The 144,179-nt window shown below is 44.2% G+C and overlaps 2 protein-coding genes across 2 annotated transcripts; one reads left to right on the top strand and one right to left on the bottom strand.

Annotated features, from left to right (window-relative positions):
• Positions 1–46,654: 46,654 nt before the first annotated feature.
• On the bottom strand, positions 46,655–106,632 carry tmem168a (transmembrane protein 168a). Its single transcript, XM_084330816.1, has 6 exons — positions 106,565–106,632; positions 103,445–104,455; positions 102,309–102,584; positions 96,585–96,727; positions 57,811–58,088; positions 46,655–48,751 (listed from the first exon to the last, which is right to left on the bottom strand). Exons 2-6 carry the CDS (start codon positions 104,294–104,296, stop codon positions 48,201–48,203), a joined length of 2,100 nt encoding a protein of 699 aa, XP_084186942.1. The 5' UTR covers positions 104,297–104,455; positions 106,565–106,632; the 3' UTR covers positions 46,655–48,200.
• LOC311241876 (nudC domain-containing protein 3-like) lies at positions 83,085–84,164 on the top strand (the record flags this gene model as incomplete). Its single annotated transcript, XM_084330817.1, has 1 exon — positions 83,085–84,164. One exon carries the CDS (start codon positions 83,085–83,087, stop codon positions 84,162–84,164), a length of 1,080 nt encoding a protein of 359 aa, XP_084186943.1.
• Positions 106,633–144,179: the final 37,547 nt, after the last annotated feature.

The following is a 144,179-nucleotide window of genomic DNA, read 5'->3' as shown; positions in this document are numbered from 1 at the left end:
GGTGCGCTCAGCACCAGGACGCCACTGCGGCCCTTGATCTCGCCTTATGGTGAAAGTTTGGGAAGGAGGCGAGTAGGTGACCACACTCCTGCTTATGAAGGTAAGCGGATGGGTGTGTGGCCAGACGAATGTTGGGATGTAAAGGTACATGGTGGAATTTTTTATTCAGTGCTCGTGCACGAAGTGAAGTACAGTGCAACTGGTGCTGAGCGCACCATAACTCACAGAACTTGGTTATATACATAACCTTACGATAACCTGTCTTCTAATGTTAAAGGGGTTGTACAATGATTTCAGGTTCTCAACAAGTAAAAAGTATGGTACCGTTTTGGGGAAAACTATATTAACCACTACTTCCACCGGGTGTGAGGGGGTGTGTAGCGTACTAGATGGGGTGCAGGTGTTGAGGGAATTAATGAGTATTTGTCCTTAACACATTGAGTGCCAACGACGAGATTAGTCGTGTTAACTCGCCATGCGTTGAGTGCCAATGACGAGTTCTCGTCTTTTTCTTGTTTTTGCTTTTATTAGCAATATCCATTCATTTTTCATCCATCCAGCCTGACGTTATCATTGGGAATGGGTCTGAGCTCGAGAACGGCAAATACTGCCGCCTATCGTCTCCCGGATGGTATGGCACATCATTGGATTGGATTGGGTGGGCATGTGCATCAGAAAAAAAGTCCGGTCCACATTCACTGGGGAGGCTGGGAGCAGCTTTCGATTATGTGTTTTGGACTATAACGTTGGATCAATAAACGCGATCAATATTTGGAATGGCGATCAGGAATTAGATTAATCTTTTTGCAGAACATCTGATGTGAGGTAAGGACTCTATTTGACCAGTATTGGGTTAATCAGATGTTTTTTTCTCAGCCATCGCAGTGTGTCTGGTTGTGTGTGTGTATGACGTTATCGCTGACCAGGTCATGGATAATAGATTTTTCAGCCCGCTTCTCTAGCGTGCATAAGTACACATATACTATCGATAATCTAGCGTTTATTTGAAAACTATTCATAAATCAGCCGAAAATTTACAACGTGTTTTGTGTATTCCACTAAAGAGCTATTATCGTGGAATTCCTCTGGAATTACTAGAACTCTCCAAAACTATACTCGTATTCAAACCGGTATAAAACGGAAATGTACAATGAAAAAACAATCCGTTTCATACATGTTGACTGCAAGCAAGTCATTGATAAGCGAGGGGTGTTTTAGACCCATAGCCATAATTTAAGATATAGTTTAAGCCTTCGCAAATTTCCCCGACCTCCCATTGACTTCCTTATTGGCACTCTAGCCCATATACAGTATGGTCAAAGGGGCGCGGCACTCAATGTGTTAAGAACAGGGGAGGACTATTATATGAGTTCCTAGGTTGGTAAACCCTAAGGCCCTACCCATCGCATTTGTATACCCTATGCCTATTAGCGCAGCACTGGACTTATCTCTTCCGGGTTCCTACTATCCGTTGTTAGTATAATCTCACCCTCACTAAATAGGGATAATCCACCCTGCTACATTAATTCAATGGGGTTGGTCTTAACGGCCCACCAGCCTGGTGACCTGAGGATTCCACTAAGATGTGGCTGCCAGAAGTTCAAGACCAATCAAATCACATTAAAACAATGGAAGGTGACGGAGATCTCGTCGAGTATCGCTTAGTAAATGATTTCACAAAATACATTTTTTAACAACAATTACAGATTAAAATAAATGGAAGGCCGACACCACAACTGTGCATTGTTCAGGCAAGAGCCGGGAATAAGGGTGGACAACGTTCTTTTAATGTCGACAATTACAAGAGGACAGAATGGCTAACTGGTTCGGATAAGCGAGGACAATTATTTTGCTGGAGATGTCTGTTGTTTGACAAAGTGGGAGGTGTCCTAAACAATCCCTGGACCACCACTGGGTATTCAGCAACAGCCAAAAAGGTAAAACAGCCAACATGGCTAGATTTGGTGAATGAATGAATGAAAACTTTATTTAACAGATTGCAGAATGGGTACAATACACTACGGCTCAATACACACAATTGTTAAGGGGATGCAGACCAGAGAAAGACTTTTGTCTTGTTTACATCAGGGTCCCCCATTTTCAATTCATAGTGACATTTATGACATACACAACATACATGACATTTATGGCATAGGGACATACAGGTATTTAGTACTGATACATTTGTGACATAAACGGTATTCAAATATACAGTACTGTTACCCATAGATCCTGACAGAGTATATACATATGATGGGGAGGGGACTGTACATTAGGAGGGGGTGGGTGGGTGGGAGAGAAATATACAAACGGTGGGGAGGAGACTGTACATTAGGAGGGGGTGGGTGGGTGGGAGAGAAATATACAAACGGTGGGGAGGAGACTGTACATTTGGAGGGGGTGGGTGGGTGGGAGAGAAATATACATACGGCTGGGAGAGAATATATACATGCGGTGGGGAGGAGATTGTCTATTAGGAGGTGGTGGGGGTTTGGACATTTACGGTGGCCAGTTTCGAATTTCAGCCTCCCGTAGGTGCTCTTTAAGAGCGTTTTTTAATGTGGGTAGGGATTCACATTCCTTTACAGCTTTGGGTAGGGCGTTCCACATTGATGTGGCATAATTGCAAAACGTGTTTAGTCCCTTGTTTGAGCCAAATCTGGGTTTAACATGATTTGTTGAGCTTCCTCTGGTGTTGTGATCGTGGTATTCACTGACCTTTGGGAAGTATTTTGACATGTACATGGGTACCTTAGTCGTATAGTGTATCTTGTAGACCAGGCCCATTGCAAGTTGCTGTACTCTGTCGTCTACTCTAAGCCATCCTAGGTTGTCAAAGTGGGCAGGGGTGAGGTGGGTTCTAGGGGTAAGGTCAAGTAGTAGTCTGACCAGTTTGTTTTGTGATGTTTGTAATCTTGTTTATAGCGCCTTTGAGGTGCTTTGGTACCATGAGGTGCACGCATAGTCATAGTACCCTTGAATGAGTGCTCCTGCCAGAGTCTTCAGGGTATTCTTGTTTACCAGAGAGGAGATCCGGTACAAGAATCTAGTTTGTTGGTTGACTTTTTTTTATTACATTGGATGCCATTTTGTCACAGGAAAGATTTGCCTCTAGGATGGAACCCAGGTAGGTAATTTCATCTTTTCTTGTGACAATATTGTCACCCACTGTAACTGAGAAGCCGTTGGTCTTGCTGAGTTTGTTATTTGACAGAATGGCTAACTGGTTCGGATAAGCGAGGACAATTATTTTGCTGGAGATGTCTGTTGTTTGACAAAGTCGGATGTGTCCTAAACAATCCCTGGACCACCACTGGGTATTCAGCAACAGCCAAAAAGGTAAAACAGCCAACATGGCTAGATTTGGTGAATGAATGAATGAAAACTTTATTTAACAGATTGCAGAATGGGTACAATACAGTACGGCTCAATACACACAATTGTTAACACTTGGCGACCAGAGTCCCGCAGCGATTTATAGTCCAGAGGACCGAGCTTTGTCAACAAACCGATGTACTTTCTAACAGCTATATATATACTTTATAGTATTGCTATCTGTCCATTCTCATTGCCACATGAGTGCATAAACCGTGCCTTCATAATGGCTTAAAGAAAATAAAAATCCATCGGTTGGTTGTCATTTTATAGCGCCGTGAATATAAGGTTTATCGCAGTTTTCGCCTCGTCTTTTTTCTGGGGAGCTAGATATGAGGCTAAAGGCTAGTCACGTTATATCAAACGCCATTTCTGTTGTATATATACGAATGAAATAAAACAAACTGCGTAGCATCCGGACTATTACAGAGCATCTATGGATGAAATGGGGGCGACGGGGGACGCCGAACAGTATTATTGATTAGCAATAAAGTGTGCGCTCAAGTAGCCATTTTCACTGATCGATCACTTGCGTGTTACAACAATGTCCAATCCAGCTGTAATTTGGGGGAATAGTATCCTACCATCAGCCCATGTGATCGCTGGCAGCATTTCGTCATTAGTCATCGGAATCTGGTAGATCGATATGTCCATTGGCTGATCATAAATCCCATTATTCCAGGCTGAAATCTGCGTTCGGTAACGTGATCAAAGATGGAGTATGTTCGGCTGCGATCGAGGCTCATATGAAACGCCCCAGACAGTAAAAAAAATTATTTCCCCATTCGGCCTCAATGATACTGCAGTGGAGCGATGGCGCCCCTAAGAGGATCTGGCCGGTATTGCATGTCGCCGATTTAAATCTGGCGGGTAAATCTGCAGAGCCGATCGGGGACCTTGATCCGTTTATTAATATGGAATAAAACAATAACAACTTGCCACGAGTTAACTCGTGGCTCTGGTCCTCAACGGGTGGAATCGAAAACACGAGTAACTCATGCTTGGGCAGCAAAGTGTAAGGGGATGCAGACCAGAGAAAGACGTTTGTCTTGTTTACATCAGGGTAAACCCACCTATATCGCCTGGCCTTCCCTGACTCACTTTGACTCTTGCCGTACTTGTTGACGTGTTGTTCTGTTTTTCCTTTGTCTATCCGTTGATTTTATTTTGTTTCTCTGTTTATTTTATACTTTTCTTTGTACTTAGCTTAGCCATGTGAAGCACTTTGGTTGACAAGCGTCATGTTTAAACGTGCTATACAAATACATTTGATTGATTGATTGATTGAGGGTCCCCCATTTTCAATTCTTATTGACATTTATGACATACACAACATACATGACATTTATGGCATAGGGACATACAGGTATTTAGTACTGATACATTTGTGACATAAACGGTATTCAAATATACAGTACTGTTACCCATAGATCCTGACAGAGTATATACATATGATGGGGAGGGGACTGTACATTAGGAGGGGGTGGTTGGGTGGCAGAGAAATATACAAACGGTGGGGAGGAGACTGTACATTTGGAGGGGGTGGGGGGTTTGGACATTTACGGTGGCCAGTTTCGAATTTCAGCCTCCCGTAGGTGCTCTTTAAGAGCGTTTTTTAATGTGGGTAGGGATTCACATTCCTTTACAGCTTTGGGTAGGGCGTTCCACATTGATATAATTGCGATACGTGTATAGTCCCTTGTTTGAGCAGAATCTGGGTTTAACATGATTTGTTGAGCTTCCTCTGGTGTTGTGATTGTGGTATTCACTGACCTTTGGGAAGTATTTTGACATGTACATGGGTACCTTAGTCGTATAGTGTATCTTGTAGACCAGGCCCATTGCAAGTTGCTGTACTCTGTCGTCTACTCTAAGCCATCCTAGGTTGTCAAAGTGGGCAGGGGTGAGGTGGGTTCTAGGGGTAAGGTCAAGTAGTAGTCTGACCAGTTTGTTTTGTGATGTTTGTAATCTTGTTTATAGCGCCTTTGAGGTGCTTTGGTACCATGAGGTGCAAGCATAGTCATAGTACCCTTGAATGAGTGCTCCTGCCAGAGTCTTCAGGGTATTCTTGTTTACCAGAGAGGAGATCCGGTACAAGACTCTAGTTCGTTGGTTGACTTTTTTTATTACATTGGATGCCATTTTGTCACAGGAAAGATTTGCCTCTAGGATGGAACCCAGGTAGGTAATTTCATCTTTCCTTGTGACAATATTGTCACCCACTGTAACTGAGAAGCCGTCGGTCTTGCTGAGTTTGTTATTTGAACCGAAGAGAATGGACTCTGTTTTGCCAATGTGTAATGTAGTTTGTTATCAGCGAGCCATATGCAGATTTTGCCTAGTTCCGAGCTGAGGGTTTTTTCATCCTGCAACTTGTTCTTGTCAGAGACCAGCAGGGCTGAGTCGTCCGCAAACAGGAACAAGTTGCAGTCACAGGCTGACGACATGTCATTTGCATAAATTAGGAACAGTAGCAGTCCTAGTATGCTTCCTTGTGGAACACCACAGCTCACTGTGAGGGGGGGGGGGGTAGAGTACCGTTTACCTCAACCATCTGTTCTCTCCCCTCCAGGTAGGATTGCATCCAGCTCACTGATACACTATCAAAACCAATTGCTTTTAGCTTGTCAATCAGAATGGTAATGGATGAATGTCAGCAGAGCTAACGTTAGTCGACCAAAATCACTGGTGCTAGCTGGCTAACTAGCTAACGTTAGTTAGCTCCTGTCAAAACGAATGTTTTGGTATGAACGTCAAGTTATTTATATTTGACATTAGCTATTTATGGGTAGAATATTCTGATTCTATCTCACTAGATCAGTCACATTAAACTGTTTCCTTTTGATAGCTTGCTAGCTAACGTTATGTAGCTAACGTTAGCTAACGTTACTTTCCATGCAAACCAAAGTTGGTGAAGGGCTAACGTTAGCTAATTACCCCCCTGTGCATTGAGTATTATTTTCAGATAACAGCCCACCACGTCATGTATTATCCCTTACAGCTAACTAAGGGTGCATTCCAGTTGACATTTCTGACATGCATTTTCCGAAGTTCATGATTCGAAACGTATACCGTCTGAACGTAATATTAGTGGTTTTGACACAGAAATGTTTAACGTATTATCGAAGCATAGGTTGTGAAAAAAAATATCTGATTTGGCATCCTCCTTGTCATTTTACCCACGCTACGCCACTGATTCCATCCATCCACCCATCCATAATTTTATCCATTTATCCATCCATCCAGTTATACATCCATCCATCCATTCATCCATCCATCCATCAATCCATCTGCCCATCCATCTATCCATCCATCCGTTCATCTATTTATCCATCAATCCATCCGTCCATCCATTTATCAATCCATCCTTCCATCAATTTATCCATCCATCAATTCATCCATCCATCTATCTATTTTCCTTCAGTTTCTTTTTTTTTAATCCACTTTTTCTCCTTATTTTTTCTATTTTTCTCCCATCCCAATTTCATATTGCCAATTCTCCCCTGCCCTGTCTCGAACGTTGCTAGACTATGCCTCCCACTGGTCTGCCTCCCACTGGTCGGCTGTAGTGAGGATAGAAGCCTTGCATCACGTGTCCCCTCCGGTACACGAGGAGGCAGCCTGTCGCATCTTTTCACCAGACAGCGCGGACTCTCAGTGGCGAGGAGTAACGCGTGGGAGGCTCACGCTGCCCCCGATACTTCCTGTCTCTGCTGTGCAGGCGTCACCCAACCGACCTGTAGGAGTCGCTGTCCACAACGTCCAATCCCCACCCATCGACTTTCCACCCGCTACCTCTGTCAATTGAGATAGTATGACGACTGGCCCAAGCCGCAGGCAATGCTGACACCGGGATTCGAGACCGGAGTCTCTTGCATTGGTGACAAGCGCAATCTCCGCTACGCCACCCAGCTGCTTTTCCTTCAGTTTCTATCTCCTCTCCTTCCAACCAGCTCTTCATATGGACACCACCTCTGTGTCTTTGTACAGGAGGCCAAAGTAGTGCTGCAGTCTCTCTCTCTCTCTCTCTCTCCTCTCTCTCTCTCTCTCTCTCTCTCTCTCTCTCTCTCTCTCTCTCTCTCTCTCTCTCTCTCTCTCTCTCTCTCTCTCTCTCCTCTCTCTCTCTCTCTCTCTCTCTTCTCTCTCTCTCTCTCTCTCTCTCTCTCTCTCTCTCTCTCTCCTCTCTCTCTCTCTCTCTCTCTCTCGCTCTCTTCTCTCTCTCTCTCTCTCTCTCTCTCTCTCTCTCTCTCTCTCTCTCTCTCTCTCTCTCTCTCTCTCTCTCAGCTAACACTGCACACCAGCTGTGAGGCTCCAATCAAACGAACTCCTGCTCGGCCTCCAGGGGTACTGCTGACATCCAGCACACCACACACACACACACACCACACACACACACCACACACACACACACACACACACACACACACACACACACACACACACACACACACACACACACACACACACACACACACACACACACACACACACACACACACACACACACACACACACACACACACACACACACACACACACACACAGGCACACAACCAGCAGCCCAGGAATGAGCTAATGTACACCAATAATGAGGTCTGGGCCAAAATCTCAGGAATATACTCAGCTCCCTGCATAATTGTGGGTGGCATAATTTGGCATGGCATCTGTGGCCACAGCCCTCCTCTCCCGACGAGTCCAAAGCAACGGTGGAAAGGAACTAATTATATTTACTCCCGTTACTCTAATTGAGGAGCCTTTTATGTAATCCTACTTGTTCAAGTAGTTTTTAAAATCTGTAATTTTACTTATTTTATGTTTTATTTGAAGTATTATACTTTGTTACATTTGATATAGCATCTGTTCATATTAAGTAGAAATATTGCATATAAATGCGTTGCCAGTCTGAGAGTCTACACTGGCGCATGCCAACGGGGTCAATTAGTCAATGAGGAGAACTAATTGGCCCTAAATCAGTGGATCAGGTGGAAACAGACGAGCCAGAGAGCAAATCAGCGGAGCTAAATCCAACTGAAAACCCCATCAACTCGGACGAAGCTGAACACGGATTCCAATAAATTAGGCGATTCCCGTCTCCACATCATAGGGACCACTTCGGCTTCAAGTAGGTACTCAAATGTATGATGAGCTATGGTTTGCGTTAGCCTGGTCGCCTCGCTAGCTCACTGAACTATAATAATGGGCTCCATCGCTAGTTTAGTGAGCTTGTTAATGAATGAGGAGGCGAAGCGTTTTATCATGCCCAATATAGTCTATAAAGGCACTTGTGTGTAATACCAACAGCGCTTCATGGAGCACAGGCAGTAAGAGTAGCTCACAACGCAGCTGCTCTCCACGGCACGGTGCATACCTGCCCATTCTTCACCTCCTTTTCACGTGGGCTCTCTACAGTGATGCCAGTAACTAGTTACTAAGTGACTAGTTACTCTGATCTGATGACTTTTTTCAGTAAATAGTCATCTAACTTGTTACTTTTTACAAGCCAGTAATCTGATTACAGTTACTTTTCCAAGTGGCTGTGCGTTACTATTTAGTTACTATCTCATAATGCTGATGATAAGAGAGCCAGGGGTACGGTCAGCTAGCCCGTAGATGGGACGTGCGCTAGCGCATGTTTTATATTACACAACGGTTTTACAATTTTATTTTTAATACAAATTATATTATATACATTTTCTATTTTATTTTCGTTTGGGAACCACTGTCCTAGAGTGCCTGAGCAGTGGACAGCTGTGATGACCTTATATGGCCTGATGGCTGATGACGTCTCATGATGACCTGTCTGAGCAGCCAATCATGATTTATGACATTATGCACTTTCAATAAAGCATTATTAAAAAATTGTCATTCTTATGTTATGGCAGCAGCAGGGGGGGGGGGGGGGACGACGACGACGACTTCGTAACCTAGTTACTTTTTTGATAATCACGTAATCAGTAAAGTAACTAGATTACTTTTTAAAGGAGTAATCAGTAATCAGATTATTTTTTACAAGTAATCTGTGGCATCACTGGCTCACTACTACTCTAGCTCCTTATTCTGTTTTCAACAAGCATTTTCTTACTTGGGCTATAGGCCAACACACTCGCAAATAACCTTCCTCCTCACTCTCAGGTACTACTTGGAGTAAACTTTTCCTACAGCAATCAAGAGCACTACAGGCGTCCCTCAAACGTATTCGCCCCACGCTGCCACAACCTTGCAAGAGCTAACAGTAGTAGCCTGTAATCGACCACTCGATACCGCCTGTGTTCCTCAGCATGTACATGCCTACGGGGGCCAATCATAATCATACACTTAGACAAATGTTGACATTTTCCAAACGATTTAAGAAAATGATTCATGGATTGTCGGCACAGAGGTCATCCATTATGGTCTATTAGGTTGAATTTGGCTTACTTTGTTCATGCACTTTTGCACATTTTGTAAAGGTGTATTTAATTCAAGTTAGCGAATAATAATGAATATGATGTTGTCAAGAGCTACTCCTCGCATGCATACACGTTAGTGGATATAGGCTTTGCTCATCCGTGGCATTTGCTCATGCGCACACATTATGTGTACAGATTAATGTATACACACGCACACACGCAAGCACAAACACACGGGCAGCTCATGTATGAATATACATGTACACTACAGACCAAGGTAGTAAAAAGCTCTCTCGCAAATATATCCCCCCCCGATCATCTCCATAAACCTATACCTCCACACCCTGGGCCCACTTAAAGCCAGGTGGCCATCTGTGACAGTGCACAGGTATCTCCAGTCAGTGTCTGAGTGCTTGTTATGTCATGGATGAGGAGAGTCGGGAGACCCTCCGAGCCCATCCCCCCTCCCTGTGTTCCACCCCCCCCCCCCCCCCCCCCCATGTGTCTCCATGACCCAATTTGTCCCAGGCAATGGGGAGAGAGAGAGAGAGAGAGAGAGAGAGAGAGAGAGAGAGAGAGAGAGAGAGAGAGAGAGAGAGAGAGAGAGAGAGAGAGAGAGAGAGAGAGAAGAGAGAGAGAGAGAGAGAGAGAGAAAGAGCGAGAGAGAGGTGAGTCATGCATCACCCCTGGATTATCCGGAGAGTGATTTGGAGGCAGGTAGTGGGGCCTGAATGCAGGACAAACAGTAGGATGCAGATGACGATAAGAGTTAATAAACACTCACCCGGGTGTATTTATTGGAGGCAGGCAGACGCAGACAGGCAGGAAGACAACAGGCCGGCAGTCGAGCCGACTAGCCTAACAGAAACTAAGAACTGAGATGCTAAACTGGGGAAAAACTCTTAACAGGTGATTACACATAGAAAACATTTACGTTACTCAGTGATCCGGAAAACTGAACAGGGGAGAGAGCACGTGGGGGGAAATTACAAAGTGAGAACACCTGGGTTGATTACAAATGAGGGCCAGCTGGTGAGAAACAAACGAACGTACAGTAGAACTACAAAGCCTAGTAATACATAGAAGTGATTGATTGATTGATTGATTGAAAAGTTTATTAACAGATTGCAGAATGGGTACAGTACAGTACAGCTCAATACATACAATTGTTAAGAGGATGCAGACCTGAGAAAGACTTTCGTCTTGTTTCCATCAGGTCCCCATTTTCAATTCATCATATGACACACATGACATACAGATAGACAGTACTGCTACATCTATACATTTATGACATACCAGATTTTCAAATACAGTACTGTTTGTGATACTAAAAAATCCAGAAGAAGAGTATATACATTTGACATAGAAACTGTGCATTGGGGGAGGTTGGGTAGGTGGGGTGGGGCTGTACATTGGAGGTGGGGGGGGGGGGGGGGGGGGGGGGTTGGGTAGGGGGGGGGGGGGACACTGTACATTGGAGTACTGACATACATTTGACATGGAAACTGTACATTGGAGGAGGTTGGGTAGGTGGGGTGGGGTTGGGTGGGGCTGTACATTGGAATAGCCATGCTTGGTCTTTATTGTACAACTGGGTTAGGACATTTGTAGGGGCCAGTTTTGAATTGCAGTCTCCCGTAGGTGCTCTTTAAGAGCGTTTTTTTAATGTGGGTAGGGATTCACATTCCTTTACAGCTTTGGGTAGGGCGTTCCACATTGATATAATTGCGATACGTGTATAGTCCCTTGTTTGAGCCGAATCTGGGTTTTACATGATTTGTGGAGCTCCCTCTGGTGTTGTGATCGTGGTATTCACTGACCTTTGGGAAGTATTTTGACATGTACATGGGTACCTTAGTCGTATAGTGTATCTTGTAGACCAGGCCCATTGCAAGTTGCTGTACTCTGTCGTCTACTCTAAGCCATCCTAGGTTGTCAAAGTGGGCAGGGGTGAGGTGGGTTCTAGGGGTAAGGTCAAGTAGTAGTCTGACCAGTTTGTTTTGTGATGTTTGTAATCTTGTTTATAGCGCCTTTGAGGTGCTTTGGTACCATGAGGTGCAAGCATAGTCATAGTACCCTTGAATGAGTGCTCCTGCCAGAGTCTTCAGGGTATTCTTGTTTACCAGGGAGGAGATCCGGTACAAGAATCGAGTTCGTTGATTGACTTTTTTTATTACATTGGATGCCATTTTGTCACAGGAAAGATTTGCCTCTAGGATGGAACCCAGGTAGGTAATTTCATCTTTCCTTGTGACAATATTGTCACCCACTGTAACTGAGAAGCCGTCTGTTTTGCTGAGTTTGTTATTTGAACCGAAGAGAATGGACTCTGTTTTGCCCATGTGTAATGATAGTTTGTTGTCGGTGAGCCATATGCAGATTTTGCCTAGTTCCGAGCTGAGGGTTTTTTCAACCTGTAACTTGTTCTTGTCAGAGACCAGCAGGGCTGAGTCGTCCGCAAACAGGAACAAGTTGCAGTCACAAGCTGACGACATGTCATTTGCATAAATTAGGAACAGTAGTGGTCCTAGTATGCTTCCTGAACCTAGGTAAGGCTGAGACGATATGCCATTTGGAAGAATCGATAAATCGGGACAAAATTATTGATACATATCGATTTTGTTATTATTATTTTGCTTGTATAAAAAAATTTATATATATATTTAACTCATTCAACGCCAATCACGAGTATAGTCGGGTTTTAATCGTTATTTCTTTTATTAGCGATATCCATTCATTTTCATCCATCCAGCCTGATGTTATCATTGGGAATGGGTCTGAGCTCGCAAAAGGGCAAATACCGCCGCCTACGCCATCCAGCTGGTATTGCACTCCATTAGGAATGGTGTAGTTTCTTTTCTCGGACGATCTGAGCCATGCGGGCAGGGTTTAGGTGCTCGGGCGAGGTACGATGGCATGGAACAGTAACCCCGCCCGCCCGTCAGTGTGTAACGCTCGTAATGTGCGACGGACCTCCACGAGCAGTATTTGGAATGGCGATCAGATAATTGGATTATTTCTTTTGCATTACATCAGATATCAGGTAAGAACACTATATATAAAAGCTTGCGTTGATCTGATATGTCTTTCTACCCTGATCGAAGCTGTCTCTGTTTGTGTGTGTGTGGCTGTGTGTCGTTGAGTGCAGGAGGGGACTGGGGGAGCCTTGCACTACGAGGCTCTTTTCATTCTTGCATGAGGAAGGATAATAATGATGATCTAGTGTTGATTTCAGGAAGATTCGATAATCAGGCGAAAAATTACAACGTGTTTAGTGTATTCCACTAAAGGGCTATTATCGCGTCTTTTCCTGGAATTACTAAGAATCACCAAAACTATACTCATATTCAAAACGGTATAAAACGGAAATGTACCGATGAAAAAACAATATGTTTTGTACATGTTGACTGGAAACAACTCACTGATAATCGACCGGTGTATTAGACCCATAGCTATAATTTAAGATATATTTTAAGCACTCGCAAATCTCGCAGTCCCCCCATTGATTAAAGCGGTGGCATTCTAGCGCCCTCTCGCGCACTTAAGCGATGGCGCAGAATGAGTTAAAATACTTTTTTCTTAAAAAAGAAAAAAATATTATTTAACGTTAGTTTGTTTGTGTGTGTGTGTCACGTGCACTCACTGTAGTTTTTGCAATGCTGTAGTTGGCCCACGACACACACATGCACACACACACACACGCAAACTAACGTTAAATATATATATTTTTTATTATTTAAGAAAAAAGTATTTTAACCTTTTTATTTAATACATTTTCTACACATGCAAAAAAAATTATAAGTGGCGCCACTTATCGATTTCACACAGTTATCAATAATTATCGATAAATCGATAAGTTGTCTCAGCCTTAAACCTAGGTAGAAACGCAAGAGGGAGAGACACTACTAGGGGGCAAAAAAGCCCATGGCCGGGGAGAAATGGGAAGCACTAGGGAGTGGGAGTCAAATTCATGGCCATAGAGAAATAGGGAGGTGTAGTCTGACGTCACTGGTTGTTCCACCCATATAGGGATTTATCATTGGGAAAAGTGGATTATCGGCTATTGTAACAATTCTGCCGCATGAACATTGGCAAGCTTTCCATTTTTGCACAAAATGAGTTCCCTTCTACCACTAACATTATTGTTTAAGCATTTTTGGTTGAAATAAAGGTTGTTATAAGGTTTTTAATTTGTGAAGGTGAAGAAGAGAGTGCAGGCCGGGTAGTGCGGGTGGAGAAGGATGACAGGGGTGATCTGCGATAGAAGGGTACCAGCAAGAGTAAAGGGAAAGGTCTACAGCACAGTAGTGAGACCAGCTATGCTGTATGGTCTAGAAACAGTGGCACTGACCAACAAGCAGGTGGCGGAGCTGGAGGTGGCAGAGATGAAGATGTTAAGGTTCTCTCTGGGAGTAACAAGGTTGGACAAAATCGAAAATGTCTACATCAGAGGAACGGCCCATGTTGAGCAGTTCGGGCAGAAAGTGAGAGAAGCAAGACTGAGATGGTTTGGACATGTGAGAGAGAGAGAGAGAGAGAGAGAGAGAGATAGAGAGGAGAGAGAGAGGAAAGTGCTTAGGTGAGTCATGCATCAACCCCTGGATTATCCGGAGAGTGGATTTGGAGGCAGGTAGTGGGGCCTGAATGCAGGACAAACAGTAGGATGCAGATGACGATAAGAGTTAATAAACACTCACCCGGGTGTATTTATTGGAGGCAGGCAGACGCAGACAGGCAGGAAGACAACAGGCCGGCAGCCGAGCCGACTAGCCTAACAGAAACTAAGAACTGAGATGCTAAACTGGGGAAAAACTCTTAACAGGTAATTACACATAGAAAACATTTACGTTACTCAGTGATCCGGAAAACTGAACAAGGGAGAGAGCACGTGGGGGGAAATTACAAAGTGAGAACACCTGGGTTGATTACAAATGAGGGCCAGCTGGTGAGAAACAAACGAACGTACAGTAGAACTACAAAGCCTAGTAATACATAGAAGTGAACCTAGGTAAGGCTGAGACGATATGCCATTTGGAAGAATCGATAAATCGGGACAAAATTATTGATACATATCGATTTTGTTATTATTATTTTGCTTGTATACATTTTTTTATATATATATTTAACTCATTCAACGCCAATCACGAGTATAGTCGGGTTTTAATCGTTATTTCTTTTATTAGCGATATCCATTCATGTTCATCCATCCAGCCTGATGTTATCATTGGGAATGGGTCTGAGCTCGCAAAAGGGCAAATACCGCCGCCTACGCCATTCAGCTGGTATTGCACTCCATTAGGAATGGTGTAGTTTCTTTTCTCGGACGATCTGAGCCATGCGGGCAGGGTTTAGGTGATCAGGCGAGGTACGATGGCATGGAACAGTAACCCCGCCCTCCCGTCAGTGTGTAACGCTCGTAATGTGCGACGGACCTCCACGAGCAGTATTTGGAATGGCGATCAGATAATTGGATTATTTCTTTTGCATTACATCAGATATCAGGTAAGAACACTATATATAAAAGCTTGCGTTGATCTGATATGTCTTTCTACCCTGATCGAAGCTGTCTCTGTTTGTGTGTGTGTGGCTGTGTGTCGTTGAGTGCAGGAGGGGACTGGGGGAGCCTTGCACTACGAGGCTATTTTCATTCTTGCATGAGGAAGGATAATAATGATGATCTAGTGTTGATTTCAGGAAGATTCGATAATCAGGCGAAAAATTACAACGTGTTTAGTGTATTCCACTAAAGGGCTATTATCGCGTCTTTTCCTGGAATTACTAAGAATCACCAAAACTATACTCATATTCAAAACGGTATAAAACGGAAATGTACCGATGAAAAAACAATATGTTTTGTACATGTTGACTGGAAACAACTCACTGATAATCAACCGGTGTATTAGACCCATAGCTATAATTTAAGATATATTTTAAGCACTCGCAAATCTCGCAGTCCCCCCATTGATTAAAGCGGTGGCATTCTAGCGCCCTCTCGCGCACTTAAGCGATGGCGCAGAATGAGTTAAAATACTTTTTTCTTAAAAAAGAAAAAAATATTATTTAACGTTAGTTTGTTTGTGTGTGTGTGTCACATGCACTCACTGTAGTTTTTGCAATGCTGTAGTTGGCCCACGACACACACATGCACACACACACACACGCAAACTAACGTTAAATATATATATTTTTTATTATTTAAGAAAAAAGTATTTTAACCTTTTTATTTAATACATTTTTTACACATGCAAAACAATTTATAAGTGGCGCCACTTATCGATTTCACACAGTTATCAATAATTATCGATAAATCGATAAGTTGTCTCAGCCTTAAACCTAGGTAGAAACGCAAGAGGGAGAGACACTACTAGGGGGCAAAAAAGCCCATGGCCGGGGAGAAATGGGAAGCACTAGGGAGTGGGAGTCAAATTCATGGCCATAGAGAAATAGGGAGGTGTAGTCTGACGTCACTGGTTGTTCCACCCATATAGGGATTTATCATTGGGAAAATGGATTATTGGCTATTGTAACAATTCTGCCGCATGAACATTGGCAAGCTTTCCATTTTTGCACAAAATGAGTTCCCTTCTACCACTAACATTATTGTTTAAGCATTTTTGGTTGAAATAAATTTGGTTGTTATAAGGTTTTTAATTTGTGAAGGTGAAGAAGAGAGTGCTGGTGCGGGAGGAGGGGAAGGCCCAAGAGGAGGTTTATGGACACAGTGAACGAGGACATGCGGGCATCGGGCGTGACGGAGGACGACGCAGATGACAGAAACAGATGGAAACGGATGATCTGCTGTGGCGACCCCTGACGGGAAAAGCCGAAAGAAAAAGAAGAAGATATGTTTTTTAATTTGTCGTAAAAAAAGAACTACATTTACCAGTAGGCAGCCTGTTGTTAAGTAGGCAGCTGTCGCCTACCTCACGTCACGGCAAGCTGATACATATTAGCTAGCTAGCTAACGTTAACGTTACCCCGCTAAACGTATTAGACGTTAGCATTATGTCTACTGTCATGAACCATTTTAAATCGGGGCATGTAGAGGAGTTTCGGGAACGAGTAAAATGTGCAGGTCCTCTTCTCAGACATGTGGGGCAAGCACTGCACACGCATCATTGATTGATTGATTGAAAAGTTTATTAACAGATTGCAGAATGGGTACAGTACAGTACATCTCAATACATACAATTGTTAAGGGGATGCAGACCAGAGAAAGACTTTCGTCTTGTTTCCACCAGGGTCCCCCATTTTCAATTCATCATAACATATATGACATACATGACATACAGATAGACAGTACTGCTACATCTATACATTTATGACATATCAGATTTGCAAATACAGTACTGTTTGTGATACAAAAGTGTCCAGAAAAGGAGTGTATATACATTTGGCGTAGAAACTGTACATTGGAGGAGGTTGGTGGGGTGGGGTTGGGTGAGGGCTGTACATTGGAGGTGGGGGGGGGGGGGGGGGGGGGTTGGGTAGGGGACACACACACATTTTACACTGTACATTGGAATGTTGACAAAGCCTTACTTGGTCATTTACTGTACAACTAGGTTAGGACATTTGTAGGGGCCAGTTTCGAATTGCAGTCTCACGTAGGTGTTTTTTGAGAGTGTTTTTGAAGGTGGGTAGTGATTCACATTCCTTTACAGCTTTAGGCAGGGCGTTCCACATTGATGTGGCATAATTGCGAAACGTGTTTAGTCCCTTGTTTGAGCCGAATCTGGGTTTTACATGATTTGTGGAGCTCCCTCTGGTGTTGTGATCGTGGTATTCACTGACCTTTGGGAAGTATTTTGACATGTACATGGGTACCTTGGTCGCGTAGTGTATCTTGTAGACCAGGCCCATTGCAAGTTGCTGTACTCTGTCGTCTACTCTAAGCCATCCTAGGTTGTCAAAGTGGGCAGGGGTGAGGTGGGTTCTAGGAGTCAGGTCAAGTAGTAGTCTGACTAGCTTGTTTTGAGATGTTTGTAATTTGTTTTTTAGTGCCTTTGAGGTGCTTTGGTACCATGAGGTGCAAGCATAGTCGTAGTACCCTTGAATGAGTGCTCCTGCTAGAGTCTTCAGGGTATTCTTGTTTACCAGAGAGGAGATCCGGTACAAGAATCGCGTTCGTTGGTTGACTTTTTTTATTACATTGGATGCCATTTTGTCACAGGAAAGATTAGCCTCTAGGATGGAACCCAGGTAGGTAATTTCATCTTTCCTTGTGACAATATTGTCACCCACTGTAACCGAGAAGTCGTCAGTCTTGCTGAGTTTGTTATTTGAACCGAAGAGAATGGACTCTGTTTTGCCCATGTGTAATGATAGTTTGTTGTCGGCGAGCCATATGCAGATTTTGCCTAGTTCCGAGCTGAGGGCTTTTTCAACCTGTAACTTGTTCTTGTCAGAGACCAGCAGGGCTGAGTCGTCCGCAAACAGGAACAAGTTGCAGTCACAAGCTGACGACATGTCATTTGCATAAATTAGGAATAGTAGCGGTCCTAGTATGCTTCCTTGTGGAACACCACAGCTCACTGTGAGGGGGGGGGATAGGGTACCGTTTACTTCCACCATCTGTTCCCTCCCCTCCAGGTAGGATTGTATCCAGCTCACTGATAAACTATCAAAACCAATTGCTTTTAGCTTGTCAATCAGAATGGTGTGATTGACAGTGTCGAAGGCCTTTTGTAGGTCCAGCATGACCATGCCGCAGTATTTGCCCGCGTCCACCTCTTGTTTGATGTGGTCGTTCAAGTAGAGAAGGCATGTGTCAGTGGAGTGGGATGTTCTGAAGCCAGATTGGAATTCGTAGATTAGATTTTTTTCCGCGAGGTATTTTTCGATCTGTTCGTATACTATTTTTTCCATGACTTTCGAGATGGATGTAAGGATAGAAACAGGGCGGTAGTTACCCGGGTCTAATTTGCTGCCCTTTTTGTGCAGGGGTGTTACTCTCGCAATTTTGAAGTCCTTGGGGACGTGTCCCTGTTTTATGGAGAGGTTTATTATGTGTGTGATGACTGGGGTGATGGCTGCTGCTGAGTCTCTGAGGAATTTGGAGGGGATGTTGTCATGGCCAGTGGCCTTGTTTGGTTGGAGGGCGCTCAGTTTTTTGAGTACCTCATCTGTAGTTACTATTTCCAGTTTGAAGTCGTCTTTGTGGATGCCTAGGTTCATGTAGTATGCTACTATGTGTTCTACCCCATACTGCCCTGAGTGGGAGGGTAGTTTGTTTACCAGTGTTGTGGCTATGTTTGTGAAGAAAGTGTTTAAGTAATTGGCTACATCCAGCTTGTCTGTGATGAGCGTGTTGTCCGTCTTTATGTTTATGTTTGAGAACCTGGTTTTGAGTTTTTTACTGCAGCCTAGTTGATTGTTGAGTAATTTCCAAAGTTCACGTGGTTTATTTTTGTTTTCCTCGGTTTTGTCATTGATGAAATTTTTTTTTGCAGTTTTGATCATGGAGTTTACGTCATTTCTTAGTCTGTTTCTTTCTAGTTTGATCATGCCGGCTAGCAAGCTAGCTAGCTACACGGCCAGTTGATACGATAGCTAACGTTAACGTTACAAGCTCAAAAACCTTATAACTACTACTACTGTCGTGTCCATAAGTTCCCTGGCAGAATACTTTGTTTGTGAGGACAAAGGTATACAAAGAGGAGAGAACCATTTTAAATCGGGGCATGTTAGGAGTTTCGGGAATGCCGGCTAGCAAGCTAGCTAGCTACTAACGTCATGTAGAAAACAATAACGTTATAAACTATACACAATATGTACAGCGAAACAATGATTTACATTAATATTTACAGTGATTTAATATGCAGCGAAATAATGTTATACGATTTAAAATATAAATACAAATATGGTTGATTGATTGATTGATTGAAACGTTTATTAACAGATTGCAGAATGGGTACAGTACAGTACAGCTCAATACATACAATTGTTAAGAGGATGCAGACCTGAGAAAGACTTTCGTCTTGTTTCCATCAGGGTCCCCCATTTTCAATTCATCATATGACACACATGACATACAGATAGACAGTACTGCTACATCTATACTGCCCTGTCAAGGCAGACCGCAGTAACTCAAAAAAAGTCAAAATTGAGTTATGAGTGAAATTGAACTCGTCAATAAATGTTTTATCTTGTGACCAAGTTTCAGATGTTAAGGTCGCTCAGTTTTGGAGATATGGGGTTTTAAAAACTGCAGTAACTACAAAATCACACTCAAAAACCAGGCAGACCGCAGTAACTTCCAAACAGTGAAAAATGGCTTTAAAGTGTTTTGACTTGCCATCCAAAATGTGTTATAGGTAGATAGATGATAGTACCCAGATTTAACATGTATTAATGAAGTAATCTTTAGGCATACAAAAATATGACATAATTATTTTAATTAACCCCCAAAAAGCAGATACTGCACTCTGCTGCACAGTTCCCTTAAATAATTATACAGGTAATGTACAGGCAAAGTGCAGTAACTTCAAATACAATGTTGTTTTCCCTCCAGCTTTCATAACTTAACCTAGCCATTTTGAAAATGAAATTTAACACCTGAATATATTGGAATGATGATCCAAATAAAATGGCTAGGTTAAGTTATGAAAGCTGGAGGGAAAACAACATTGTATTTGAAGTTACTGCACTTTGCCTGTACATTACCTGTATAATTATTTAAGGGAACTGTGCAGCAGAGTGCAGTATCTGCTTTTTGGGGGTTAATTAAAATAATTATGTCATATTTTTGTATGCCTAAAGATAACTTCATTAATACATGTTAAATCTGGGTACTATCATCTATCTACCTATAACACATTTTGGATGGCAAGTCAAAAAACTTTAAAGCCATTTTTCTCAGTTTCACTTTTTTGAAGTTACTGCGGTCTGCCTTGACAGGGCAGTATACATTTATGACATACCAGATTTTCAAATACAGTACTGTTTGTGATACTAAAAAAATCCAGAAGAAGAGTATATACATTTGACATAGAAACTGTGCATTGGGGGAGGTTGGGTAGGTGGGGTGGGGCTGTACATTGGAGGTGGGGGGGGGGGGGGGGGGGGGGGTTGGGTAGGGGGGGGGACACACACTGTACATTGGAATACTGACATACATTTGACATGGAAACTGTACATTGGAGGAGGTTGGGTAGGTGGGGTGGGGTTGGGTGGGGCTGTACATTGGAATACTGACAAAGCCATGCTTGGTCTTTATTGTACAACTGGGTTAGGACATTTGTAGGGGCCAGTTTTGAATTGCAGTCTCCCGTAGGTGTTCTTTGAGAGTGTTTTTGAAGGTGGGTAGTGATTTACATTCCTTTACAGCTTTGGGTAGGGCGTTCCACATTGTTGTGGCATAATTGCGAAACGTGTTTAGTCCCTTGTTTGAGCCGAATCTGGGTTTTACATGATTTGTGGAGCTCCCTCTGGTGTTGTGATTGTGGTATTCACTGACCTTTGGGAAGTATTTTGACATGTACATGGGTAACTTGGTCGTGTAGTGTATCTTGTAGACCAGGCCCATTGCAAGTTGCTGTACTCTGTTGTCTACTCTAAGCCATCCTAGGTTGGCAAAGTGTGCAGGGGTGAGGTGGGTTCTAGGAGTCAGGTCAAGCAGTAGTCTGACTAGTTTGTTTTGAGATGTTTGTAATTTGGTTTTTAGTGCCTTTGAGGTGCTTTGGTACCATGAGGTGCAAGCATAGTCGTAGTACCCTTGAATGAGTGCTCCTGCCAGAGTCTTCAGGGTATTCTTGTTTACCAGGGAGGAGATCCGGTACAAGAATCGAGTTCGTTGATTGACTTTTTTTATTACATTGGATGCCATTTTGTCACAGGAAAGAAAAAAGCCTCTAGGATGGAACCCAGGTAGGTAATTTCATCTTTCCTTGTGACAATATTGTCACCCACTGTAACTGAGAAGCCGTCTGTTTTGCTGAGTTTGTTATTTGAACCGAAGATAATGGACTCTGTTTTGCCCATGTGTAATGATAGTTTGTTGTCGGCGAGCCATATGCAGATTTTGCCTAGTTCCGAGCTGAGGGTTTTTTCAACCTGTAACTTGTTCTTGTCAGAGACCAGCAGGGCTGAGTCGTCCGCAAACAGGAACAAGTTGCAGTCACAAGCTGACGACATGTCATTTGCATAAATTAGGAACAGTAGTGGTCCTAGTATGCTTCCTTGTGGAACACCACAGTTCACTGTGAGGGGGGGGATAGGGTACCGTTTACCTCCACCATCTGTTCTCTCCCCTCCAGGTAGGATTGTATCCAGCTCACTGATAAACTATCAAAACCAATTGCTTTTAGCTTGTCAATCAGAATGGTGTGATTGACAGTGTCGAAGGCCTTTTGTAGGTCTAGCATGACCATGCCGCAGTATTTGCCCGCGTCCACCTCTTGCTTGATGTGGTCGTTCAAATAGAGAAGGCATGTGTCAGTGGAGTGGGATGTTCTGAAGCCAGATTGGAATTCGTAGATTAGATTTTTATCCGTAAGGTACTTTTCGACCTGTTCGTATACTATTTTTTCCATGACTTTCGAGATCACCAGAGAGATACTAGCCACAGATTCAGGGTCAGTTATTTTCCCATTGTACGAATTGTTAAGCTTATGGAATGTAAGGGAAATCTGATCCTAGGTCAGCGACTAAAGCCAGGCGTCTACTCTGTGGTGAAGTCAGTCAGCAGCACCAAATAGCAGTGAAGTTTCCCAGCGAACGAAAACATAAACGTTGTTATTTTGCTACCTTTACGATTAATTGCGAATATTTTCATGTTGAGCTATAGATTGTGGATAAATACGCACAGAAAGGTACACCATGCCAACGTTAATGCTTTATTTACGAGCCAATGGGGAAATACATTAAGTGGAACAGAGAGTGGAACAGGAAAAAACTAAAATTACGTAACCACTACACCTCCCTATTGTAAACAGTAAACACTAGGGAGCGGGAGTAAAGTTCATGGCCAAGGAGAAATGGTAAACATTAGGGAGCGGGAGTAAAGTTCATGGCCAAGGAGAAATGGTAAACACTAGGGAGCGGGAGTAAAGTTCATGGCCAAGGAGAAATGGTAAACACTAGGGAGCGGGAGTAAAGTTCATGGCCAAGGAGAAGTGTCAGGTGGGGCAGATCGTGACAGGCTGCCCCATATGTGTCTGTAACGAGGGGGGGGGAGTGTTTCGTTTATCTGATAGTATTCAATAATGAAAGGTAGAAAACATCTTTCAGAGGTTTATTCAAAAGGGAATCAAGCAATAGTACAAACAGGAAAATAATATGTTGTAAGGAAAAATATGTTGCAAATGGCAGAATATAGTGACGTGGAGCCATTCTAACATTCTGCCCACAACAGAAGAAAACAAGCATCCTATATATTGTCAGTTTTGTCACTAAAACACAATGAAATGGCTTCTTCAGAAAATAGAATCAGAGGAACAAGTCTAAATAAGGTTATGGATTTAGAATAGCAGATTTAAGACTAGGATTACAGCTGAGTTCAACGTACAACAGGTGCTGTTGTGAGGAATTTGATGACATCCCCTGTATGAGGCGGCTTTAACACAGTAAATACCAGTACATTGTAGACACTGTTTAAGTCATTTTACAATAGATACAATTATAGATAGATAGATAGATAGATATGGTAGTTTTATATATAGAGATGTACAGATATTCTTACATTAGCAAAAAACTGCCAACGTCTGACAGGAGCTAAATCAAATCAAATCAAATCAAATTTATTTGTAAGGCCCGACAACACACGTTAATGTCCCCATGGGCCGTGTAGGTGTATATATCCGACGGTCTTTGAGTTTCGCACACCATTGAAGCAGAGTAGGTCATTAACGGGAGTCTGAACACGCACGACAGGACCACAGTGTACCGTTTAGTATTTAATATATAAAAGAAAAATATTATAACATATTAAATCGCTGTTTGCACGGTCAAAAACAGAGTCCTGTTGCAGAGTCCTCCGTAGTTTTAGAATCCATGCCACAGCTCTTTTTAGTTTCTGCCATTCCGAGTAGTACTTGACCAGCTTGCACACTGGTTCCATGTCATCTTTGACTTTGATTGTGTTGACCGTCGCTGTGTTCTTGACCTCTGGGTCGTCTTGAAGGCTTTCCTTCCTTTGCACGGGTTGTTCCGGCCAGTCACACTCTTTGTTCAGCAGGAAACTTGGCCCGTTGATCCACGTCCTTGATTGTGCCAAGTTCTTGGCCTTCAGGCCTCTGCTGGACTGATCCGCTGGGTTTTCTGTTGTTTTTACATACTTCCATTGGGAAGGCTTGGTGGCTTCTCGGATCAGGTTGATTCTGTTAGCCACGAAGGTTTTGAAGCGAGCAGTGTCATTGTCTATGTATCTGAGCACTGTGGTGCTATCAGTCCAGAAGGTAGATGGTTGTAGCGGAACTTGAAGTTCTTGACGCAGCATCTTGTCTACCTTCACAGCAACGACTGCCGCTGTCAGTTCTAGTCTGGGGATTGTGACTTGTTTGAGTGAGGCTACTCTTGATTTGCCCATCATGAGGGAGCAATGTTTCTTGCCTTGCTTGTTCTCCAGTAACAGGTAAGTTGCAGTGCCGTAGGCATACTCTGAGGCATCTGAAAAGTGGTGCAACTGCGCTGTAGCAGTGAGTCCAACGTCAGCAGGTTTCAAGCACCTGTTCACTTGGAAGTTGGAGAGGTGAGTTACGTCTTTTATCCATCCTTTCCAATCCTCTGCATGCTTTTCACAGATGTCTTCATCCCATCCACGTAGCTCCTTACACGTATCTTTCAGCAGGAGTTTAGCAGGCAGGATGACCGGCGCCAGTAAGCCGAGGGGGTCGTAGATGGAGTTGACGACGGACAAGATTACCCTTCTCGTCATCGGCTTGTCTGGGGTGAAAGTGTCGGTGTCTGTATCCCACTGTATGCCGAGCGCTCTCGACAGGTAGAACTTCAGAACTAAGATCCAAGTTCTTCATTTCTTTATCTCTGTGTTCTTCTGGGGTGGACATGAGCACTTTCCTGTTATGGCTCATCCATTTTGTCAAGGTGAATCCTCCGCTGGCACACGAGGTGCAAAGATCTTTAGCCAAGGTCACTGCGTCTTTTTCCGATGCCACGATCTTCAAGCAGTCGTTGTTTAGGACTGGCTTCTGGGGGCGCAGTGGCTTTGTGATCTTCTGCGGTTCTCTTCAACGCATGATCCTGTTCACCGAGCAGTGAGGTTGGTTGCTCTCACCACTCTGCTCCTTCCTCATGGGTCCGTTCAAGACCCAGCCTATGACAGTCTTGACCGCGTAAGGTCCTCCATTTCGACTGTTTATGACGTGCCATGGCTCAGTTCGCTCCTATAAGTAGGCCGACGTCTGCTTCTATCTCTGGCAGGCGTACTTCATTAAGGTAAGGCCACTTCCAGATTTCGGATTGCTTGGGTATGTTCTCGGTGTGCACCGGTATGTTACTGTGGGTGTACGCCTTGGGTAGCTCGATGTACTTGCTGTCTTCCAGCCCACATACCTCCAAGTCTGATATCACGTAACTGTTCATGAGTTTCTGTCCTCCAGGTTTGTCTTGTCCCATGGTGCTGAGGAGTACTTGTGTTGGTTTCCCTTTAACATTCAGTTTCTTCCGCAGGCCTTCTGTGATGAACGTTGCTGTGCTCCCTGGATCCAAAAAAGCATATGTCACTACGTGCTTGTCACTCTTTCTTTACTTGATTTTCACCGGTATTATTGACAGCACACATTCATTTTCTCCGGCCCCAGTGAGGCAGGTGGCCTCTTGCGTGAAGGGTCTTGATACTTCTCGAGCGCCATTGATCCTATCCTGGGAGTTGGAATTTTCTTCTTTGCCTTTGTGTAGGATGTCCGGATGTTTTAGTGCACATTCCTTACACTCCGTTCTTTTCTTGCAGAACTTGCTGAGATGGCCCATGGCCAAGCACCCGAAGCACAAGCCTTTTGACTTTAAAAACTCCACCCGTTCCTTGTGTGGTTGACTCTTGATTTTACTACAAGTGTCTAGGGCGTGAGCTTTCTGACAGTACATGCATGGCTTCTCAAAGGCACTTCCTTTTTTGTTTTGTTTTTCCGTGGTGACGGTTGTTGCGAAGCTCCCACGTTTCTCTTTCCTAGCTGGGGGCCTTTCGCTCTCACTCCTTCCAACTGTGGTTGGACGGCTGTCTGGTAGGTCACCGAAGAGGGGATCCATTGCCATTTTGGCTTGACGCTCTATGTAGGTCACCAGGTCATTAAATTTAGCTCTTTTGTCTCTTCTCTCTTTGATGTTGTAGGCTTCAGTGCCCAACGCTCTTTCAATTTGTAGGGTAACTTGGATACTACCGTCCGTAGGTTGGTAGGGTTATCCATTTCCTCCATTGCATCGATGTCCTCCATTGTGTTGCGGCATCCGACCAGAAACATTGCATAGGCATTTAGCGCCTTTCCATCTTCAGACTTGATCTGCGGCCATTGGAGTGCCTTGTCTATGTAAGCGCTGGCGATCCGTAGCTCGTCTCCATAGTGCCTGTGAAGCAGTCGCTTTGCTTCCTTGTAGCCCCTGCTAGGTTGCATGTGAACGCAGCTGCAAACTAGCTCCTGGGGTTCACCATTTGTAAATTGTTCCAAGAAGTACAATTTATCTTGATCGTTGTCTGTCTTCTGTTCTATTGAGTGTTCGAATGCTCGAATGAAGGACTTGTATTGAAGTGCGTCACCCCTGAACACTGGGATATCCCTTGTCGGTAGCTGTGATTGCCTCTGCTGCTTTACAAGGAGCTCTGTGATTATGTTCTGTTTTTGCATGACCTTCAGCATGTAATCATCTTCACTGATGTTGGAATGAGAGATGAGAGAGTCTTGCTGAGCCATTTGTGGTGGTGGGATGCGTAGCATCCGTGGCTGTGCATGATGGTTTGCGTTGTCTGGTTGAGGAGGCGAGGCGCAGGTTAATTCGTGTTTCACGCTCCCTCTGCGGCTCCTACTCCCACCACCCTCTGATCCTCTGCAGCGCCTACTCCCAAGGAGTAAGGAGCTGGTTAAGGTTAGAGTTTGTCTTAGAGAATGGCAATATTCTTTCTATGGTTAAGGTTAAGGTTAGGCATGGTTAAGGTTAAGGTTAAGGTTAGGCATTGTTTCGGAGTTGGTTAAGGTTAGAAGGGTTAAGTTTAGGCGCTGTTAAGGAGCTGGTTAAGGTTAGCGTTTGTCTTAGAGAATGGCAATAGACAGCCTATTTCCGCACTGCCGCTCTCTCGCGCTGCCGCGGTCACATGGTCACATTGTCACATTCTTGCACTCCTCCGCTGTTAAAAAGCAACACGCGTGTGGGCGGGCGTGTCCAGCGTGGCTGGTGTGTGAAATGCTGTCTTCGGGTTGGACGCCATCTTGCAAATCTTTTTCTGTTTCAGTCTCTTTTTGTGGCTGAACGTCCTCTTTATGCTGATCCTCCACCTGATGTGATGTGTACACAGCTGCAATCCATTGTTTTGTAGTTTTCATAAAGTGTCTGATGGGCGCCATTTTAGGCTCGAACCAACTATCTTGGTCACGTGCTTGTTCCTCCTCGGATAATAGGCATGTCACTTCTTTATTAAGACAGTTGAATTCCTCTAATACATTAGCAAAGTCATTTTCCATCCCTTTTTGGACGTGTTGTACATTTAGTACGTCCTCCATTAATGACTCCCATCATATTCATTTTATTAGACAGGTCTCGCAGCCTTTGTCTTCTTAGTCCAATGTATTTTTGCAACTTATACTCCAATCCTTTTTCAGTTAATTTACGTGACCTTCCCTGTTCTTTGGGATTTCCCACGTCATGCTCCTTTCCCTCATCCAGAAACATTGCATAGGCTCATACAGAAACAAGCATTTCATCATAAAGTATTCTGTATTTTATTATGACAAATAAAAAACAAACTTGTCAGTGTGTAAAAAAGAAAATTAGACATTTTAGTTTTCTAAGCAGATAATCTTTTTTATTTCTCCATGTGGTAAATACACAGGTCACAACATGTTTACAGGAGAGTTTTGGAGTTGTATTTGGAGTATATTTCATGACTGTTGGTAACTAGGCTACACTGGCACACCTACTTCCAGTGAATGACACTAAGCTAGGCTAACGGTGCGGCTGTTCCCTAAGCCTAATGCATGCACAGAGAAGAAAAGGGTATCTGCAAATAAGCTAATTTCCCAAAAAGTTGGCGTGTTCCTTTATGTATATTCGGCCCAGGCTCCGACGGCCAATATCCAGGAAGCAGCAAGCGCCTATTGATGATGGAAAACTGTGGAAAGAGACCATGAGGTAATTCGTTCCCCGAGCAACGAGGCGTGCGGAGCATTTGATTCCTCTTATCCTGCTAAAATCCTACAAGAGGGCGCGTTTGTAAAATCAGACGCAACATTACCTCTATCCCTTCATCATCATTGTTACGAATCATTATCCAGGAGAGCAACTATCCTGTTTGGATACCATTAATTATATCTGCTAGGTGTTGGGAAGGTGGTGGAAATCAGATGTGAGCAGATGTGTAGTTAACCCCAAACAAGAGAAACACAGCATGAGCATTATGTCCTGCCGGGACTGTGTATGTAGCACATACATTATTACTTCACTTGTAAGTGTAACGGACTGTGTTGGGGTATTTGACTTGTGGGTTTTTACACCAAGGGGCTACCATTTCAAGGTTTCAACCTGGCCACACTCGCCCCTCTAAACTCCACAGCGACCCCATTTGTTGTGTTTAGGGATGCACCGATCTGACTTTTTCCGTCCCGATACCGATACCTGGGCTTTGGGTATCGGCCAATACCGAGTACCGATCCGATACCCATTGTTCAATTAATGACTGTGTGGAAGAGACTGGGATCATTCTTTTGTGCAAGGCAACATCAGGCTTGACTTAAAACATTACTTTCCTAACTTAGTGAAACAAAATAACAAATGGTGGTGTAGTGGTTAACACTGTCGCCTCACAGCTAAAAGGTCCTGGGTTCGATTCCCGCTTGGGGACCAGGTTGCCGTGTTGCCAGTTGCCCAGGTGTGGTATCTCCTGGGCCTTTCTGTGTGGAGTTTGCATGTTCTCACCGTGCTCGCAAGGGTTTCCCCTCCCGATAAGATAAACCCAATGGAAAAACATGCACAACAGATCGCTAACGCTGTCACGTCCCTGACGAAGACGGACAGGAGCACTTGGATTGGTCCCCGGGCACGGCCCCACGCTGCAGCCCTTGTCTGCTCCCGGCTGCCCTTGGGGGGAAGGACGACGGGATGGGAAGTGCAGAGTGCAAAGTTTCATTCAGCGACTCAGTGCATGTGTGTGTGTGTGTTCCTGTGGGTTGCCCATCCCATGTGTGTGTGTTAAAATCTGCATGACAAATAAAGACTTATTCTTCTATATATATATATTAGGGATGTCCGATATTATCGGCCGATATCGGCATTAAAATGTGATATCGGAAAATGTCGGTATCGGTTTTCATTTTTTTTTCTTCATTTCTATAGAAATGATGTCCGATATTATTGGCCTACCGATATTATCAGCCGATATCGGCATTAAAATGTGATATCGGTATCGGAAATTAAGAGTTGGACAATATCGGTATAGGTAAAAAAGCCAATATCGAGCATCCCTAATATATATATATATATATATATTGTGACAGCTCTCCTCCCCCCTCCTTGGGATACGTGAAGGAAGCGAGATATATCCGTCACTTGGGTAGCTGATTAGTACTGATGTAACACACCTGCAGAGCATTTAGGCACATCCACCTCACATGCACACACACTAGCTGATTAGTACTGATATAGTACACCTGCACATAATTAGTAGAGACACACCCCACGTGCACTCACAAGCATCCCACACATTACATTAACCCTGAGAGGAAGAGAGTTGAGTTGAGGAAGGGTCAGTGGATTTTGGGTGCTCGAGTTGAGACGTGCATTCGCCGATAGGCGGAGATGGCCGCACGTCCTGGTGGGAGGGGGAGAGGAGGAGCAGCGAACAAGGAAGCGCCAGCAGGACAGAAACGTTTCACGTGGACCGAAAGTGATGTGAAACAAATGCGGAGATGGGGTGGGAGTGCAGAGTCCCTTCGGGATGCGACGTGTGGAGAGGGAAGTGAGGTGACGGGGAATTCGGCCAAGGAAAAGGAGAAGGATAGTGACAGTATGGAGTGTAGTGAGGGAGAGGAGAGCGGGGGAGAAGGGTGGACGACGGTGGAGAAGAAGAGTGGGGTAAGTGAGGGGAAGGGGAGTAAGAGGAAGAAGGAGAGGGGTGATAGCTTGAGTGGGTCAGAGGATGAGGGCAGAGGGAAGGATTTTGTAGAAGGGTTGAATGTAGTGGTGCGATTTGAGGGGGAAGGTGGGGTTGGGGACATAGGGCCGAGTGTGTTGTCTGACATCATTGAACTGGAGTTAGGAAGGGTAAGGTACGCAAGGGTGTTGGATGATGGGAACTTGTTTTTAGGATGTGTAAGTGTAGTGCAGGTAGAGAAGGCAAGGGAGCTAGAGAGCATTGGACAGGTGAATATCAGTAGAGTAGTGATAGTAGGGGAGAAAAGGGATGGTGGGTGCAAGGGGGTGATTAGTGGTATTCCAATTAGGGTTAGTGAAGAACAGCTGTTGGGAGGGTTGAGGAGGGATGATCGTAATGGGAAGGTTAAGAGTGTAGAAAGGATGAAGAGAGGGGCAGAGAAGGAGGTGACAGGGACGGTAGTCATTCAGTTTGAGGGTAAGGTTAGTCCGAGAGTGGTATTTATAGGGTTTATGGCATATAGGGTTAGGGAGTTTGTGTTGAATCCGTTGAGGTGTTACAGGTGCCAGGAGTTTGGACATATAGCTAAGTTGTGTAGGAAGGGGCAGAGGTGTGGTAGATGTAGTGGGGAGCATAAGTATGGGGAGTGTGAACAGGGAGTGGAGCCGAGGTGTTGTAGTTGTGGTGGGAAGCATAGTGTAGGGTATTGGGGTTGTGAGGTGGTGAAGCGAGAGGTAGTGGTCCAGCAGGTGAGAAGGGAAGGTAGGATTTCATATGCGGAGGCAGCTAGGAAGGTAGGACAGGGACAGCAGGAAAAGGGAGAGGGGTTTAGAGAGGGGCAGTTGGCAGTGAGGATAGTGCAGGAGGATCAGGGACAGCAAGGGAGGGCACAGGGTTTTAGGAAAGGGCAGCTGACAGTAGAGGAGGTACAGGAGGAGGAGAGGAGGGTGTGGAGGGGGAAGTTGGATTTAGTGGCCTTTGTGGCAGGGGTAGTGAATACGACAGCGACGGTTAGCAGTAGGACAGAGAGGACTAGGTTGATAGTTTTAGCAGCAGTGGGACACTTGGGTATGGAGGGGTTGACAGTGGAGGATGTTATAAGGGAGTTGAAGAGGGTGCCTGATCTAGTGGAGTTAGAGAAGGGGGGTGTGAGTGAGCGGGTGGTTCAGAGCCAGGCCACGGGAGGTGAAGCATGTATCGTGGAGGGGGACTCAGTCAGGGGGAAGCAGCGTTAGCTGCAATTCAGGGTGGTGGACGCAGGAGGGGCAGTATGGGAGGTGAAGGGGGCCAGAAGATGGCGGTATTGTACAGTTGCGATCGTGTCAAACTAAAGGAAGTGGCGGTAATGCACCCTGTAGGTGCCAACTGCCAATAAGTCAGACAAAGAAGAAGAAAGAAGAAGAAGAGTTGAGTTGAGCGGAGTATGGTGTTAGAGTGTTGGTGTAGAGAGAGAGTTATTATTGTTCAGAGTTGCGACGGCGAGAGGAAGTAGAGGAGAGGAGAAAGCGAGATAGGTGTTCTTTGTGTACCGAACCCTGGACCGGCTGAGATACCCCCTGTGTACTGACCTTTTTAGACCGGACGACGACCCTGAACTGTGAACAATCCCTCTTTCTGTCGGCGAGCCTGTTTTGTGTTATTGACCCCCGGAACGGATCACAACCATTCTATTGCTTTTCCCCCCTGGATTCACTGTCTAATAAATAAATACTTGTATTGATTGATATTGCTCTTGTGTGGACATTCGCATTTGTTTGTATTTGAACCGTATCCTATCAGGTTCGTCACAATATATATATATATATTCTTGTACTGAACTTTTTTACTTTTCTAGCTTCACAGAGCTAAATTCCTGTGTCCATTGTGCATTTGGCAAATAAAACTATTCTCAGATTTGTCCCACTGGAAAGACACGGTGTACTGTAGACACTTCCATCTGGGCACGTTGCTTGTGTTTGTTAAGAGACAAATTTAAGTGAATTTTTTATCAAACGGTAAGCGAGCCATTCTTTCTCATCAGCCACCATCAGCCATCGGCATGAGAATAAATCGCCATCTTCAAACAGCTGAACAAATATCCCACAAGGAGGTGGAGGACTGTAAACATCCCACACACCCGCCAACCTGAGCCCTTGAAAAACTTGTGCGTGGCAATTCTGAAATTTGAAATGCAAACCTATTCAGTTTGAAGCCATTGTGTGATATAGGGGGCCCATTTTTCCTGGGGTCCTGCCCCCATAATACAGACCCACCTTCAAGCCAATTGGGCTAAGGTCATGGATTCATTTTTTTTTATCAGGTGGCTCCAGTGAGCGGTGTTTTGAGTCATGGCTCCTTTTGAGTTGAAGACCAACGCATTAAAACAAACGCACCCATGATCGGGCACACAGCACATCTGTGCTCTTGCATTTACATTTACATTAAGTATTTTGGCTGATGCTTTTATCCAAAGTGACTTACAAGTTCTGGTCAGCAGGAAGGGTACAACTCTGGCAGCTAAGTAACATCGTTCGTCAAACAGTGTTGAACTTGAGCGCTACAGTCTTGAGTGCATAGTATAGACATAATTAGCATAGTAGGTAGTAATATAGGCAAGGAAGATTACTTAGCAGCAGAGTGCAGGATAGTAAAAAACAGTATATTTAAATAGTTTTTGTTTTTTAAAGGTTCAACAACATTATATACATACGTACAAACATACATACAATACATGACTACATATAACCGCACAATACCTAAAATAAATGAAAAATAAAGTCGACAAATAAAAATAAAAATAGTAATAATAATAAAAGAAAATTGCATTGTTCCTATACAGGTTGTCACTTGCCATATAGAAATTGCCTATCTAATAAATCACTGTCTTATGCCTAAGCAGCCGGGAATTTTTTATTAAAATAATCCATAAATGGCTGCCAAACTTGGAAGAATTTCTGGGTAGAGCCCCTGGTGGAGTATTTAAGTCTCTCAAGTTTTAGGTGTGCCATCACATCTTCGACCCAGCGTCGATGTGATGGAGGAATGGCTGACTTCCAATTAAACAAGATAAGGTGTCTAGCCAACAAAGAGGAGAAGGCCACAGCATCTGATTGAGCGACAGATACCCTAATTTCGCCAGGGAGCACTCCAAAAACTGCAACCAAGTGGTTGGGGCTGATCTCCCTGTCACACATGAAGGAAAAGGTTTCAAAAACAGAAAGCCAGAATCGGGATAGTGATGGGCATGACCAGAACATATGGCAGAGAGTGGCTGGAGCCTGATGGCACCTGGGGCAGGTCGGATCCACATCCGGGTAGATCTCGGCAAGTCTGCTCTCAGAGAGGTGTAGTCTATGAAATACCTTGAATTGGAGTAATCCATGTCTGATGCGGACAGATGCATCAGTGTATTCTTTTAATTGCCAATTGCCAAGAATCGTCAGGGATTTCAAGTCCCATATCATTCATTACCCCATGACTCCCTGATACGGTCCAGTGATGGGGATGCCATCTCTTGGATATCACTGTATAGTGAACTCACTATCCTCTTTTGTTTTGGGTCTCCCTCCAGCCACTTACCCAGCCACCTGTCTGGTTGAAGTACAGGAAAAGAGGCAAAATATTTCTTTACAAAACCCCGCACCTGTAAATATCTGAAAAAAAATTTGAGCGGGGAATGTCATACTCGCCTACCAACTGTTCAAAGGACATAAACAGCCCTTCTTTAAACAGGTCCTTCACCTTCTTTAGCCCCTTTCCGGCCCATGTCTTGAATGCTGCATCCATGAGTGAGGGCGTAAAAAGTGCATTAGATGCAATTGGGAGACAGGGTGAGGCTTGTTTATATTTAAAGTGAGTCCTAAACTGTGCCCATATACGGAGTGAGCCAATCACCATGGGGTTATTTGTGAGACGCTTTTTACTGAGTGGCAGTGGAGCACACACTAGTGAGGATAGCGATACCGGGTGGGCGGAGTGTTGTTCCATGTCAACCCACACCATTCCGCCTCCCCCATGTGATGCAGCCATCCAATATGTCAGTTTATGGATGTTTGCCGCCCAATAGAATTGCAAAAAATTTGGGAGTGCTAATCCTCCATCCTCTTTCGGTTTTTCCAGGAATGCCCTTCTAATACGCGGGTGGTCTTATTCCAGATAAAGGTTGTAATAAATGTGTCTAATTCTTTGAAAAAGGATTTGGGGATAAAGACGGGCACTGTTTGAAACGAAAATAGGAACCTGGGCATAATTGTCATCTTGATTGAGTTAATCCTGCCGGCTAGTGATAGGGGAAGTGTTGACCAGCGAGCAAGATCTTGTTTAGCCTTATCCAGGGCTGGTTTAAGGTTTAGCTTAAATAAGTCCATATACTTGCGTGTCACAGTCACTCCCAGGTATGTGAAAGACTCAGATATTATCTTCAGTGGGTATGCCCCGAATGACATCTTTCGAGCTAAATCGGAAACAACAAGCTCTTAGAGAGGTTAATTTTGTATCCTGAGAACTTGCCAAAGTTTGAGATAATATCCAGTGCCTTCGGGATGGAAACATGGGGATCGGACAGGTACAGGATCAGGTCATCTGCATAAAGTGATAATATATGTGTTTGGCCGCCCCTAGAGATACCTGCGAGGCCCGCATCACTCCTCAGAGCGACCGCCAGTGGTTCAATGGTGAGATCGAACAATAAGGGACTCAATCCGCAACCCTGTCTAGTGCCCCTCCCTATCTGAAAGTATTTGGAAATAGTCTTATTGGTTCGGACCGAGGCCTGTGGTGAAACATACAAGACCCTAATCCAAGCGCGGAAAATGGGCCCGAACCCAAACCTCTCTAGAGTTGTGAAAAGATATTCATATTCAATGCGATCAAATGCTTTCTGAGCATCGAGAGATAACAGAACCTCTGCTGTGGGCGGGGCTTCAGGAGAGTATATGATATTGAACAGCCTACGTATGTTACCAAAGAGCTGACGCTCCAGAATAAAGCCTGTTTGATCCGGGTGTACCACTGTATGGATAACTGACTCCAGTCTACTAGCTAAAACTTTGGTTAAAATCTTATAATCGCAGCAAAGCAAACTGATTGGCCGATATGATTCACACTTCAGAGGGTCTTTTCCATTTTTAAGAAGGACTGAAATTGTGTCCTGAGTCATTGTGGGTGGGAGTGACTCCCGTTCCAATGCATCTGCATATACATCTTTTAAAATAGGAATTAGTTTGAGAGAGAATGTTTAAAAAAATTCTATTGGGAAGCCGTCCGGCCCTGGGGCTTTGCCACCCTTCATCTTCCTGATAGCTCGATCAATTTCAGCCACAGAGATATTACGGTCAAGATCAGACCTATCCTGGTCACTTAAGGTCTGCAAATCAAGATCATCGAGAAACTGCGCCATCTGTATATCCTCCCTCTTCTCAGAGGTGTAAAGGTTCTCATAGAACTCCTTAAATTGGTTATTAATGATTTTTTGATCTGTAGCTATTCCATCTGAAGTGTCAATCTCGGCAATAAGTCCGGCCTCTGCAGACTGTCTTAGCTGGTGACATAGCAATTTGCTGGCTCGTTCCCCATGTTCATAAAACTCCTGGCGAGATCTAAGATGAAGCTCCTCCACTGCCACCGTGGACAGGATGTCAAATTCTGTCTGCAGAGTAATTCTCTCCTTGTAGAGGTCAGTGGATGGTGAGGCTGAGGGTTTATGGTCAATATCTTTTAATAGGGAAGTCAGTTCATTGAGGCGTGTTGAGCGTCTCTTATTCAGACCGGCATTAAAAGATATTATCTGGCCCCGCAAGTATGCTTTCATCGCTTCCCAGAAGTTACAGTGGCTTGTGTCCGGATGTTTGTTAGTTTCTATGAAAAAATCTATTTGGAAGTTAATAAAATCAACAAACTTTTCATTCGACAATAAGCATGAGTTCAGCCGCCATATATTCGTTGTGGGGGTTCATTATTTGGAAATCCCAGTGCCATTGTAACTGGGCCGTGATCTGAGATAACAATACTCTCACAATCGCTTGACTTAAGAAATGGGAGGAGCCTTTTGTCGAGTAGAAGATAATCAATCCTGCTATAGGACTGATGTGCTGCTGAGAAGAAGCTATATTGTCTGGACCCTGGGTGTTTGTACCTCCATGCGTCAATCGTATTAATAGTCTCTGCTGATTTACTCAATGTTCCAGGTGTTGTTCTGGATCTGTCCAGCAGGGGATATAGGACTGTATTTAGATCTCCCCCCAAAATCAAATGATGACTATTCAAGTCTGGAAGCTGAGAAAACAAATCACGAAAAAATTTAGCATTGTCCCAGTTGGGAGCGTAGACACATGCCAGTACCACCGGTATATTAAACAGGTGTCCCTGAATGAGAATATAGCGACCATCGCTGCCCGATATAACCTTTGATTGTGTAAACTGCACATCTCTATGAATAAGAATGGCTATACCACGGAATTTGGCATCAAATTTGGAATGAAAAATCTGCGAGAAGCCCCCCCTCTTCAGCATATTATGATTCTTATTAAGCAAATGTGTTTCAGTTAAAATGGCTACATCTGTTTGCAATTTTGATAAGTGTGCAAATATTTTACTGCGTTTCACTGGGTGATTAATCCCTTTGGTGTTCCATGTTGTAAATTTTGTAGTTGCCCCCCGCAGTTTATTAGGATTAGGTACAGCCATACCGTGGTATAAAACAAGACATAATTACCTCCTGGTCACAGACAGCCCAAGCACAGAGCCCTTTAATTGACAGTAACCATCTATAAAAACAATGCATCATTAAAGACATGAACAAGAAACACAAAAGAAAACAAGGATACGAACACAAAACACAGAACATCCCAAAACCCCCCTGCCGGCCCCTCCCCAAATGAGAGACTGCAGAAACCTCTACTTGTCTTTCCTCCTCTGACAAAACCATGTCAAAGCTTACCCTGTGGGGCTGAGCCTTACCAGAACCGTGTAATACTAAAACTGAAATAATACTAACTAGTCTAACCACAATCAATCTTTTACCGTCTGTAGTAGACAAAAGAAACAAAACAAAACACCTTCTTGTTAAAATTAAAACACTGGATTTACGGCAGCATGGCGTGCATATCATTGAAAATAATGGTAGATATTAAAACAGTGTCTGTATTATTAACGAAAACATCGCCAGCTCCTAGCTGACCCAGAAAAGCAGATAACAGTACAACAGGTGTGCACCTAAATGCTGTTTGCTGGCGTTCAATTCGAAAAAGAAAATATTAAATAAGCAAGCATACGGATACACACCGGCTTTAGTTGTCGGAAGCGCCCTTATTGGCGTCGTTCACTGCGTGATTCCCGAGGAATCTACACAGTATTATTAACCCGGCCCATAAGAAAAAAAAGTTAAAGACAGTATGATGGTTAGCAGTGATGCCACAGATTACTTGTAAAAGTAATCCGATTACTGATTACTGATTACTCCTTTAAAAAGTAATCCAAGTTACTTTACTGATTACTTGATTATCAGAGTAACTTAGTTACTTTGAAAGTAACTAGGTTACGAAGTCGTCGTCGTTCCCCCAACAGTTTTTTTAAAACGCTTTATTGAAAGTGCATAAATTGTTTTTAACTTGTTTCTCTGCACATAACGTAAATTGTTAAACTAGTGCTTCAGCTTCTGTACCATCAAGTATGGTAAAGCAACAGTCTATGATGCTCACAGCATTAGAGCAGCCAGCCAGTGGTTTTACAAAACCAGTGTATCCATTCACATCTAACAAATGCAGGCTGAACTATTCAATTATATCAACTGTAACTATTAATTGTTTTTATAAATGTCTCTCTATAAACATACAATCAGTCTCTCTTTAACATGTAAATTAACTGTAAATCTGGCAAATAAGAGCTTTTGCTCTGCCACCATCAAATATACATTAATCAATAGGGAAAGAAACAATCTCTCTCTTTTGCTGTTTGGCTGGCCTCCAAGTCCTCCTGTACCTAGTCGAAGCGTCGTAGTGTTGTGATTCCAGATGCTTTCAATGCAATTGGATGTGCTGTTTTTAGCGGTAGACAGTATTTACGTTTAGGTCGCTTTCACATATAGTTTTGGTGGACTCGGTGCGGTTCTGGGGGTGAAGTTGCAACATTGTTGCATTCTTCATTTGGTTCGCCTGCTTTCACACAGAGGCGGACCGAGACCTTCTGAACAATGTCACGCGGTCGAAAAGGGCGCTTGTCTATTGGACAGTGGAAATGTGTGTGTGGCTGCTGTGATCCCGTGTGTGCGCGCGCGCGTGTGTGTGTGTCTGTGTGTGTACTGCGGAGCCCTTCAGATCAGCGGAGCCGAGTTTTGACATGGCATTGATCCATTGTTCTATTGAAGCACATTACCACCATCCTCTCGCTAAACAACTTGTAGACCACAGTGTTTTTATGAGTGCCCACAAGTAGCTGTTTTAATAATATAATAAGCCGCGCGCCTCGGTAATAATAATAAGCCGGGTTTTTTCTTCCTGTAAGCGTTTTGGGGTGGAATTCTCAGACGAATGCAACGGAGCCCTGCTGTCACACGATTGGCGCATATGTCACATGACGTGCTGTGAAGACCCGCCCTACTCTGCCTCTGATTCGCAGACTGTGGATGGGGAATGTGATTGGGCCAAAGCAGAGTCACTCACAGACAGAGAGTCCAGTCACGCCGCGGGACACATTCTTGTGTAACCCTTTCACTGCCACACCACGTCACTCCCAAATAAGAAAAACAGCTCAAAAATGTATTTTTGACTGTCGAAAACGAAATAAAATACTGCATTCCGCCTGCATTATGAATTTATGATGAGATAGTAACGAAATAGTAACGCACAGCCACTTGGACAAGTAACTGCAATCAGATTACTGGCTTTTAAAGATTAACGCGTTAGATTACTATTTTCGGGGAAAAGTAATCAGATTACAATAACGCGTTACTTAGTAACGCGTTACCGGCATCACTGATGGTTAGTAGTATGTTTCTTTTTGGCCATACCTTCTTATCAAATCTCCCAGCTCCGGAAATGAGTCATCTTGCATGATCACAGAGGTATTTATGGAGAGTCTAACGTCATGTAGCCGACACCCGCAGTGGCATCTATTATAGCGGCACCTGAGTTCTCAGTAACTGCAAAGTCCAATTCCCCTGCCGTTAAGTGGGGTGCGGGGGAACTTTTGGCAGCTCCTTTCAAATGAGTGTCTGAAGAGGCAGAAACGCTATGCGGTTAAGTGGCCACTAAACGCATCCTTGGCCCTTGTAATTTGAGATAATGCCTTTGACATTTCAATGTCAGCCCTACGCCACAGGAAGAGAAAAGTTTGGAGCTGCGATGCTTCACCGGTGGCTTGGCCTGCACAGATAAAAAAATTATTATATATATTTTTTTGCCCCCAGTCAGGCCACTGAACTTAGAAGCAGGCCAGGCCAGTGTTTCTAGTTGCGGCGGCGCGATAGTTAGATAACCTAGGTGGGGAACAACCAGGAGATCACTGCAACAGAGGGTAACGCAGTCTAAACTCACACAAGTTGGAGAACTATGTCTCTCTCTCGCTCATACACACACAAAGGGAGCCGCATGTGATTGGTGGAGGCGGGACCATTACAAAACAAAAAAAATCCATCGAAATCAGTGTTGTTGCTAATCATTGACATATGCTAGCCTGTAATAATCCCCCCCAGAAAAATCCACTTTGCCTGCGCAGTAGAATCAGGAAGTGTCGGGGGCAGCGTGAGCCTCCCACGCGTTACTCCTCGCCACTGAGAGATCGAGCTGCGCAGGTGAAAAGATGCGACTGCTGTTACCTCAAGTACCGGAGGGGACTTGTGCTATGTATGACTTAGTCCACATTGCAGCCGGCTTGTGGGAGGCAAGAAACAGCGTTTGTGACAGGGGAGGGTTGAATTGGATGATACGAAATTGGGATGGGAGAAAAATGTAGAAAATGGGAGAAAAAGTGGATAAAAAAAAATATGTCATGCTAAGATGTGTACTGTATGTACTGTACATACTAATATAGGGCAGCGCATACAGTATCGGCGCTACCTGTTGAATACGGGGATCAGCTCATGCAATGCAGACACTTGTTTTGCACACGGCCCTCGCATTATAATGAGCTGGAGGGGCGTGTCTGTATGAAAATTAAGTAAACGGGAACGTGCACTCGGGGTTCACAGCTTTGATCATTTGGCGAGTTAAGACGGCCTCTCCATGCGTCGGTGAATCCGGGGGCAATGGTCGTCGGCTTGTTGGTGAATGAGGTCCATTGTTCGTCAAACAGTGTCGAACCTGAACGCTACAGTCTTGAGTGCATATAGTAGTATAGACATATTAGCATAGTAGGTAGTGTAGGCAAGGTAGATTACATAGTAGCAAAGTGCATTATAGTAAAAGACAGTACGAAGGTTAATTTCAGATATAATTTTGATATTATTAGGCAGGTTTCAGGACGACTGTGGTGGGAAGTTCGTTCCACCGTTGTGGAGCGAGGACCGAGAATAGCCTGCTTCGCTTAGGCCTAAAAGAAAAAATGGGTTGTTTCCGGTTGCCGACCGACCCTGCCGATTTAGGTGCGACCCAATTTATTTTATGAGTTTTTAAAAATGTTTTTATTTTTTTTAAATATATATATATATTTTTTTTTTTACTAAAGTTTCATACAAATCTTAGTCAAACCTTTAGTATTATGGATATTAAACATGCTGGCAGAGTACATGCATCCATGTTGTTGTGAAATTTTTTATTAAATAAAGAAATTCCCTATCCATAAGGGATAAATAAAATAAAAAATAAAATAAAATAAATTCCCTACCTACCCATGGCCTTAACTGACAACCAACAGGAAACAAACAATATTTTCTTTTATGCCTTACCGAGAATAGCCTGCTTTGATGACCCTCCCAGGAGGTCGGAGAGGAGTGGGTCTGATGCTGCCAGAAGATGAGGTTTGTTTTATTCGGAACACAGGTTTCTGGAAAGACACTAACTAGCGCACATTTACATTTACATTTAGTCATTTAGCTGACGCTTTTATCCAAAGCAACTTACAAGTTCTGTGCGACAAGACAGCAAGAAGGGTATAACTCTATCAGCTGAGTAACAATGTTCATCAAAGTGTTGCGTGTTACAGTGTAGGTTAGTTTATTAGGACAAGTGCATGACAGTAAGGTTAGTCGGGGTTAGATTTTTTTTTTTTTTTTTTTTTTTTTTTATCATTTCAGATAATGGTTGAAGAAGTGAGTCTTTAGTCGACGGCGAAAGATTGGACGGGATTCGGCTGTACTAACTGGGATGGGTAGTTCATTCCACCATTGTGGGGCAAGGACTGAGAATAGGCGGCTTCTCTTTGATGACCCTCCGGGAGCTTGGATAGGAGTAGATCTGAGGCGGCCAGAAGATGCAGAGCGTAGGGGTCTTGAGGGTGTGTAGTTAGAGACCATTGACCGGAGGTAGGCGGGAGCGGTTCCCTTTGCCGCACGGTATGCTAGGTCGAGGGCCTTGAAGCGGATACGTGCAGCAATGGGGAGCCAGTGCAGGTCCCTAAGAAAGTCAAGTCAAGTCAAGAGTTTTAATTGTCACGGCATACAGGTATACAATGAAATGCGGGTGGTCTTGCCCGCAACGATGTGCAATACAGTGGTACATATAATAGAATCAAAAGAAGAAACAACATTGTGCAGTAACAGATAGCAGGTAACATGGAGTAACATGGAGTGACATCTCGAAGAAGTGGGGTGACATGGGCCGACTTCGGTAGGTTTGAGATCAGGCGGGCCGCTGCATTTTGAATGAGTTGAAGAGGCTTGGTGGCAGTGGCCGGGAGGCCAGCTAGCAGTGCGTTGCAGTAGTCGAGGCGGGAGATGACTGTTGATTGCACAGAGGATTTGCCCAAGAACACACAGTTCTAGGAGGTAAAATCGTTCTGAGAACTATAGAACCATCACCTCCCAACGTGTCTCAGAGGAGATTTGAATAAACATTAGACCAGTGGGGCGGCGATAGGCTCCCTAGTCCCCACGGCTGCGAAAGCATGATTTGCTCAGATCAATTGTGGGCAGCACTCAGCCACATCACTTTGCCCATATTAGGGTGTAACGCCCCATGACAGGCTGTAATTACCCACTCAGTAAAGAAGAGACACAGCTGCTGGGCAGAGGAGAGAGGGAGGAGAAAGAGAGAGGTTAAAGAAAGAGAGGGGAGGAGAAAGAGAGAGGTTAAAGAAAGAGAGGGGAGGAGAAAGAGAGATTAAAGAAAGAGAGGGGAGGAGAAAGAGAGATTAAAGAAAGAGAGGGAGGAGAAAGAGAGAGGTTAAAGAAAGAGAGGGGAGGAAAAAGAGAGATTAAAGAAAGAGAGGGAGGAGAAAGAGAGAGGTTAAAGAAAGAGAGGACTATTAGACTATTTTAATCTAAAATTGCCGTCTGAGGATGCTTAGGCATAAGACGGTGATCTATTAGATAGGCAATTTCTGTATGGCAAGTGACAAACTGTATAAGAACGATGCAATTTTCTTTTATTATTACATTTTTTCTCTTTTTGTCTACTTTATTTTTCATTTATTTTAGCTATTGTATGTATGTTTGTATGTATGTATGTTTGTATGTATGTATGTATGTATGTATGTATGTATGTATGTATGTATGTATGTATGTATGTATGTATGTATGTATGTATATAATGTTGTTGAACCTTAAAAAACCAATAAAAACAATTTAAATAATAAAAGAAAGAGAGGGAGGAGAAAGAGAGGTTAAAGAAAGAAAGAGGGAGGATAAAGATAGGTTAAAGAAAGAAAGAAGGAGGATAAAGATAGGTTAAAGAAAGAGAGGGAGGTGAAAGAGAGAGGTTAAAGAAAGAAAGAGGGAGGATAAAGAGAGGTTAAAGAAAGAGAGGGAGGTGAAAGAGAGGTTAAACTAAAGAAAGAGAGAGGTTAAAGAAAGAGAGGGAGGAGAAAGAGAGGGAGGAGAAAGAGAGAGGGAGGATAAAGAGAGGTTAAAGAAAGAGAGGGAGGAGAAAGAGAGAGGTTAATGAGAGCGAGATTAAGAAAGAGAGAGGTTAAAGAAAGAGAGGGAGGAGAAAGAGAGAGGTTAAAGAGTGAGAGAGAGAGGGGAATGAAAAGAGTATGTGCATGCATGTGCTACTTTGCATGTGCGCATGCACACGCGTGTGCAAGCGCACTCATTCGTAAGCGGCTGTCTCTGACTCAGCACATTGACGTGGGCCCCCAGCGCTTTTATTACCTAATCCAGTTTAGGAGATGAATCCGGTCCGTAATCTAATATTCCAATAAATGATTCTTGCTGTGTACATGAATCCCTGACCTTAGCGATAACAGCAGTCTATATTCCACCCAGGGCCCGGGAGAAAGAACAGCTATATAGGGCCATGAACAGGAACACCCGGTCCTGAGACATACCCATCCTGGTGTGGGGCACTCACGTGAATCATTTTTCAATTTGCTATATAATCCTCCCTTTTCTTTCTAATCAGCGGGATGGAGTGCTCACTGTATCGCCGATTCGGTGATTCGAGATTCATGAGTTCAGGCACACATACCGATACTTGATACAATTGCACTGTTGCAGACAAATCTCCGTTTTGTCAGAGGAAAGTCGTCAGGGTTTTTCAGGGGTGTAAAGTACTTGAGTAATTGTACTTCGTTACAATACTTAAGTACTGTTTTTGGGGATACTTTTTACTCCTTACATTTAAAATGCAGACCTACAAAGTACAAATCTACCAGGTCCAACTATTTTAATTAGTATATTTGTTTCTCTGGCCGAACTAACGTTAACGTTATTAACTTATTAATCCTGCGGCCGCGCTTTATTTAAAAACAGCCAATCAGATCCCATCAATGGAAAATGAACCCGCCCATACCCATGCTGATTGGTCCTTGTGCAAGACTAGAAAGCAGGGATCTTTGATTAAACACCTGCTATCAGAAGAATAGACAGTCAGTGACAAGCTACAGAAGATGGCCACAAACGATAGTACGAGTGATGAAGAGGACGAAACGGAACATTTCATTGCCCCGGATTAAAAAAAAAAGTTTTACTTTTACTTTTTAGTACTTACGAGTGAGATTTTGAGACGGTACCCATACTTTCACTTAAGTATAATTTCTGGGTACTTTTTACACCCCTGGCATTTTAGTTTCTGGTTAAGCTGACCCCTAATATTTCTCTGTCCATTGCAAACTAGCCCTATATGAGTGCTGCATGCTTTCTTGTTTTCTCCTCACCGCTGTACTAAAAAGGAGGCAAAAAACAAGATTTTATTTTTATTTTGCAAACTATCTCACACATCCAAAAACTCTAAAACAGTTTTGTACACATTAATTTTGTTTGACATTTACTGAGAGTGAATGACTTTGAATAATGGCGACCAGTGATGTCATCGGGGACATTGAATCCTTGTGTTGTGTTAATTACAGCTCAATGCAATTATAAAGTAGCAGTCCCTCCCTATAAGACAAGGTATTGCTCACAATGATTAATTGGTCTCCGACACTGTTGGATATCATTTATATGGAAATCTCTACTGCACAGGTGATTGGGGTTGGACAGGCCGGCATTGGACTTGGGTCTCAGCGGCCGAGTGAGTAAAGGCCACAATCTAGTGGCGGAGCGGGGTCGGGGTGTTGGTCCTGGGGGGTCCTGGGGTGGGAGGAATGATCTATTGTGGTGTCTGTGATAGTACAAGTAGATTTCTTAATTTTTCATGTTCTGTGTTTATTATTTTTGTTATTGCTAATGTCATTGTTGTTGTTATTATTGTGGTATTGTTATTGTTACTGTATTGTGTTTTGTCCTGTTTTGTGTATACAAATAAATAAAAATATTTCATCAAGACAAGGTATTGCTATTTTTCATCTACATCATTTCATGGAGTTGTAATTGACACAACACAAGGATTCAATGTCCCAGATGGCATCACTGGTGGCCATATTCAAACAAATGTACTCCCAGTAACTGTCAAGCTAAATGAATGTGTACAAAATAAATCAGTTTTTTGGTGAATTGCCCCTTTAATGATATGACAATAGGTGAGATTGCCAAAGTGAAGACTCTAGCATTTGAGATCAACCTCTTCAATTGCTATAGTCAGGAATCAGGATACTCACGGACTCTGCCTTCAACACTTGTGTAATGTGCTGCAGGCAAGGAAGTGGTGCTGAAAGGTTGTTTTGAGTTCCAAGTCCTCTGCTTTATACCGCTGAGTGAGCAGAAAGCATTATGGGATGAAAGCAGACATGAGATGTCTCCCAAAGTCCCCCCTAAAAGCTTGCTCCATGTCTAATAGTGTCCTCCGGGCTCGAGACGGGGCCACAGACATGCAGTTTGAGACCTAGGAAACGTAGCCAAACTGAGTGGTAAACGTCCCTACTGTACCTCAGAGCAGGGCTTCCGTTATCTGGTCATTCCCGTTGTTTAGCTGAAAAACCTGTTGAAGTCCGACATATTTTAAATCTCTCTGGTCATAATGTCGCAGTAAAAATAATTCCCTCTTATTTTTATTTGTTTACCAAGTAATGCATATCGAGTAAGTGTTTGTTTTTCCCACTGAAACAGAAATCTCTGAGGAGTGTGTATGTGTGTGCCCAGCAGAAAAACTAAAGCGTGAAAGCTGGAGCATGCAAGCACAAGGAGGATTCTATGGATAGTACACTAATGTTACCTCAAAAGAGTTTGTTGCATTGGAATACAGCTATCTTAGCGTTATCTAAAAGATAAAAAAAACAATGGTTTGTGTTTGTGCATTTCCAAAGTGCATAGACTATTGATATGGCCGTTGTGGCTAACCGAGTTGTGCTACATGGACCCGGACACTCCTGACTGTAACAAAACACCTCAATACATGTTCCCTTCCATAAGTGGAGAGAGCTGCTGCAATGCAGACAGAGGGGAGGTAGTGTAACATAAATTATTACTATTGAGACGACCGTATACGCTGAAGTTGGGGCTAGCTAACTTGTTGTGCTACATGGACTAAAACACCGGAGACAATCTGGTTGCACCAGATTTACTTTTTTCTCTCAATAAATCTGCCATTCCATGAGCAGAGAGAGCTGCTGCTGCAGTGTACAGTAAACAGAGTGGAGGTAACGTGACATTAATTACTCCAAGAGAGGAGAGAGAGAGAAAGGAGAAAGAGAGAGAAAGGAGAAAGAGAGAGAAAGAGAAAAAAAAGAGAGAGAGAGAGACTCAGGTGACTGCAGCTTGGCCTCCACCACAGAGGTGGAGTCAATATGAAGAGCTGGTTGGAAGGAGAGGAGATAGAAACTGAAGGAAAATAGATAGATGGATGGATGGATAGTTGAGTAGATGGATGGATGGATGAATGAATGAATGGATGAGCAGAAATGTTGGGGTCAGTATAAGCCATTATGGTCGTTGCACCAGTACAGGCACTGGGACTTGTTGACTATGCAAAGGCTTTGCACGACAACTCAGTATTTGACAGTCAATTTCACAGCAAGATCCAGTGTGCGCGTCTGTGTGTCCCCCGGGAGCGATGGCTAGTGTAAACATTACTCAAGCCCTCCTGAATACATACATAAGAACTAGCACTCCCAACACACTGTCTTGACTTATTCAATCAATTTATGTAAACAAAAATGGCTTTCAGGGTGCAAGATACAGTAAGACAAAGAGTGTATTGCGATACGGTGTCACATCCAATTGCTAACATCCGTTCTTTGTTTAATCAACGTAGTATTTTCTTATATATATTTTCATATAGTATTGAAATAATAATTATACAAAGATCCCACAACAAATAAAAGGCAAGGCAAAGGCACTTACAAGAAGAATCCATCTTACGGTCCCACACCCACATCCTATCACATACAAAAATAGACATACAGTATAACATAAAAAATCCTTCCCAAAAGAAATACTGCAACAGCAAATTGTACTGTATACATTATATATTAAAAAAGTGATTCACACACCGTTCCAATAAAGTACTGTATCTGAAGTTTTATATTAGGCAAACGTTTTTTTTGTTTTCTTTTAAACTTCCAGCTTATATTAACTACCGGGATCATGAATGAAGAATGCCTGAATTGTACCCATTATGGCTTAACAACAAGGTTATGCCCACTCACTGTAATCATGGCATGTCATCTTCTATGGGTTATTATAATATGCCAATTTACGGTACAAAGTGGGATTTCTGATTGGCTTTTCATCGCCAAATCCGGTTATGAAAAACAAATAATATTCCAGCCAAAAGCTACTTATGAGCCAAATATGGCAAAAATCAATCCATTATGGCAAACTTTCCATAATGTGTTCAGTAACGGGGGGGCAGCTGGGAGGAACTTTACTGTAACAACCGTTCTGAAAATATCCAATCATCCCTTAGTTACTGTTGTGCAACAAGGTTTCAAGATAAGCTCTGCAACCATCTGTTCCAGCCAGCTACCGGCAGAAACAAGAGCCAGCGCTCCAGATGCTCAGGGTCGTAATGTCAGTATTACCACCGTCTAACCTCTCTCTCCATTCAGTCACTTCAGTCTTCAACTACCGTCATGTAGGGCTGACCTCGATTAGTCGACTCATCGATTGAAAAGGAGCCGTAGTCGACTGCCAACCTCTTAGTTGAATGAAAAAAAAAAAAAGAAGAAAAAAAAGATTATAATTTCCGGCCAATCGAAGTAAGACTATACAAATCCTTAGTCGGGGACAGGCCTACTGTGATGTCATACAGTACCAAAGGCTGCTCGCTCTCCATTCAGTCTTCAACTACTGTGATGTCATCATACCAAACGCTTTCTCTCCATTCCTTTTCCCGTCGAGTAGATTTCAACGTGGCGTCAACAGCGCTGCTGCTGGTAGAAGAAGAAGAAGTGCCTGGATTGGTGGATCGCTATGTGAGTCATTATTTTGCACGTCAGTCAGCATGTTGCGATGCCACTCAATTGCAGGGGTAGACTCTGTGTGTGTATTTACGTATGTATATGTGTGTATGTGTGTACTGCATGTGTATATGTGTGTGTGTGTGTGTGTGTGTGTGTGTATGTGTATGTGTATGTGTATGTGTATGTGTGTGTGTGTGTGTGTGTGTGTGTAAGGGCATTATATTTTCTTTGGTATATAAACTCCTCCCACCCCAACTGGTTAACGCTTGCTTAAAAATTAAGCGCAGCCTGAGTCAAAAAGACACATAATTAATTTCCTTCCCCCCCAGATAGTCTCATGAGTGCACCAGTTTGATCCCCTGGCCGGTGTCCAGTATGGACGGAGGGAACCAGGCCAGCTTGCACCTCCGGAAGCAGCGGAGACACACGCCGCACAGCCAGAAGAGGTTGAGCCCGCAGCACCAGTTGGACAGGTGCACCATGGGATAGGTGGCCGTGGGGAAGTGGGTCTTCCAGTGCTTGGCCACGTCGCTCCCGGTGGGCAGGTGGAGGCTGTAGTCGCTCCAGCGCTTGGACACGCCGTACGTGGCCGCCACCGCCCGGCCCCGGTCCGACCACTGGGTGTCGCTGTTGGGGTTGCAGTTGAACTCCACCCACTGGGACGTGAAGTCTCCGAGGCGGGGGCCCTCGCCGGCCTCCGCCTCCACCCCCGACGGGCACAGCTCGGCGCCCTGCACGGCCACGTAGACGCCCTCCGCCCGCCGCACCTCCTTGACCCAGGGCAGGGCGTTCTCCGTGTCCAGCACCAGGATGAGACGGGAGCAGTGGCCCGCGTTCTTCTCCCTCCACCACTCCAGCAGCTGGGCCAGCCGGAGACACTCACCCCCTGTGGAGCGAGAAGAGGGGGGGGGGGGTGAGAGGGAGAGAAGGAACGAGGGATGATGGGAGAGAGAGAGAAAGGAAGAGAGCATAATGAGAGGATGAGTCAGATTATATATCAGATACCATCAATATATATGGTGTGGTAAATCACAAGCCCTTTGAACCTAAACGTGACCCGAGAGTGTGTCTCCTGGGTTGTTTGCTTTGTGCCCCGAGAGGGTGTCTCCTGGGTTGTTTGCTTGTGCCCTGAGAGTGTGTCTCCTGGGTTGTTTGCTTGTGCCCCGAGAGTGTGTCTCCTGGGTTGTTTGCTTGTGCCCTGAGAGTGTGTCTCCTGGGTTGTTTGCTTGTGCCCAGAGAGTGTGTCTCCTGGGTTGTTTGCTTGTGCCCAGAGAGTGTGTCTCCTGGGTTGTTTGCTTGTGCCCAGAGAGTGTGTCCCCTGGGTTGTTTGCTTGTGCCCTGAGAGGGTGTCTCCTGGGTTGTTTGCTTGTGCCCTGAGAGTGTGTCTCCTGGGTTGTTTGCTTGTGCCCCGAGAGTGTGTCTCCTGGGTTGTTTGCTTGTGCCCTGAGAGGGTGTCTCCTGGGTTGTTTGCTTGTGCCCTGAGAGTGTGTCTCCTGGGTTGTTTGCTTGTGCCCTGAGAGTGTGTCTCCTGGGTTGTTTGCTTGTGCCCTGAGAGTGTGTCTCCTGGGTTGTTTGCTTGTGCCCCGAGAGTGTGTCTCCTGGGTTGTTTGCTTGTGCCCTGAGAGGGTGTCTCCTGGGTTGTTTGCTTGTGCCCTGAGAGTGTGTCTCCTGGGTTGTTTGCTTGTGCCCTGAGAGTGTGTCTCCTGGGTTGTTTGCTTGTGCCTCTTACTTTAACTATGCACATATTACGCGGATGAACTCGAGAAGCCTGGCAGGGTCGAACGGAAAGGCGAGCAGCGTTGTTTTTCTAGGTGGCCTTGGTGGATCTAAGCCAATGACACATGCTGTGACGTCCAGTATGTCTCTGCAGGGACAAGCCTCGCAGTATTAAGACAGACGCTACCTCGGCCAGAATGTCAAATCCCCTTACGCTGCCCATTAATCCTCATCTTGTCGTCTTTCATACCTAAGAGTAATTCCGTGGAGCTATAATGTACATGTTCCTGGCATGCTGACAATGGTTTCTGCTCGAGAAAAGTGTTAAATTAATGAAATGACTGGGGGGACCATCGTATTATGCAATAAATTATGCGTTTTATGACGCTGAAAAATCATTGACATTTCTTATATCTAGAGTACTTCATAGAGCCATAATGTACATGTTCTTGGCATGTCGACAATGGTTTTTGCATCATATTATGCAATAAAATATGTGTTTTACGAAGCTGAAATTAAGCGATAATTTCCCTGACATTTGTAAAATTCCCTGACATTCTGTGACCTAGCCAGGGAACTTTCCCCTGACCGGAATAGGACCATGAGTTTTTATTTCTTATTTTTGTCAGACCATTGTTGCAGTGTGGAGTTCGCTCTCCTGATTGGATAAAGTTGGAAGGGATACCAGCAAATGTATTTTCTGTTTACTGCAGAGCGGAAGGACTGGGAGACCCATGTTACTGACCAGACACACACTTACAGCACCTTTAAGAACTGTATGTTGTGTATCAGAATATATTTCAAAAGTGAGTTAGGGCACTATATCTACTATTATATCTAATATATCGATATCTAATCTATATCTAATTACTGTATCTGTGACTATGTTTTATTGAGGTTCTACAGCGTTATCATTTCAGTAGCATATACTCCTGAAAACAAAGTTATACAATCTAGAAAACAAAGCATTATGTACAAGGGGAGGGTTAGCTTGGATTTATATAGCGCCTTTCATGAAACCTCAACAATTCAACAAAAAGAAGCGAAAAAACATGAGCAGAATAAATAATAATAATAACAATAAAGGACAGGGAGATGACTGGAGGCCGTAGGCCTTCGTGAACAAGTGGGTTTTCAGGGCTGTTTTGAAGGAGTCCGTGGCGGAGTGGATCTCAGCCGGGAGAGAGTTCCAGAGGGTGGGGCGGGGGCCACCGCTCTAAAGGTTCTGTCCCCAAAAGTTGGTAGGCGGGTGTGGGGGATAGAGAGCAGCTTCCAGGAGGGGGTGTAGAGGAGGTCAGATAAGTCACACAGCTACTGGGCCCTAATTTATCAATGGTGCGTACGCACAGATATGTGCGTAACCCGTGCGTACGATCATTTCTAAGCAAAGTGTGTGACTTATCAATTTGAACGTGTGCTTGACTTTGTGCGTATATTTACGCACAGCTCTGACCATGCGTACCTCGCGCCCGGCAGGTAGAATATTATTATTGCAACGCGGAAATAAACTTCCGTGCATTAGTTTCAACACTGGCGTGTTCTGTATGACCCGTAATTCATTATAGTTCATTGTAAAATAGCGACAGTAGTGTAATTATAACGTGCTCACGCGCGAACAAGAGGTTGGCCTGCTTGTTTGGCACGGGGGGCAGACGCAGAACACCCACCTCCAAACGCGATTAACATTTTGATCGCCATGGTTAAAATTCATAATTTACCATCCCTCGCCATCTCTATTTGTCTATGGAGAAGTTCCCCTTCTTTGCAGGGCTATAACTTTTTAAATTGTATTGCTAAATTGACATTATCATGGCCCATTCAAGGTCCTATATGTATTGTTCAGAGTGTATCAATGTTATACTTTTTCATTCACATATTCATACTAAAATACGGTCTAAAGTATAAGTATGTTTTTATCGTTTTCTGCAGCTTTCTTCAGAACGTGATTTATAGCCCCAAATGCATTATATTGATGATCAAATACAGTTTGGTAGGAATCAGTGCGAGATAAAAAATTTCAACTGGATGTACTTCTAGGAGTTACTACGTGTCATCTGATGATGACCGAATGGGCGGGGGGTCGTTTATAATTCCGTGGGCAGCGTTAGATTATTCATCCAGTGTGGGTCATATGTTCATCATAGCAGTTTATATGGAACACGTTAGAATATAACGCTACAACTCACCGTGGCTTCCTCGCGCCGCTGGCAGATGAGCGTGGAACAGAATTTTTTCTATTATGGGATGGAGAAATGCCCGATCCATTTCCAGGTTGTATAATAGTATATACGTCCAAATCATGTTGTTTTTTCGAGTTATTTGCACCGATCGATGTTCACTGTGTCAAGACGGAGTCTCTCTAACGATAGCGAGTGCCCGGACAACATATGGATGAGCACTTCCGGTTCAAAGAGTCATTTCCTGTTGGCGATCTGCCGATCGGCCACCAGATGGCGCTCTTGAACCGCTAGAGAGTTGAGTGGAGCTTTGCAGTGTATCTCAGGGCTCCGGAGGGGAAATATGATTTCGATCACAGATTTTTGAAATATTGATATCAAAGACGAGTTACGGCGTCTTCGGCAGAATGAGCATGGCTAGGAATGACGTCTAAACTCGTCATCGGCGATTAAAGTGTTAAATATTGTTTCAAATAAAAAGCGAAATACTATTATTATGTGCGTCATGTTTCCAAATAAGATTGGTCACAACAAAATGCTTTCTACTTCAAATTTGTCTGTTAGAATAGATGACCTCCATTGAAACTTCACTGAGACTAACAGTCTATTTGTGAGCTCCCGCACAGACGTGATAATAATAATAATAATAATAATAATAATAATAATAATAATAATAATAATAATAATAATAATAATAATAATAATAATAGCTTAATTTTATATAGTGCCTTTCAAGAGACCCAAGGTCGCTTTACATAGATAGGGGGGGGGGAATAACAAAGTAACAAACATAGTGGACAGACACAACATATAAATATGATGATGGAATTCAAGTTCAAGTTTGTATTGATCACATATACAGTAGGCAGGCTACACATGGCGTAGGCTACATCATGGCAGTGAGATTCATTGTTCTTGTATATGCTCTCGTATTATTGTTTATATAGGCTACCTAATACCGACATCAAAATAGATTGTATGCCTCTACAAATCATATGCAGGTAAAACATTTACGGAGAACTTTAATCCCTGGGTATTAATCGAACGAAACGAAGAAAAGGCATATTACAGCATGGTTATTAATGACACCAATGGCAAACAGTGGTTAACGGTCTTTATTAGTGTTTTGCTGCCCAGGCAGCAATGGTCTTTAGGAAGTTAATATATATCATATCCAACATCACCGTGTACATGTCTGTCAGCCTGTCGCATATTTCTCCCATAACACGCTTCGCTCGGCTTAGTCCACTTTTCCACATTTAATGGGGGTGTTCATTACCATATAAATATGGTTAATTACGGGCAGTGCTATATGCAAATACTTAAAATCGCGCACGAGCGCGGAGCGTAGAACAAATGGTATTTATCAACACGGAGTGTGCGTACGACCCGTGTACCGTGTAATTGTTGATAAATGAGGGCCCTGGAATCTAAAGTTTTCAAGTGATTTCATAAATCAGTCTGTACACAGGACTGTTGTATTATGAAAGCCCTTTGGTGGCTTGTAATACTAGGTCTCTGTTTGTACTGCGACACAGTACACTATGATTAATAATATAAAAGAAAATTTCTTTCACATACCTATAAGATAATTTACCAGTGGACCATAACACTGGGCAAAGTCATTCTAACCACAGGATCGGGAGAAATTATTGGACTCTGCCAAAACAATTTTAAATCCTCTCAGACGACATCTGCACAATTACCCTCAGAAACACAGGACAGGAAAGTTGCAATTGCCACTTTGACTAGCGGTGTGTGGTGTGATGTCATTACATTCTCCATGATAGCTTTTGTCTGTAGCACAGTGCAGCGATAAAGCATAGAGGGCAAAAAGAAAATAATAAAAGCGAAAGAGCCAGCGGCTGACACCCAGTGAACCTTTGCTTCTCCTTTTCTATTAAGGGAACAAGGGAACTCTGGAGCACTTAGGAAACCTTTTGTACCACAAAACAAACTTATGTTCCATTTCTACCACTAGAATTGCTTTTTATTTATTTAAAAATGTCCCATATACTGTAGTCCTTTTCAACAAGTTAATATAGGTTTTTGAGGTCTTTGAAGTTATTTGCTGTTCTCAACAGGATGTTTCTGTCCCCGTTAACAAGCGAGCCGCTTGTTGTACAAATACGATAATTATTGTACATCTGGCAGTGGTGCACGAGCCTGTACCATTGAACGAAATTCAGATGAACCGGTCAAAGTAGGCGTTGCAGATCAAATACGACTCCAGATCCAGCAATATCATATCAAACCTACCGTTAAAAATGTCTGTCAGAAACATATTTTAGGTTTAACTTTAGGTAGAAACTAGAGTTGTTCCGATACCGATACCAGTATCGGAAAAGCCGCCGATACTGGCTAAAATGCTGGTATCGGTATCGGCGAGTACCCTCTAATGCTGCGCTCCGATACCATATGACGTAATTTATCAACAACACTGTGGTCTGTTGAGTAAGCATTATAAAACAAACGGGTGCTTAATCGATTAAAGTGTCAATGCCATTTGTCATTTTAACAGCAGATACTTTCTTAAATGTCATCGTCCCGACATAGCGGTGTTGACGGGAAGCTCATGGGTTCGCTTGGTGGCTGGTGTTATTAGCATTGAACAGCTAACCGAAAGCTAGCTTTAACATTACCTTGGCTAAAGTTGGGGCTATTCATATAATCCAGCAATAATGGCTGCAGACCTGCAAGCAAAGTACAGCAAGTTGGCAAAGGAGTATTCGTTAAATCACAATGTCACCAGTAACGTTACAGTCTTTTCATATACAGTACCGGCAGCTCATGCTATGCTAACTCAGCTCACGTTGACGTAGTCATTGAGACCACCTCGCGTACACAATTAATGACATGTTGCGGACAGCCATATCGGTGACAATGTTTAGCTTTTAGTGCCAAATGATAAGAGTCTGAGGCGGAGTCTCAAAAGAGAATGTTGAATATTTATTGTGCAAAAATCACAACAGATCCGACTGCTACTGAAACGGAGCCTTGTAGACAGACTGAGTAGGGTATATCTGCAGAGCCAGTGGGTAGCGTGTGCAGCAACGTATAATGTCCGTGTGGATCATTGGAGTAGGGTATATCTGCAGTGCTGAAGCCCCATACTCATTGATTAATGATACTAATACAAATCTATACAATCACCTGTTGTTGAATAAATACCATTACTTTCTAGTTATTACTAAAAAACAGTATATATAAAACAGTATTTGTAAAAAAAAAAAAAAAAAAAATTATATTTATAAAAAATTTATATATCGTTTTTTTTTTTTTTTTTTGTATGCACTGGTATCGGATAAGTATCGGTATCGGCCGATACCCAAAGCTTAGGTATCGGAATCGGATCGGAAAGGAAAAAATGGTATCGGAACATCTCTAGTAGAAACGAGAAGATTTATTAGCAAGCCGCCATTTTGTACAGACATTTCTCCAAGATCTCTTCACACACGTTATCAACTATGTTGATTGTGGCTGCAATTCTGAATGGTAGATAGATTTTACCATCATATCATAAATTTACCATCATAAATAAAAGGTTTGATGATGATGATGATGATGATGATTAATAGGGAGGGTTCTTGTCACAGCTGAAATGCAGAAACTGCACTATAGATATTTCACAATTACTCAGTGTTCTATATAATATAATACATATACTGTATATATTTTCCTTTTTTTAACGTGTAAAATGTACATTCAACCATACTCATACTCATCATAATTACAGACATGCATTTCTTGTGTGTATGTGCCTGTCCCCCAATATGCACAGACAATGAAAATAACCTCCGACATGGTACTGTGTGAGAGGGGGAGAGAGTCAACTTCAGTGTAATTGTACAAAAGTATATTAAAAGGTTGGCAAGAGATTAACGTTGGACTCCATTCAGTTGGATTTGTGACACTGTTTTGATTCCACATAGTAGAAGGGTATGTTTTTGTGAGCCTCTATTTTTCCCCATGTGAGGTTGGACACAATTAGATTGTGTTATTTGCTTTAGAAGTGCCAGGGATCGGGCGGCTGGGTGGCGTAGCGGAGATTGTGCTCGTCACCAATGCAAGAGGCTGCGGTCTCGACTCCCGGAGTCAGCATTGCCTGCGGCTTGGGCCAGTTGTCATACTATCTCAATTGGCGGGTGGAAAGTCGATGGGTGGGGATTGGACGTTGTGGACAGCGACTCCTACAGGTCGGTTGGGTGACGCCTATACAGCAGTCAGGAAGTATCGGGGGCAGCGTGAGCCTCCCACGTGTTACTCCTCGCCACTGAGAGACCGCGCTGTTCAGGTGAAAAGATGCGACAGGCTGCCTCCTCGTGTACCGGCTTCTATCCTCACTACAGCCGACCAGTGGGAGGCATAGTCTAGAAACGTTCAAGACAGGGGAGGGGACAATTGAAGGGGAGAATTGGCGATACGAAATTGGGATGGGAGAAAAATAGAAAATAAGGAGAAAAAGTGGATAAAAAAAAGAAGTGCCAGGGATCCAGGAAATGATCTTTGAGTAATGGAAAATGTTGCTTTTGTCTGTTGTTGTGAGGCATTGAGGTCCATCGTTTGGTTTGAACACTTAAAAAAACAGAAGATGTTTTTAGTGAACCTTAACTCATTGACCGCCGGGGATTAGACGGGTCCCGTTGTAGCTATGCCACGCTTTAAGGATAGGAGTGCGTCACCTTGTTTGTAGAGCTATATCTATATTCTATATTACAGCATATGGGGACAAAACTATGGTCATTTGACAGTGACTTTCTTCCGTCAAATATGCAAAAAAGAGATAATTTTTCCCATGCATACGTTTATGCGTTATCCCGTGGTGAATATAAGTATCATTGGCTCTTGACAAGTGCGCAGTCGTTCAGTATTGACACTACTAAATGAGATGTCATGCTAATATGTCAAAAGAAGCAATATCATAGCTTCAAATGTAAACAAAATCATGGCACCGGGGGGGGGGGGGGGGGGGGGGGATTAATATTGGCAGGTAAAACAAACAGGTGATCAATTAATTGTCAAGTCGTTGGCTGTATAATAGAAGGTTTTTGACTCAAATGAGGTAGTAGAGAAAATAATGTGTCAGTCAACTAGCCAGCTGCTATAAATTATAGATGTTGCAATGTTACACTCTGATGTCAGTTTTTTAGGCTAATTGACTCCCATTGATTGTGTTTTTAAAGATTAACCTTCTGTTTTTAAAGATTCAAGCTTTGAAATTAACTGACCTTGTTAAGTTCAAAACCGCACAAATTATATTCAAAGTAATCAATAACACAGTGCCTAGTAACATTCAGAAAATGTTCACAGACAGAGATGGTAACTCTGTGTTATTAAGAGGGGAAAAAAACTGCTACTGGATCTTTAAGACCCCTGCCTCTGACACCACATGTTACCACCGCTGGCCTAGGTTCAAATCCCAGCAGCACTTTATATCCTCCCCTACTCTCAGCCTTCCTACTCTCTCCAGAAAGAGGGAACGCACTTTATATCCTGTGCCTCTCCTACTACCTCAGCCTTCCTACCGTCTCCCCTACTACCCTCAGCATTCCTACCGTCTCCCCTACTACCCTCAGCCTTCCTACCGTCTCCCCTACTACCCTCAGCCTTCCTACCATCTCCCCTACTACCCTCAGCCTTCCTACCGTCTCCCCTACTACTCTCAGCCTTCCTACCGTCTCCCCTACTACCCTCAGCCTTCCTACCGTCTCCCCTACTACTCTCAGCCTTCCTACCGTCTCCCCTACTACTCTCAGCCTTCCTACCGTCTCCCCTACTACCCTCAGCCTTCCTACCGTCTCCCCTACTACCCTCAGCCTTCCTACCGTCTCCCCTACTACCCTCAGCCTTCCTACCGTCTCCCCTACTACCCTCAGCCTTCCTACCGTCTCCCCTACTACCCTCAGCCTTCCTACCGTCTCCACTACTACTCTCAGCCTTCCTACCGTCTCCCCTACTACCCTCAGCCTTCCTACCGTCTCCCCTACTACCCTCAGCCTTCCTACCGTCTCCACAAAGAAGAAACATGCAAAGGGGGACCAGCCTCACTCACCAGCCACGGCCCAGGCCCCGGTGCCGCGTTGCGTGTGGCCACTGTAGAACACCAGGTAGGTGTCGTGGCGAGGCCCGTCGGCCGTGCGCAGGTCCAGGAAGGTCTTGAGCTTGTTCTGGACGGTCTCCAGGGTCACGCCGCCGGTGGAGTAGTCGCACCCAAAAGTCTGGATCATGTGGTGGGAGAAGAGGCGCTGCACGCTGTTCAGCATCCCCGTGGAGCGCAGGTTCGAGTCCTGCACCTGGTCCGGGGGGAGGAGGGTGGGCTGGCCGTCGGCACTGGAAGGGAGAAAAAGGGAGGAGCGAGATGGTGAGAGAGTCGATTACCCCCCTGAATAAAAAAGAATATCTATATATATATTATAATTTTTTCATTCCATTCCATTCCATTTGGGCTGTGGGGGGTGCTTAATGTCTGAAGGAGTCGACTGAAGGCTTACATGCTGCGAAAGCATGTAATTTGTCCACTGATGGTGGATACATCTTGATATTTGTCTAGTCTAGTGTGTTCATTAGACCGGTGAAATCATCTTTCAGTGCCTCTGTGCCCGTTTTCTTAGAGTTAGCCTCGCTGGTATGCACGCCATTAGCGTTAGCCACGCTTCTACGCCTCTTTGCTTTTGGAAAGAATGATAAAACAATATATATAATAATGTTATACTTTATTTAATTTTTTTAATTTGCATTCGACTAAGAGGTTGGCAGTCGACTCCTTTCGATCGATTAGTCGACTATTGGAGGTCAGCCCTAGTAGAGACAAAGTCACCACAAGGCATCCCTGGTTAAGACGGTTTAGCCACTGCACTGTGAAAGAGGGAGACAGGGGTGGACGAGGGGGACGAGTGAAATAAATGGATAGGTTTGACTCCTCAAAACTGCTCTATGGGTGATGGAACAATCTGCACGGTCCAGGATACAACACCCAAGACAAGTGGGAAGATGAGAGACGAGGAAGAGGAGATGACTTGAGTGTGAGCGGTACCCTAGTAGTACCTGCAGAGAAGAGACGAGAAGAGAGTTTAAAGTTAAAAGAAAAGAGAGAGAGAGAGAGATAAAGTAGAATGGAGCAGAGAATGAGCTAGAACAAGAAAGGATGAATGGAAATTGAGGTGAAAAGGAGGTGAGGGCAGAGATGTGATAATGAGGTGTGTGTGTGTGCGCGCGCATGTGCGTAGAAAGCACGCCACTGCCATTTGCAGTCCTTGCAAACTGAATGCAAAAGAGGCTCAGACTGTCAATGAGAGGTGGAGGTTAAAGCAGAGATCCATCTGCTGCATTGGACAGACACACACACACACACACATACAGACACACACACACATACATACACACACACAGACACGTATACAAACAGCCAAGACTACCGACCATCCTTTTCTTTTTTTAATCCACAGCCTGTGGTATTATTCATGTCGGGGCTGATTGTCAAAGTCATACTTCACTCCTATAGACATGCACTTAACTCAGCTGTCATATCAGCTCCACACAACCACTATCACCTTCAAGCAGACCTTGAACAGGTGTGGACCGTGAGCGTTTATTTATCGTGTCTGAGCGACGCATTGATTTTCATATATGTATGCTGCTGGTTGTTGAGACCTCTGGCTGGTTGAAAGCCACTGAGGGCATATCTCATGGTAGTTTTCTATGCCAATAATGAATGGCTGAGCATTTTAGTACACCATGTAATGTACTAATACCACTAACTACAATGTGTTAGTATTAGCGTAACACGTTCAGTGATGTATTTCTCTACGTCATTATGAATGAGAGCTTGCTCTCAATGATCCTTTGAGATTAAATAAAGTGTGAGCGAGTGAGTGAGTGAGTGAGTGAGTGAGTGAGTGAGTGAGTGAGTGAGTGAGTGAGTGAGTGAGTGAACTGCTGCCAGCAGCTGGAGAACAAATGGCGGCAGAACTTGAGAACTATTAGAAATGTCTGACTCTTAACCACTACACCCTGCACGGACTGTAACGTATAATATGACCATGAACAGGGCATACAGACCCTCATCGGCACCTTTGTTCATACTTTGTTTAATTTTCTCATCATTTATATTCAGATACAATTTTATTGGCTATATTTATTGTCATTTTATTCTATTACCCTGCTGATACCAGTACAATACCAGCAAAATGTACTGTGTAGGTGTCATTTTTTATCCACAATTTAAATTTGACAGACAAGTGAACTCAGTGGTAAAGGCATGTTTTTTCCAACTACGCACCATTGCCAAACTCAAAGCCCTTCTCTCCCCTGCAGACCTTCAGAGAGTCATCCACGCCTTCATTTCATCTAGATTAGACTACTGCAACTCCCTCTATATAGGCATTAACCAGTCTTCCCTGTCCCGCTTACAACTGGTACAAAACACTGCTGCCAGACTGTTGACCGGAACCCGCAAGAGAGACCACATCACCCCTGTCCTTGCCTCCCTTCATTGGCTTCCAGTACGCTACAGGATGGATTTTAAGGTTCTCCTATTTGTTTTTAAAGCCCTTAACACTTTCAGTGCCAGCCATGCGGGGCGCTAAAGGGCTCCGTATGCCAGCGTCCACTTCAATGATAGAGCTCTCATATTTGCAAACGCATAAACTATGTCTTAAATTATGGCTGTGTGTAGAGCTGCCACGATAACCGCATAACCGCGGTATCGCCCACCGCAGAGTTAGGCTGAATACCGCATCACTGCTGTTTTTTATAATAATAATAAAGTAGCGCCCAGACGTTGGGCTTGCGGCTCTGCAGATATACCCTACTCGGTTCCAAGCGACCCTATTGGGTAGAAGTGGTACCAGAAAAGTCAAGTGAAACACTGCAGACCACTGATTGGTCAGAAGAGACGCGTCACACGTTGGAGCCTCCTGCACAAAAGCAGAAAGCCGCCATCTTTACTGCCTCGCTAAGGATGCATTTCATTCAGGATTTGTTTGCAACAGCACCAAGTGAAATAAACAAAAAAGGATGGATTCACTGTGTATTCTGCCTCATTTATTGATGAAACAAAACCGACATCAACCCAATTTACCACCGAGCGGAGAGTTTAGTGTCACAACAAGATCGCTGATGTGTTAAGCTTGTTGTTGTTAGCCTAATACTAACGCTAACGTCAGCAGATATACACAAGAGGTAACGTTAAACCCGGGTTGCTTGGTAGAATAGACACAATGAGAGGTAACGTTAGCTTTAGCAGAATAGACACAACGAGAGTCTGGTTAATGTTGTTATTGATTGATTGATTGATTGAAACTGTGTTAAACTCTGGCTTGCTGCAAGCCCTCGGACATAGCTATGCTCACAGAGCTTTCAGTGTACACAAGCGGCCCCGCCTGCATCCCCACAAGGAGACAAACGGAGTAGTACCTGCAGTGGAAAAGGAACGAAGTACCAGGTACCTAAAGCGGGTCGAGTCGAGTAGGTGCAGTGGAAAAGCGCCATTAGACTAGAGGCAGGCTATGTACCCATGTACATGTCAAAATACTTCCCAAAGGTCAGTGAATACCACGATCACAACACCAGAGGGAGCTCCACAAATCATGTAAAACCCAGATTCGGCTCAAACAAGGGACTAAACACGTTTCGCAATTATGCCACATCGATGTGGAACGCCCTACCTAAAGCTGTAAAGGAATGTGAATCACTACCCACTTTCAAAAACACTCTCAAAAAACACCTACGGGAGACTGCAATTCGAAACTGGCCCCTACAAATGTCCTAACCTAGCTGTACAGTAAATTACCAAGTAAGGCTTTGTCAGTATTCCAATGTACAGTGTAAAATGTGTGTGTGTCCCCTACCCAACCCCCCCCCCCCCCCCCCCACCTCCAATGTACAGAGTACACATATACTATCGATAATCTAGCGTTTATTTGAAAACGATTCATGACATGGCCGAACAATGACAACGTTCTAGAATATTCCAGTAAAAGGCGATTATCATGGAATGTGTTGTTCCAACAACACTTATTCCAACACCAGGTCCCTCAGGTCAGCCGATCAGAGGCTCCTGACAGTCGGAGGTCTAACCTCAAGCTCAGGGGGGGGCGTGCCTTTGCTGTCGCAGCCCCTGAACTGTGGAACAGCATCCCCACCTCCATTAGGCTCGCCCCCTCGATAGATGCCTTCAAATCTAGGCTCAAAACCCACTTCTACCTACTAGCCTTTCCCGTTCACTGACTCATGCCCTGTTTTCCTGTGTTTGCCTGTGTGCCCTCCCATAAAACGGAGTGTGATTGTTGTCAATATGTATCTATGTGGTATCAACCCTCTGTACAGCACTTTGGTTGACACGTGTCATGTTAAATGTGCTATATAAATAAATCGGATTGATTGATTGATTGATTGATGGGAGTACAGGCCGGATAAGTACTCCACTGTTCCCCAAGGCTCTAAAAAGGCCTGAGAACAGTTTTAAATGTATCTTATTCTATACCAGAACAAACTGGATCTCAGGGCGATTTGACTGAATGAGATTGAGACTTTACAGACGCAACATATGACAACGGTAACCGCCTTTTGGGCGTGAACAACCATTACCTAATCACTATATTGATCAATCAGTTGTCAGTACGTATCAAAAGCTAAACTACTTTATGGGAGTGGTTTACGTGTAGAAAACCTGCTGTCAGTCACTGCTCATCACTTCATTCTGCATACCCATGCGTTTGAATCACAGATCTGTAACCTTAACTGTGTGAATTAGAATAAACCATCCTTTGTTATATTCTGACTGTGTCTCGATTTTATAATAACCACCTGTGTGTGTCCACTCCTGTTCCTGTTCACCTTTACAGCAATCAGCGCTTTCACAGTATACAGTGAAGAGTATCTGTGCATCACATCTTTACAGTATATTTAGAGTGAGACCCTATGTGCCCATGTTTCAGTATGGGTGGGGGCCCCAGTGGGAATTGAATCCCTGACCCTGGCAGTGTTAGTTCCATGCTCAGAGCACCAAGCTCTCTATCCATTCAGCTACACAGTAAAGCTGGGTGAGTTGGTCAAACCATAATATCACAATATTATTTCTTATTTTTGATGGTATAACAATATTTGTCTGTATGAGTTTTTTTCTTCCCAGCGCAGTACAAGTACAGTGTGATCTACTTGATGCAGTTTTTCAATAATACAATTATCGTGGTGCTTTTTCACTCAAAAGGGTACATTTGGTAAAAATCCATACCTGGTATGGATCCATGACAGTATATCTTAAAAAGAAAAATCACCTTTCCTGTGTTTTGCATTGTTTTTACAGAATGAGGGGTTGCCCCAACACTGAGAAAATGTAAAATAATATATTTTCATTTACATTATGTGCATTGTGCCTTTCCTGCAGTTCAGCTGTGACAAGAGCCCTCCCTCTTGAAACAAGCCAGAATTGCAGCCACAATCGCTGTAGTTAGTAAGACTTTGTGTATGACCTTGTGTATAGGGAGGTGTAGTGGTTACGTCATTTTAGTTTTTTCTTGTTCCACCCTCTGTCCAACGCAATGTATTTCCCCATTGCCCATTTCTAAATCGTCTTGTTTAAAACAAATAAAGCATGGACATTTGCATAGTGTACCTTTCTGTATTCAACCACAATCTATAGCTCAACATGAAAATATTCGCAATTAATCGTAAAGGTAGCAAAATAACAATGTTTTCGTTCACTGGGAAACTACACTGCCATTTTGGCGCTGCTGACTGACGTCACCACATCGTAGACTCCTGGCTTTAGTCGCAGACCTAGGATCAGATTTCCCTTACATTCCATAAGCTTAACAATTCGTACAATGGGAAAATAACTGACCCTGAATCTGTGGCTAGTATCTCTCTGGCGATCATAACCATTCATCTCTAAAGCCATTTTTAAAACCGTTACCTATTTGTATTTATATTTTAAATCGTATAACGTTATTTCGCTGCATATTAAATCACTGTAAATACTAATGTAAATCATTGTTTCGTTGTACATAGTGTATAGTTTATAACGTTATTGTTTTTTACGTAACGTTAGTAGCTACTAGCTAGCTAGCTTGCTAACCAGCATTCCCGAAACTCCTCTACATGGCCCGATTTAAAAAGGTTCTCTCCTCTTTGTATACTTTTGTCCTCACCAACAAAGTATTGTGCCAGGGAACTTATGGACACGACAGTAGACATTGCTAACGTCTAGTATGTTAACTTTAGCTAGGTAACATTAGCTAGCATGGTATCAGCTGGCCGTGACGTGTATTAGGCGACAACACTGAACGACAACACTCCTGCCGTACTGCCTGGTGGTAAGTGTAGTTCTTTTTTAACGACAAATTTAAAACCTTATAACTACCTTTATTTCAACCAAAAATGCTTAAACAATAATGTTAGTGGTAGAATGGAACTCATTTTGTGCAAACATTTTAGCTTTTCCATTTCCAGAATTGTTACAATAGCCGATAATCCATTTTCCCAATGATGAATCCCTATACGGGTGGAACAACCAGTGACGTCAGACTACACCTCCCTATAGTGTGTGTGAAGAAATGTAACCTAAAAGATGTTTCTGACAACATGTCTAAAGGTAAGATTGCTATGCTATTGCTGCACCTTGAGTCATATTTAATCTACAACGTTGACTCTGAAAGTTAGATCCGAATTGGGTTCCAACGTTACAGGCTCCTGCAAACACTCATTCATCCCCACAGACATTACGCTCCTCACCTCAGGGAAAACCAGGTAGTTTGAGTATGTACAGTAGGACTACTTGTAGGATGATTTTTATGTTGATTTCTGATTATATTGTTGCCGCTGGATGCTGTGCTGGTCATAGTAAGCGGGTGACTGACAGGACAGTCATCATTGTATTGTTCCGATGTTTATGCTTGTTCATTGATGCATTGCTGCAGAGTGTGTTACTGTTACTATTGTGATGTCACGTTTTTTTTTATTTTTTGCACTTCTGTGGGGGGAAATAAAGTTGAACTTGAACTTCTTCCTCTAGGCCTATAGTGAATAATACATATGTCAGGTACAGCACTGGAACTCACAATAGTGTGGCGTTAAAAACAAAAGAAAGTATGTATGAATGCCGCCAGCTTCCTGGGCAGGGAATGTATCGTTTCATCCACCGGCGGCTACCGTGGTCGTCACTTCGAAAATGCACACCAGTCACATTCATTATTTTAGCACAAGATCATTTTCTGAATACAAAACATGATGCCTGGTTACCTTCTTGCCAAAGAATGAACACGCCGCTCACAGCCAGAATTCACTAGCGTTTGGATGATGTCTGTGTTAATTTCCTTCCCTACAGCTTAACAAGCACGAAGTAGGAAGGTGACACTTTAGCCGAGGTCTGAATACTAAAACGGCGTGACTCAGTATTACAAGATGAACCACACCGACTCCGTTAGATCAGGGCTCCAAAATGAACGGCGTCCAGACGCTCCAGGGGCCGTAAAAACAAATCGACTTTGAACGCCCATATTTGTCATTCAGGGCCCTTCAGGGACGATGAGAGTAAAGCCTGTTGTTGGCGAGCCTGCGGTCTGCTGTTGTTAAAGTAAACTTACATCGACAGCTGGTCATAGTGGATAAAGAAAACCGATATTTAAATGAAGTGAAACGCAATATTTTCTTCACCGACGCTCGTATACTGTACACATGATGACGGGTCAACGTTTGTGCAGCAGTAGAGTAATGTTAAAGGGGAACTATCTTATAAATGGCCTTTTTGAGTGTTTAGCATTGTTTCCTAGCTATGTGAACTTATATTAATATGATCTATGTCTCTAATTCTCATGTTGGCGCATTCTTCCAATTCTCCTCTCACAATATTCACCCTCACTGAACTGAGTCATCTGAAAATGTGCTGATTTGTGATGTCAGAAAGACACCGCTGCATGATAATGGAGAGGTACAAGATGAGCTGCACACAGTGGTTGGAGCCCAGGCTCAAAACGGCTTAAGATCTTAAGGTAGAAAAATGCTGTTTTTGAGGACTTGATTAAAAATACAAAACAATAAATAAAAAAAAAAAAAAAAAATTATAGAGGTGTTCCATAGACTCACAGGAATTGTGTAAAAGTGCCCAAAATAGTGAAAGAAATAGTAAAATAGTTCCCCTTTAATGACCCGCAAAAACCTGTGGGCAACAGCACCTGCCATGAGAGAGGAGAGCACAGCTGAACAGGACACTGCAGGGTGAGCCTCTTGACAATCTACTACCGTAAGCAATTGATTTAATGATTATAAAACATAGCCAACATTTGCTATAAGGGTTACATTTACTAATGGGCTAGATCCATCAAGCTAAACTAGAGATAACGTTATGGATATAGTGGATTTGCAGGTCTGAATCTCCGCTCTATCAGGTATCAAAGTACTTGTAGCAGAGTTATTGAGAGTGAATCCATGCGGACAGGGTAGCACTCATCCGTGTTCTGATTGGCATGTGAGAGAGAGAGTCCCCCGTGAAGATGGACTTGCACAAATAATGTTATTATTTTGACAAGTAACGTTTGATCTTAGATTGGCTATACAGTTGTAGCCCTTAGGACTCTCTCCACTGTGGCGTGGGGGCGCCGCGTGTCACAGTGTTAACGGTATTTCAACCAGTAGGGGGCGCTCGGCTCGAGTTACACTGGTGATTATAACAGGCGGCTGTTAATGTCGGGACAGGCCGTCGGAACCTTCTTTTATAACTAAAGCACTTCCAAGGGGGGTGGGGGGGGACTTTCCAGGCCAAGCATATAAAGCTGATTTGATTCATTTAGGACAGGTATTGTAACCTGGACACTCGCAATGGATATATTTGTGGACCGCAAATTACATCACGCCATAAATCCATCTCTACAGGCTGTATGAATTAATGTTGCGTTTTTTTTTTTTTACATGTAGCTTGTAAACTGAGTCTGTCAAAAAACACTGCTGACTCGAACACAAAGGAGTAGAAAGTGGGAAGTCCAGCTTTCTGGAATGAAACCCTACAGATGTACATTCAATACATTCAATAACAAAAGGCTTGACATGGCACCAAAAGGCATCTCCTTTTGTGTACTTGCTGGGCTGCTACTTGTGCCCCCTGCATAGATTGCAAATTGTGAAACATTTGCATATCCTTCTTTTAACTGTACATATTCTCAACCGTTATTTGCACTTGAAACCCGTAGGCCAGGGGTCGGCAATAGGTGGCCAGCCAATAATTTCTGGCCCGTCAGTTTATTTTTATTTTGTGTGTGTGCGTTCATGTGTGCTTGTATGTGGATGAATCAGTATTGAGTGTTCTGATGGCCTGGGGGAAGAAGCTGAGTCTGAGTCTCTCTGTTTTCGCTGCATGAATGCGGAGGCGCTTGCCTGACCGCAGCAGTTTGAACAGGCTGTTGTTGGGGTGATGAGGGTCCTTCATTATTCTACAGGCTCTGGATCTGCACCTCCTGGTGTATAAGTCCTGTAGGGGTGGTAGACAGTGCAATACCCGTAGTACGCTCTGCTGAGCGCACCACTCTCAGTAGGGCCTTCCTGTCCTGGGCAGTGCAGTGCAGTTGCCAAACCAGGAAGTGATGTTTTCAGTCAGGATGCTCTCCACAGCCCCACAGTAGAAGGACTGGAGTATCTTCCCTGATACTCTGAACTTCCTTAGCCGTCTTAGGTCGTAGAGGCGCTGCTTTGCCTTTTTTTTTTTTACCAGAGTGGCTGTGTGTGTTGTCCATGTCAGGTCCTCTGTGATGTGGACTCCCAGGTACTTAAAACTGCTCACCCTGTCCACAATAGTCCCATTTATCCACAGTGGTGCATGTGTGTCCTGCTGTGTTCTCCTAAAATCTACGATCAGCTCCTTGGCCTTTTTAATGTTCATGAGTAGGCTGTTATCCCGACACCAGAGTGCCAGGATATCAACCTCCTCCTGGTAGGCCTTCTCGTCAGGGACGCCAAGTATCGATATTTAATTATTCATAATTTGTTTTAATAAATGTGTATAAGGAAGTTGCATTGTTCATTTCAATACCTGTAATAGTACAGTAGTCCACACACACATGTGCATTCAGTTAGGTTGGAATATGACTGTAATACAAACAGTTCAGTTTGTCAGGTACATGCAACACAGATTACAGTGTTTACATCTGCCTGCTTGAGAAAATACCATGTTCTGCAATAAAAATTATTGAAGTGAGATGAACAGACTGAACTTTATTTTATTAGATAAAACATGTTGACAAAGTTTTACTTTGCAGTTGAAACTTTACTTTGCAGTTGAAAAAAGGTAATAAATTCAATTTAAATAAATAATAATAATATTTCGCAATACTCAGCGTATCGCCATATATTTAGTATCGCGATACTATTGCATCGTGACGCAAGTATCGCGATAATATCGTATCGTGAGGTCTCTGGCGATTCCCACCCCTAATATCTATCTATCTATCCATCCATCCATCCATCCATCCATCCATCCATCCATCCATCCATCGTTTGCAGCAACATAGATAGTGTGACAGCAGTATAGAGAAACATAAAAGCATGTCTGTCCTTTAATACAGTATAACCCTGATCTCCTAACCATCACCCTAGTAGGATTATCTTGGGTAAAGGCACAGCAGTGTGACATGCGTTAGGAAGCAGCGACCAACCACTGCTAGGAAAGACATTGACCGAGGGGGTCTGTTGAGTTCATTTGATGTTGCCAACAGGGGCAGTTAAGAGGTTTATATTGTCCTGACTGAAGCACCTGTTTATGATTAGTGTGTGTGTGTGTGTGTGTGTGTGTGTGTGTGTGTGTGTGTGTGTGTGTGTGTGTGTGTGTGTGTGTGTGTGTGTGTGTGTGTGTGTGTGTGTGTGTGTGTGTGTGTGTGTGTGTGTGTGTGTGTGTGTGTGTGTGTGTGTGTGTGTGCGCGTGTGTGTGTGTCTCCACCCTGGGCCATCACTCCATGTTTTGTCTACTTAGCATTTACAAAAATAAACACAAATTCAGCCAAAACCCTGCTCGCAAATTGTAATATGGAATGTTATAAAAAATTGGCCATCCATTCCTTGCAGATTCTGAGATTGGAACCAAGAGCGAAACCCTGGCTCCAGAGAACTCAATATGACCCCTGTCAAATGTATATTGTATATTTTTCAGTTGATAAAAAAAAAGATTCCTTGCAGCAGTATTTAAAAAGTAAAATAATAGTCCATTTTAAACTGAAACAGGACCATGACAATTTAATTACAAGATGAAGACGTAGAAAAACATGTCCTATCACAGTGTAATTTGCAGTGGAAAACCATACTGCCACATACAGTGATACCGTCAAACCTAATATTGTGATATGATATTTTGGTCATATTGCCCAGTTTTGAGACTATATTTAGAAGATGCTGGTCACTCCACCTGGTAGGCTTGCCGTGGTGGTCTGTGATACCAGTGTTACTGTGTTCAGGCTCCAAAGAGTACATTACTTTCCGCCCCCAGCAGTGCATGTTTTATTTTTTATTTTTTAAATAAAACCCATTTATCCTGGGGGGTCCGGGGGCCCTGGTGTGGGGGGTGGGAGTGGGGGAGGAAATGTATTTTGTGGTGTCTGTAGTAATATTATATAAAATTGTATTTAGATTTTTGCATCTGTATTTATTATTTTTGTTATTCTATGTCATTATTAGTATTATTGTGGTGTGAAGTAATGTCTATTATTATTATTATTATTATTATTATTATTATTATTATTATTATTATTATTATTATTATTATTATTATTATTATTATTATTATTATTATTATTATTATTATTGTATTGTGTGTTGTCATGTTTTGTTTTATATTCCATGTAAAAAAAAAAGAAAAAGAAAACCCATTTAGTTTATTTTCACATATCAGTGCTTACATAAAAAAAATATTAAACTGAACGTGTCTGACGGCAGCTATTTGTTAGGTTTCACTTTCACTCACAGAGTAGTTTTAAGTTCACGTGAAGGAGAGAAAGACGCTCTAGACGCGGCACGTTACACGGCGATAAGAGGAGGATTAAACTGCGCAAGAGAGGAGCTCAGAGGGCCGGTCCAGAGCAGCAGCATTATGTCGGCGCAGTATGTGATCAATGCACTACACATTCAGCCATCCATGATGAACAGATAGACAAGTGACGGAAGGTATTACTGTCCGTTTGGTTCTAATAAAAAAAAAAAAAATAACCCAACGTCAACTCTACCGGTACAACAAATGGATACTAGTCATTGAAAATGAATTAAAAAAAGACGCAGAGACGCACACACAGCGGATCAATGTAGCCGCTAAAGACGCTAAACCTGGACCTAAGCCCATCTAATGTGTTGTGATCTACCGGTAGCCTCAGGGGGTCTGCAACTCGAGACTCCAACCACACACACACATCCATGTCTCTCTTTACCTTTCTTCCATCTTTTAGAAGAACAATGTCTGTCCCTCTATCTACATAACATCTCTCTCAGTGATCCACCCCTCCCCAGAGTCCCTCCCCTTCTCCGTTTGCCATCTTTGTGTTTGACCTACAGCTTGCAGGCCAGGCGTGGGCATCAGACACAGACCTGGGGGTGTCTGGCACCGTGTCATTCCTGGAGCGTAAAGTCCATTGCAATATTGCACGAAACAAAAAAGACATTCGAGATTTGGTGGACTTCAAACGCAATGAATGTACTGTATAAAGGGCTGTGTTCTGAGTCCCCTCCTCTACTCCCTGTACACACATGACTGTGTGGCACAGCGGAACAACAACACAATCATCAAATTTGCTGACGACACAGTAGTGGTGGGCCTGATCTCTGCAAACGACGAGAGGGCCTACCTGGAGGAGGTTAAGGTTCTAGCGGGATGGTGTCACGAGAACTGCCTCTCCCTGAACGTCAGCAAAACAAAGGAGATGATTGTGGACTTTAGGAGGTCGGGGGTCAGGGACTACAGCCCCCTCAGCATCGATGGGGAACCGGTTGAGAGAGAACAGTTTTAAGTACCTCTGAGCCCACATATCCGAGGACTTGACATGGACCACAAACATTGACAGTGTTATCAAGAAGGCACGACAACGCCTCTACTTCCTTAGGCGCTTAAGGAAGTTCAACGCAAGTCAGAAGATCCTCAAGAACTTTTACTCATGCACAATAGAGAGCATCCTGACTGGCAATATCACCTCCTGGTTTGGCAATAGCACTGCACAAGACCGTAGCAGACTACAGAGAGTGGCCCGTTCAGCCGAACGCACAATTGGAGGGGGCTTCCCACTCTCCAAGGCATTTACAACAAGCGGTGCATGGGCAAGGCGAAGAGAATAATCAAAGACTCCAGCCACCCAAACAACTGCCTCTTTGAACTGCTGCGGTCAGGCAAGCAATACCGGAGTCTCATGGCAAGCACAGAGACTCAGAAAGAGCTTCTATCCCCAGGCCATCAGGTTGCTCAATGAACAATGATTGCTCAATGAACAAGGCTTGAACAATGAACAATTGTAACAACCATCAAATGTACTCACAGCACACACATCCACACGCACACTTTAAACAAACAACTCACTGCTGCACCCACTTTAGAACACCTAAACACACTTTATATTTATTGGCAAAGAATTTGCACTACAACCCATACCTCATTACACCTTACTGTAAATTGTACCTCATCCCATTTCTGCATTGTACTGTACAGTATATAGTATATTGTATTGTAACTCAGTTACTTTCTACTCTGCATTGTATATATAATATTATATTGAACACTTTTTGTCTACGTACTTGACTTCTATTTTATACTTACTATACTTTTATACTTATCTATTTTATCTAGCACAATCTCTGGAGCAAAACAGAAAAAAGCATTTTATACAAAAGTATTATGTACTGTATGACAACTAATAAAGAAACTTGAACTTGAACTAAAGTAAAAAACAAGATGCTTCCAGACTGTATATGGAGGTTGTTTAAAAGTTAGTATTTTGCACGTTTACAACAACAAAGATTAGAACAAATGCAAAACAAAGATGTGTATCAGTTAAGCTCTTAACACATCCTGCGCCAAAACCGTCGTACAACGTGTTTCAAGGTCATGCTAATTCTGCCATTCCACGGCGTACGACGTTATTGAGATCAAATTTAATTTTTTCGCCATGGTATTCAGAATGCCCTCACGGAGCCTGGTCTGATGCAGTGGGAGCCTGCACAATTCTGCAACGCTTCAATACTGCCGCCTGGTGGATGATCGGCGAGTTACAACCGGAAATGGATCTCTTGTGATCTCGGTGCACCGGGCAAATGCGTCCGGCACTCACATATTGTTGCGGGACTCTAGACACACATTGTGTATATGGATCGCTGCCATAACTCAATAATCGATATGATTTGGGCGTTTATTATGATTATACAAACCGGAAATGGATCTAGGAGATCACCGTCAAATAAGTTTGATCTTTTTCCTCCAGTCTCATCGGCAAACGGTAAGAGGACGCTGACGTCATTTTCAGCGTGAGTGTTTATTATTATTCATGCAAACTGCTCTGATCAATATATCACCCATACTACATAAAGCATTTACTGACGATCAAGGAATTATAAACGACCCCCCCACCGTTCATCCGCGCATTATCAGTCATAACGTTTAGGATCATGTACAGTTGAAATTTTTAATATAACGTGTATCGGCAATAAACGGCAGTTGATAATCTATATATGCGTTTATGCCTATAACTCACGTTCTAGGAATTACTGCAGAAAACGATAAAAACATATTTATATTCTAGACGGTATTTTCGTATGAATCTATGAATGAAAAAGTATAACGTTCCTACATCCTGAACGATAGATAATCGATGTTGAATGGGCCATAGTAATGTCAATTTAGCAATACAATTTAAAAAGTTATAGTCCTGCAAAGAAGGTGAACATCTCCATAGACTTAGACTGGTGGCAGTGATCATAGATTGATGGATAGAAGCGTGGCAGTTAATGTGTTAACTGGCGCCCAGAAAAGTGGCCATTTTTAAACTTGAACTTGAGGACTACTAAGAAATATCACTTTTAGTGCTAATGAAATAGAGTAACATAGGTCTGAACTTGTTACTCACGTTTTTCTGTAGTCATTGCAATATCCTAATATATTTCCCCAAAAATTGCTATGAGCTGGAAAACACCCTGGGTCCATAGCCTGACGTCTTATGTAGTACATGTCCATATTTCATAAAAATCCGTTCAGAAATGAGTGATTTTGGCCACTCATTTGGTCACTGGATTTTGGTAAACTGTGGAGAAAAAATAAAGCTCTCCAGTAAACCATTTCCTCATAGACTTCAATTCATTCTGCGGTTTTTTTCTCTTCCTGTTTTCGCTCGTGACTTTTCACCTAGATCTGCGATTCGCAGAACCCCTCTGTGGGGTATCATTGGAAAGCCCCACTCATTGGCTACGACCCTGTCCAATAATATTCAAGATCGCCAAATGATTGATGGAGCTAGAGCCCCGGGAGTGGTAATAATAATACAAAAAAAAAGCTCTGCCGTGTGCTTTGGTGCATGCCTCATATATCGGCATATAACTCGAGAACCGCTGAGCGGATTTTGTCGCCTGAAAGGGCAATCGACAGGCAAAGTGGTGTGTCGCGCCGGTGGGCAAATCGCCCTCAAGAGGTCCCTGGGCCGGGTCGGTGCCAGTTAAGAGGTTAAAGGAGTTATATTATGGAACCGTTTAAAAAAAAAGAAATAAAAAATGTGTAATACACTAAATAATAGATTACAAAAACAATAATAAGGTGATTAACTAAATGTAAAACTGAGGTATGTTTGAATGATTCAAATAAATCTTTTCGCCCCCAATCTCCCCCTCCCCCTCTCCCCAGTAAACATGATGTGAAGCCCTCCAACAGGTGATTACACTGCTGTGTTCTGATGGTGCTCTGGCCCTCCAGGGGCCCCAGTAAACATCCCTGCATACAGAGCAGCGCCAGCAGCACGTGGGCCGGGAGAGAGAGAGAGAGAGAGAGCCGGGTACCGAGGGGCTAAAGCTGACCGCTGCCTAGCAGGTTAATGACATCGCTCGTGAACACGCGCCGCCGTCCCGACATCCTGGGAGACTCGGATCAATGGGCTGGAGTAAAAAAATATATAATAACAATAATAATAAGCCAGAGGCACTTGACGAGGCCAACGTTCATGTATAACCGCTGTCTTAACTTTGCCCCGTTAACACAACCACGGCCAGGGGTCGCCGTTTACCTTCTGGGTAGAACGCCAGCGCTTTGTTCAATGGGGCGCTTTGTTCACTTGCGAGTGCTTAAAATATATGAAATATTATTATAGCACGCTGTACAGCCCTGATGAGAATAGGACAACAGTAGGCCAACACACGGATAGAGTAGCACAAAGTACAATATAGCACACAGGGGATAGAAGAACACAAGAACAGATACAGGGGGGAAGGGCAAGATACAATTGCATGGGAGTGTGTGAGTTTAAGGCCTCTGCATGCTACAGCAAATTCAAAGCAACTTCAACACAACATCGGCGCGATTTCAGCACGCTTGTTGCAGACAGTCTTGTAGACTGTGTTGCGAGGGCGTTGCGTACCTGTGTCCAAAATCTAATCTAAAGACCCGTTGCGTTGGTATTGCGTAGCAGTGATTGGTTGGTAGTGAATGGGGGCGGGGCTGTCTGTCACTTCTAGTGTTCCTGGCTCGAGACCAAAAGAAAACTTTCAGACAGGAGCTCGAGACCAAAAGAAAACTTTCTGACAGGAGCTCGATAGCTAGTGTATTGTTTCATTACACTTGTTTAATTGTTTGTTTAAAATGAATCAAATGCAGGAACGTATTGCAGAGGAGGTCCGAAAGTACCAACATTTATATAATAGCGGGTCTAAAGACTACAAGGATAGCATTATGACGATGAATTCGTGGAAGGAGATTGGGGAAACAATGGGGATGGACTGGGTTGATGTGGCGATATAACTATATTACACTATATACAAGAACACAAGCGAAAACAAACATAAACAGGGCTATTATTATACTAACGATGTATGGTTGAGAAGGGAAATCCGTTTGTAATTGCTAGAGTGCGCACCTTCGGCTGCCCAAAGTATTCAGGCGGGCTGGGCGCGCTCGAGCCGCACATCCGGGGTACATTTTGTTGCATCATAGGCTGCGCGTTGATTTTGCAGAAGCATAAAGGTAATGTGTCTGCAACACCGTTGCTTTGTCGATGTTGAAGTTGCTTTGAAGTTTCTGTAGCATGCAGAGGCCTTTAGGGTGTGGGAGAATCAGGGTTTATAGAAGGCTAGGGAGTAAAAGTGGGTTTTTAGTCGGGACTTAAATTTCTCTAGCGAGGGGGCAGTTCTGATCTTCAGGGGTAGCTGGTTCCACAGCTTGGGGGCCACAGCCGTAACACTTTCCGAGCCTGTTTGATTAACCTTGATTTACCCTGTTGAATGCCACCATCCACTTCAATGTTAGCGTTAAAAAAAACGCCTAATCTATGTTTTAAATGATGGCTATGTGTCTAATCTGCCCGTCGCTTATCAATGCCTCGTTTGCAGTCAACATTGTCGAAGCGGATTGTTTTTTTATCGGTTCATTTTAGTTTTATAGCGTTTTGAAAAGCCCTCGTTTTCAAGGAAAATATAAAGATTCCATGATAAAAGACATTTACTGGAATATAGAATACACAAAAACGGTCATTTTTCGGCCTATTTATGAATCGTTTTCAAATAAACGCTAGATTATTGATAGTATACGTGTACGTATGCACGCTATAGACGCAAGCTGAAAAATCGATTCTCTTATTTCCTCATCAGCGATCGCGCACAAACAGCCACATCACACATAGGGCAAACGCTGAGATCTCAGCGAATACAACTCTGATTATCCCAAGACTGGTAAAATAGATTCCTTACCTCAGATCAGATGTTCTCCAAAAAGATTATTCCAATTCCTGATCGCCATTCCAAATATCGATCACGCTTATTGATTGATTATTGGCTGCTGTGAATATATATTCCAGGCTGGTTCCCGTCCCGCGACAAGATCTCTCTTGAGCACACTGCTCGCCAGCACAAGGAGCGAGTTGGCTCCCCCCCCAGAGATCTACAGATCCCAGGTCAGTCTAAGCGACTGACCTGCAGTTACACAGGGATAGACGATAGGGGGCGCTTTTTTCCAATCTGAGCTCCTGTAGGGGCTGGTGTACCAACGGGAAACTCGGTTGATGAAATATGAATTCAGATCGCTAATAAAACTACAGGAGGTTCAGTGTCCGTATGGCAGTGGGGAAGAAGCTGTTTTTAAAGCGGGATGTTTTGGTGGTCAGGGAACTGTAGCGCCTCCCGGAGGGCAGCAGCTGGAAGATGTGGTGTGCTGGGTGAGTGGGGTCAGAGATCATTTTTCTAGCTCTTCTTATTGTGCTTTGGCGGTGGAGTGATTCGAGAGATGGGAGGGGGGTACGGATTATTTTGGAGGATTTATTGATTATTCTTTGGAGTTTGTTTTTGGAGTGAGTGTCCAGACTGCTGTACCAAACTGTTATGGAGAAGGTGAGGATGCTTTGAATGATGGCCTGGTAGAAGCGGAGCAGGAGATGTTTTCTGATTCTGTATTTTTTGAGCTGGCGGAGGAAGAAGAGTCCTTGGTTGGCTTTTTTGTGGATGTGGTCTGTGTGGGTTTTCCATTTGAGGTTATTGCTTATGTGGGTGCCGAGAAATTTGAAGGAGTCTGTGGTGATTATGGGTTTGCCGGAGATGGATATGGGGGTTTTGGGGTTTGGCTGGCGTCTTAAGTCGAAGATGATATCTTGGGTTTTTGATGAGTTGAGGAGGAGGTTATCGTCTGTGCACCAGGCGATTGTGTGGTTGATCCGTGTACGGTATTCTGTTTCATTGTTGTCTGTGATGAGGCCTATAAGTAGGGATGCTCGATATTGGCTTTTTTACCGATACCGATATTCCGATATTGTCCAACTCTTAATTTCCGATACCGATATTAACCGATATCAACCGATACCGATATATGCAGGGTTTCCCCGTCCAAAAAACGGAATAATTTCAGGTAATTAATAATTTCACTGGATATATATATAACAAATATTGTTATTGTTTTTTTTCTTTTTTTAACCGATACCGATATTTTCCGATATCACATTTTACTGCCGATATCGGCCGATAATATCGGTCGACCGATAATATCGGACATCCCTACCTATAAGGGTTGTGCATATTTGTAGATTTTGACAGGGTTGTGGAGGGATATGAGCAGGTTGGTGTATAGGGAGAAAAGCCAGGGTGAAAGGACGCAGCCTTGGGGGGCTCCTGTGCTGAGATATAGAGGGTGGGATGTGATGTTGTTTATTTTGACCTTCTGTTGTCTGTTGGAGAGGAAGCTGTGGATCCAGTGATAGATGCAGGGGTCAATGTTCATGTCCAGTAGTTTATTGATGAGTTTGGCTGGGATGATTGGGTTGAATGCGGAACTGAAGTCCATGACCAGAATGCGGGCGTAGGAGTTGCGGGTTTCCAGGTGTTGCAGCAGGTGGGTGGGTTGATTGACTGTGTCTTCCACAGGCCTGTTGGTTCTGTAGGCAAATTGATGTGGGTCCATGAGGGGGGTGGTGCTGGTTTTGAGGTGGGTGAGAATGATGCGTTCAAATGATTTCATTACTATGGATGTCGATGTGAGGGCAATTGGTCTGTAGTCGTTGAGGCAGGAGATATTGTTGGATTTTGGCACAGGGATGATGGTGGACTGTTTGAAACACTGGGGGACTGAACAATTACGGAGGGAGGTGTTAAACATTTTGGTGAAGATGGGGGCCAGTTCTGCAGCACAGTGATGGAGGACAGATGGGCTGATGTTATCTGGGCCTGCTGCTTTATTTTTCTTTAGCCTCTTGAAGGTGGTCCTCACCTCTTCCTCCTGGATGTGGAAGGGGGGAGATGGCAGAGGGGAGGGGGGCGAGGGGGGTGGGGGTGACTGTTCAAATCTTGTGTAGAAGATGTTGAGTTTGTCCGGGAGCTGGTCGTCACTGTCAGGTATGGGGGGGGGGGGGGGGGGGGGGGGTAATTTGTAGTTGGTAATGTCCTGGAGTTTTTTCCAGATGGTTCTTGTATCATTGGTTGTGATTTGTTGTTCTAAGTTGGCGGCATAGTTGGATTTTGCTTTCCTTATTGCAGCCCTTAATTTGTATTTTGCAGTCACATAATGTTCTTTTATTATGTGGGCAGAGTTTTTCTCTTTTCTTAGTTGTTGGATTTCTTTGGTGAACCAGGTTTTATTGTTGTTGTAGAACTTGACCGTTTTTGATGGGATGCATAGTTGTTCACAGAAGTGGATGTATGACGATGTATGTATGGGAGCCAGTGTAGGGAGGCTAGCACTGGAGTAATGCGTTCTCTCTTTCTGGTGCCAGTGAGGAACCTAGCTGCAGAGTGCTGGACCATTTTGAGGCGGGACATGGCTGCTTGACTAATGCCGGTGTAGAGGACATTGCAGTAGTCAAGGCGTGATGTGATGAATGCATTTACTACTCTTTCCAGGTCAACAGGTGAAAGGATTGTTTTTAATTTTATGATGTTGCGGAGTTGGAAAAAGCAGGATTTTTTACAACGGCATTTACCTGCCGTCGAATTTGAGCTCTGGGTCGAAGATTGCGGCATTACGCCCAGGCTCTTGACGTGGGGCTTGAGGTGGATGGAGACACTCAAAGCGCTCCCCACAATGTAGGGTGGAAATTGCCCCCACAGTGTAGCACCAACCTTGGGCTATGCAGGCTCAATAGTAGGGCTGCACGATTAATCGATTTTAAATCGAAATCGCGATTTGGAATGACGCAATTATCAAATCGCAAAACTTTTTTTTTGCATTTATTTAACCAGGAGGTCTCATTGAGATACAAGATCGGTTTGGGAGAGGGAGGTAAGGGGTTTTAGATTGTGTGTTGTGAAGTTTAGACTTCAGAGAGGGAGAGTAAAGTACAGGGGAAAAAAGGTACCGTTGGGTACCGGTATCGATTCCCAGGAAAAAAGAAAAATGTTCAGGCTCGGTGTCCTGAAAAGACCCACCGCGTAGGCCAGATGCAAGCCACATTTTACAATAAACCTCTGTGGGGCTGCTTAAAAAAATATATATTATAATCGCAAATGTAATCGCAATCGCAATATCTGTCAGAAAAAGCGCAATTGGATTATTTCCCTAAATCGTGCAGCCCTACTCAATAGGGAGGTGTAGTCGTTACGTCATTGCTGTTTCCAGCCGGTCCACCATCTTGAATGGTATGTATTTCTCCATTGCCCATTTCTAAATCGTCTCATTTAAAACCAATAAAGCATGAACATTTGCATGGTGTACCTTACTGTGAATATTCATCCACAATCTATTAGCTCAACATGAAAATATTTGCAATTAATCATAAAAAATAATCGCCGAATTGTATTTCAACCAAAAATGCTTAAACAATAAATGTTAAGTGATAGAAGGGAACTCATTTTGTGCAAAAATGGAAAGCTTTTCAATGTTCATGAGGCAGAATTGTTACAATAGCCGATAATCTATTTTCCCCATTGATAAATCCCTATACGGGTGGACCTCGCGGGCGGTCCAAAGTGACGTCAGACTACACCTCCCGGCACACATCACACTGATTGATTGATATCAGCCAATTAAGGGGGGAGGGATGATTAGGTGGCCTTGATGTCAGAGACCTGAGACCTGAGACCTGGAACGTCGGGGGAACCCCCTACTCTACTTCTGCTGGACAACAACAACACCACTTTCCGACAACGGCCTTGACCGGGGCTCGAACTGGTGATGAGTCCGGAGCTCTACTCAAGTCTCGTCAGTTGTCTCTCATTCTCACCAGTCTCAACATGTTTCTGCAGTACTCCTGCCAAGGTATGGACACTGAACTTACAAGGATATACTGAACTCCTCCTAGTAGTGCCGTGTGTCCTTTGCATTGTTTTTTACAAAGGTTGTCCCAACACTGAGAAAATGTTAAATATGTGCATTGTGCCTTTTTCCAGGCATCCCAGACATTGCTAAATGAAATTCAAGGACTTTCAAGTACTTTCCTAAGCACTATTTTTCATTTTAACCCTTTTCTCGCCAATGACATGTTACCACGTCATTCCTCGCCATGCGTAATCTGCCAATGACGTTTTACAGCGTCTTTGAGATCAATATTTCAAATTTCTGTCATGGTATTCATATTTCACCCACGGATCCTTGACTGGTGCTGTAGATCTCCGCTCAACTCTCCAACGCTTCAATACCTCTATCTTCTAGGCGGCAGTGTGTGAAGTTAGGTCAAGCACAATCTGAATTCTTGGCCATGACTAAAGGTGTGCCACAAGGTTCAGTTTTGGGTCCTGTCCTTTTTACAATTTATATTAATGATATTGTTTCTTCTTTGTATGGATGTCATGCCCATTTTTATGCTGATGACACAATTGTGTACTGTATTGCAGACTCTGTACAGCTGGCCTTTGAGAAATTACAACTTTCCTTTTATGCTCTACAGCAGTGGTTCCCAAACTGTGGTGCGTGCACCCCTCGTGGTGCGCGAGCGCCCTCTAGGTGGTGCGTGACATGAAACTGGACTTCTGAGTTGTTTTGGTGAGTTACTTTTGTCAAAAGTCAAAGTCGGCTTTATTGTCACCTCTCGTAATGTGCAAGACATACAGAGAAATTAAATAGCATTTCCCCCTTCCCACAGTGTATATATAAAGAACACGATCTAATATAAACATAAAGTAACATATATAGTATACTATAAACATAAAATAACATATGGACAGTATACAGGACTATATACAATGTAGACAGTAGCTAAAAAAAAGTTAATGTATGAGTGAATGTAAATATAGAGGTAAACGAGAACTTTTAGCAGCATGGTAGATGGTACATAGTAAGTATGAATAATAAATAATGGCAGTAAAATACAATAATGGCAGTAAAGTGGCAGTGAGATGATGGATATGGCAGTAAACTAATATATGATGCACACTAAGATAAACTAAATAATGGCAGTAAAGTGGCAGAGGGGTAGTCCAGAGTCTGTGGGGGGCAGACTATAAGAGAGGAGTCCAGATTCTGTGGAGGCAGGTAAGGGGGGGGGGGGGGGGGGCTGGGTGTGTGTGTGTGTCAGTGGGGGGGGGGGGGGGGGGGGGGTGTTCTTAGTCTAGGTTCTGTGGTGGCAGAGTAGAGGAGGGGAGAGCTGGGAGAGAGTTGAGCTTCCTGAGAGCCTGGTGTATGAAGCTGTCTTTCAGTCTGCTGGTCCTGCAGCTCGGAGGCTCCTCATTCTCCTCCCGGAGGGCAGGAGAGTGAAAAAGCGTTGTGAGGTTGGTCATTATTATGCATAGTCTGGGTGGTCATTATGTGTATGTGTATGTGTGTGTGTGTGCGTGCGTGCATGTGTGCATGCGTGCGCATGTGTGTGTGTGTGATAAGACTGGGGGTCCAGACCTATAATCATAAGTGATTGTAAGTCTGGGTGGTAATTTTATTTATTTTGAGTACTTAACACCCATTAGAGACTAAAGGAAAATAAAATAAATGAATAAGGGCAAAACATATTAGGCTTGTGGTCATTTTAATGAGGACAGTGGCAGATGAGCCTTGATGGAGGGGACAGGGACAGTCCACCAAAAAAAAGGGGGGGGGGGCTGCGCTGGGGAGGGGGTCCCACATTGTCCCTCACAAACATACCATTTGTCCCACATTTGTTTTATTGGGATCTGGTCACCCTAAATAGAATATAAATACTTTAATCCTCTTTCATTGGGATATCCTCTTTCATTAGTCTACCGTAATTCCTCTAATAGTAACCCCGGCTTGTATTTGTTTCAACTGTAGCGGGTACCAGGCTTGTATTAGGAGGAGGCCTGTATAAGAGGGAGGCCTATATTTCAAATTTTCAAACGGATCATAATGAATAAATCAACATTTTGTGTCAGTTTGAACCCAGTAAAATGTACTGGGTTCATTTATTGAAACCAAGTACTGTATGAAATAGTAAACAGTGCAATTACAGGTGGTCACTGGTCATTTCAACGTTTTCAAAGTGAAATCAAGTAACTAGCTCAGTATGCAGCTCAGTATATTAGTAACCCGGCTTGTATTAGGAGGCCGGCTTATAATTGCTTAGCTCAAGAGCGCACCCGGCCATTAATAGAGACCCGGCTTATATTTGAGACCCGGTTACTATTAGAGGAATTACGGTATATTGACCACATCCTTAGGCTGCGGCCCCTTTTTGTATCTTTTGAACCGTTTGTCAGAGAGACAATACAGACCCTCTCCCGTTGGCCGGCGGTGCACAGGCATCACCCAACTCTTTCACAATTTCCCTGCGTGGAATTGTCTATTTTTTGTCTATTTGTCTAATTGTCTATTTTTTTTATTACATTTTTTTCATTGAAAACGAGGGTTTGGTTTGAGGATGATTGAGGGGGATTTGGTTTGATGATGTGGAATTTTTTTTTTTTTTTTTTTTTTTTTTTTTTTTATAATTTTATTAAATACGAAGGTTTGAACGTCTGTTCGAAAAACCCTGACGAAGTTTGAATCACTTTATTCAAATTGATGGTCTATTATGACATCATACTGTGACATCACAACGGAACATGTTTGAGTGACATTTGATTAATATAAATAATATGTTTGGTAAGGCTGTCCCCAACGCCTGTTTTTGGGACCCAAACCTCATCAGGGTTCCTCGAATGGACGTTCGAACCTTCATTTTTAATAAAACAATTACATTTTTTTTTTTTTATATATTATTTTTTTTCTTTTTTTATCCTCAAACTAAATCCTCAGTATGATGTCATAATAGACCGTTCTAGAACATTGTGATATCACAGTATGTCATAATAGAACATTCTAGAACATTTGTGATGTCACAGTATGATCTAATCAAACATTCTAGAACATTTGTGATGTCACAGTATGTCATAATAGAACATTCTAGAACATTTGTGATGTCACAGTATGATGTCATAATCAAACATTCTAGAACATTTGTGATGTCACAGTATGATGTCATAATAGAACATTCTAGAACATTTGTGATGTCATAATCAAACATTCTAGAACATGTCATTTGTCTATATATATATTCAACAATTCTCTCAGAAAATCTCATTGTGCATCTTGACACAGGACTGAACAGTACTGAACAGATAGACTAAACAACATATTGAAGCCTGCATTTCTCAACCAAGGTGCCTTGCCTACCGTTTTGCTGTGGAAAGAGACAATACAGAGACAATACAAACCCTCTCCCGTTGGCCGGCGGTGCACAGGCATCACCCACACAATTATCAATTATTAATCGCATTGCAATAATGGCGTCGCCACTGGAAATGACCGAGATGTATGACAACGCGTTGCTAGGCATCCTGCAGCATGTCGGGAACGTACAGAACTTTCTGCAGGTTTACTTCGGCTTTCTGTACCGCAAGACCGACTTCTACCGCCTGCTGGCGGCTCCCAGCGACCGCATGGGGTTTCCTCCAGGAGTGGCAGAGAAAATGGTCCTAAAGACGTTCCGACTGTTTGAGCGTGTGGCGGAGCAGGACCGAGACGGGAAGCTGAAGGAGCTTCAGCAGAGAGAGGAGGAGGCCAGAGAGGAGGCCAGAGCTGTGCCCCCCGCGGAGCAGGAGCTGGAGATCCAGGCGGAGCCGCAGGAGGAGGCTGCTGCCCAGACGCAGAGCTCACCTTCGGATGCTGCGGCGGCCGTGTTTGTCTCCGACCGGGCGGCCGGTGGCTCTGAGCCACGGAGCAGCAGGCCGGGCCGAGCGGCGCAGCGAGGCCAGGCGTCTGCAGCAGCAGCCGGTACAAAACCAGAGAATCAGGCCCAGTTCCAGGAGAACCCAGAGAGTTACAATGGAGCGGTCCGGGAGAACTACACCTGGTCTCAGGACTACACTGATGTTGAGATCCGTGTCCACGTCCCCAAAAACATCGTCAAGGGCCGACAGGTGTGCGTCAGCATGCAGAGCAGCAGTGTGCGTGTGTCTCTGACGGAGGGCGCTGTAGAGCAGGTCCTCATGGAGGGAGAACTCTCTCACAAGATCAACAAGGAGAACTCTCTGTGGAGCCTGGAGCCTGGACGCTGGGTGGTCCTGTCTCTCAGTAAGTGCGGGGAGGTCTGGTGGACCGCGGTGTTGAAGGGGGAGAAGGAGATCGATTTGAACCAGATCAAAAGGGAGCGCAGCAGGGCAACGTTGGACGAGGAGGAACACGCCGTTCTGGACAAACTGACCTTCGACTACCACCAGAAGCTCCAGGGCAAGCCACAGAGCCACGAGATGAAGGTGCACGAGATGCTGACGAAGGGTTGGGACGCAGAGGGCTCGCCGTTCAAAGGACAGCAGCTCGATCCGTCCATGTTCGACATCCCGTCCAGCGCCGTGCAGTTCTGAAACTCCGGTGCAGACGCCCCGATGACCAACGAGCCGAGCGGCAGCGGCGGATGACGGGACGATCGCAGGACTGTCGACGAGTGCAGCCAAAATGTACCTGCCAATTAGGGCTGGGCGATATGGCCTAAATATGATATCACAATATTTTCTGACCTTTCGGCGATACACGATACACATCACGATGTTTTTCCTTTTTTCCCCAAACAATAAAAAAATTTATGAAACTACTGTATATTTGTATGTCTCTAAATGTTTTGATGAATTGAAAATGAAGGAAAGCCGAAAGTCTTTTTTCATAAGTTTTGCCTTATACACACAAGAGAAAGGGAAGTTATATTCCAGATGTGAGCAGGGTCTTTTTATTGGCTACGACAAGAACAGCCCAGCTTATCTTGTGTACTATCCAGACAGAGAGAAGGTCAGAAAACACAGGTTAGTGAAATTCACAAAGTAGGCCTGTCCCCGACTAAGGATTTGTATGGTCGACTTTGACTTTTGATTGATGGATAGGCCTACATCTTGACTCTAGTGTGTGAAATCCTCTTGCAGTGCCTCTGTGCCCGTTTTCTTAGGCAGTTAGCCTCGCTGGTACTGTATGTGCGCCATCTTTGCTTTTGGAAAGGATGATTTATTAAAAAAAAGAATATATATATATATATATGATTTTTTTCTTTTTGACAAACGAGAGAGCCAAAGAAAAAGGAACACAGACACATGGATCACACATTGGATGTCAGTACAGAGAGGTGCAGTTACACCCCAGGGTCCTTGAAAATGAGGGAAATGATGATGAGAAAATGGGAAGTGCATCGGGTCAACGTGTTCAAAGTAATGTTTCTGAGGCTGAATGTGAACTGAGAGTCGGGGTAGAAGGAACCCACCTAGAGTTAGGAGAAAGCCAGTGCGCTTCCAGGATTACGTGACTGAGGATACAGCAGACAGACTGGTATAGAGCAGTTTGTGACATACCACAAAATGACCAGGATGACGGTCAACCAAGTCACGTCAGTGGGTATGCGATGAATGATGAAATGCAGTCACTGAAAGAGAACGATACATTCAAGATCACCCAGTTAGTTGCCACCAGGCAAAAAGGCAGTGTGGGGTAGAATAGAATAGAATAGAATAGAATAGAATAGAATCAGGGTGGCCAGACGTCACACATTGCGCGTGGATTGTACAGCATCTCTTGTCTCTTTTCACACGTCACGCAAATTGAGACCATGTCCCGCATGATTGGTTGTCTAACGTTGTCTAACGTCCCCCCCCCCAGCCAATGTGAAGAACCTCTATGCGTCGCGGTAACGTTACTAGTATCTGACCGCGAGTGACACCGCGTCCTGTACATCCAGGCGACATGACAACAAGTCCCAACGCTGTCGCGCGCGGAGGGTCCGTTTCGAGCCTGGCGGGACAAAACCAGGCAACTTGGGATAAACGCGCGCTACGGATCAGATCAGTTCCACACGCTGCTGTTATCTCCGCTGCTCGGCACGAGAGAGAAGACCGCTTGGTCCAAATTTGAAAAGGGGAAAACAATCCCAAACGGTTTAGATTGAAAACGAATAATAACAATTATTCGAAAGACCCTCACCACCCCCAACAACAGCCTGTTCAAGCTGCTGCGATCAGGCAAACGCCTGCGAACACCAGCAACTAGGACAGAGAGACTTCGGCTCAGCTTCTTCCCCCAGGTCATCAGAGCCTTGAACACTGAACTCTCCACACACAAGCACACAGAAGCACACACACAACACACACACTGTACACGCTCACACACTAGCAGCCACTTTAACATGAGCACACACACACTCATGCTGCACACGCTCACACTTATGGTCACTTTACAAAAGGAAAGGTCACTTTAAGAATAGTATAGTGCAGTGGTTCCCAAACTGTGGTGCGCGCACCACAAGCGCGAGCGCCCTCTAGGTGGTGCATGACATGAAAAGGCTAATGGTGGTAAAAAAAAATTATTTCATAAAAATCTTAGTCAAACCTTTAGTATTATGGATATTAAACATGCTGGCAGAGTACATGCATCCATGTTGTCGTGAACATTTTAATTAAATAAAGAAATTCCCTATCCATAGTCGCCGTGGGAAGAGATAAAATAAAAAATAAAATCTGTGCACGGAGACCAGCAACTATTTCTTCTAACAGAAACCCATTGGGGGGTGCGTCAGCTAGGTCGGGAGGTGACAGGGGGTGCACGGCGAAAAAAGTTTGGGAACCGCTGCTCTACAGGATGCCCTTACTAGTCTTAAATTGGTTCTTAATGCTAGTAAGACAAAGTTTATGTTGTTTTCAAGAGCAAGGAATATTAACTTTGATGATGTGAGGATATCTACTGTCAGTGGCTCTTGTATAGAGAGAGTCACTGAGTATAAATATCTTGGCCTATGGCTCGACGAGAAATTAATATTTAAGTTCCATGTGGAAAATCTTGCCACTAAACTGCGACAGAAAATTGGTTTCCTGTACAGAAACAGATCCAATTTTCCTCTATTTAGTAGAAAAAGAATTGTGGAATCAGTCTTCTTATCAGTTTTGGACTATGGTGATGTAATTTATAGGCATGCTGCGGCATCAACTCTTAAACCTCTGGATTCTGCATATCACTCAGCTCTCAGATTTATAACTGGTGACAGATATGATACTCACCATTGTGTCCTGTATGATAGGGTGGGTTGGCCTTCTCTTGCAGAAAGGCGCAACAAACACTGGTATTTATTTATTTTTAAAGCCCTTATTGGTAAACAACCTGTTTATATCTCCTCACTGTTAGATTGGAATATTGGAACCTATTCAACTCGATCGAATGACTGGATGGTTCTGTATCGTTAGTGGCTTAGCTTGGCATCACACTGCACTATCTCGCGTACGTGCACGCGTACTGAATAAACCACAAATGTACCTCTAATACCAGTATTAGTCTGACCACACCCCTCATCAGCTTACCTTCATAAGCAGGTGTGTGGTCACCTGCTCTCCTCCTTCTCGCTTTCACCACAAGGAAGAAGTGCCTCGGTAGATCCCCACACTTGACACCATGATGGAAGAAATTGGATTAGGAACAGCTTGGGAAACAAGGATACGTTGACATCATATCTTTATTTTCTCTCTCACTATTTTCGAGAAAATACGGCGATATTGTCTTCGTACTGGAGTGTCTAGAAGATGATGATCATTCTAAAAACCCTCCACCGGTTTTCGTATTGGGAGCACGCCGCTGTATGCTTCTCAACTGCAGTTCCTTGCTGTGTTTGTTGGGGTGAAACCTGTCAGGCCACAGCTGAACTGTCGGACATGCCGCTGTTGTGAGAAGCGGTGCGTTCCAGGTTGGGTGAGTAGTGTTTGCTGGCGGGCTCCACTTGTCTGTTAGTGCTATGGGGGCTACTTGACAAAGTTTATGGAAACCGGCCCCAGGCTAGGGTCCTTTGTTTAGCCGCCTAGGCGACAGAAGGCCTTGGTCTGGAGACCATTATAGTTTTAACTAGTGGGCCGCGACCATTGACACTGGTGATCCCTGTGTGTTCTGGACGAGTGGATTCTCTCTGTCACCGTGTTAAGGCCCCATCTTTCATATCCAAATGAGAGTATTCCTTCACGAGGGGATATGTGCATGTAATGTGCGATAGCGGCAGATTCATGTTCGAAGTCAGCTACACAGGCCAGTTGGTACTGTGCTGATTCCGCCGGATGTGGTAAAGTCACCGTTGTGAAGCGGTGTTGACATCTTGTTTTCTCTTTTCTCTTAAAAAGTGAGGAGAGGTTCAGAACGGCGGCCTGTCTGGGTGAGTGTTATGTCATTGTTTACATGTTCATAGCTTACGGTTAGCCAGTCAGCTGTTAACTGCTGCGTTAGCCTGCTGGATCGCTGCATGGCCTGCTTAAGGCCTACTATTAGCCAGTCAGCTGTTAGCTGCGGGGCTAGCATGTCGTGGTCGCTAGGTAACGTTAGCTTGCTGCTATGGCCATGGCTGGCGCGGGGTAGCTTAGCTTCTCGCGCGCCGCCGGGAGCTCGCTTCTGATCGCCGTTAGCTTGATGCTATTCTGTTGAACGTGCTTTGATTTTAACATGTTTTACACTCTTGACCGCGACGTCATCCTTGACAGGGGATGTTTCGTCGACCCTGCCCTGAGCCTGGACGGGGATTGCGTCAACAAAGAGGACTGTAGCGACTGGTTGGAGCGGCGACGCTGCCCGGATCGAACAACACAGGACGGCTGTGTTCTACGGTGTCTTGTGACTGCACTTCGCTGATCTGCGTTCCGGGTAGGAACGGGGTTGACCAGACCTCATAACACGTCTTCTGGTTTTACTTTGCTAAATGTATTGTGAATAACGGTGTTTTTTCCCAAAACGTGTGTTGTTGCAATGCATTTAGGATACGTTGCGGGTTATGTGTGAGCTGTTTTTGTCACTGGCAGTTAGCTTCTCCGTGCAGATCGTGATGTATTGATCTGGTTGTTGTGTGAGAAACATCATGGTGTTTATGTGTACCGTGTACTCACTACTAAGGCAACTAACCTATGAAGCTATGCTTGGTGACAAGTGAGTAAAAGAATGTTCTTTCTCAGACTGTAATGACAATGAACAGCGTGTTCACACATTAACAGGTTTTCCTGTTTTAACTGGCCGTATTGAGGGTAAAATAGGAGGATTGTGTTTTTCCCCCCCGGTTCCCTGGGGACTTTATCACCTCCTATCAGACATGTTGTGCATTAATTGTGTCTTTTGTGTGGTAGGGATACGATGTAACTCTTAGCTTGATTGCTGAGGTTGTGCTAAATCTGCTGGAGAAACTTATTTCCTAAAGGGAAATTGGTTTGGTTGCTGTCATGTGTGCTTAGCAAGGCCTGTGGTCGATACTAATCAAGAATGATGTATTCTCTCATTGTGAAAAAAACGGCGTTCCTCTGTTGAGTGTTTTTTGCCATTTTTTGTAGGTGATGATGGGTTGTGTGTGTCATGTGACCTACAACTGGGTTGTACTGGCCACAGAAGCACATGTGTATGTTGGACCGGGGTTCTTAGAGCCCTCTCTATTCTGTGTTTTTCCTTAGTAAAAATCAGATAGCAGGTTAGCTCATGCGCTGTGTGGAGCTGTGAAACGCTTCATAGAGCTGACTATGACTGTGTCATATTCTCTTTTTGTTGTTACGTCGTATCATGGGTGAGGGGTCGTAAAGGGGTGAACTGGTAACCTTTCCTCTCCCCATTGTTCTGTCGGTCAGGGGTACACCCCCTGTCCTTCAAGGTTCCCGTCACGTGGCGGTTCGGCACGTTACGGGGGGGGGGGGGGGGGGGGGGGAGGGAGTTCCTGGTCCCACGGCCTGGTATATCGGGCGTGTGCACCGCAGGAATTCCCCCGCCATAGAGTACGTCACCGTGCGCGTCTCTGTTGGTAGGACTTCCGTGTGCTGTTCAGGTCCATGTGATGGATCTGTTTTCAGGGGGGGTGGTCAGGGCTCCTCCTCACCAAGCGCCTATTCAGGCCTTCTGTGAGTTCGGACTCCTTCTTCCATGTGAGGAAGCCTCCATCAGAGTACAGAGCCTTCCTCCTCAGATTGTCAAAGTGAGTGGACCCTCTAGAAGGGTCCTTTTCTATTGTATGTATATTCGATTCAATTCGTTTATTGAGTGTGTATGGGTTCAGTGCCTCTTCCCCGGAGGCCCTAAAACCAGTTTTTTACATGGCTCAAGGTGCAATATATTCTTTTCAATCTGTACAGCTCGCGTGGGAAGTCTCTCTGGGGATCCCCGTCTCTTTCCTATGGGAGGGTGGTGGGATGTAAAAATGTGAACATTTTTTACCCCGGCTGTGTAGACTGGGATACATACTGTTGATGCTTCCTTCTTTCTATTCCAGAAGTGTTGGAGTTAGGGAGTGTCACACCCCTCTTGTCGTTCCCCTGGGCGCCTTGGGGATTCAATGACAGGTCTAAATAGCCTGTTCATTGATGGGGGTGTGTCCCGACGCACGTATAGTGCTAGCTCGCTGTAAACAGGCGATTGACTGGCACGCCTTGGTTGCTTGTGGTTGAAACAGCGTTTTTATAAAGCAACTGAGATGGGGGTTTTTCCTCTTCCGACGACCACATCCCATGACCTGGGTGGGTTGTCGACGGATTCTCGTTCATGTCTGGGGGATGATGACGGGATGGATCTGAACATATGTAGTGGGGTCTCACGCCCTTGGGGTGGGCCACCAGGCGCGGTTCGTCCGAACGTCTGGGTGGCGCCTTCTTTTCATGTTAAGATCAACACGCATATCTGCCCTTCTCCTGGAGTAGGCATGTCGGCGTGGTTAGGGCACGGGACTGGTTCTGGTCACGCTGGTCCAGATCAGTTGAACCCGTTGTCCGCCGGGGATGCAGATCTGCTGTTCTGGTACCCTGAGGGACTTGGGCTTTTTTTCAGGGGGAAAAATGCCAGGTCGGTCTGGGTGTCACAGGGTTAAGCGCTATGGAGACCCTGGTTGGGTATGTTTTTACTCAGCACTGTCGTCATGGCTTACAGCCATGCCATTCTGTACGCGCTCGATCTCGTCGGATCTCGGCCACTACACAGGTTGGTCCTGGTTAGTACTTGGTTGGGAGACCGCCGGGGAATACCAGGTACGGTGTGCTTAGGGGCTGGTTCTCCATTATTTTTCGCTCCTCTCTCACGCATGGCGAAGAGGGGCCTGTGGGGGTGGTTTTTTGACCTCCTCTGGTGACCCTGTGCTTCCCGTACCGCCAGGCCCGGTCCGAAGTGATGTTTGCGACCCGTAGGCCTGGGTTAACCCTTTTTGGAAACTGAAACACTTGTACTGCGGTATAGCCGGTGTATACCCGCAGGTGTGTTTTGGAGTTTTTTCTTGAGGGGTTATAGGAACAACCACCGCATTGGGTAACACCGAGGTGGTTGATTCCCTGGTGTGTTGGAGCAGTGTCAACTCCCGGGTTCACCGTTTGAGGGTGCCCCTGCACGTTCATGACGTCTGCCAATCGTGTCGGCCTTCTCTGCCTCGACCCCTCTGGGTGGGGGTTGTTAAATGGAGGCTTGGTCATGCAACACCGCCAGCTTACGCTCCTTCCGCCGGGGCGGCTGTGTTCAGCTGTCCCCTCTGGCGCCTGTCTCGTCCGCAGTCTCCAGGCTAGGGTTAACAGCCTGTTGCCTGGTTTTTCCCCGGTGCGCTGCCTGCTTCCGTTGGTTAACCTTTTTTGTGTGCTTACGGCCATGCTGACTGCCTGTTCTGCTATTCAGGCCTTCTGTGAGTTCGGACTCCTTCTTCCATGTGAGGAAGCCTCCATCAGAGTACAGAGCCTTCCTCCTCAGATTGTCAAAGTGAGTGGACCCTCTAGAAGGGTCCTTTTCTATTGTATGTATATTCGATTCAATTCGTTTATTGAGTGTGTATGGGTTCAGTGCCTCTTCCCCGGAGGCCCTAAAACCAGTTTTTTACATGGCTCAAGGTGCAATATATTCTTTTCAATCTGTACAGCTCGCGTGGGAAGTCTCTCTGGGGATCCCCGTCTCTTTCCTATGGGAGGGTGGTGGGATGTAAAAATGTGAACATTTTTTACCCCGGCTGTGTAGACTGGGATACATACTGTTGATGCTTCCTTCTTTCTATTCCAGAAGTGTTGGAGTTAGGGAGTGTCACACCCCTCTTGTCGTTCCCCTGGGCGCCTTGGGGATTCAATGACAGGTCTAAATAGCCTGTTCATTGATGGGGGTGTGTCCCGACGCACGTATAGTGCTAGCTCGCTGTAAACAGGCGATTGACTGGCACGCCTTGGTTGCTTGTGGTTGAAACAGCGTTTTTATAAAGCAACTGAGATGGGGGTTTTTCCTCTTCCGACGACCACATCCCATGACCTGGGTGGGTTGTCGACGGATTCTCGTTCATGTCTGGGGGATGATGACGGGATGGATCTGAACATATGTAGTGGGGTCTCACGCCCTTGGGGTGGGCCACCAGGCGCGGTTCGTCCGAACGTCTGGGTGGCGCCTTCTTTTCATGTTAAGATCAACACGCATATCTGCCCTTCTCCTGGAGTAGGCATGTCGGCGTGGTTAGGGCACGGGACTGGTTCTGGTCACGCTGGTCCAGATCAGTTGAACCCGTTGTCCGCCGGGGATGCAGATCTGCTGTTCTGGTACCCTGAGGGACTTGGGCTTTTTTTCAGGGGGAAAAATGCCAGGTCGGTCTGGGTGTCACAGGGTTAAGCGCTATGGAGACCCTGGTTGGGTATGTTTTTACTCAGCACTGTCGTCATGGCTTACAGCCATGCCATTCTGTACGCGCTCGATCTCGTCGGATCTCGGCCACTACACAGGTTGGTCCTGGTTAGTACTTGGTTGGGAGACCGCCGGGGAATACCAGGTACGGTGTGCTTAGGGGCTGGTTCTCCATTATTTTTCGCTCCTCTCTCACGCATGGCGAAGAGGGGCCTGTGGGGGTGGTTTTTTGACCTCCTCTGGTGACCCTGTGCTTCCCGTACCGCCAGGCCCGGTCCGAAGTGATGTTTGCGACCCGTAGGCCTGGGTTAACCCTTTTTGGAAACTGAAACACTTGTACTGCGGCATAGCCGGTGTATACCCGCAGGTGTGTTTTGGAGTTTTTTCTTGAGGGGTTATAGGAACAACCACCGCATTGGGTAACACCGAGGTGGTTGATTCCCTGGTGTGTTGGAGCAGTGTCAACTCCCGGGTTCACCGTTTGAGGGTGCCCCTGCACGTTCATGACGTCTGCCAATCGTGTCGGCCTTCTCTGCCTCGACCCCTCTGGGTGGGGGTTGTTAAATGGAGGCTTGGTCATGCAACACCGCCAGCTTACGCTCCTTCCGCCGGGGCGGCTGTGTTCAGCTGTCTCGTCCGCAGTCTCCAGGCTAGGGTTAACAGCCTGTTGCCTGGTTTTTCCCCGGTGCGCTGCCTGCTTCCGTTGGTTAACCTTTTTTGTGTGCTTACGGCCATGCTGACTGCCTGTTCTGCAGGGTCAGTGTGCCAGGCGGTGTACTATTGGGGGGACGGGGCCCGCTCGGCTTACGGCCATACCGACCTGAACACGCCCGATCTCGTCCGATCTCGGAAGCTAAGCAGGTTCTGGCCTGGTTAGTACTTGGATGGGTTTCCGCCTGGGAATACCAGGTGCAGTAACTGAGGGGCCTTTGTCCGAATACGCTGGCGATGTGGGGGGCGGGGCACTACGTGCCCACCTGGTGGGGTCTTGATGCTGGCATCATGGACTTCTCCGGGCCCCCATTCTAGGGAGTCCAGTCCTTTTGGTGGGTCTGGGTCTTCCTTCGTGCTCCGCTGCTACGGCCTTGCCACGGGGTTGGGTTTGCCCTTGACCCCGTGATTCTGGGGGCAGTAACGAGGTTGTTCCTCCGTTCGTTCCCGGGTGGCATGCGGGTTGTGCGTGTGTGTAGTCGTGGGGTCAAGCCACGGTCTGCTCACCCTGTGCGTTGAGTTGCTTGAGTGCCTCTTCGCACGGTCGGGTCCGTCGCCCTCCCGTGACGTCCCTAATAGGGGGGCTACCCGCCATTAGGGGGGGTCGGGGGGGCTCGGCCCTCCCTGTTCTGATGGTTGTGGGGGGGCTGTCAGCGGGGTGTATTTGTCAGCCAGTGGCTCCGCTTGGCCTCCCTTGTGCAGTGTGATGCCAAGCTAAGCCACTAACGATACAGAACGATAGGTTATGACTATAACCAAGTTCTGTTAGTTAGGGGCGATGCTTGGCATCAGACGGCCGCTGCAGCCCTTGTCCTCACCTTGTGGTGAAAGCTTGGGAAGGAGGAGAGCAGGTGACCACACACCTGCTTATGAAGGTAAGCTGATGAGGGGTGTGGTCAGACTAATACTGGTATTAGAGGTACATTTGTGGTTTATTCAGTACGCGTGCACGTACGCGAGATAGTGCAGTGTGATGCCAAGCATCGCCCCTAACTAACAGAACTTGGTTATAGTCATAACCTATCGTTCTTAGGGTTCCTCAGCCTTTTCCTTTGATGCCTCTAACTCATGGAATGTCCTTCAACTCACGCTAAAATTGGAGGTTCTCCCTTCCCTTGGAATGTTTAAATGTATGATTTCAGACCATTGTGTGACTACCTCAGGGTTTCCGTTAGAAAAAATTGTTGCGGCCTCAGCGTCCGGTAGATTTCAATCTACCGGTCAAATGAGAGAAATTCCGGTCAGAGTTTATTGAGCTTAAAAACAATTGATAGGCAAAAGAATGACAACAAAACAAAAGAATGACATCATCAAGGCATGTAGATTTATAATATTTTTACTTAAAACTAGGCTACTTTTGCGTATAGTCATTATATTCCAAATAAAATAAGTCCCGAGACTCCGTGCTGCTGCCGACTTTAAATCAAATAGGTGTCTGTGGGCAGTCGCCCGACATTAATAAACAGCAGTCTGTTATAATCACATTTTTATGAGCTAACAAATTCCGTTATATTGGACATTTGTATTAATTATATCAAGTGAAGAACTGAGAAATTTGGCAGAGAGAGACGGCAACATTATCGTGGGTTTGCGTGACGACTCTCTCTCTCTCCACCTCCCAATGACTTATTTGCGAGAGTATGTCGATGCAGAGCAGCAGATTCAGCTGTTTTCTGGCTCTTTTCTGGGGACCTCAGCAGCGCCCCCCACCCAACAGCTGAATTGCCAATGGCTGAATTGGAGTACTGCACTGTGCCGCTGCTGCTCCGGCTCTGCAGCTGCACATGCATTCAGAAACCCAGCACTAAGCTCTCGCTGACAACGTCGTTATCATTATTAGAAGCAACGATGAAACAAATGTAATGATTGTTTCGTTCATCGCATAGGCTATTTAATTTTAGCCTATTTTAATACAATTCAAATAATCAAATTGTGCTTAGAGGGAATTATTTTCACCGGACATTAAGACCGGAGAGATTAAATATGTCGGATTTCAACAGATTTTGCCGGTCAAATACCGGTAATTACCGGCTAACGGAAACGCTGGACTACCTGTAACTGTTTTAGTTGATATTTAAAAATTATTTTTAAACGTTTTAAATTTTTTTACTCTGGTGTTTAAATGTCTGTGAATATTGTTTTTATTATGTACTGTACAATCGTCGTTTCTGTAAATGAGGGAAACCTCAGATGCTTACAATTTTAAATAAAGGTTGAAATGAAATACCGCCACCTGGTGGCCGATCGGCGAGTTGCAACCGGATGTCGATAATTGTGACGCCGGTGTGTCTCCCTATTCTGTCCGGCCACTCGCTATCACTCGCGGGACTCCATCTTGACACACTGGATAGCGATCCGTTGCCATAACTCAATAAACAACATTATTAGGACGTATATAGTATTATACAACCTGGAAATGGATCGCATAGATCAACATCCCATAATAGCAATCTTTTTGCTCCACGCTCATCACCCAACGCTACGAGGAGACTGGGGTGAGTTTCAGCCTGTTTGTTTACCATTTTCGATACAAACTGCTCTGATCTATATATCACCCATACTACATGAATGATTTAACGTCGGCCACGGACTTATAAACGACCCCCCCCCCCTCCGGTCAACCGCGCATGATGAGTCATAACGTCTGGGACCTTGTACAGTTGACATTTTTAATCTGGCGTCAATCGGTATCAAATTGCATTTGATGATCTAATATATGCATTTATGCCTATAACTCACGTTCTATGAAATACTGCAGAAAACGATAAAAACGTATTTATACTCTAGACCGTATTTTTGTATGAATGTGTGAATGAAAAACGTTCCTACATCCTGAAGGATAGCTAATCGATGTTGAATGGGCCATAGTAATGTCAATTTAGCAATACAATTTAAAAAGTTATAGCCCTGCAAAGAAGGTGAACATCTCCATAGACAAATAGAGCTGGCAGACTGGCTACAAGGATGGATATAAGCGTGGCAGAGAAAGGGTTAAAATGGCATTTAAGAGGATACAATTCACTTTTAAATGCTGTTTTTTTAATGGGGAAAAATCAGATCCAATATTTATGGCTTAAACCCAATTTCCGACAATTATTACACTTAAAATAAAAATTCTAAAATCTTGATTCAGAACAATTTGATCATGGATGAACAAAATGTTCAATGCGAATGGTTGATTTGAATTTCAAGGACTTTTTAAACACCTTGTTAAATAATTGGCTATTTTCAAGGAATTCCAGGCCTTGACTTTTTTTTTGTTAAAAAAAAATCAAGCACTTTAAGCACTTCAAGGACCTTGTGCGAACCCTGTTTTTTGTAGTTAATAACGTGCGTGTGAAGATACCTTGATAAAATGTGCTCAAATGTAAGCTCTTCTCAAAACCAACAGTTGCCTACAGGTCCTTTAATGTCCTTAAAACATAACAAACCTCTGTGATATATGTAACTGAGATAAAGGTGTGAGGTTGGGGTACCTGCAGTACGCCGTGGGGATGACCAGGGCGTAGCCCACGCAGGTGCCCCCCAGGCAGCTGCCCAGCTCGTGGAACAGGCCGTGGGACAGAGACTCCAGCGGCAGCACCACCAGCAAAGCACTCAAGAACAAACCACTGGCGGGCTGCAACAAACACAATGACAGGCCTGCTCAGTCCATATACACACACATCCACACACACATGCAGTCCACACACACACACACACCACATTCGGTCCATATACTGTACACACACACACATAACAGTCAGTACACATCACATACAGTCCATATACACACACAACAGTCAGTACACATCACATACAGTCCATATACACACACAACAGTCAGTACACATCATATACAGTCCATATACACACACATAACAGTCAGTACACATCATATACAGTCCATATACACACACATAACAGTCAGTACACATCACATACACACAGTCCATACACACATAACAGTCAGTACACATCACATACACACAGTCCATACACACATAACAGTCAGTACACATCACATACAGTCCAGTCCAGTCCAGTCCCCACACACACACACACACACACACACACACACACACACACACACACACACACACACACACACACACACACACACACACACACACACACACACACACACACACACACACACACACACACACACACACACACACACACACACACACACACACACACACACACACACACACACACACACACACACAACATAACCACATACAGTCCATACACACACACACATAACAGGCAGTACACATCACAGGTGTGGAAAAGATCTGTGACGCATCAGTGTTTGCCCTACCGTTCAGTTCGGTGGAAGTTTGAACCCCCATAACATGTGACAAGCCACTACTTTACATGTCGTGTTACTTGCGTCAACACTTTTTGTGTCGGTAAAGGATTAGTTCAGGCTTTGGAAGCATACGTATTAAGGCTGCAACGATTAGTCGACATCATCGACGACGTCGATCATAAAAACTTGTCGACGCCGAATTTTTGCGTCGATGCGTCATAAAAAATAAAAAAAATTATTGAATTTTTTTGCACTACCTATCTTTGTGAAAGTGGCTTCTCAGCTCTGGTCCAGCTGAAGACAAAGCAGAGGAACAGATTGGACATTGTAACTCTTGTCAGGAGCAAACAACATCCCCAGTTATCCCATTAGTTCCCTGGGTTGTTAAGCTAAGAAGTCTGCTAAGAAGGATATATTATTATTATTATTATTATTATTATTATTATTATTATTATTATTATTATTATTATTATTATTATTATTATTATTATTATTATTATTATTATTATTATTATATTTCATTGTGTTTTTAGCCCTAGTTGCACTTTTGTTGCAACCCCAGTTATCCCATTAGTTCCCCCAAACGTACTGTCGGTCTGTTATGTTAAGCTAAGAAGTCTGCTAAGAGCCCGGAAAAGGAGCCGCGCCCACAGGAAGCAGAGATGGAGGGTGTGACAGAAATAATCGTTAGATTAATCGACTAATCGAAAAAATAAGACAGATTAGTCGACTACCAAAATAATCGTTAGTTGCAGCCCTAATACGTATATATACAGAAGATATGGGCTGATGAGGAGTGTATTATGGCATATGCTCCATTCACACGCAAACGTGCATGTGGTACACAGATGCGAGCATGAATATCTCTCGCTCTCTCTCTCTCCAGATACACACACAGGCGAAACAGGACGAGGACAGGACGGTACTCATGTCAAGAGCCACTTGCTTATTGTCATGTATGCTTTTTAAGTGCCAGTCGTCAATCCTTTGCAATTCATACCGTGTCTCGTCTATAAACAAGTGTCGGTAATCCATAAGAAACGATCATATAAACAAACATAATGGAACAGGTTTGCATCTCTGACTTCCCAAGTGAGCAGTGATGTATTGCTATCGTGGGAGACCGAGGGCATCAGGTGTTGCTAATAACGTTTGCAGGGAGATAGAGATATCAATAGCAATAGAGGACATTCATATATTTTATACAGCCACCCACCGGTGTTACTAGCAAGATCTAGTTATCGTCATTATTTATTACTTAATAACTAGGCTCTCTTTAGCAGAGTGTGATCTGTCCTCCACCAGTTGGCCTCCACCACAGCTATCCTACAATCCTGTGACACTTGAAGGATATGGATGGTTTTCGTTGTGATTATATAAAAAGTGAATTGCATATGTAAATACAAGCTTTTCATTTCATTCCGTATTAGACCTTTGTTTATGTTTTAGCCATTGCGCCGTGGGAGTACGGATTCCACCACGAACTATTGCCTTGATGAAAAACAACACAACGCAGAGGGATCGAGAGATGGCACAGACAGAGGCTGAAACACCGTTTTCTAAACACACTGAATAGGAATGTGGAAATCCATCTGCATCGCGCTCTGTGAAATTCATCTAACTGAACTATGGTCAAAAAAACATTTTAGATGTAAAGAATCTGAATTGTTGTTTGACTGATTTGTTACACAGCTAACTTCAATGTGTCACTGATACATAATTTACGCTCACCCACGATATCAGGCAGGCAACAACACAAACAGCCTTAGCGTTAGGGCTGTACCGAATGTAAATTTGTTTTTACATTCAAAGCTTCTATTGACGTAATCATAAAAAAAATTGATCCTCAAAACAAAATCATCAATTTGAATGAAGTGATTAATCTGATCATTTCTTTTTAATGAATATAACTCGTCAGTTTCGTCAACATAAATAATCCAATAAGGGCACGGTTGGTACGAAAGTGATTGTGACGTCTTGATGGAGCGCAGAGCGCCAAGCGGATGCAGATACATCATTTATGATAAATGTTTTATTTAAATTTGTATGACGAAGCATTTTGTATGAAAGTATTCTGTACTTCTGTATGACAACTATTAAAGAACTTGAGTCATATACTATAATAGTATAATACTATAATGTTAGTGTAGCCTAATCTTTATCTGCAACTGTGAAGAAACCCCCCATTGGTTTAAACAGAATGAATAGACACATAAAAGAAAAAAATATATATATATTATATATATATACTATATATTAAATAAAAGATTTGAATGTTGATTTAGAATTTGAATGTCAACATTATGAACAAAGCTTTGAAGTATTCGGTACAGCCCTAGCAACAACACAAACAGCCTTAGCTTACACAAAACGAGCTTCCTTCTGTGTACATTACGCTGCCACCCTGGCCCACCCCAGCTGACAGTGAGTAAGAATGCAATTTATATGGAGGTCTGCTGTATGAAAAGAACAAGGCCGGTGTGAACAAACCGGGGACTGGGGCCAGTGTGACAGATTACTAAAACAATACAGGGTCATCATAGTCTCTTCCATTTCACAATATGACAAAGTTTTACAACACCATTGCTTGGGGGGGTGTTTTTGTTTGCAAATCATTGATGTCGGAGAGCGATACGTTTTTAGAACTATTTATTTTTTATTTTTCGCGTGACTGTAAAACACTTTCGACTTGGTGTCATCTGAAAGCTCTATTTAAATGAAGGTGATATTTCAATATGTGAGGTCAGGTGTCGGACTGAATGGTCACTTTCTAGGTCAGTGGTTCCCAACCTTCATGGAACTATCAGCCGCTTTGAATAACAGCTTCCATTAAATTGTACATAGTATATTGTAGCTACAGGCCACAAATAACCCAACACTTATAAACAAGGCAATATCACTTAAGTTGACATTTTCCTTTTTCCCCCCACGGCAGCGTGACAAATTGGGATCAGTCACTCACTCAGTCAAGTCACGGGCGATCTGGCAGGGACGCTTGTTCGGACGCACGCGCAGGTAGCACTGTGGGTGGGCACGGTTTCCTGCTTGTTTGAAGGGGAATTTCGGTCATTTTAAACATGGACCCTATTTTTACGTTGTGTGGGGTCTAAATTCTAATAATAATAATAATAAACTTTATTTGTATAGCACCTTTCATACAAGAATTTCAGCCCAAAGTGCTTCACAGCAGTAATGTATGGTCATAAAATGACCATAAAGTTGGCATAAAATGAGCAGAGAATTGACGAAATAAACGCAAAAAATAGACATAGCATAGTATAAATGAATAATGGAGACAAAACATTTAGTTAAAAAAAGCTCTTTTAGTGGACGTCATTAGTCGTGCATGTGTTCCCATTGCGATGACATTGTGATTACATTGCGATTACATTGTGATTACATTGTGATTACATTGCGATTACATTGTGATTAAATTGTGATTACATTGCGATTACATTGTGATTACATTGCGATTACATTGTGATTACATTGCGATTACATTGCGATTACATTGCGATTACATTGCGATTACATTGTGATTACATTGCGATTACATTGCGATTACATTGTGATTACATGGCAGCCCGTGTCACGGCTGCGGGCTCAAATGATCTCCCTCAATACTAGACCAATTACAAAAAACCTTTGTCTCTATTATTCATTCAGACCCCACACAATGGAAAAACATGATCCAGGTTGATAAATACTGATGTTATTCTTTAATGTTCAGGAGAGATTAGCCTAGTGTGGGATTTCTACGGAGTTAAGTGGTTGACCCCCACGCAACCTGAATCAAATCAACTTCGATAGCAAACACGGTTACAACTCAATATGGGTAAATAGACAGCGGTTACGCCTCAACAGTGACACTCCCCAGATCCGAGTACTAACTTTCAGACGTGCAGGCGCTCCACGGCTTCCCGAGCTCATTTGCGATCGACGCCACTGATACGCAGATGTGTCAAATTATGAATCGGGCCCCCTGAGAATATTACAAGGTAAATTACTAATAAGGCTAAATAAGTTAGTGCTGCTCTTTACGCGAGAAGGGATGGGGATGTTAAAGCGCTAATTAAATTGGTCACGCTTGAGAATGGCGGCACCTCAGCGCGGGGAGGAGCGACGTTTATATACAGCCTTGTCAAAGTGATTGGTGCAACATTGTCGCAGTTTTCATTTGGTTCACTTTGTCAAGCGCACCGAACACCGTAAACAAATGTCACACGTTCGAAAGGCGGTCGTTCGTGGTGGTGAATTTACAGCTTCACAAACTGCTATATTAAAATAAAACGTACACCCTGTTCAGTGATTAGTATCCCCCCCATGTACATATACTTAGGTGGAGAGAAAATACCGTATGTTTGAGTCGATTCCCATTGTTTATTCGTCTCCGCTGAGCAGAACAATGGACCCCTGGGCGAGTATAGCTGATGTTCTGCATCAGCTAATGGGGATCCTAATAAATTCATAAATCATAAAACAATGAAGGCTACTATATAAAACAAGCCACTATCTCTGGGCTATTCGGTGCATTCAGTGAGAAACACTGTTGTATAGCACATTGCATTCTGCACTGCAAAAGAATGTGCACATTACTCATTACACACATGTTTGGAACTGTACATTGCCATATTTGCTATTAAAAATGGATATAGTATAATATCTACATCCTGATCTGCACTGCACACTTTTAGAACTGTATACTATATAGTAATCTTTATTTTTAGTCATCTTATTTTATTCTATGCACAATTTATTGTATTTTTATCTTATTTCATTATTAAGATAGACGCTGCTATGGTCGAGGGACGACAACAAATAGAATTGCACTGTTCTTGCTGTAAAGTACTGAAATATAAGTGACGATAAAGGAATCTGAATCTGAATCTGAATTCTGCCTCACCTGCCACGACACGGCCGCCAGTGTGGCTGTGGACAGCAGACTGAAGAACACCAGGCGTTCGGAGATGAGGCAGAAGTGTCGGATGCCCCTGGAGGCCATGACCCGGTCCAGACTCCGGCCCCCGGAGCGCTGGGTCCGCCAGGCCTGCTGGCAGTCGCTCAGCTTGGTGTGGAAGCCCCACAGCGTGATGAGCAGCACCACGTGGCAGACGGACCAGAAGAGGCCGAACACACAGAACCCCGGGATCACCAGGTACCACAGCTCCAGGTGGCCCAGCTGGGAAAACAAAAAACACAAAAAACTAAAAACGCATTTAAAAAAAGACAGAACTGTGAGTCGTGTTGACAGGAAGGTTCAGGGTCACATACAAGCCAATCCATGTACTTCAGTAATAAGGCCTAACAAAAATAATGGTTTGGTTCCGGTTGCCGACCGACCCTGCCGATTTAGGTGCGACCCAATTTATTTTATGAGTTTTAAAAAATATATATAAAAAAATAAAAAATAAAAAATCTGAATTTTTTTTTACAATAAAGTTTCATACAAATCTTAGTCAAACCTTTAGTATTATGGATATTAAACATGCTGGCAGAGTACATGCATCCATGTTGTTGTGAACATTTTAATTAAATAAAGAAATTCCCTATCCAATAAATAATAAAAGAATAAATACCCATGGCCTTAACTGACAACCAACAGGAACCAAACAATATTTTTTGTTATGCCTAAGGAGCTAACAGAGATCCTGCATCATTAACCAATAACCTTTTGTTTTTGCAAAATTATGTACTGAATTATGTTTTTTTTTTTTTTTAAATAATGTCATGTAAAAAGGGTAGGCAATTATAAGCCTCAGCTTCAGCCTACACCGTTTCTGTAATTTTCTTTCTTTTATACATTTCCTACTACTGTACACTGCTTTATAAAAGAAGACCGAAATACAATCATTCATTCATTCAATAACTCATTCACAGAATGGCTGCAAATCATATTTTGAAGAATGGTGTTGAGTTTGCAGCACAGTGCTCATTTATCACTGTGGGTCATACAAGAAACATAATGACACAACTAATGGGGAGAGTTTTCTCTCTCTCTCACACACCACTATTCTAACCAAATGTGCTGCCTGAGTGTACCTTTAAGGCAGCCAGGACAAAGAAAGCCAGCTCCGCCAGGCCCAGAGGCAGCAGAGACAGCCTCCTCCACACCCTCCCCAGGGAGAGCAGCGGCAGCCAGCGCTCGCTCGGCCCCAGCCCGCTGAAGTACACGTCCAGCAGGGGCTCACACACCAGGCTGCCCAGGAAGCAGCCGAGGGCGTAGGGGTTGGCCGTGATGCCCAAGGCCTGGAAGAACACCAGAGCGGTGACCAAGGTGTAACAGACCAGGTTGGGTAGAGCCAGGAACGATTTGACCCGGAGGTCGACGATGAGAGCGCCCAGCGCCACCACCAAGCCCACGATGGCGATCGACTTGTGGAGGAGCATGGCGGTGCTGGCGATGCCGAACCCGAGGAGCTCCAGGAGCTCGGCGGACGTGAGCAGTTTGGGCTTGTAGCGGACGCAGCTGGAAAAAATGCGCTCCGTCAGCGCCCACGTGGCTCTCATGGCCACGCTGGCCAGGAGCAGGTAGTTGGTGACCATCTCCTTGACGTTTTGATCCAGGGCGGGGCTGTTGAGGAAACACAGGAGGCCGAGCAGGAAGCCACACCACAGGTGGAACAGACAGAGGCTGGCCTTCTCCATGGCAAAGTAGTAGTGGAGGATGCTGGCTATGCCGAGGACAAAGAGGCCCAGGATGAAGATGACCAGGATCATGGCCTCGTCCGTCACCTCCCAGCGCACGTACATGCCCACGCACACCGCCACCAGCAGGTTGATGCTGGACAGGTAACCCAGGCAACGCACGGACGTGAACATGTCCACCTCTTTTCCTGGCTCCTTGCTGGACCCGCTGGGCGTCAGCTCCTCTTCCTCCTCCTCCGGAGACATGGCTGACTTCAGAAGTGGCCGAGGAGGTGTCTGGTGGTCCGCCAGCTAAAGCTCCTCTCCTATGAATATAGTGAGTTTTGTTGGTGGACCGATCGCACAGAAGGACTGTGTGTGTGGAGCAGGCTGTGCGCCCCTTGACAGCATAGTGGAAATCAACCCCTGTAAGAAAACACATATACACACTCAGTCAATACAGTATTCATTCTGCAGGCAACTATTGTACAGTTACAGCCTGTAAACAGCCTGCTCATTAGCAAGCCACACTAGGTAATTTGCAAACAAGGGGGAGAGGCTATAGCTGATTGATTGATTGATTGATTGATTGATTGATTGATTGATTGAAAAGTGTATTAACAGATTGCAGAATGGGTACAGTACAGTACAGCTCAATACATACAATTGTTAAGGGGATGCAGACCAGAGAAAGACTTTCGTCTTGTTTACATCAGGGTCCATCCATTTTAAATTCATCATAACATATATGACATACACAACATACAGATAGACAGTACTGCTACATCTATACATTTATGACATATCAGATTTGCAAATACAGTACTGTTTGTGATACAAAAAGTGTCCAGAAAAAGAGTGTATATACATTTGACGTAGAAACTGTACATTGGGGGAGGTTGGGTGGGTGGGTGGGGGTGGGTGGGGGCTGTACACTGTACATTGGAATACTGACAAAGCCATACTTGGTCATTTACTGTACAACTGGGTTAGGACATTTGTAGGGGCCAGTTTCGAATTGCAGTCTCCCGTAGGTGTTCTTTGAGAGTGTTTTTGAAAGTGGGTAGTGATTCACATTCCTTAAGTTTACAGCTTTAGGTAGGGCGTTCCACATTGATGTGGCATAATTGCTAAACGTGTTTAGTCCCTTGTTTGAGCCGAATCTGGGTTTAACATGATTTGTGGAGCTCCCTCTGGTGTTGTGATCGTGGTATTCACTGACCTTTGGGAAGTATTTTGACATGTACATGGGTACCTTGGTCGCGTAGTGTATCTTGTAGACCAAGCCCATTGCAAGTTGCTGTACTCTGTCGTCTACTCTAAGCCATCCTAGGTTGTCAAAGTGGGAAGGGGTGAGGTGGGTTCTAGGAGTAAGGTCAAGCTAATGTTAGCTTGTTTAAATACTTGACAGCCACAGTTGAATGAATGAATGAAAACTTTATTAACAGATTGCAGAATGGGTACAATACAGTACGGCTCAATACATACAATTGTTAAGGGGATGCAGACCTGAGAAAGACGTTTGTCTTGTTTCCATCAGGGTCCCCCATTTTCAATTCATATAGACATTTATGACATACACAACATACATGACATTTATGGCATAGGGACATATAGGTATTTAGTACTGATACATTTGTGACATAAACGGTATTCAAATATACAGTACTGTTACCCCTAGATCCTGACAGAGTATATACATATGATGGGGAGGGGACTGTACATTAGGAGGGGGTGGGTGGGTGGGATGACTTGGTATGAACATATATCTGATTAAGAAGAGCAACACAGTGGCTAACGTTACATATTTGGGATGGTTGATACAAAGGTGCCTATGATGAATTGAAATAGGGGACCTGATGTAAACAAGACGAAAGTCTCTCTTTTTTTTCTGGACTCTTTTTGTATCACAAACAGTACTGTAATTGCAAATCTGGTATGTCATAAATGTATAGATGTAGCAGTACTGTCTATCTGTATGTCATGTATGTATGTCATATATGTTACGATGAATTGAAAATGAGGGACCCTGATGTAAACAAGACGAAAGTCTTTCTCTGGTCTGCATCCCCTTAACAATTGTGTGTATTGAGCTGTACTGTACTGTACCCATTCTGCAATCTGTTAATAAAGTTTTCAATCAATCAATCAATCAATCAATCAATCAATGGTCTGCATCCCCTTAACAATTATATGTATTGAGCCGTACTGTATTGTACCCCTTCTGCAATCTGGAATTTCCAATCAATCAATCAATCAAAGCCTAACGGAATAACTACAGTAGCTTTGCCCCAAACTTGGACTGACGTCCTGCAATCAACTGCTGAATATGTGGCACCGACTGCAGTAAGCAGAGCAAACTTAGCTGACGTTAGTTAGCTTGCCTGCTAAACTAAAGTTCAATAACATGTAATTTAGACTGACTATGAACAAGGCGGGGGAATCTTTGTGAGCCATCAACATATGCACACACATTAATATTGCCTGCTGCGCGTAAGCAGAGCTGCCATGGAAACAAATAAGTTAGTGACTTACATTTTGTTTGTATATTATCAGAAAACTTTCTTCCTCTAACCTCGCTGTACTTCCGCACTCCGAACTACGGCAACGCATAAAAGCCATGTCGTCATACCGTACGCCAATCAGAGCCCAGAACGCGAACGCGGAACTGGAAATCCGTTGGTAAAAGTAATCAGGCAGGCGTTATTTTCTTTCGTAGCCGCAGTTTGCGGAGACGCTCTCTGATTGGCCACTGACGTTTCTGGTCATGTGACATGTGCGCCCAATCGCGTGACGAGCTGTGTCTTTGTCCATTTCCGCCTCGAACAGCAGCAAACTACCTAACGCCTAGTTTATCACTGGTTAAGCTTAGGCGACTCTTTCGAAGTTGGTTAAGGTTAGAGTTTGGAATCAGGGCTGGTGTTATATCGCCCTGCTCTAAGACAAACTCTAACCTTAACCAACTTCGAAAGAGTGCCCAAGCTTAACCGGTGAAAGAAACAGGCGTCACACGATTGGGCGCACATGTCACATGACCAGAAACGTCAGTGGCCAATCAGAGAGCACTGCTGAAAAGCACTTTGGGCTCATGGGCTGTAATTCTTGTATGAAAGGTGCTACTATACAAATAACGTTTATTTGTGTTCATTATATTACACTAATTACAGTGACACTGCTTTTGCTTTTTCAAAGTACAGTCGGTTGTTATCTCACAATCATATCACAATGTTATGAAATCAGATGGTTTTAACGTCATACAAATTAAAAATTTTAAGAAGCATGTATTTACCCAGGGGAAGATTTGCTTAACAATATGCTTTTGTTCAGCAACACACCCTGCTTCAGACACTACAGCAAGTTACTGTACAACATACACTATTAGGCTATATATCCCACCACAATCTATAGACCACCAGAACAGACTGGTTTTTATGATACTCTGGATGTGTGCTTAGCTGGAGCTGAGGATGCGGAAAAAATTCTTATTGGGGATTGGAACACGGATATGCAACAAAAAAATGCACCCGTCTTCAAATCCTTCAATAGGTTTTGTGATCTGCACGGCCTCAGCCAACTAATCACCCAACCCACAAGGATATGTGAATCAACTCAGACTACCATTGACCTCATACTGACCTCTGACAAGTCCAAGATCTCCAGTAAAGGGGTTATAGCATGCGGGTTAAGTGATCATTACATGATATTCTGTACCCGCAAAAAGCTAAAACTAAAGGCTGGCTGTCACAAAACAGTCACATCTAGAGACCTCAAAACCTACTCTAGCGAGGCCTTTAACCTTGAACTGGAGAGTCTGGACTGGTCAGATGAACTCAATGGTACACTGGTTGAAGAAACTTGGCTTGGCTTCAAAACCAAATTTTCATCAATACTAAACAAAATGGCCCCCCTAAGAACCACCAGGGTAAAAAATCGCGCTGAGCCATGGATGCACACTGAAATACTGACCGCTATGAAAGCCAGAGACAAAAAATGCTCTGAGTTTCGTAAAAGTCAGTCAAAGCTTACCAAAAGCACGAGCAGTGAACTCCAAGACCACGTGACTGAACTCAAACTAGAAAGAAACAGACTAAGAAATGACGTAAACTCCATGATCAAAACTGCAAAAAAAAATTTCATCAATGACAAAACCGAGGAAAACAAAAATAAACCACGTGAACTTTGGAAATTACTCAACAATCAACTAGGCTGCAGTAAAAAACTCAAAACCAGGTTCTCAAACATAAACATAAAGACGGACAACACGCTCATCACAGACAAGCTGGATGTAGCCAATTACTTAAACACTTTCTTCACAAACATAGCCACAACACTGGTAAACAAACTACCCTCCCACTCAGGGCAGTATGGGGTAGAACACATAGTAGCATACTACATGAACCTAGGCGTCCACAAAGACGACTTCAAACTGGAAATAGTAACTACAGATGAGGTACTCAAAAAACTGAGCGCCCTCCAACCAAACAAGGCCACTGGCCATGACAACATCCCCTCCAAATTCCTCAGAGACTCAGCAGCAGCCATCACCCCAGTCATCACACACATAATAAACCTCTCCATAAAACAGGGACACGTCCCCAAGGACTTCAAAATTGCGAGAGTAACACCCCTGCACAAAAAGGGCAGCAAATTAGACCCGGGTAACTACCGCCCTGTTTCTATCCTTACATCCATCTCGAAAGTCATGGAAAAAATAGTATACGAACAGATCGAAAAATACCTCGCGGAAAAAAATCTAATCTACGAATTCCAATCTGGCTTCAGAACATCCCACTCCACTGACACATGCCTTCTCTACTTGAACGACCACATCAAACAAGAGGTGGACGCGGGCAAATACTGCGGCATGGTCATGCTGGACCTACAAAAGGCCTTCGACACTGTCAATCACACCATTCTGATTGACAAGCTAAAAGCAATTGGTTTTGATAGTTTATCAGTGAGCTGGATACAATCCTACCTGGAGGGGAGGGAACAGATGGTGGAAGTAAACGGTACCCTATCCCCCCCCCTCACAGTGAGCTGTGGTGTTCCACAAGGAAGCATACTAGGACCGCTACTATTCCTAATTTATGCAAATGACATGTCGTCAGCTTGTGACTGCAACTTGTTCCTGTTTGCGGACGACTCAGCCCTGCTGGTCTCTGACAAGAACAAGTTACAGGTTGAAAAAGCCCTCAGCTCGGAACTAGGCAAAATCTGCATATGGCTCGCCGACAACAAACTATCATTACACATGGGCAAAACAGAGTCCATTCTCTTCGGTTCAAATAACAAACTCAGCAAGACTGACGACTTCTCGGTTACAGTGGGTGACAATATTGTCACAAGGAAAGATGAAATTACCTACCTGGGTTCCATCCTAGAGGCTAATCTTTCCTGTGACAAAATGGCATCCAATGTAATAAAAAAAGTCAACCAACGAACGCGATTCTTGTACCGGATCTCCTCTCTGGTAAACAAGAATACCCTGAAGACTCTAGCAGGAGCACTCATTCAAGGGTACTACGACTATGCTTGCACCTCATGGTACCAAAGCACCTCAAAGGCACTAAAAAACAAATTACAAACATCTCAAAACAAGCTAGTCAGACTACTACTTGACCTGACTCCTAGAACCCACCTCACCCCTGCCCACTTTGACAACCTAGGATGGCTTAGAGTAGACGACAGAGTACAGCAACTTGCAATGGGCCTGGTCTACAAGATACACTACGCGACCAAGGTACCCATGTACATGTCAAAATACTTCCCAAAGGTCAGTGAATACCACGATCACAACACCAGAGGGAGCTCCACAAATCATGTAAAACCCAGATTCGGCTCAAACAAGGGACTAAACACGTTTCGCAATTATGCCACATCAATGTGGAACGCCCTGCCTAAAGCTGTAAAGGAATGTGAATCACTACCCACCTTCAAAAACACTCTCAAAAAACACCTACGTGAGACTGCAATTCGAAACTGGCCCCTACAAATGTCCTAACCTAGTTGTACAGTAAATGACCAAGTAAGGCTTTGTCAACATTCCAATGTACAGTGTAAAATGTGTGTGTGTCCCCTACCCAACCCCCCCCCCCCCCCCCCCCCCCCACCTCCAATGTACAGCCCTCACCCAACCCACCCAACCCCACCCCACCAACCTCCTCCAATGTACAGTTTCTACGCCAAATGTATATACACTCCTTTTCTGGACACTTTTGTATCACAAACAGTACTGTATTTGCAAATCTGATATGTCATAAATGTATAGATGTAGCAGTACTGTCTATCTGTATGTCATGTATGTCATATATGTTATGATGAATTGAAAATGGGGGACCCTGGTGGAAACAAGACGAAAGTCTTTCTCTGGTCTGCATCCCCTTAACAATTGTATGTATTGAGATGTACTGTACTGTACCCATTCTGCAATCTGTTAATAAACTTTTCAATCAATCAATCAATTGGAGCCACACAAGTATATGCAGTATAATCACAGTCTTCTACTGAAGGCCGGTGATGGAGAAAGGTCACAGTTCCTTTACTTAAGTAAAAGTAGAAATTCCCAGATAAAATAGTACTCTGGTAAAAGTAAAAGTCCTTCATTCAAAATTATATTTAAGTAAAAACAGAGAAGTAGGCTATTTGATATTGAATGTACTTATGTTATGTATCAAAAGTAAAAGTATGAATGCATGAAACCTTCATTGCCCTTCAACTTAGGGAATTTGCTTTTCACAAAGAGAGCAAGAAAAAAAGCCTAATAGGCACAAATATGAACAATACAGCACACATACAAACAAGACATGAGCATAATAAATACGAACATCATAAAAAGCATGACACTGCATGACCGTCAACAGCAGCATGGTGCAAGTGCTAAAATAATACCAAATAATTTTAACTTGTTAAGCAACTGAATGCTGCATGCCTGCATGGGAGAAAAGACATAATGCATCGTTTGGTTCTAGTCAGGCATGCAGTACCTCCGCCCTCCTGAGGGTCACAGTGCGTACTCAGACCATGGGTGCAGTTGATCGGCTATGATCTTTTCTGCCAATATCCTGGTGTACTGGTCGCGTCTATTCGTTTCCTAACGCATTTATGCTTCCGCGTTCGCGTTTTGCAAATCTGATTGGCCACTGCCGTTTCTGGTGCGATCTGATTGGCCACTGACGTTTCTGGTCATGTGACATGTGCGCCCAATCGCGTGATGCGCCCATTTCCGCCTCGACCAGCAGCGAACTACCTAACGCCTAGTTTATCACTGGTTAAGCTTAGGCGACTCTTTCGAAGTTGGTTAAGGTTAGAGTTTGGAATCAGGGCTGGCGTTCTATCGCCCTGCTCTAAGACAAACTCTAACCTTAACCAACTTCGAAAGAGTGCCTAAGCTTAACCGGTGAAAGAAACAGGCGTCACACGATTGGTGCGACCAGAAACATCAGTGGCCAATCAGAGCGCAAAACGCGAACGTGGAAGCATAAATGCGTTATGAAACGAATAGACGCGTACTGGTCTGACATGTTTGTAATACTGCACATTGCTTCACCAGTTATCTTACCTCCTAATTTGACCACCCTATCTAATTTATTCTTATTCTCTACACTTAGTGCTCCTCCCCCCATCACTGAATACAGAAAGTCAGCACACTCTGGATGCAGGTCTTATAGAACAGTATCTGCAGAGTTCTGTCCACTTTGAAACTTCTGAAAGTTTCCTCAGGAAGTACAGACGTTGTGGAGCCTTTGCAGATCTGGCATTGGTGTTAGCGTTCCATGTGAGTTTACTATCGATAATAGCGCCCAGGTATTTCTACTCCTGTCCTATTTCAATGGGCACATTTGTTCATGGTCAGTGAACAGAGTGCTGCTGATGTATGATGATTATAGTTTTGTACTTCTCAGGGGCGATTTAAAAAGGCCCTAAAGGATAGAATAATTCAGGAGTACAGTTTTGAGTAAAACATAAAAAAAAAAAATCTTTAAAAAAAAATAATTATATCTTGCAGCATATTTTAAGTTTTTCTTTCTTATATTAAAGTAGGCCTATATATAGTTTTTAAGAATTGTAAAGGATAGGCAAAAATAAGCATGTGCTTCAGTATTCCTTTTTTCGGTCATTGAGTTTGGATTTTGTGTGTTTACTTTTAATATGTACATTTGTGATTATTATTATTATTATTATTATTATTATTATTATTATTATTATTATTTTTTTTTTTTTTGTTTAAGTCCACACAAGTGTGTTTTTGATTGATCTGTAAACAAAGACAGAAAATAAACGATTCATCATCATCATCATCATCATCATCATCATCATCATCATCATCATCATCATCATCATCATCATCGACCTCCCTAGACATAAAAATGCTGCTGCCTCTCAGTAAGGAGATAGGCATTCTACACAATGTTTGTGTACTCCAGTCCTTGGGAGTGTTCAAGCCTCGAACCATTGACCTCTAACGGTTATGTTAAAGTGGTATGTGGTTATGCTGCTCTGATTAAAGGTTATGTTAAAGTGGTATGTGGTTATGCTGCTCTGATTAAAGGTTATGTTAAAGTGGTATGTGGTTATGCTGCTCTGATTAAAGGTTATGTTAAAGTGGTATGTGGTTATGCTGCTCTGATTAAAGGTTATGTTGAAGTGGTATGTGGTTATGCTGCTCTGATTAAAGGTTATGTTAAAGTGGTATGTGGTTATGCTGCTCTGATTGCGTCCTCTTGAAGTTGACAGGCTTCAAATTTGAAAGTACATAATCTTCATATAGGTTTTTGCCATGTTTTCTATGCAAAATATATTTTGTATTTTTGTAAAAAGTATAGCATTTCCATTGAAATGTACTGTAGTGAAGTACAAAGTTTCCTAAAATGAAAATACTCGAGTAAAGTGCAAACTACTTTCCACCACTGCTGAAGGTCGACTTCAGTGTTGAGAGAAGGGAACATGTTATTCACTTCCCCCGCCCTAAGACAGAGATTAGGAAAATGAAATAGGCTTCTGCTTTGGCTTCCTGTGCATCGCTGGATTTTAAAAGGATGCCCAACAGTCCACTGGCAGGACAAAAACGATATAGAATGCATGCAGCCTTTTTATTTCAGACCAGATGGAGAGGAATGTACATCTTTGGAAAATTCTAAGATGGGCAAGGGGAAATACAGTCAGATCTAATAGGAGCCAAGGCCAAGACAAGTCCAAATCAAAACAAAAGTGGTCTTGAGTCTGCACTTGAGACAGAGACTGAAGTACCCCATAACAGCCCTGTCTCCAACACGCTGCTCCAAACGTCCTCCATTCGGAGAATGAATAGCCCATTAATGACAGCAGGGAGGATGTACAGTCTTTTATACGTCCTCCTGGTAAACGTTCTCACAAGTAGGCACAGCCGTGTACAGGGCACCCTATTGGCAGGTCAAAATGGCTCACTCTCAACTGGCACATACACCAGAGTGTATTTTGTATAAACAACGTTATTAATCTATGAAAATATGTACTGTATTATGTACAGTATTATGAATGTTCAAGCATATCAGGTTAGTCGTTTTTGTTTTGTTTTTTATAAATGTTTTTATTTTATTTTATTTTCATACACAAAACAGAACATAACAGTACAATAATAATAACAATAATAATAATAATAATAATAATAATAATAATAATAATAATAATAATAATAATAATAATAATAATAATAATAATAATAATAATAATAATAATAATAATAATAATAATAATAATAATAATAATAATAATAATAATAACAATAACAATAACAATAACAATAATAATAATAATAATAATAATAATAATAATAATAATAATAATAATAATAATAATAATAATAATAATAATAATATATTAATAATAATAATAATAATAATAATAATAATAATAATAATAATAATAATAATAATAATAATAATAATAATAATAATAATAATAATAATAATAATAATAATAATAATAATAACAATGACAACAGCGATGACAACAACAATAACAGTAATATGAATCATAATAACATTGGGGACAGTAACAAAAATAATATAGACTACACAAAAGACCTTGATGGGGACTTGACAAGAAACAGACAAACAAGAAAAAGTTAAATAATAAAAATAAATGTGGCTCAGGCACTAGCAACCATGTTTGTGTATCCTTGAGGTGGCTCTTAAGGATTCGGATCCCTGCCAGTGTTAGGACAGATGTACTAAAATAGACTAAGTGTGCGACGTGTGTGTGTGTATGTGTACTATATAGATGTGTGTTTTACCTATGTGTTTGTGCATCCCCTATGTGTGCGTTTTATGTGTGTGTTTAGTAAGTCTGTGCATTTTATGTGTGCATGCTTCATGTGTGTGAGTGCATATGTTCTGTGTGTGTACGTGCATGTGCGTGTTGTGTGTGTGTGTATTTGGGCATGAACACGTTTGCACCCTTACAATTGTCATGATACCCTCAACAACGATACCAGCATTAACAAAACAACACAAGGCAGCATGGGTCCACAAGGAGGCTATGGGTAATGGGGAAACCCACCAAGTACAGTGGCAGACAGTGCAGGCCCGATATGAGACAGATAAGGGTCCCATATTTCATAGAAAGTGTCCAGTTTAGAGTGCAGCATGCACGTGATGTATTCACAGGGGATGCAGTCCATTATAATATTGTGCCATGATCTCTTTGATGGGACCTCGTCCTTGATCCAGAATAAAATAATGTTTTTCCTAGCAACAAATGTCAACAGATTTAACAGTCTCCTATGTTTGAAGTTGGCAATATGAATATCTGGGAGGCCTAGTAAGAGGCACAGGGGATCCAGTTCGATGGGGGTCTGGAATATATCAGATAGTTCCTCTACGATGTCGAACCAATAGCTCTGGAGCTTTACACAGGACCAAAAGCAGTGGATGTGGTTTCCAATCTCTATCTTGCATTTAAAGCAGAGTGGGGACGCATTGGTATCCATTTTACTTTTAAGGGCAGGGGTTATATGAATGCGGTGTAATATTCTAACTTGAATAGACTTGGTGCGGTTGCAAACCAAGATTTTTTTTGCATAGGTCCATGCATCCTGCCAGTCCTCCTCCGTGATCTCTGTGTCTAGGTCTTTTTCCCACGACTGTTTGGTGACAAGGGAGGATAAAGATGAGTTAAGGTTTAGAGTACTATATGTAGCAACCTGAAAATATGCCTATTATTCAGATGTGCTGACTTGCCTTTTATCTCCCCTTTGTGCACAAAGACATGTTGACTAGTTTCCATTGATATTCTCACGAACAATGACGCAAGCTTCTCTTTCTTCTATCGGCTGGAATATGGATTATACGCAGTATCTCTGGACCATATTCATCATCCTTTTCCCTGTGTGACTAGTAGGCGGTACCAGCAGGGGGCGGTGGCAGGCAGAGAGTGTACGGAAGAGAGGCAGGCAACGAGGAGGGAAGAGTCACCTGGAGGAAGGAAGAACTGGCAGCTCTCTTCTGCTTGGGATGTTGCTGTGAACGGTCGCAGCTGCAACGGGAGGTGCTTTGGAATAGCCCCGTTAAAGAACCCCCAGAGAGCCCCACCAGAGCGAGCGACGGGTTATCATAGGAGTATCCGTGATAGTGCGTGAGTAAGAGAGACTGAGCCACAGGACTGACGTCCATAGTTATCGGGTTACAGTAGCAGTGTGACGGTATAATTAGCATGCGGCTAACGGCTATATCGACTCCAGTGCAACCCTAGCGCAGGGCGCTGAAGACGACCGGTGGTATAGTCAACCACGTTGCGCCACAGTATAATCGTGTAGCAGGTGGGCTTTTTGGGACCCAGAGTGTAGCTTCAGTGTGAGTGAGGGCAAGCTTATGGATGCGTGCCGTCGAGTCTGCTCCGGCTGTCTACAACCGTTCTGCACCGGCTGACTTCAGGCCAACACGGGAGATCGTCCCGACCGGCAGAGGTCGCCAACACCCAGCACACTCTCTCAGCTCACTACTGCCCCTGCTCCAGCCCCGCTTGCTAGCACCTGCGACGAGAGCGTTCGACGCCATCTTGCCACCCGGACGGTGGTGGTGCGGCGCGGTCGCCATTTTGGGTTGAGTACAATTGAGCATCAATGCTCCGGAGCTATTAGACAGTACACAGTGTGGTGCAGCCTGCGGGTGAAGCTAATGTTTGCTAACTACAGTTCATAAGGGGTACCCCAAACATTACATGCTGGCATTAGCATAGGACTTTTGTTCTGGTACAGTGGGACCACATTTTTGGTTTCCTTTTAAGTGTGATAACGTGTTTGTTCTTTAATAATATTTTCCCATCTAATTAACCCTTTCCCTGTGGGGAGGTTACAGACCTGGTGCATTATAAATAAAGCCTAGAGAGGTATTAGTCTTGCCGTATAATTAAAGCCTGTCAGAGGTATTATACAGGGTGCTGACCCAGACGTGGGTGATGAGTCAAACACATTGAGGTATATTATCCCTGATACTAACCCAGAGGTGGGTCTATAATATACGTGTTCATGCGGTATTGAGTACGAACGGAACTATAGTGGGACTTCAGTCCGTTTGATCACTCTCATTAAATCATTGTAATTAACCAGTACAATTAGCATTAAAGAATTAGATGGGATTTCTGTGTGCGTGTCCATTCATGAGCCGTTTAACAACTCTTTTGGTGTGGGTAACGTTAATACAATTAACCCCTTCCTACCCAACTCTCCCCTTTTCATTGTAAGGTTTCTAGTGGTCATCAAGGGAGGGTACTGCTTGCGGGAGGGACGAATCTATTTAGGCATATCAGTCACTAGGTGTGGGAGGGCCCAAGGAGGTAATCAGGGAAGTGAGAGCGAGTTGGGGAGTACTGCTGACCGCCCCGGAGAGGCTAGGAGCACCAGAGTACCAAACCAGGTTGGTAAATCCCGGGCCCCATTCACTCCCACTAACGGGTCCCAGGTTGACGCTCCAGGCCCAAAGACGAGGGTGCAGTCAGACGGAGCTCTACTGTGTCCAGCTACCTTTTGACTGCCAGCAACCGTTCCCATGAAGCAGGGATAATCCACCCTGCTACATTTGGCGTCACGAACAGGATCAACATCCTAACTTACTCCCTTGACCGAGACCCGTAGAGAGACCCACGATGTCCGGGGAGGAGACCCAAGCCGAGCAGGAGATGGCGGTGAAGTTTGAGGAGCAGCAGGAGGAGTGTCAGACTCGGGCGGCACTAATAAAGCTGCAAGTCGCAGCGATGAAGGAGTCGACCGACCGGGCACTCCAAGAGAAACGCGACGCTCAGGCGGCCCTACAAGAGCTACGAGAGGGCCGGGACGCGAAGTTTGAGGAGCTACAGGAGGAGTGTCAGACGCAGGCGGTACTACTGACGCGGCAATCCGAAGCGATGAAGGAGATGGCCAAACAGGCATTCCAAGAGAAGCGCTACACTCAGGTGGATCTACGGGAGCAACGAGACAGCCAAGACGCCGCCACCGAGGTACGGAAGGAGGAGGCCGAAACCATGGAGGAATTGACCGCACAGGTGAAGGCCCTGACGATCAAAGCCCATTGGCAGGCAGGTCTCCTAGACCGACAGGCGCTGGCCCTGGAAAAGACCCAAGCCGCCCTCGACAGGGAAGGCCGCGAACCCCGCGCGGGCCCCTCGACCGTGTATGTCCAACGGGACCGAAAGTGCAGCGAGTTCGGAGGGGGAAAAGAGAGAGGAGAGCCGCTGGTGGAGGACTGGATCCAGGACATGAAAGTGCATTTCCGGATCAGCAGAGTGCCCGGCGACGAACAGGCGGAGTTCATACAACAGCATCTAAAAGGCGAGGCTAAACGGACGGTGCGCTTCGTGATAAAAGGGGCCGCCCCAGAGCCGGACGCCGTGTTCCGATTGTTGCAGGAGACGTACGGAGACAAGACCCCGGTCAGTGTCCGCCTGGGAGAGTTCCTCGACCGCCGACAACTAGATGGCGAGACCGTGAGAGAGTTTGCTTACGACCTACAGGAGCGGATGCATCGCATACAGAGCCGAGACCCCCAACGAGTCGCGGATCCTACCGCCCAGCTGCAGGAGCAGTTCGTGCTAGGCCTGAGGGATGGAATGCTGCGACGGGAGATGAGGAAGTACGTAAAGAAGGACGGGGAGCGGACGTTTCTCGAATTGATGATGGCGGCGATAGACTGGTCCGAAGAGGAGATGGTCCTGCCCCCCACAAGGGGTGCAGGCAGGGGCATGATACGCGGCGTCACCGTGGAGAGACGCGAGCCACCTTTGGACATAGCCGCACTCCAGGAGTCCATCCGACAGCTCTTCGCCGGCCAGGAGCGGTTGGGCGTGCGCATGGAACAGCTCTTCCAGGCGTTTCAACAGGAGCGAGACACGACCCCGAGAGGCTTCGCCGGAAGCCGACGGAGGGGAGACGGGCCCTCTACCCCGCGCAGACTACCCCGCCGGAGCGAGGATGGGAGACTGATCTGCTACACCTGTCAACAGCCCGGCCATATCGGCCGCGAGTGCCCCCGCGTGATGGGACAATCACGCCCGACCGAAGCACCGGGCGGTGAGGTTCCTCTCCCACAAGTACAGGACGCCACCCACACAGCAGCAGGCGGGTCGTCCGACCTGGCGACCGCCAGACCATGGTCTGGAGGGGGAGGTGTGGTAGTGTGCTGTAGGATTCGATACCACTGCGGCCGGCCAGACGAAAGCGCTGGCGCCCGGCCGCGCATCCCGATGCGGTCAGAACCGGAGGCTGTACCCAGGAGACAAAACTATTACAGAGGCTTCCGACCAAGGGGTTTCCCCCGTCCCAGGCTGGTGCGAGACAGAGAGGAGAACAAGGAGAACAGGTCGGAAGGAGGTCAAGGGGGCGAGGACGGCCCGGACCAGGGGCCTCGTCGGCGCCGCTACCGCCGCAACTTCAACTACCGCCGCAGACGCTCACCGGCCGGCGACAAGCCGGGCCCAGAGGGCGGCGATGGAAACGTCAAGGGGACATCAGTGTTCACGGTTCGTCCCGAAAGAGGGGGCCCCGCGGGTCGTCGCTGAAGCAGCGCCGAACGAGAGAGGAGAGGTAGAGTTGGTCCGCTCAGACGAGGACGGCGAAGACGGCGGAGACAGGGGCGAGGAGGGCGCCGCGAGCGGCCCGTCAGAGGCCTCGGAGGGCGAAGCCGTGGCAGAGGACCTGCCAACAGAGACGGACGAATCTGACACAGAGTCAGACGCAAGGGGGGTCGAACAAACCCGGCCCCAGCTGAATGACAGAGGTCAGCCACTCGTTCGGTATTTCCAGGACTATGCGCTAAGGTGTGTTAATGAGACAACGTGTGTGAAACTGTTAGCATAATGTGTGATTGTCGATCTATGTGTGAAACTGTTGGTCTCAGGACCGTTTTCATGCATGCATTGGTTGGTGTTTCGTTGAGTTAACTTGCAGAGGACTTAGCAAGTTCAAAGTGGGGGGAAATGTAGCAACCTGAAAATATGCCTATTATTCAGATGTGCTGACTTGCCTTTTATCTCCCCTTTGTGCACAAAGACATGTTGACTAGTTTCCATTGATATTCTCATGAACAATGACGCAAGCTTCTCTTTCTTCTATCGGCTGGAATATGGATTATACGCAGTATCTCTGGACCATATTCATCATCCTTTTCCCTGTGTGACTAGTAGGTGGTACCAGCAGGGGGCGGTGGCAGGCAGAGAGTGTACGGAAGAGAGGCAGGCAACGAGGAGGGAAGAGTCACCTGGAGGAAGGAAGAACTGGCAGCTCTCTTCTGCTTGGGATGTTGCTGTGAACGGTCGCAGCTGCAACGGGAGGTGCTTTGGAATAGCCCCGTTAAAGAACCCCCAGAGAGCCCCACCAGAGCGAGCGACGGGTTATCATAGGAGTATCCGTGATAGTGCGTGAGTAAGAGAGACTGAGCCACAGGACTGACGTCCATAGTTATCGGGTTACAGTAGCAGTGTGACGGTATAATTAGCATGCGGCTAACGGCTATATCGACTCCAGTGCAACCCTAGCGCAAGGCGCTGAAGACGACCGTGAGCAGGCAATGAGAGCAGGCAACTGCACCTCCTCATCCATCACCCTCAACATAGGGGCCCCCCAGGGCTGTGTTCTGAGTCCCCTCCTCTACTCCCTGTACACACACGACTGTGTGGCTCAGCGGAGTAGCAATACAATCGTCAAATTTGCTGACGACACAGTGGTGGTGGGCCTGATCTCTGCCAACGACGAGAGGGCCTACCTGGAAGAGGTCAAGGTCCTGGCGGGATGGTGCCAGGAAAACAGCCTCTCCCTGAACGTCAGCAAAACAAAGGAGATGATTGTGGACTTCAGGAGGTCGGGGGTCAAGGACTACAGCCCCCTCAGCATCGACGGGGCACCGGTTGAGAGAGTCAACAGCTTTAAGTACCTCGGAGCCTACATATCCGAGGACTTGACATGGACCACACACATTAACAGTGTTGTGAAGAAGGCACGACAACGCCTCTACTTCCTCAGGCGCCTAAGGAAGTTCCAAGTCAGCCAGAAGATCCTTAAGAACTTCTACTCATGTACAATAGAGAGCATCTTGACCGGCAACATCACCTCCTGGTTTGGGAATAGCACTGCACAAGACCAAAGCAGCCTACAAAGAGTGACACGTTCAGCCGAACGCACAATTGGAGGGGGGCTCCCCACCCTCCAGAACATTTACTACAAGCGTTGCAAGGGCAAGGCTAAGAGAATCATTAAAGACTCCAGTCACCCGAACAACTGCCTCTTTGAACTGCTGCGGTCAGGCAAGCGATACAGGAGTCTCAAGGCGAGCACAGAAAGACTCAGAAGAAGCTTCTATCCCCAGGCCATCAGGCTGCTAAACGAACAATGAATGAACACTACACAACAACAACCACCAAACGCACATAGCACACACATCCACACGCACACACTCACTTTAAACAAACACACTGTAGCACCCACTCCACACACTTATAGCACACACCCACTTTAAACAAACACACTGTAGCACCCACTCCCCACACTTTATATTTATGGATGAAGGATTGCACTACAACTCGTACACCTTACTGTGAATTGTACCTAAGATTGTGCCTCGTCCCATTTCTGCTTTGCACTGGATAGTACTGTACATTAGTACACTGCATAGTATTGTGTATTGTATATTATATGGTAACTCAGAACATTGTACATATGTCTATGCCGAACACTGTGACCTCATTTTCTTCTTCTAAATTCATGCTATATTATGTTATTATGTTATTTGATACTATCTTGTCTAGCACAGTCTCTGGAGCGTAACAGTAAGAAGCATTTTGTATGAAAGTATTCTGTACTTCTGTATGACAACTATTAAAGAACTTGAACTTGAACTTGAACGACCGGTGGTATAGTCAACCACGTTGCGCCACAGTATAATCGTGTAGCAGGTGGGCTTTTTGGGACCCAGAGTGTAGCTTCAGTGTGAGTGAGGGCAAGCTTATGGATGCGTGCCGTCGAGTCTGCTCCGGCTGTCTACAACCGTTCTGCACCGGCTGACTTCAGGCCAACACGGGAGATCGTCCCGACCGGCAGAGGTCGCCAACACCCAGCACACGCTCTCAGCTCACTACTGCCCCTGCTCCAGCCCCGCTTGCTAGCACCTGCGACGAGAGCGTTCGACGCCATCTTGCCACCCGGACGGTGGTGGTGCGGCGCGGTCGCCATTTTGGGTTGAGTACAATTGAGCATCAATGCTCCGGAGCTATTAGACAGTACACAGTGTGGTGCAGCCTGCGGGTGAAGCTAATGTTTGCTAACTACAGTTCATAAGGGGTACCCCAAACATTACATGCTGGCATTAGCATAGGACTTTTGTTCTGGTACAGTGGGACCACATTTTTGGTTTCCTTTTAAGTGTGATAACGTGTTTGTTCTTTAATAATATTTTCCCATCTAATTAACCCTTTCCCTGTGGGGAGGTTACAGACCTGGTGCATTATAAATAAAGCCTAGAGAGGTATTAGTCTTGCCGTATAATTAAAGCCTGTCAGAGGTATTATACAGGGTGCTGACCCAGACGTGGGTGATGAGTCAAACACATTGAGGTATATTATCCCTGATACTAACCCAGAGGTGGGTGTATAATATACGTGTTTTTGCGGTATTGAGTACGAACGGAACTATAGTGGGACTTCAGTCCGTTTGATCACTCTCATTAAATCATTGTAATTAACCAGTACAATTAGCATTAAAGAATTAGATGGGAGTTCTGTGTGCGTGTCCATTCATGAGCCGTTTAACAACTCTTTTGGTGTGGGTAACGTTAATACAATTAACCCCTTCCTACCCAACTCTCCCCTTTTCATTGTAAGGTTTCTAGTGGTCATCAAGGGAGGGTACTGCTTGCGGGAGGGACGAATCTATTTAGGCATATCAGTCACTAGGTGTGGGAGGGCCCAAGGAGGTAATCAGGGAAGTGAGAGCGAGTTGGGGAGTACTGCTGACCGCCCCGGAGAGGCTAGGAGCACCAGAGTACCAAACCAGGTTGGTAAATCCCGGGCCCCATTCACTCCCACTACCGGGTCCCAGGTTGACGCTCCAGGCCCAAAGACGAGGGTGCAGTCAGACGGAGCTCTACTGTGTCCAGCTACCTTGTGACTGCCAGCAACCGTTCCCACGAAGCAGGGATAATCCACCCTGCTACATATAGAAAATAGATATTTGTCTTTTGGAGATCTGCAAGGAGAGGGCTTTCTCTACCTGCGAGGTGGAGCTATTTGTTAACAGTGAGGTGTCCTTGGTGATAAACTGTCTAATTTGTAAATATTTAAAGAATTCCGTTTTCAATAAACCGTAGCGCTGCTGCAACTGTAAAAAGGACATCAGGGTCTGGCCGTCAAACAGATTACCAAGATTGGTTATGCCCTGCGTATGCCAGATCTTGAAGCCACCGCCGATTTGGTCCGGCTTAAAGTCAGGATTGCCTACGATCGGGGTAAGAGGAGAGGTCAGCTTAGGCTAATACTTCCGGCTCTCGACATGAACGGTCGCAGAATATCCAGCTCTTGCTGTTCCCATGGAAACCAACAACAAAAATCAACAAAAAGAAGATATACAGGAATATTTATGCATTTCTTGCTCGCCATACTTTGGATTACAGACGTGTGCCTGAATTCAGCACAGAATCGTCAGGAAACGGCGGTGGAAGGCAACAAACGCGCAAATCTACAGTCCCATTGTGACTTTTACCTGTTGAATGGCTCGGAGAGTAAACATCCGGCTATTGGAGCGGCAACTATTCAGAGACTGTTGACGGCGAATCCCGAAAGAAAGAGACTACCCCCGACAGGCAAGTTTGATAGAAAATCGATGTTTTTATTGTATTTGCTCCTGTCGGGAGACATTCATCAGAACCCAGGACCTGTTTTAACGCGCCAACAGGCGAAGAATCAACGGCTCATCCTCACACCGTCAATAGCATGCATCTCCACACCGTCGCCGGCCCAGGACACAACGGCCAGCGGGTGCACCAACCGACCAGCAGGCGGCGACATCCCCTCACCGAAGCCCAAGCAGAGGAGCCGAGATGCAAGAAAGAGAGAGCTTGCAATCAGGGGACTCATATCAGCGCGGGACGTGAGCACCAGGGACCCGCCGTTTGACTCGGCTAGCCCCGCCAGGACAGCTAGACTAACCGACCCACCCCCCCTCCCCCACAACGGAGGGCCTCCAGAGACATCTGAGGACAGCAACCAGCCCCCCCCCCCCCCCACGTCGCGGGTTTTCACACCGACCAAATACACCAGCAGAGGACAAAGGATCATCCCCACCCCCCCTCCTAACATCAATGAACACAGGACCCCATCCCCCCCTCCCCACCTACCGCCACAAGATCAACCACACGGACTAGGATCCCCCACCCCCCCTCCGGACATCACAGAGCCCCCCCCCCTTCCCACAGAAGAAGAATCCTACCTTTATCTCAATGATATTGACGACACAGCAGATAAAAACGGACTACATATCTTTCATCTTAATGTAAATAGCCTCAGGCACAAACTGGCAGAAATAAGAAATCATTTCAGTAGCGGAAAGGTAAACATACTATGTTTCTCAGAAACCAAACTGGACCCATCAGTAACAGACCCGGAAATTGAATTAGAGAACTATTCTTTAGTCCGCAATGACAGGAACAGGCATGGAGGAGGTGTCTGTATGTACATCCATCAAGACACCAAATTTATTAACCGTACAGACCTAGATCATGAGGCTATTGAAACTGTTTTTGTAGAAATTCTATTTGAAAGGGCTAAATCTGTTCTAGTCGGCACAATTTACAGACCGCCAGACCAAAATGGCTTTTATGACGTGTTGGATGAGTGCTTAGCTGGAGTTGAGGATACAGAAATGATTCTTATTGGGGATTGGAACACGGATATGCAACAAAAAGATGCACCCGTCTTCAAATCCTACAATAGGTTTTGTGATCTGCACGGCCTCAGCCAACTAATCACACAACCCACACGTGTGTGTGAGTCAACTCAGACTACCATTGACCTCATCCTGACCTCTGACAAGTCCAAGATCGCCAATAAAGGGGTTATAGCATGCGGGTTAAGTGATCATTATATGATATTCTGTACCCGCAAAAAGCTAAAACAAAAGGCTGGCTGTCACAAAACAGTCACATCTAGAGACCTAAAAACCTACTCTAGCGAGGCCTTTAACCTTGAACTGGAGGGTCTGGACTGGTCAGATGAGCTCAATGGTACACTGGTTGAAGAAACATGGCTTGGCTTCAAAACCAAATTTTCAACGATACTAAACAACATGGCCCCCCTAAGAACCACCAGGGTAAAAAATCGCGCTGAGCCGTGGATGCACGCTGAAATACTGACCGCTATGAAAACCAGAGACAAAAAATGCTCTGAGTTTCGTAAAAGTCAGTCAAAGCTTAACATAAGCACGAGCAGTGAACTCCAAGCCCACGTGACTGAACTCAAACTAGAAAGAAACAGACTAAGAAATGATGTAAACTCCATGATCAAAACAGCAAAGAAAAAATTCATCAATGACAAAACCGAGGAAAACAAAAACAAACCGCGTGAACTTTGGAAATTACTCAATAACCAACTAGGCTGCAGTAAAAAACTTAAAACCAGATTCTCAAACATAAACATAAAGACGGACAACACGCTCATCACAGAAAAGCTGGATGTAGCCAATTACTTAAATAGTTTCCTCACAAACATAGCCACAACACTGGTAAACAAACTACCCTCCCACTCAGGGCATTATGGGGTAGAACACATAGTAGCTTACTACAAAAACCTAGGGGTCCACAAAGATGACTTCAAACTGGAAATGGTAACAACAGATGAGGTACTCAAAAAACTGAGCGCCCTCCAACCTAACAAGGCCACTGGCCATGACAACATCCCCTCCAAATTCCTCAGAGACTCAGCAGCCGCCATCACCCCAGTCATCACACACATAATAAACCTCTCTATAAAACAGGGACACGTCCCCAAGGACTTCAAAATTGCGAGAGTGACCCCTCTGCACAAAAAAGGCAGTAAATTAGACCCAGGCAACTACCGCCCTGTTTCTATCCTTACCTCCATCTCGAAAGTCATGGAAAAAATTGTATACGAACAGGTCGAAAAATACCTTGCGGAAAAAAATCTAATCTACGAATTCCAATCTGGCTTCAGAACATCCCACTCCACTGACACATGCCTTCTCTATTTAAACGACCACATCAAACAAGAGGTGGACGCGGGCAAATACTGCGGCATGGTCATGCTGGACCTACAAAAGGCCTTCGACACTGTCAATCACACCATTCTGATTGACAAGCTAAAAGCAATTGGTTTTGATAGTCTATCAGTGAGCTGGATGCAATCCTACCTGGAGGGGAGAGAGCAGATGGTGGAGGTAAACGGTACCCTATCCCCCCCCCTCACAGTAAACTGTGGTGTTCCACAAGGAAGCATACTAGGTCCGCTACTGTTCCTAATTTATGCAAATGACATGTCGTCAGCTTGTGACTGCAACTTGTTCCTGTTTGCGGACGACTCAGCCCTGCTGGTCTCTGACAAGAACAAATTACAGGTTGAAAAAACCCTCAGCTCAGAACTAAGCAAAATCTGCATATGGCTCGCTGATAACAAACTATCATTACACATGGGCAAAACAGAGTCCATTCTCTTCGGTTCAAATAACAAACTCAGCAAGACCGACGGCTTCTCAGTTACAGTGGGTGACAATATTGTCACAAGGAAAGAAGATATTACCTACCTGGGTTCCATCCTAGAGGCAAATCTTTCCTGTGACAAAATGGCATCCAATGTAATAAAAAAAGTCAACCAACTAACTCGTTTCTTGTACCGGATCTCCTCACTGGTAAACAAGAATACCCTGAAGACTCTAGCAGGAGCACTCATTCAAGGGTACTACGACTATGCTTGCACCTCATGGTACCAAAGCACCTCAAAGGCGCTAAAAACAAAATTACAAACATCTCAAAACAAACTGGTCAGACTACTGCTTGACCTTACTCCTAGAACCCACCTCACCCCTGCCCACTTTGACAACCTAGGATGGCTTAGAGTAGACGACAGAGTACAGCAACTTGCAATGGGCCTGGTCTACAAGATACACTACACGACCAAGGTACCCATGTACATGACTAAATACTTCCCAAAGGTCAGTGAATACCACGATCACAACACCAGAGGGAGCTCCACAAATCATGTTAAACCCAGATTCGGCTCAAACAAGGGACTAAACACGTTTCGCAATTATGCCACATCAATGTGGAACGCCCTACCCAAAGCTGTAAAGGAATGTGAATCACTACCCACTTTCAAAAACACTCTCAAAAAACACCTAAGGGAGACTGCAACTCGAAACTGGCCCCTGTAAATGTCCGAACACAACCCCCTCCAATGTACAGTAAATTACCAAGTATGGTCTTGTCAATAATCCAATGTACAGTGTTGTTTGTACAGTTGTACAGTGTCCCCCACCCACCCCTCCTACCCACCCCCCCCCCCCACCCACCCAACCACCTCCAATGTACAGTCCCCACCCACCCCTCCTACCCAACCCCCCCCCCCCCCCACTCCTACCCAACCCCCCCCCCCCCCCCCCACTCCTACCCAACCCCCCCCCCCCCCAACCACCTCCAATGTACAGTCCCACCCCCACCTACCCAATCCAATGTACAGTTTCTACGCCTAATGTATATACTCTTTTCTTTCTGGACTCTTTTTGTATCACAAATACAGTACTGTAATTGCAAATCTGGTATGTCATAAATGTATAGATGTAGCAGTACTGTCTATCTGTATGTCATGTATGTCATATATGTTACGATGAATTGGAAATGGGGGACCCTGGTGTAAACAAGACGAAAGTCTTTCTCTGGTCTGCATCCCCTTAACAATTGTATGTATTGAGCTGTACTGCACTGTACCCATTCTGCAATCTGTTAATAAAGTTTTCATTCATTCATTCATTCATTCATTCATTCATTCATTCAGCTCGGCCCTCCACCTTACGGACAGTCTTCCAGGCCTTGACGGAGCATAGTGTGATGGGGTTAGAGCATATTTTCCTAACAGACTTAAAGTATTTTATAAATAGTAGGTTCCATGGGGGGGACTTAGATTGTGAGGATTCAATGTCTAGCCAGATTGATAGTGGGTCCAGTTTAAACCAACCTACAAGTACCCTAAGGTGTGCTGCTAGTTGGTGATGTCTTATATTAGGTAGGTCTAGACATCCATCACCACCGTCCATCTGTAATTTGGCCATTTTCAAACGTGGCTTCTTCCCATTCCAAATGAATGAGCTTAGCCAGCCTTCTAGCACCTTGATAACCTTGTTTGTCAGCAGCACCGGGATCATTTGGAGAGGATATAATAGTCTGGGGAGTACGTTCATTTTGACGAGTGCTATCCTACCTAGCCAGGAGATTGGTAAAGGGGCTCATCTAACTAAGTCTGCCCTTATGGTGTCTAAGAGAGGGGGAAAGTTGTATCATAGGTGGGTGTCACAAACACTCCTAAGTAAACGAAGCCGGAGGGCGACCAGCGAAATGGGAAGGGCTCGGGCAGGATCGGGATGGACTTAAGTGTCCCAAGTGGCATTGCTTCGGATTTGGAAAAATTTATTTTGTACCCTGAGAAGGTTCCAAATGTGGAAATCATGCGGGTTAGACATGGAATGGAAGAGTCAGGTTTAGATATAAAGATCAGTATGTCGTCCGCGTAAAGAGTGATTTTGTGCTCCCTCTCGCCCACCCTAATACCTGAGATCGCGGCTGACTGCCTTATGGCCTGAGCGAGTGGTTCTATGGCTATGTCAAATAGTAAAGGGCTAAGAGGGTCCCCCTGGGGGTTCCCCCGTTGTAGGGGAAAGTTGTTAGACCTAAGCCTGTTAGTCAGAACCGCCGCCATCCGTGAGTTGTAAAGAACCTTGACCCAGTCAATAAAAGTGTTTCCTAGGCCAAATTCTGTAAGGGTTAGAAATAAATACGGCCATTCTACACGGTCGAATGCTTTATTCGCATCGAGAGACAGAACCACCGCGGTGTGGTCCATCTCACGAGTCATTTGGATAATATTAAGGAGCCGTCTCATGTTGTCGGTAGAGTTCCTACCCTTAATAAAACCAGTCTGATCTTCGTTAATAATGAAAGGGAGCACTTTTTCTAGGCGCATGGACACGATCTTGGAGAGCAATTTTTGGTCCGAATTAAGTAGGGCTATAGGCCTATAGGAGGCACACTTTTCAGGGCATTTACCCTTTTTAAGGAGAAGGCAAATATTGGCCTCCTGTAGGGACTGGGGTAATATTCCAACTTCAGAGGAGTGATTAAGCATTGCCAACAGGGGGCGGTCAGGTGGCATAGCGGAGATTGCGTTCGTCACCAACGCTGGAGACGCTGGGTTCACGTGTTCGAATCCAGCTCCCGGCGTTGTCACCAGCTTGGCTCGCCGTTCACACTAATACAATTGGCAGTATTAGGGGGTGGGGAAAGCTGGCGGGTGGGTCCTGGGCGTTGTGGACAGCGACCCCTACAGTTTGGTCGGGGCGCCTGCTCAGCGAGGGTGGGATCTGGAGAGAGGTAGTGCGGCCTCCCACACGTTACACTCTCCCAGTGAGAATCTGCATGGCCAGGCTGGCTGCCGGCTGGCTGCACATGTGTCGGAGGAAAGCATGTGACAGTCTCCGGCCTCTCGGACCAACAGTAGGGGAAAGTGCGCAACAACCAGGAAGGGGGTTGGGAATTGGCATAACGAAACAGTGGGATGGGAGAAAAAATCGGAAAAAGGAGGGGGAAAAAGATAATAAAAAAAAAAATAAAAAAAGCATTGCCAACAGGGGATCCCGAAGAGAATATGACCGAATTCCTTATAGAATTCGCATCCGAAACCGTCCGGACCCGGAGCCTTACCAGATGGCATACCCTTAAGGGCGCACAGAGCTTCTTCCTTCATAATTGGGGGGTTAAGGAGCAAGTTCTGAGCTTTTGATACCTTAGGGAGGTGCAAGTCAACGAAAAAGGAGTGCATGTCAGAGAGAGCACCATCGGGTCGCTCAGTCCTATAGAGTTGGGCATAAAAAGAGGCAAACTCTTTATTAATAGTTTTGGTGTCAAAGGACCTGACCCAGTTTGAGTCCGAGATTGAGGCTATTATTTGGGTGTCAGCACTCTTTTTTGCCAAGTTGGCTAGGCACCTGCCAGACTTGTCACCATGTTCGTACATTCTCTGTCTGGCAAATTTAAGAGAGTATTCGGAGTCTTGGATCAGAAGAGTATTTGATCTCATAGAGTGAGAGAGCAACATCTCTGAAAGTTTCAGTCAATCTTACAAGTCGCTGCTAATGGTGAGTAAATTAGTTACTTATCATACAGGTGTGCTTGAGTACATAATCTTCATGAATGTTCGCCTTCAAAGTAGTTAGTAAATGATGGGTCCAAATGAATGTAGTGGAGTAAAAAGTACAACATTTCCATTGAAATATAGTGGAGTCAAACAGTACAAGTACCTCAAAACTGTTCTTAAGTAGTACGGTACTTGAGTACACATACTTTTCCACCTATTCCACCACTGACAACTGACAACAATACAATAATTATGTCCTACACCTGCAGTGAGCCTTTTTGTGCTCATTATGTCGGGGGAAATTATACCGGTAGTGCAGACAGCACCTGGTGAGGCATTGTTGACAAATATTATCCTTCCTCGAAATTACATCATCTGCTCTGCACTGGCAGGGGTCTGCTGATTCAGTGATTGAGAACAATGGTAAGATGTACTGAAGACAGAGAAGAGAGAACACAGACAGAGGGGAGGGAAGGTGGGAAGGGAGAGAGTCTGAGCAACACAAGTACGAGTGGGGGGTGAGAGAGTGAAGTGGAGAGAGGTGGAGAGAGAGAGAGAGTTAGACAGAGAGAGTTAGACAGAGAAAGAAAGAGAGAGAGAAACAGAGTGAGATAGTTAGATAGAGACAGAGAGAGAGAAACAGAAAGAGAGAGAGATAAACAGAGAGAGAGAGAGACAGAGAGAGAGAGACAGGGAGAAAGAGAGACCGACAGATAGAGATAGAGCGACAGAGAGAGAATAGAGAGAAACAAAGAGGTGAGAGACAGAGAGAGAGACACAGAGAGAGAGAGAGAGAGAGAGAGAATTGAGAGAGAGAGAGAGAGAGAGAGAGAGAGAGAGAGAGAGAGATGAGAGAGAGAAGAGAGAGAGAGAGAGAGAGAAGAGAGAGAGAGACAGACAGACAGACAGACAGACAGACAGACAGACAGACAGACAGACAGACAGACAGACAGACAGACAGACAGACAGACAGACAGACAGACAGAAGACAGACAGACAAAAACCCACTTGGCTTGTTGACCTTCTTTGTTAGGGGGACAAACTTGTTAGAATCCTGAAATCAGTCAAATCAGAGATACAGCATCAATATAAAGACAAAAAACCGTGTGTGTGTGTGTGTGTGTGTGTGTGTGTGTGTGTGTGTGTGTGTGTGTGTGTGTGTGTGTGTGTGTGTGTGTGTGTGCGTGTGTGCGTGTGTGTGTGTGTGTGCGTGTGTGTGCATCTATACTTCATAGGAGAGATGAGAGAGACAGTGAGGTCACCCAGCTTGTGTGTGCTGGAGGACAATGAGTCACGCTGGCATGTTGTATGAACATGAGAACAGAAGACATTAACCGAACTGACCGAGAATCATATCTGCATCACACAGAAATGGCCTTGGCCGTTGATGCAACCCGCCCCAACAAATATAGCATTGTGGTCATTGGTCACGTGGAGGTGATGCCCAAAGGTTAAACCCTTGTAGTGGTGTTTGCATTTTAGTCACTCACCCAATGTTCACAGGTCTCGTGGATCCACAACATTATTTAGATTTGAACAGCGCTGAAATAATTAACATAACAATTCATGTAAAGATAGCCTACTTAACAGATGTCAACTGTATGTCAAATACAGATGTAACTTTTATCTTAATTACAAGTGATCTCTAGACAACATAATGGTGAATATTTGCCATTTACCTCTGCTAGATGACACCTAATAAATAAAAGTGCTATTCGTTTTTTGTGATAGAATGTGATGTATAAAAAAAAAAATGCATCCATTATAATAATCATATTGTAACTGTTGCCATGATATGGTTTACATAATTTATATTTTCTTTAAGTTTTTCTAAGCCTACTGTAATAATTGAGAATGTATTTAAGTTGCATTTTCAATTTATACATTATTTAATTTGCTAAAGACTAAAAGCGACACCTGCAACAAGCAAGCAGCATGCATGGTCAGTACATGTTCCGGTGACAGGTGCTGGTTGATATGTTATATCAACATATATGATGCAACGGTTATAAGGAAACTGAAGACTGAAGATTATAAAACATTTTGTAACATGCAGCCAACAAGGTATGTCTTGTTTGTCTGTATTTTACTCGCGATGCTACGTGATGAATGGAAGAATCAGTGGAACATCGAGGACTAACTCAACACCTCCACGGTAGAGAGCACCTAAACCCAAGTGTGTGTGTGTGTGTGTGTGTGTGTGTGTGTGTGCGTGTGTGTGTGTGTGCGTGTGGTGTGTGTGTGTGTGTGTGTGTGTGCGTGCGTGTGTGTGTGTGCGTGTGTGCGTGTGTGTGTTTGTGTGTCCACGAGGCGAAAGAGATACACTTTCAAGATTCAAGAGTTTATCCATCACATACATACCAGGGCATACAGTGAAATGCGGTTGGCCATGCCCGCTACGATTGTGCAATAAAACAATAGTAATAGCAATAAATAATAAAAAGATAACTAGAATAGACATGTAAATAGACACATATTAATAAATGGCTTAAAGGCACTGGATCCTATGTACATTCCTATACAATGTGCAGTTTTTTCTTCTATGTCTCTATATGCTATACTTGCTGTGTTTAAAGTGACCTATGGTGCGTGTGTGAGTGTGCGAGTGCAGAACGTTGTGTGTGTGTGTGTGTGTGTTCAGGTGTGCTTGTGTGTGGAGAGATATCAGTGTTCATTGTTCTGATGGCCTGAAGGGAAGAAGCTGAGCCCTAGTCTTGAGGTTGAGGTCATCATTTCTTTATATAAATACACTCAATTAGTCCCGTTCCAATCAACCTCCTGACTTCATGTTGTTGTTTTTTTTGTGAATTAAATATTGAGGTCATTTCATCGCTAAACAGGCCACCCCGTATAGCAGCAACAAGATAAATCCGACAATGAGCGAGTGACCACCCTCTTTTTAATTAGTGCCACAACGATGCTTTCATGCATAATTGAAAAGAGTCCAACGGTCAAATTAGTTTTCTGAAACTCTATCAGTGTGTGTGTGTGTGTGTGTGTGTGGGTGTGTGTGTGTGTGTGTGCTGTGTGTGTGTGTGTGTGTGTGTGTGTGTGTGTGTGTGTGTGTGTGTGTGTGTGTGTGTGTGTGTGTGTGTGTGTGTGTGTGTGTGTGTGTGTGTGTGTGTCTGTGTCTGTGTCTGTTTGTTTGTGCCCATGAGGTGAGACGGCAACCACAACACACACACACAGTGATTACATTTTTCTCCGAAACCCAATCAAAGATCATGAATGGAGCAGATATTTCATTACCCCCTGTGGGTCAGAGCGCTCAATGATCCCCCCCACAACCAGTCAGAGGGAGAGAATGAGAGACAGAGAGAGAGACAGAGAGAAGAGAGAGAGAGAGAGAGAGAGAGAGAGAGAGAGAGAGAGAGAGAGAGAGAGAGAGAGAGAGAGAGAGAGAGATGAGATTAACAATGCAAGAGGACATAAGATAGAGAGTAAGTGAAGGAGAGAGGAAAGGGATTCGAGGCAGATTTGTCTGAATTATGTAAAAGATGTCCATGTTTGAACGCCTGAAATGTACACCTCCGCCACCTCCACACCAACTGTATGTTGGCCAACTGCATAATCCATCGACACACGCACACACACACACGCACGCACGCACGCACGCACGCACGCACACACACACACACTTTGAACACGCTTGCCGTGCATAAAACATATATGTCAAACGCCACGACACCCCGATCTGCTCCCGAGGCCAACACATTGGGCCCTGCGCGCCATCTGTACCCCGAACAGGAAGCGCAGGCCAAATGAAAGCACCCGTTGTGTCAGCACCGTACCACACGGGGTAGTAGAGAGCAGTCCCCCTCTCATGTTCAGAGTGAGAGTGAAGTGAAGGAACACTCAGTTCCCCTAATGCCTGCTGAGATGCTGACGTTCTGCTAAATACAAATGAGGACAACAAAAAAACTCTGAAGTACATTTTGGGTACATTTTGAAAAGTTCATAATGTTTATGGAAACGACGAAACCTGCCAACTTTAAGAGGAACACATTTCCGGACCATCAGCCACTTTAACATGGCCTTTAGATGTCAGTGCAGTGAGGGTTGAGCCTTTCCCAAGCGCTGAAATACAAACATATGAAATATCTGTATTACTTTAGATACTTATAAATACAACATCCAATACTTTTGCACTATTTCTTCAGTAGAATTTTTAATGGAAGACTTTCATACTATTCTATCAATGTATTTCCTCTCTTGCCTCAGTAAAGGGATTGTCTTTTTTTTCTCACGACAGTCTACAGGCACTACCCACAAACTCCACACATGTACACACACACACAGATACTTTTGAGGACAGTATTTAGAAAATACCAAAAACAACTTTGTCACAGGGTCAGTTGGATGCTAGGGTGTATGTTTAGTTATTCAAACTGTTCTCAGACCAGTGGAATATGTAGTTATTCACCGGTCAGACTGTTCTCCAGTGGAAAATGTAGTTATAGTGTAGAGCTAAATTGAAAGAGCAGATGTCCTGTTGAATACAGAAATAAATATATATATATATAAAAAAAAATCTTTACATTGTGTAAAACACAGGTATCATTTTGTTTGTTTGTGGATGTTCAGAAATCCAGAAATCCCTGCTTCAAAGATTTACAGTATTTTAGACAAATACAAAATACATGTATTTTTGTTCTGTGTGTATGTGTGACAAGATATGAAGGAACATGTATTCTGTCTGAAAACTGGAATTGATGGTTCGAGCACAAGTCATCCTTTATCTTTCTGTGGTCCACCTACCGTACCTCAAGCATTTCCTCTGTAGAAGAAACACACCTATACTGTACCTCAACCATGTCCTCTGAAGAGGACATCCACCTACCTCATAGTACCAAGGTTCATCCCTCCAAGTTATTAGGTTAGATTACATTCAAAATTTGTATTGCCATTGTACAGCACAAGTACAGTATAACGAAAAGATGGTGTTTGGCATCCAACCAGAGTGCAAATGTAGCAGTAAAGTGCAATAGTAATATACAATGTACAGGTGATTAAACTGGGTATAAATATATAAATGAGTACTACTGGGCGTAGCGTTAATCAAATGTATGTACAGAGTTGTAATACCAATATGTACACTGACAGGTGTAAAGACAGTATGGTTATAGTCATACAGGCCAGCAGCGTAAAAGAGTAGGATATGTACATAAATAGATATAGTATCTACATTTACATTTACATTTAGTCATTTAGCTGACGCTTTTATCCAAAGCGACTTACAAGTTCTGTACGACAAGCCATCAGGAAGGGAACAACTCTATCAGCTGAGTAACAATGTTCATCAAAGTGTTGAGTGCTACAGTGTAGGTTAGTTTATTAGGACAAGTGCATGACAGTATGGTTAGTTAGGGTTAGATAATATTTTTTTTTTCTTTTCTTTTTTTAATTCTTTTTAATCTACAGATATGTAAACGGATTATGTGCAGGTGGGAAACAACTAACAGACAGAACCCATACCATAAAAACTCCCTCCCTCCAAACATCTGGACTCAACGTACTGTATATCCGCTAAATGAACGCGTTCATTCTCAGCGCTGTATAACGGCGTTCAAACGTGTGTTCATTCTCAGCACTCTATTATAACGCCGTTCAAAGATATGCCAGATTTCATATCCATTTCAGCCGAAAACCCAGTTAAAACACACTGTAAACAGGTTTCAAATTTATGCGGAAAACCACCCGATCTGGCAATGCACCTGTCACCCCTGGCTACGTCATCAGACTCCTCACAACAAGCAGTGGAACAGCGGAATCGGCGAGCAGAAGCCGAGAGCTGCAGCAGCACTCGCTCAGAGTCAGACTCTACTTCTAGACGTCGGCGTATGAGCATTTAAAAGAGTTTAACGTTAAAGTCAGTACTGACTCAGACGGAAACAATCTAACGTTTGTCTGTAAACTTTGTCCACCCGGTTTGAAGAAGCAAGTCCGTACATCGACGCAGTGGCGGCCGGTGTGAACTACATTTGGGTGGTCGCGATCATCTGACCAAGCTGACCAAGCGAATACGGACTCATAACGTTACCAACATTAAGTCGAGTTAATTGATTCATACTACACTAGTACACGTATGATCATCAATCCAATAATGAACACATATATATAGGCCTATCTTGTCATTTTAAACAAGTTACCATTCATTCATTCAGCCATTATGCAATACCCACAGCGAAATACTGGAAAATACTGGCATCGGCCAATCAGAGAGCGTCTCCGAGAAATGCGGCTACGGAAAGTCTCGACGCTGCTTGCTTAGATGATAATAGATCGCTTGGAAAAGCGCCCGGCTTCCATCATAATACATCATATTTCAACGCACAGCACGTTACGCACTGATTGGCTGCGACGGATACAGCGATGAAACCAGTGCATGCCCACTGTAAGCGCTATTGCGTCTAGCCCGAGAGAAATGCGGCTACGGCTAGCCCGAGAGAAATGCGGCTACGGAACGTATTCTCTATCAGACAGTCACTTCCTGTTCATGAAAACAATTATTTATATTTGATATATTAACGTTATATTGTGCATTGGAAACACAAACATACTTAAAATGAGTAAATATTATTCATTTTAAACATGTTTATATTATTTATAGGGCTAAAAAAAATTTAAATAAAAATCTTCTTCTTCTCTCTTTTAACCAGGGAGGGCGGCGCTCTAGCGCCCCTATTGACCAGCCGCCACTGCATCGACATCGACAGCAACATTGAGAATATGCAAACGTCCTGTTTTAGTTTTCATAATAAAGACAATTCAAACAAAGTTTTTCCTCCATGTTTTTGAAAATATACTGTAGAGATGAAAGCTGCAGCTGCTACTAGTGTGGACTGAATGGGCGGCAGCAAAGCGTTATGGAAATGCCAGTATTCCAATTGCTGTCTGTGGTTCAATCATTTTTACAAATAATAGCTCCTAGCAACGTATTGAAAAAAGAACTAACAAAATGGGCCATTCAATATCTCCTTTATGTTCGAAATGTCAAACAGACCTGGGTACCTACAGTCTATCACTACTTTTGGGAATCTAAGTGTTTATCCAGATTCTGGGGCGAAGTGATTGATTGATTGATTGAACACTTTATTAACAGATTGCAGAATGGGTATAGTACAGTACAGCTCAGTCATATATGTTATGATGAATTGAAAATGGGGGACCCTGATGTAAACAAGACGAAAGTCTTTCTCTGGTCTGCATCCCCTTAACAATTGTGTGTAGTTCAAGTTCAAGTTCTTTAATAGTTGTCATACAGAAGTACAGAATACTTTCATACAAAATGCTTCTTACTGTTACGCTCCAGAGACTGTGCTAGACAAGATAGTATCAAATAACATAATAACATAATATAGCATGAATTTAGAAGAAGAAAATGAGGTCACAGTGTTCGGTATAGACATATGTACAATGTTCTGAGTTACCATATAATATACAATACACAATACTATGCAGTGTACTAATGTACAGTACTATCTAGTGCAAAGCAGAAATGGGATGAGGTACAATTTTAGGTACAATTTACAGTAAGGTGTACGAGTTGTAGTGCAATCCTTCATCCATAAATATAAAGTGTGGGGAGTGGGTGCTACAGTGTGTTTGTTTAAAGTGGGTGTGTGCTATAAGTGTGTGGAGTGGGTGCTACAGTGTGTTTGTTTAAAGTGAGTGTGTGCGTGTGGATGTGTGTGCTATGTGCGTTTGGTGGTTGTTGTTGTGTAGTGTTCATTCATTGTTCGTTTAGCAGCCTGATGGCCTGGGGATAGAAGCTTCTTCTGAGTCTTTCTGTGCTCGCCTTGAGACTCCTGTATCGCTTGCCTGACCGCAGCAGTTCAAAGAGGCAGTTGTTCGGGTGACTGGAGTCTTTAATGATTCTCTTAGCCTTGCCCTTGCAACGCTTGTAGTAAATGTGTATTGAGCTGTACTGTACTGTACCCATTCTGCAATCTGTTAATACACTTTTCAATCAATCAATCAATCAAACATACAATTGTTAAGGGGGTGGAGACCAGAGAAAGGAGGGTAGGAGGGGTGACACCCTTTACAATTCAAACTATTTGATAAACTTCTACTTTCAGCCCGGAAATGCATTCTGATAAACTGGATTAAGGATAAGCCTCCATTTTTACAAATGTGGTATAGAGAGATCTTCGGTGTGCTACCCCATGAAAGACACTGTGCAATGCATAGAGGCAACGACGCTTCCTTTCAGGAGGTGTGGGCCCCACTATTAGACTATTTTCCTGCTGAAATTTCTCAGATGCTTCTAAAGGCCCAGTGCCCCATTGTATGGACAGACCTAGGATAGGAAAAAATAAATATATGTATGTCTACATGTGAATGGGCTCGAGGCAAGTGCAATACTATACATTGCCTGTCTTGGTTTGCTTTCCTTTTTGCTTGTTTTCCTTTTTGTTTTGTTTTTGCTTGCTTATGGTGTGGATGATGGCATAGAGATGAACTGGAGGACCCCCCCCCCCCTTGTCCCAATGTGTGTTTTTGTAATGTAAGTAACTGTACGTGAAAAATCTATTAAAAAAAATTAAATAAAAAATAATAAAAATAACTAAATTAGTTCATTTTTGAAACCATGAACTTTAGTTCAAAATGTTGAATTATGAACTATGAACTGAACTAGTTCATTTAAAAAATTGTCAACTGTGAACTGAACTAGTTCATGTAGAAAGTGAACTTTCCCAACACTGCTTTCAAATGGCCGAGTTCAATTTGGATTTAGTATCACCAGGCGTGCATAAGAACAGATAATGAAATCTACTGTAATCTACTGTACTTTCTTATTTTGACCAGGGTGCAACCGTTTTTAAACTAATTTCAAATCTAATTGTTGCTGCATGCTAAGAATAGGGAAAAGAAACTAACTGTGCTTCAAAATAATGCAATAACGTTACGTTTTGTGGCTTATTATCCCGAATAATAAGAGTTATATTATCGTATAGCTTAAGCTCTGCTCTATTGGAACCCTATCCCTTATCAATCTAATACTGAATACACACCCATCCGCCTGGCCACACCCACATCCGCTCCCTACATAAGCGGGGACGTGGCCAGACTAACAGCTCCTTCCTTATTTTCACCACCGACAAGTGTCTGTATACACCACTTGAGTTTAGTCAGATATGCGGCGCCCGGTGGTGAGTTTGAGCCTCCATCTCCCGTGAGATGGCCTGGTTCCGGCCCTGGTTCCCCCGTCAGTGGACAGCTCCTCTGGTGGCAGGGGATTTGCGACGCAGACTCTTCGCCTCTGCTCGCTCTCGTCGTAAGGCGGCGAGCAGCAGGGGCGAACGGCCAGGCTTTGATGTTGTGCTGGAGCCGGACGAGAGTTCTCTTGCCTCGTCTCCTTTTCCGATGGAGACTGATGATTATATGGAGGGGGCGAGAGCTCTCTTGTTCAAAGCCCCAGTAGAGACGTATCACTCTCCCCCTCGGAGAGTGGCAGGGAGTGTTGCGTCTCCTTGGGGTCCCTTCATGTACTCCGGTGTTGTGTTAGAACCTCCGACCCTGAGACAAGATGCCCAGCTATCTGCCGCATCGGATGGTGGCGCCTGTGGTACGTGAGGGACGCGACTGACGTGGAGGGAGGTACGCAAGGGGAGTTGCTTGCCTTGTTCCCCGAGCTCATGGCGGCCGCCGCAGCCGCTAATGGCGTGGCGTTGCCGCAGCTTCTGCCTGCACCTGGTCCTGATGACATGATAGGTCATCTCTGGCAACGTTGTCCTGTGAGAGAGACGGGCATTGTCTGCCCATTCTTCCCATCAATGGAGGCCTACATGAAACAGGGACAGGTAATCTCCCGCATTGTTGGCCTTACCCCCGCCTACATGCCAGTCATGTGGGTGGCGGGTTTGGTCCAGGGGCTAAAGGACGGGGTGCCTCGGCTTGATAGCCCGATGGCATCCATACTTTGTCCCGAAATGGTGTGGGAGCCGTTGCAAAAGCCAGTTCCCCAAGGGAAATCGGCTAGGCAGATCATGGCTAATTGGAGTGACCAGGTGTACATTTACATTTACATTTAGTCATTTAGCTGACGTTTTTATCCAAAGCGACTTACAAGTTCTGTACAACAAGCCATCAGGAAGGGCACAACTCTATCAGCTGAGTAACAATGTTCATCAAAGTGTTGAGTGCTACAGTGTAGGTTAGTTTATTAGGACAAGTGCATGACAGTATGGTTAGTTAGGGTTCGATTTTAAAATTTTTTTATTCAGATAATGGTTGAAGAAGTGCGTCTTTAGTCGACGGCGACTCAGAGCCTAGCTGCGACTTCCAACATCGCGCAGCTAGCGCGCTACATGTCGGGGATGATGGCGCGCGGGTCGGTCCAAATCCATGAAATGAAATCCAAAATAAATGTAAAATAAATAAATGCAACACTCCCAGACATACCCCAGCGAAGGTAAGTAAAACCTATAGAAAAAAGCACCACAGGCGATGTGGAGGAGAGAAACCTTAGAATGGCCATTCAAGGGGAGATCCCCCTTCTTAGATGTCGGTGATAATAGTGTTGCTATGGATGGGTGGAGAATAAAACAGGCAAATAGTTGGTATGTATGTACATATACGTGTAATAAAACACAAATATGTGCATGCAATAGCAACTGGGGGGTACATAAGAACATTTTTGAAACATTTAAATATATTACAACTCTGTACATATGTAGCCGGTTCTAGGCCTACTCCTCAATTGCTGCTACGCTGCGATGTCGGTTGTGTGTGATGGAAGGAAAGACAGGCCCGTGATCCTTTGCAGCAGTGGCATGTTTATTTTTCCTCCTGTCAGGTAATGACAAATACAATACGTCAGTATTATGTCTTGGCCACCAGGTGACGCCAGCAGCTCACAGACTCTTCACTCCATTCAGTTAGACTGCAGTCTGAATTAGACATTCGACATTGAAATAATCATTCGAATAAAACAATACAGTCGGTCAGGTGGCGTAGCGGAGATTGCGTTCGTCACCAACACCGGAGACGCTGGATTCGCCTGTTCGAATCCAGCTCACAGCTCCGGCGTTGTCACCAGCTTGGCTGGCCGTTCACACTAATACAATTGGCTGTATTAGAGGGTGGGAAAGCTGGCGGGGTGGGTCCGGGTCATTGTAAACAGCGACTCCTACAGTTCGGTCGGGGCGCCTGCTCAGCGCGGATAGGATCTAAAGGGGGTAGTGTGATCCTTCCACACGTTACACCCTCTCAGTGAGAGTCCGCGCTGCCAGGTGAAAAGAAGCGGTTGATTGGCTGGACGTGTGTCGGAGGAAGCACGTGATAGCCTCCACTCTCCCAGACCGACTGTGGGGGGTAAGTGCGCAGCGACCAGGAAGGGGATTGGGAATTGGCATAATGACTAACATTGGGATGGGAGAAAATCGGAGGAAAAAGGAGGGGGAAAAAGATCAATAAAAAAAATAAAAAATAAAACAATACAATAAAATAATACAAAACAAAAGGAGCTACACACATACCTGTCAGGTAATGACAAATACAATACGTCAGTATTATGTCTTGGCCACCAGATGACGCCAGCAGCTCACAGACTGCGGTGGGGAAAATACCAGTCAAAATCTATCAGCGCGAGGCATGTACAACCCCTCCCCCTCCATGCTAGCTTAGTCAACATGTGGTTACACAAAAGTTTGTGAACACGGTTAAATGTCTTTACAACAAGTGCACAACTGCTCATCATTAACTTAAATATTAGTGTACACACCCGGTTCATTGCCCGGAAACTTATTTACAACATTAGACATTGAAATAAAACATTAGAATAAAACAATACAATAAAATAATACAAAACAAAAGGAGCTACACACATACCTGTCAGGTAATGACAAATACAATACGTCAGTATTATGTCTTGGCCACCAGATGACGCCAACAGCTCACAGACTGCGGTGGGGAAAATACCAGTCAAAATCTACCAGCGCGAGGCATGTACAACCCCTCCCCCTCCATGCTAGCTTAGTCAACATGTGGTTACACAAAAGTTCGTGAACACGGTTAAATGTCTTTACAACAAGTGCACAACTGCTCATCATTAACGTAAATATTAGTGTACACACCCGGTTCATTGCCCGGAAACTTATTTACAACATTAGACATTGAAATAAAACATTAGAATAAAACAATACAATAAAATAATACAAAACAAAAGGAGCTACACACATACCTGTCAGGTAATGACAAATACAATACGTCAGTATTATGTCTTGGCCACCAGATGACGCCAGCAGTGTACACACCCGGTTCATTGCCCGGAAACTTATTTACAACATTAGACAATCATACGTTCTTTTCAGACCAGAAATATATGTACAGGTAATGGACAACCACCTTACCTCTTCACTCCATTCAATTAGACTGAAGTGAAGAGCGGCATGCGAGAGGAAATACGTCACTTCGGTAGGAAGTGACGATGCAACAATTTCAAAATAAACTACTTTGAGAACATAAATAATAATAATAAGTAAATTAAATAAAACATGAGGGATTATTTGTGGAATACATAACAGTATATTATATATACCTGCTACACATGTGTATGTGATTAACATTATACTCAGTAGAACAAATGTATATATCTTATACCCAGCTTAATCACTATATTAATATTACTATTGCACTTTACCATTACATTTGCACTGGGGTTGGATGCCACCCTTATTTTCATTGTAATGTACTTATGCTGTATGATGACAATACATTTCAATGTAATCTAATCTAACTGCTACTATGACCTGAATGATGGTCCTAGAGGTCAGTGATTTGATGTTCTTTTGGTGTTTTGGCGATGGTGGCGTAAGAGAGTGCTGTCTTAACGTAAGAGAGTGCCGTCTTAACAGGTCGTGGGAAATCTCCCATATAGGCATTGGATTGGGTAGAGAGCTGGTGACTGCATGTGAATGCCCTCGTATGCCATGTGTATGGGGACATGTCACCCATATAGAAACACATCTCTTCAATCAATATCTGAGATGCAAATAAATAAATAACCTTCTTAATAAATATAATATTTATATTGTAGTGGGTTCTATAGAGACATAATTCCCCATGGTATTGTTTTGATGTGTTGATGGGGCACTGTCACTTTAAGGAGGTTGGTTTTGGGGTTGGGCTGAGAGGAGACGCCCTGTGTGGGGTTTCATTGATACATTTTTGATTACTACGAACTGTCAGAAGCTAGCCCGGCATAGTTCTGACAGCTGTCACTTGTGCTACTGCGAAATAAATGACACACGGCTTTGTGTTGTCAACTGATAGAAATTGTGCGTTTCTCTATTCCGATGATTTCTACAATATAATATATATATAAATAATTGTCTTTTACTAGTACCTTACTACTATGTACTATGTTACTATCCGTATACTACTACCTACCATGCTAATATGTCTATTATACTATGCACTCAGGGTGTAAAACTCAAGTTCAACACTATTTGACGAACAATGCTACTGACCATAAGCTGCCAGAGATGCACATCTCCTACTGACCAGAAAACCACACACTTATCTGATAGTGGGGTGCCTGGACACTCAGTAATTTAAAATCTATGCGAAAGTTTTGTTTTCACTTCTAATTTGAAGAAAGTATTGCTTCTCGGCGCAGAGATCTGTCTGATTTTGGCAGTAACGGTAACAGCGTTATTAAGATTGGAATCCGTTAGATTACTTATAACGCCATTATTCCCATCACTGGATGTCACAGTATGATGTCATAATCAAACATTCTAGAACATTTGTGATGTCACAGTATGATGTCATAATAGAACATTCTAGAACATTTGTGATGTCACAGTATGATGTCATAATCAAACATTCTAGAACATTTGTGATGTCACAGTATGATGTCATAATAGAACATTCTAGGACATTTGTGATGTCACAGTATGATGTCATAATAGACATTCTAGAACATTTGTGTACAGTATATATTCAACAATTCTCTCAGAAGGTCTCAGATCTCAGAAGACCAAGTGAAGATATCACTTGTTGTTTCTGGCTACTTGTCTGTAAGCTTGAATATATTCTGTAGATACAATTTAAAATCCCCACATGGAAAAGGAAACAATGTCATCTACAATGCTTAATGAGCTGCGTCTGGAGGGAAGGTTCTGGGATGTGGTTATTAAAGTCAACAGCACTGAGTTGAATGCCCACAAGGCCCTCCTGTGTGACTGCAGTGACTATTTCAGGTACGTTTAGCTTGGTTCAGGTTAGCTTGGTTAGTAAACAGATACCATACTGTACTTTTACTGTAAACAGA

This window comes from Notolepis coatsorum (genome assembly GCF_963971535.1).
Source record: "Notolepis coatsorum genome assembly, chromosome: 15".
NCBI classification, from domain to species: Eukaryota; Metazoa; Chordata; class Actinopteri; order Aulopiformes; family Paralepididae; genus Notolepis; species Notolepis coatsorum.
Note: the sequence above shows the minus strand (reverse complement) of the source record. Positions and strands in the feature narration are given on the sequence as shown.

What these genes read in the sequence shown, in the direction of transcription:
- tmem168a (XM_084330816.1), bottom strand. Translation starts at nt 104,296, where the DNA reads ATGTCTCCGGAGGAGGAGGAAGAGGAGCTGACGCCCAGCGGGTCCAGC. An exon ending in TTGTCCTGGCTGCCTTAAAG is followed by an intron (nt 102,585 to 103,444) that starts GTACACTCAGGC and finishes TTGTTTTCCCAG; the next exon opens with CTGGGCCACCTGGAGCTGTG. An exon ending in CGGGGCCTGGGCCGTGGCTG is followed by an intron (nt 48,752 to 57,810) that starts GTGAGTGAGGCT and finishes CTCGCTCCACAG; the next exon opens with GGGGTGAGTGTCTCCGGCTG.